Genomic DNA, 125,929 nt, shown 5'->3' on the forward strand with positions numbered 1-125,929 from the left:
TATCAACTTTAATAACTATAAACTCACTCGCCAAATCTTCATGTCTTGTCGATATTTTTTTTTATGTTTTATGTAGAAGAAAAAAATTATCATGTTTGGTTTTGATACCAATGAAAACAAAATGTGAAAAAAAAATTATTTATAGTTAAAGTGATATCCAAATGTGCATGAGAAGTCATCACGTCGGATGTTGGCACTTGTAGGTGGCTTTAGCAAACCGTATGAATAATGTGTATAAAAATATTCTTGTCTGCCGATTGTTAATACAATGAAACGGACACCTTTCAATAACAAGTTGTTTTCTTGGGAACTAACTACAAACTTTTTACAATCTTAACTATCTGAATAGCGGATACCTCCAATTAAAAGACAACATTTCAGCCACCGAGTTTTCGGTATTCAAAGGTATTATGATTATTTAAAAATATTATATTATATTATGTGTGTTTAATACTGATTCTGTTTTGATATTTTATTTTTAGTTTACAATAAATAATATTCAATACTGTCTACTAAATAATACATATTATAGGATTCCAGTATCCAACACAATCGTCAGTACATTGTGCTTGTAACATCGAGTTGTTGTTGTAAATATTTTGTTTTGCGCGAGTTATAAGTATTTTAAGATGTATAAAAAATTTACAATTTTAAAATACTCATAACTCGCGTTAAAATTAAAATATAATAAAAAACCTATGAGGTTGCCTAGATAATATCTTACCTTTAGATTTTATAAGAGGTCAATTCGCACTAATTTTTGAACTAACGGAGCTACACGTGTTGTGCTGAGAGTAAAATTTGCTATGTTACGCACTTGTAAGACAGAGACAACACACGCAGGTATCACGTCCTCTTAACCACAAAATATCGGCAACGCATTTTAAGAAATGTACCAATTTTAGTATAAAATGTTTAGTCATATCTCACTACAACTATAGATGTTGATGAATACGACATTATCAAACAAAAACTATTAGGAGACAAACACAAGTCCAAAGCACCCCATTTAAAACCAGGAGCCAAATAACAATATTGAAAAGACAAAAATTAAAAACATCAATACAAAAATATTTTTAGTTTTCCATTGTCAACCTGGTCATTTTTGTGAATTAAATGATGTCAGTCTATGATAAAGATCAATAGTTAACGATAATACTAATAATAATTGTTATGAGGTATTCTTGTTATACTGGTGCTGCACAGAGACATCACAAGTACATATGGATTATAACTCTTAAAATACTTTTTTTTCACCAATTGTTTTCATATTCATTTTTCATACCATTAAGTATCAGAAACAAGCATAAAATCATTTTTTTCTGGTTATGTATATCTTTTAAGTATTTCCAATTAACTTAAGATATGAACATCATAAAATACGTATACTATCCACCCAACAACCTCTACTGAATACTGGACATGCATGTGGCATTTTAATTTATAAATAGATACCTTAGACTCTATGGTTTGTTTCTATCATAATTACCTTAACCTCAATTTGATTAATATCTTTTTTCCCATATTTTTGTAATCGGTCTTGAGCAAATACTTTTGATTTATTTTCGTTGTTCAGTAATTTATTTTCCTGAAATAATTAAAAATATTAATTTAAAGTTGATATAAATGCAATTTATACAATACTAGAGACTAAAATTGTTGTAAGTTTATACAACTCGAAAATTTGGTCTAAAAAAGATTGAGTTAGGTAGTGGTTATATTTTTTATTTATTACACAGCTGTTAATTTTGTTACTGCTTATAAATTAATTTTGGGATGTAGGTAATTAAAATTAAAAGGAAATAGTAAAAACTGGATACATAAAAAGAGTGTGACAGAAAGATATAACAAATGAAATAACTTTTGTTCTAATCAATATTTTTTTTTTTTTTTTTTTCATTGAATTAATAGACCCGTGTACTACCCATATTAATTATTATCAACCATTGACTATATAAGAATAAAAAAATTTTTTAATATTGCTAAGAACACAAGTAATTTAATTTGTCATATCTTTCTGTTACACTCTGTATAAAAAAAAATGGATCACCGAGTCTGAACCCTAAGACAATACTTTTGTATTGCTACTACAAAAGATCAGTAAGTAGTGCAGTATTATCCAAATTGTTGCCCGGGGCAATATAAAATTTGCCACCTCTACATATTTTTAAAAAATATCATATGATTTTCACCTCTCTTTTTATGCTATCACAAAAACAGCAGAAATATATTAAATATTAATGGAGAAACATATTACAATTTTTAATACGTTTCTCCATTAGTTTTAAAATATTAAAGTGTATAATATTGTATTATTTTAAAAATTTAATACAAAATTTGTAACGGAGAATGTACAATATTATAGTATGAAATATTTTCTAAAAATATGACGCCCCTCGATCACCTTAAAATGTCCACCCCGGGGCAATTGCCTGCCCTTGTCTCCCGTTAAATGCGGCTCTGTCAGTAGGTACAAACAAAATAGATGAAATTACTATTAACCCAGTTATAGCAGTTGAAACATAAATGGTTTTACAGTTTAATCTTACTTAATTTCGATGATTATATACATAATAATCAATGATATATTTAATATTCATAAAGAGTAATTTCATTTAAAAAATTAAAGTAGTTGCAAAAATTGTATTAATATTGGCTGGAGTTAAAATTTGTTATTAATAGTGGTAGTTTAATAAACCCTTACTAAAGTAACACTACTTACTTATTTTTGTTTCTTTGAAATTAAAATAATTAAATGTATTAATATGAGGTAAATGTACAATATACTATAAGTTATAAGTACTAGAATATACTTTAACTAGTTGTCATTATGAAAATTTTTATAAATACATTTAATAAGTAACATAAAAAGAACATTCTCATTTTTTTTCTGTGACTGCAAAAAAGAATGCAATCGGGAGTTGCTACGATTCGTGTTTTGCTAGATCCAGTTAAAACAAATTAAAAAACAAATTACATTATGTAGATACCATACATTTACCATACTATACAGTTAAACCGGTCCCGCCAAAATGTATATCATGACATGGCCCTTAATTTCAATGGGAAAAACAGGGGGAGCTCTGCCTGATAGGGTTTGGGGGCCAAGTGTGATTACTAATACCACCACAGTAAAAAATGAATACCTCTCCATAAAAAACCTATCACATAATATATTAAATACAATAATAAAATTAATTAATTAATAATCAAAAAGTAGTAAATTTATGGAACATATATGTGTTTATAATTTAAACAGCCTTGAAATAGTAAAAAAATGTAAGATATTAGTTGTTCAAAAATGTTATCGATGTCATGGGCTTTACTACGCATACAAAATGTAGTATCTTAAATTGTGGTTGTTATAGTATTGATAGTATTAATCCCTTTTTTCTAATGGTTAGTCATTTTTGCCTAATGATAAATTTTACATTGTACATAGTAAATAGTTAAAAATTTTAATCAATGAATACATACATATTTCATTTTTGGAGGTCTAACATTTTCTTTGATGGTAGGATTTCCATCAGCGGTACGATTTTCAAAATAATTGACCGATTGTCTTTTTCTTCTCAACCGATATTGCTATAAATAATCATAAGCACATGTAAAATAACTAAAAATAAAGGTAATAACAGTTTGAAGACTATAAATCAAATTGCATATTTCTCTAAATTATATAAATAAGAAATTAGGTAATGAAAAGTATAGAAAATATAATTTTAACTAAAAATTAATTAGATAAAAGTTATTTAATAATACCTAAAATGAGTAGTAAATAAAAATGTTTAAGTAGGTTATTTATCAAAATATGTATTTGTTCTATAAAGACATAAATATTCATATTGACACGGCCCCAGCGCCTCATCACTCTCTCTCAACCGTACACACTGCCACTCTGGCCTAAAGGGGGAATATCGAGATTTAATTAATAATTCGCGGTGGCCCAGTGTTACACGTCCGGTAGTCCGGCGCGTGGGTCGCGGGTTCAAATCCCGTACCGTGCAATTTTTTCATTAATTTCTCGATATCTCTCCCAAGACCGGCTACATCACCTGTGGTCGAGTCAATATAAATGTCTTTGAATTGTGATTTATACTCGGTTTTTGAATATAATAGAATATAAGTTACATAGGTATGACAAACAGAAAAATAATATTTTACAGTCTAAATACTTTTTAAAAAAAAACTAGATGATAAAATACTATAAAACTTACCATAGCATTGTTGGAACCATTAAGAGTATTATTCAAATTCTTATATGGTACTGCAGATAACTTGGATTTTGAACGTTTAGACTAAAATAAATAAACATCAATAAAAATTACTTACAAAATTATTGGCTTAAGTATATATTAATTATTTCAACTGTTGAAATTTAACATAATGGTATAAAATGGTCTACCATTCTGTTTGAAATGTATAAATAATTCATTGACTATAATTGGGAATAGAAATGAAAAGAAACACAAATATCAATAAAATCATATTTGATGAAACTATATTATTCCTAAAAGAGTTTTAAATATTAGTTTAAACAAAATACATAATATATTTATTTCATACTACCTTGGTTTTTTGTTTGCTTATCATTTTTTCTAAGTGTTGAGTCTTTCCATCACTGACAACATTCACAAATTTGTGGAATCCTTTATTTTTTATTTTGAATACCTTGAGAGGCTCAAGAAATTCTTCTAAAGAGTTGTATCCTAGTTTTCGATACGGTATAGGTTCACCAATTAAATTATAATAATCAGCTGAAATCACAAATCCTAATTAAAATTTAAAAAATGTTGTTTGATAAAATTTAAAAATTGAAATCTAGGTGGGTGAAGATGAATTGTTATAGCTTATTAGTTATTACCTATTCAATTGAAAAAATTAAAAATTGCAGTCTTTGAGAGAAATTTTATAAGTATGGAAATTAAGTATAGGGGATTTAAATGTATAATGATAAAATAAAACATTTGTAAAAGGAAATAAGAAATCTATTCAACATACATGCATTTAATCATCCCATTACAAATTCAATATTACACAGTTTTAAGCCAAGTACCAATGTAAGTAATTAAAAATTAGTCAGTGGAAACACTCACAGGTGTTGTTACAAGATTAGCACTGATGAGTGGGTGGTCCTAACCACTATAGAATTGAATGATTTAGGGGAGGTAGATACCCCCAAATATTGTCAACTGGCAATTCCTGTTGGCATATTACAGAAAATCTCTAGTATAATACTTTTCATTATTTTTTTTTTTTTAAGTTTTAAGGTAAATTAACAATTGTCACTATGTCCAATTGTGCAATTCGTAAGTTAACACTACAGTAAAGTTAATCTTAATTATTATTTACTTTATTGTTATTATGATTATAAATAGGTTAATTACACACTCAACTCAGGTCAAAAAAAAACATTTGATATATTTGAGAATGGTACCTATCATAACAGCAATTATAATTAAACAATTAGTAATCTCAGTTATGATGAAGATACAAATGTGTTTACAGTATGATTATTGAAATGGAAGTGTTTAAACCTCAAATAAGTCGGTAGGAAAAAATTTTGATTTTTTTAACTTTTTTTTTCTATTATTCATACACTAGCAGTGAATGACAACCTTGTAACCTGCCGATTGCAAATTATAATTTAGTTTCTGTTGATTATTTTAGTATCTAAAAATCTATTCAATATGCTCAAAAGTGGATGAGGTTTTAAATAATTAGGTATTATTTAATTTATCAACACAAATATTGTATATAACATCACTTTTACATCATCTACTTAGATACCAACTATATGTACATTTGATATTTTTTTAAGTAGACGATTGTCACTGCTTCCAGATTTTCTGACTATCAATAAATTATAAACATTTCCAAAATGTCAAAGCATTCATATCCTAGTAGTGCTTCAAAGAGCAGAAAGTTATGATGAAAGAAATTAACAAAAACCATAAATTTCTTACCTAACAAGCTAACACATCTTTTTTCTGTTTTTCCCAAAGAAGAAAAGAAACCAACTTAATTCTACTAATAGTCCAAAAATCGATTATTATTAACCAACAATCACATTTATTTCAATATTCTTCTTTAATCCCTAAAAAATAGTTTGTTGATGCTTCAGAAACGTTTGACAGCAATTCATTAATATAAAATGATGCTGGAAACTGGAAAACATTGACTGAGGTAAAACAAAATATATAGGTATATAAGAAAAGATTCCATATTTTTACAAAATAAAGATAGCAACTTTTTGAATTCCACACAAAATTATACATCATCAAAAAATTGAAAAATTAAAATGAAACACTTAACCAGGTTTATATCTACACGCCAACTAAAAATTGTGAAAATATTGATAAGTCGTAGCTTTTATATTATTCTCCCTCAAAAAAAGCTTTAATTTGTTTTCCATATTGTTTCTTTTCTTCTAAAAGAACTAGAATTAGTTGTGAACATGGATTAAATGGCTGGAAACATGCTCATAAGGTTGTTTTGGAACATGAAAATAGCTCAATGCACAGAGAATCTGCTATGACTTTTTTCTGTAAGGACAATTGGTAGCATAGATCAGAAATGGCTAATCAAATAAACTTGAATGCAAATTATTGATAGGAAGAATTGAAGATAATTATTGCTGCAATAAAATTATTATTGTCAAGAGAGTTTTGCAGAGAAAATCAAATCATTGAATCCTAACATAACATGAACTATTTGGGCAGTTTAGAGTTTATAAGCCAAATAAGCCAATTTCATCTACTTCTTTTGGAACTTTTAAAGGAATATGGAAATCAAAGCAGAAGAAATCCTGCATTTCTCGAGTTAAATAGTTTAGAGCTTAACCTGCTTTCCTCCGATCCAATGTAATGAGATTATTAAAATAATGGGGAGACAAGTGCTAAATACAACTATTTCAGAATTTACATGGCTAAATATTATTCAATTAATGTTGATTCCACTCCTGGCCTTTTTATATAGGTCAAATGACATTCATTATTCACAAAGGTGGACATTAAGTTGTTAAAAAGTGTGCTTTATTAAGAAAATTGAAAAACTAGAAAATATTATTCATTCTAAACTATGGAGTAAAATGTTATTAAGAATTAATGAAAGAAACAAAAATGAACTAAGAAAACCTCACCATTGATGTAGAATGTCAATTCAAAATTATTTGATTCTCTTGCTGGTTTTCTAAGTGAATTTTGAGACAAATTTGATAATTATGAAATCATCCTTACAGAACAATTTCCAGATTCCAACTATAAAGATTTACATCAATGAACTAAGAAAAGGACATTCCCCAATAAATAGACTAACAAAAGTTTGTAGTTTCTTGGAAAAGAAAAATTCAAAATAAAAACTTATACATTAATAATGCATTTACAAAATTGTAATAAATAATACAAATCAATCAATATACTGATTTTTTGACAAAAGAAATACATCATAAGACATTTGCAATTTTATTATGTGGATATTAATTATAATGAATTCATTTTAGAATGTTTACATTTAAAAGACACTTAAAATACACTTAAAATTTATGAATTCAGTATTTCTAGTATATACAAATATTTAGAACACAGTTTAGAATCAGATAGATAAGAAAAAACATTTCCAAACATAATAATATCCTTTTGAATATTTTGATCAATGGTGATTGCCAACTGCAGTGAAAATCGTTCATTTTTCAAGTTAAATTTAATTAAAGAAGAGCTTCAAAGTACCATGAGCCAAAAACAGTTAAACAAATCTATCTTCAAAGAGTATCAAACTATCATCAAGTTTAGGATATGAAAATAACACTAATAATACTGTTATAGAAGACTTTGAGAATAAAAAGTCTAGGAAAAAACCATGTTAAAACAGTATTAAAAGATTAAAACTGAAAAATGTATGTCAATACCTACATATTTTTTTATACATTTATTTTTGTCTTGCTTTATGAATTGCATTTATTTTATAGATAATGCATATGTTTTAATTGATAGGGAAGTACTTTTTTAATCATACATTTTTAAATTATAATAAACAATAAAGAAACAAAGATTCAAATAAAAAATTTACTTTTTACTGGTTAAGTTAAAAACTGAATAGCTAATAATAATGTGTTAAAAAATGTATATATCATAATTCATAGTAAATAAACTATTCAAGTGTTTAAAGACCCAAAAAATATAATGGGCACTTAATACCTTAAAAGAGCAATGAATGCATTGGCTTCACATGTGTATTATTTTTTGTGTCTGATGTCACCTAAGTGTTAAGGAGCAGTAAAAATGGTCACATTTTTAACATTGAGGGTGATTTTTGGTAAAAAATTGGAACCAAGTACTTCAGAGATTAAAAGTACAATGTTCAAGATCTTAATCAATCTAGAATAATCTCTATAATATTTTTGAACTTCCATTAAATACACTTATGCAGAACCTTGCATTAGATTTTATAGCTTTGTTACTGAGTAAAAGTTTTTTTTAAATTACGAAAATTTCTGAAGGCTATAAATAACTCAAAAGAATCAAAATATTTTGAAAATATTACCATACATGGAAAATTCTAATATAAATACCTGGTGAAGATGTTATGTATCTACAGAAAATAGTTTTTGAATCACGCCAAAAAATAAAATTGATTTTTTCAAAAATTAGTTTTGCATAAATATTACTAGTTTTTTCAAAAAGCCTTAAAAAACTACTAGGAAATTTCAATTTTGACCTCTCAAAAGTACCAACTAGATTCATTTTATCAGAAAAGATACTGATGTCAAAAGTCAGAGCATTTTTAGTTTCCTAAATGTTGATGGTAAGTAGACAGAAAAAAAACACTCATCATTGTAATAGATTTATTATATGTTATATATTATATATATTTGCGCAGAATCTAAAATTATGAACTAATTAATCAAAAATTTTTTATTTTTGAAAGTAGTACGAAAATAAGCAATAAAACAGAGGCCAAAATGTTCTGTGACAAAACCGACAATTCTCACAATGATTTTTCAAATTCCCAAATAAGAAAAATAAAAAAAATATTTAAATATTTAAATTCTTATCATGAACTATCTTAGTTCACAATTCTAATCAAAATATTAACAACTATGATTATGATTACTCTGCAGGGATGCTCCCTATACACGCCTATGATCATATTCATATTAATATGTACATAATATATTATGGACTGAGCATTACCCACAAACATTCATAGGTTTGTGGTTTATCAGTGTTTTTTTTTATATTTCCAATATAATATGATGGATATAGCCAATATACCTACATATTACGAAAGGACTCAAGTCCCATATAATCTTTTTCTAACAATGTTATACTTAAACTTCACTCCCTATTTTCAGCTCATATCTGTATGCATTTACGGTATTTCTTTAATTATATAAATATTTGTTAGTAATTACCTTTATAATGAAATTACATTATTACCTACATATCTGTTAAAATAAAAAACTATATTCATTTTTATAGATGAATACCTAGAATGTAGAGCACAGTCCTTAATGTTTGAAATATAATATGCTAAAAATATTATCCTCCTTCCCTGAAATTCTAATGGATTTCTGTCTGTTCAATAGGTATTTAGTAAAAAAAAATGCATCCTACTAATAGTTTTTATTTAAAATCATTTGGTTAGCTGATGGCTCATTTATAATTTGTTAAATATTGTATTAATCATTATTATGTGTTAGGCTGGGATTAATGAAAACTAATTGATTTTTAATAGTTTTAAAATAATATACCTACAGCAAAATTAACTTTTTTAAATATTTTTTCTATTTTAATTTATTTAAACACAAAACTCTTTTACAATGCACACTCTTATATAGACTTGAAATATATCTAGGCAGTATAATACTAATTATATCTATTGATAGGTAGTTAGTAGGTACTTACATTCAATGCAATTTAATTGCACACCGCCTTTGTTTGATGTGATGGTTGCTCTTAAATTAGATATTATCTCATCAATTTCAATGGAACTCGACATCATAGAAGATGGTACAAGAACGACACATATAAACGTCAATTGAATTAAGTCTTGGGTATTTTATTTACGCGTACGCATATGACAAAAAATGCACTAAAATCAATTGGCAGAACACTAATTAACGGTTAGAACGTAATACGTTATTAAATAAATAAAAAATATATACAATATGTAGGTAACTATAGTACCTTTGACAAATATTATATTCCTAATGAAATACTTACAATTTATAATGATATTTAGGATTTGGAAAACAACAATAACCACAAGTACCGTAATTACTATAATTAAGAAAACTCAAAAGCAATAAGCATGTGCTCTGTATCAGCGTCGTTAGTAAGTTAATAGGCAATAGAACAGGACAACGCTAATAGCCGTGTTACGTTACAACGAAAACAATACTGAATAATCATTAATAATATTATTAGGTTATGTAAGTTACTGCGGTTTGTAGAAAAAATGCATGATATCAAGAGAACACGTTACATGGTTGTCGACATCCAGGTTTGGTTCATGTCGCGGCTGTAGATATTATTATCTTGAATAGCTCAATCGTGGTCCAAGTGTACAGCAGAGCTTACGGACAACTACAGCACTCTGGCACTCTGCGCAGTGCGCACACGGCAACGCGCCTACCCGAGGATCGGACCGTCAGAAAGTTACGATCCACGTATTACCGTGTTGCTCTAAATATTATATCATGACGTGACTCCGCGTACATTGTGTGTACTGTACTTTGTGCGATGTATGGTAGCACAGACCACGCCAGGCAATATTACTATGAATAAAGGTGGATTCACGTCACATCGCCATGTCGAGTAGTGTTCGGCAGGGATGTAGTGGAGGGTATGCGCAGGTATGCGCCGCATACCCACTTTCCAAATTTTAAAAAGAGAGCATACTCAAGAAAAAAACTAGAGACCGCAAGTATGCTCTGAAAAACGTGCGTATACCCAGCATTAGCCACTTGGTCACATCACAAAAATTGTCTTATGTCAGTAGGCAGTAATCATTTAATTCTATAACATAATATTATTATGTCTAACTGTCGAGAAATGCGGGTTACGGAATGCCCATTGCTCATAGATAATATGATATAATATTTTAAATGGATTTTTGTATACAACAGTCTATTTTTAGATTAGCCGCTATCGACGCTATCGATAACATGATAAAATTATATTATGACGTATTTTGTTTGTACAGTGTATTTAAGATTTGTCAACAATCAATAATAATTATATCGTAGTAGGTATATTATTATGTTATTTACTTATTTGTCATTCGACAGTCTAACTAGTAACTACGAGTCACTAGTCACTGTGGTACTGTGTTCAGTGAATATAGTTCAATATGGATAAATTTGTAATACGATCTACAAAGGTAAGTCAATACTCAATAAATAACTTTTATTTTAAATAATTATTAGAAAATAATAATAGAAAATAATAAAATATACACTTCAAAATGTTTATGATAATATTACTATTTCACTGTATATTTTATCTGCCTTGTTTCTTCGACGATGATTAAAACATCATTGTAATTTGTAATATAATATTAATATATAAATATACACAAATTTGGTCACAATAATTTAATAATTATTACTATAAAATTTGTTTGTTACATTCGATACCAGTGGTGCTATAAGAATAACAGTTTTATAAATAATTAAAAATATAATAGAATAATGAGTACATTATTTAAAACTAGATTTATCTCTTATAAATTGTGAATTAAATATTAATTGATAATTGAAGTAATAAATGATTAAGTAGATGGTTATTTATAATTTAAAAATTAAATTATGAACAATATACCTAAAATTGATATTGTTATATTATAAACATAATTTAAAATGAATTATACATTTTTTAAACTCTTAATGAATATAAAAGATATGTTCGTATGAGTATAAATAGTATGCATACAAATAATTGTATGTCTAAAATTATGAATGGACAAAAATATGCGTAGGTAATCGATTAATGATTATATTTTGAAGCTGAAATATATCACAATATATAAAGTACACAGTATTATTAATATACCTAAGTATATATACAACTTTTTACTGTGACATTATATTATAGGATAAACAATTATTCAAAGAAAAAAAAAATTCAGATCCGGATGATCCAGTTACTTCAGAGGAAACATGTATATCATCGTCTAAGACACCATCTAAAATTTCAAAATTGGTAATATTGTTTAGTACTTTTAATATAATTTTTTTAGAAAATATTATCAATATTTGAATGATCATTTTTATTATAATATTTTAGGATCAGAAACAACTCAAAGATGCTTCAGAGAAAAATTCCAACACAAATCCATTTAATGAAGTACATCTTTGGCCTTCTGAATGGACTTACAATCAATGGATTCAGAAAAAAGATAGATATCCTTGGCTCATTTGTGATGATGGTAAAATTGGATGTTTGTATTGTAAAAATGTTGGTGAATTAAAAACATGTAAAAGTCAAGGTGTTGAAATCTCAACTGAATGGAGTCAAATAAACGTTGATGGTGGTACCAATTCAAAATTAGTTACTCGTTTAAGTATTTTAAGACATAAAATATCAAGACACAATAGATCTAAAGCACACAACTTTGCTTTAAATATTTCAAGAGAAAAAACACATAGTAAATTAAGTACATCATTTGAAACTTCAACTTCTAAACATTATCAATCTACAATAAAAATATTTCGCACTGTTTATTTTATTGCAAAAAATAACCGACCATTTGATGACCATTCAGATCTTGTTGAATTACAACAAATGAATGGGGTTTTATTAGGCCAAACATTACATTCGAGATATTCAAGTACTTCTATTATTGATCATATAGCTACTAAAATGAGAAATAAAATTATTCAAAATATTATAGAAACCAATTCAAAGATTTCTATATTAATTGATGAATCAACAACAAATAGTTCATCATCTGGTATGATTATTTATCTCAAAGCCTCCATATCATATGATTCACCTGTTTTTATATTTTTGGATTTAATTGAATTGAAAAGTCAAACATCTATAAACATCATAGACCAACTACTTGAATGTTTACATCAACGTGGATTTACTGATATTTATTTAAAAGAACATTGGATATCATTTGTCACAGATGGAGCCAGTGTTCTTTTAGGAAAAACTAATGGAGTTGCTGCACGCTTAAAAGAAAAATTTCCAATAATATTTAGTTGGCATTGCATTAACCATAGGTTAGAATTGGCAGTTAATGATGTGTTAAAAGATATTACAGCAACGTATCATTTCAAATATTTTCTGGACACATTATATTCTTTGTATAGTCGATCACCTAAGAACCAAAACGAATTAAAATTGCATTGTGAAAGTTTAAATGAAATATTTTTAAAAATTGGTCGAGTACTCGATGTTCGTTGGGTTGCTAGCAGCTATAGAACTGTAAAAGTAGTTTGGAAGATGTATCCAGCTTTATACAAACACTTTAAAGAAGCTTCTGAGGATAAGTATCGTGATCAAAAAACTAGATCCAAGTATAAAGGTCTTTGTAAACGGTTGGAAAGCTTACAATTTCTTTCAGACTTGGCACTTATGTGTGATGTGTTGTCTGAATTATCTCAACTGTCATTAGATTTGCAAAGTCGGGATGCAACTTTGATACAAGCTGATAAAAAAATTAAAAGAACTATTAGAGTAATTGATTCTTTAAAAACTATCAATGGTGATTATTATGCTGAAGCAGTCGAGGCTATCGAACAAATGATGTTTAAAAATATCCCTTTGTGTAATAATATTAAATTAGTATGTATCAATAAAAACCAATTTATTACAAGTATTATTAACAATTTAAACATGAGACTATTAGATAATAATGAAGAAGATAAAATAATCATACAAGATATTCAAATTTTAGATAAAAAAACATGGCCAGCTGATGTAAATATTCGTTTTGGTGAACAGGAAGTAAAACGACTTTGTAACAGATTTCTTTTAAATCAAGAAAAAACATTAAGAGGATTAAGAATATTAATCGACGAAGAAACCAATGAAATTGAAGAACTAAATGAAATAAATAATTTGATAAAAACGATCCCATGTTCTACAGCAGAATGTGAACGTGGATTTAGCTTAATGAATATTATTTGCACTGACATACGCTCAAGATTGACAATTCACAATATTTCAAATTTGATGATGATTAACATTAATGGTCCACCATTGAGTATATGGGACCCTGAAGACTATGTCAAAAGTTGGATTTTACACCATAGAACGGCTGATGACAATAGATCCAGAAAAATAAATAGAAAAGAAAAAGAAAGTTTAAAACAAAATTTATGGAATATTCTATAACCTTAATTTATAAGTTTTTAATATTATGTTTATGTTATTATGTATTTGGTAAATAAATAAATTTTATAATAATATTAATTATTACACTGTTGAAGTTAATAAAATGTATTATTATTAATTTATATAGGTAATAGAACGGTGATTGAGGAGGGGGGGGGTAGGGGTTGATGACAAAAGCCCCCCTAAAGCTGCCTCATATTAAGCATACTCACAAATAATTTTAGGACTACATCCCTGGTGTTCGGTATATTTAATACATGGGCGACAAAATGCTGGTCACACGTTACCTACAAGTTAAATACTATACATTCAACTCTACACGACACGGAGAGCTATGAACCGCCCTTCAGTATTATATTAATTATATTGATTATTTATAGTTAATGATAATTTGAATTTGCATAATATAGTCCGTCGTATTTTAGTAGCTGTATTATTGTAGTTCAGTGGCGGCGGGATATGGGACTATTAATAGAAGTAATTGCTTCGTGTCTAATATAGGTGGGTGGTGTTATTGTAACACCTCAACACAATAATTGTCATAACAAATATTATCGTTAATATATTATCATTTCAAGTGTAATAAAGGGAATGATTGGTGGTAGATATATTAAAAATGGACAATTTGCTCCAAAAACTCAAAAAGTTTGCTCCGTCGCTGTTGTAATTGTCTACTTGTAGTCGTATTGTGTACTTATATTAACTGTATTAACAATGTAAATATTGTCAACTGACAAGTGACAGTTAATAACTTATAACTATGTATATGCATTTCGTGGATATACATTTAGATACAGGATATAAATATACCATATACCTAGAGAGCCTTAATATAGTTCTCTCGTGATATATCTATTCCTTGACATATTCGATAGACTATTGAGTAATACTAGTAATACTACTGATACTATATGATTTTTTTCAAAATTACCTACGTGGCTACGTTGAATTAATAAACAACCATAATCAACTTGTCTTGTTGACTACCACTAGTCCACAACTTAACTTGTCCAAAAAGTGAAGATAAAAGTATACAATATAGACGAGTAGTGAGTACCTGCGACAGGCTGGAGGAAAGTAACGCATGGAAAATAATGCTCGTGACAGACTATTGAAATTATTGGAAGATTGGATCCCACGGGATTCCAGAGTATTAACATGTTAATATTTACCCGTTCGAATTCACAGTCAATTTATTAACAGTAGATATACATCATTTATTAAATTATGATTTACTCTAACATCGATAAATGATTATGTATTAATGTATATAGGTTACGTCCGAGTCCTACTTGTATATGAAATATGAATACCTGAGTTTTCGAGACAGCGAGACGTATAGCTCGTTGGCATATCGATTGTCGATTGATAATTATGTGTCTACTCAACTTACCAACAGGCTACAATCTATATTCTATAATGTGGATTTTATATGGGTATTTGCGTGGCGATAGACATAATTTATTTTTCTTTCCAATACAGTTCCTTGCGAACATCAATAAATTACTAATTAGGTAATAGCCAATGGGTATAGACTATAGACAATAGACAGTTTAGTATAGGCAAAAATGAAACTAAAGCTATTAATAAATTATAATAAATATTTTTTAAGTTCAATAATTCAGCATTATACTAACACTAAATGTCTAAATGCACAATTAAGTAATGAGTCTCATCCAGTTAAATGAGCATAGAGTAATTGTGTGGTATATAGCTTCATGGCACACACCTACAATCAAAGCAACATTAAAGCAATATAAAAATGTTTTTGTATTAGGTAGCGGGCCTGTCAAATTTAAGTGCCATAAGAAAAAATATATTTATAGGGCACCAAATATATTTTTATACATTCCCTTCAAAAGAAAAAATGGAAGTCTACCCTTGATTGTTTTACTTACAAACGACCACCTGAAGAATGAAGATGTTAAATATAGATAATGATTTATTCTTCGATTTTTAACAAAATACCAATCGAAATAATGTTCCACGATAAAAAGTCTAAAAAATTGTACATTTACTTTTAAAATTGTATCTTATTTATACTTTGTAGTTTGTATAAAAACATAAGCCATCACAGTTTCTTCGAAAGTTCAAAAACCATTAATACACTTAATACGTTGACAACGTATACTATACGTCTATACCTAATGCTTAAAAAAATGCATTATTACATTTAGAACAATATAATGGTAAACAGAAAACTGGTACGGTCTTTATATAAATTTGGAATACTGGTGTGGGTCTCAATAGTCAAAGTTTCTCAAATTCTTATGAAAAAAGGATTAAATTATGAACGATTATTTTTAATTTAGTTTTACCAAAAATTGGTAAGATTAATACCTCCCAATATGAAATATTTCATTTATGCCAATCTACATGTCGAAAAGCTCAACAATTAGGTATAATATGTTCATTCCCTGTGCAAAGAGAAGATGTTGAAGTCTATGGGATGTCCGTTTTAAGTCTCAAATGTGACGACACACTGTAATATCTATGTTCGGACTCATAGATGTATTGTAAAAAAAAATTAAATAGGCCTATTTAGGGATATCTATAAAACATCGTGGCTCAGTGGTGTATGAGAAATCACTCTGTAATAACGCATAGAAGTTACAAAAGTGACATGTAATACATGCTATATATGATTATTGGTTTTTTAATATCTATAAATAGATAGCGACGTCCCATAGTTATCACATATGCATCTACTGAAAAATATATTTATAGTTATATAATTATAATAAAATAATATAAAATAATATAAATATTTTTTTAATACTATCAGAATTATTTTTATAGTTTATTGTACTATTCGTCTAGTCGTCTAGACAGCCGCACTACTGACGCGCACCAGATGTTTTTGATACGTTTAAATGTTTTTTTTAATGTGTAACTAATATTACCTACTGGTTTTTTAAAGTTATTTAAATTGATCTACTAATTGACCAACATAATTCAATTTACCTGTTTGGCTATTCGAGTTTAATATATCTGTTTGATTGATCGTCGTTTCGCCTTATTTGAAGTTTCCGTTATATTGTAAGATGTTTTCAAAACAGGTAATTATTTTATGATTAAAACAATTAATTATGTTTAATGCTAAATTGGCAAAATAGTGCCAATATAATAAGCATTTTTGATGCAGATTATTAGATAAGTACCTACCTATAATATATTATGAAGATATTAATGTGTTTATACAATTTTATCCAACTAAAAATTATTTAAATACCTATACCTAATATTAACATTTATGATAGTTTTTAGGGTTATTAATAATAAATTAGATTCATATAGTTTATTGTACCTAAATTACTGTTTTAAAGGTAAGAACAATTGGCATAATATGTCTAGTTATTAGCGCCCACGTGAATTTTTCGATTTTTTTTCAGAAACCTATGTATTTCAACGAGTTTAACACGACGGTGTGAAAATAATTTTGCGAAAATGTATATTTTGGAAGTTATAGCCTTCCAAAGTTTGCGATTTTACGTTTATACACATGCGGGCCACACTACTCCCGCGTGGGCCGTGGGGCGTGATTTTTTCATACCATTATGGCTATTACCATATTTTTATTACTAATATGCACTTTATGATAATAGAATAAGCTATATTAAGTTATTTTGCAATTATCAAAAGCACTTGATCTCTGCGCTCTCTTGAACAATTAAAAACGTAAATATCCCTCGATTTGTTATGTATCACCTTCCCAAGTTTTTACACCATCGTCTTAAACTCGTTGAAATACAAAGGTTTCCGAAAAAAAAATTGAAAAATTCGAGTGGGCGTTAAACTAGACTTGTTCCAAATACTATAATTGTTATTTAGTGGGTTGTTGGTTATTTTAATGATGAAAACCAATACTCCGTCATCCCATACAACTGGCTCATTGAATGTGGTACTATGTAGATTTCAAGATGGCCAAAAACTGACAATGTTAAAAGCATGATAATGGAATATGCTAACACAGAACCCAATTGGCCAACATATCCTGTGAAAATAGTGTCACAGTTTTACAGTAAGAAAAATTAATTTACATAAATAATGTTTAATAATTTTGAGATTTCAGATAGTTAGAAATAAGTCCGGAGATTTAAAAACATCAGCTTTTACATTTTAAATCCTACCTAATTATTTTCTACCGTATAATAGTGTAACTTTGATACACTTGTGATTTTATTCACCAGAGTATTTTTTTCTTTTCATAAAACGATGTTATTTTAATACCACACAGAGAAATGTAGGTATCAAAGTTGTCCACAACGTTGCATAATTTTTATAATATTTTAAATAGCTCAAAAGATAATATCAGCAGTTTAAAAATTAAAACGTTACACAATTGAGCATAATTAGTTGTAATTTAGATTTAATTTTGATATTTTGAAATATCTTTAATACTGCAGAAGTTATCCAAAAAGTTAAATTTTGTAATAGATACAGGATTATACATGGCTTGTACAGAAATATCATGGATTTTAGAAAAAGTTACGATATGATTAACGCTTTAGCATTTTTACCCCTTAGTGAAGTGATAGATGGAATGGCTTATTTATATACAACGACACCTGTACAATCCCGGCGGAGTGGTTATCGGGAGTGTTACTAGTGTTAGGTACTTGAGTATACAATTCACAGAGGCCCCCGGTTTTGCGGGGCCCCGAGAACTCATATATATTCCTACTATCATCTGTAATATACACATATTATATTATTTGTTTTAATGTAATAACAATAAATAATAATCTCTGTACTCTTTTGAGTTTAAAGAATTCGAATTACTAGTACTTATGTGAGAAACCTGTGTACCATATAACTGTATACTGTTAGGTACCGGAATGCGGGTATAAAGATACGATAATAAATAAAATTGAAACTATAAAACATATAAAAGATCTTGCCATATTTATTTCAGAAAATGATTTCAGCACTACATACAGTGATGTATTAAGTGCATGTCTAATTTATTTAACTTTAACCGTAAGGCCGTAACAGTTGCTTCGGCAGAGAGATCTTTCTCAAAATTAAAGTTCATAAAGAATTACCTGCAAAACTCAATTAGACAAGATATTGGATATACCTAAACAAAGTAATTAATGACATTGATGCCGTAAAAACAAGAAGAGTTAATTTTTACTTTAGTTTTAAAAATATTTGGCTACCTAAAATTGTCTTTTATACCACTGTAGTTCGGTTTTCGTTTAATCGGTGAGACAGTGATATGGAAAGGCTCGTTATTATCCTTGGTTAAGAGAGTAGGTCGTGTTTAAAAGAATAATGCGCAAAAAGGTTATTTAAATGGTTAAAAGATACGTTTATTTACTACGTAAACCACAAATTACTATAACTTATTAGCCAAAAAGGTTCTACCTGATCGGGTCTTTCTTAGAGACTGCCATGGCAAATAGGCCTTTCTTTTCAAACGGAAAGGGTGGGAATTTTATTGCTGTATATACATATATATGTATTTATAAGAAATTAAGATTAAACAATTTTTATAAATAATATTGATTTTTTGATTTTTAGCTTAGGTAGGTAATTCTATTGAAATACGACTATAGTAAGTTCATATAAGGTTTTCAGTTGTTCATATATTTCTCATTAGTAGGTACACGGCAAAATTATTAACATGTTTTATTAGAGTGGTACTCACTAGGCGATTCGACGTTTTTAAAAATGTCACAATCTAAGACTATTATAAAATAATTGCATTAATTTTGAAATGGTCAATGTGTGTATAAAATATAACAATATATACTCTAAAAGTTTTCAGTACTAACAATTTTTTTAAATTACAACAAAACAACTTAAATCTTTATTCTAGGTTTTAGTATGTAATTTCGTCCAAATTTGAACTTAAAATGTCTGTAAAAAATAACAGTGTTTATATATTTGTTGGTTACAGTATATTTCGTAAAACTCATCAAGATGAAAATTTTTAAATTATTTCGAGTTAGTTGTTGGTAATTGTTGAATGTAAACAACACACCCTGTATTATATAGATTATAAGCAAATTATTCACACTGTAGTACAGCAGACGCTGAATAGGCATTTTATATTTCTATAGCGTATTCGTTATATGTACTAGCCTGTAGGACGATTAGTCGTTGTTTTATATTACGCATCGGAGCACTATAGTTATTCATATCAATTATACATATTATTATATTATTACATATCATATCCGATCTTACATTTATTTACCTTTAGCTTCTGTATATCTGTGTACTTCAGCAGGTTATGGGCCCAGTAGTAAGGTATTTATAATAAAGTCGTGTATGTTTAATACATTAATTATTGATTTACGAATCGCGTGTTTGTGTAAAGACAGTGAACAGCAATAATAATTCGCGAAGTAATATAGTGCAGTATAGTCGAAGTGCGTTTGCGTAGTAAGTGTACTGATCGTGTAAAGTGCAGAAAACGTATTTAGTTGTGTTAAATTTAAATTTATAGTGTACAGGCAGTGTACAGATAATTTGTTATTATGGAAAACGAATCTATAAAAATTAACAAACTAACAAGCAACGAAAACTGGCAACAATGGAAGTTTCAAATGAGAGTCATTATGAATGCAGCCGATATATTTGACGTTGTGACCGGAAAATCGAAAAAACCCGTTCTTACAAAATCAAGTTCAGAAACTGAAGATGATGCAAGAAAAAGGTATGGTGTTGATTATTCAGTCTGGAAAAGAGCTGACAATAAAGCTCAAAAATATATTGTAACATCTGTAGACGAACAGCCATTATTATATATTATGAACTGTGAAACAGCAAAGGAAATGTGGGACAAATTGCTCAGCATATATGAACAGAAGTCTGCAACAAGCATTTCTTTGTTACAAGAAAAATTCTATAGTTATGTTATGGACCCCGTAGACAGTATGGCTGGTCACATATCAAAACTAGAAAATTTAAGTAAGCAATTGGCACAATCAGGAGAACCAATATCTGATTCAATGCTGATGACAAAGATTCTAATGACGTTACCAGACACTTATAAACATTTTTATAGTGCTTGGGATTCAATGTCAAGTGAGAATAAAACTTTAACAAACTTGACATCTAGACTCATGGTGGAAGAATCAAGGCAAACTCAAGGACATGATGTTCAGAGAGATATTGCAGGTAGTGCATTTTCAGCAAAGAAATCATATGGAACAAATAAAGAAAAACATACAAAAATTGGTATTTCTGAAAACCAACGGAACAATGATAAAAAACCAGGCAAGTGTAATCATTGCAAAAAACCAGGGCATTGGAAACGTGAATGCCGGATTTTCTTAAAAGAACAAAAAGAAAAAAATAAGAGCGAATCAAACTCAGGAAATGCGTTGGTTGGAGTACAATCAAAGGACATCGAAATCAGTGAGTCAGAAAAATGGTATGTGGATTCAGGTGCAAGTGATCACATGACCAGTCGAAAAGAATGGTTCACTAACTATGAATTATTTGAAACTCAATTACCAGTACGTATTGGTGATGGTAAATATATTATGGCTATTGGTAAAGGTAATATAAATGTTCAAGCAAAAATCGGTGATAAATGGGTTGACAGTCATTTGTCGAATGTTTTACACGTACCTGAACTTAAGGTAAATTTGTTTTCGTGTGGAGCATGCCTTGACAAAGGCATAAAAATGGTGACAGACAGTGACGGCTGTATATTTAAGAAAAACAATCGTATAGTTGCTATAGGAGTTCGTGAGAATAAAATGTTTTCAATGGTTCTGAGAATAGGACCATTACAACAGGCTGATCAAGCAAATATTGCAGTTAAAAATCTCACATTACTACAGTGGCATGAAATTCTAAGTCATCAGAATGTTCAACATGTTCGAAACTACTTGAAACATATGCGGATTCAATTTACAGAAACAAAAAACAAGTTTTTCTGCGAAGCGTGCGTTTATGGCAAACAACACAGAGAGCCGTTCACACTGAGTAATACTAAAACTACAAAACCAGGTCAGTTAATTCACAGTGATGTATGTGGACCCATGGAGGTAAACTCACTTGGAGGTAAACGGTATTTTGTTATATTCAAGGATGATTATTCCAATTATACGTATGTGTATTTTATGAGCCAAAAATCAGAAGTTAAAAATAAATTTGAACTATTTTTAAATACAGTCAAAAATCAGCTAAATATCTCAGTAATTACTTTGAGAAGTGATTGTGGTCGGGAATATAAAAATACTGAAGTAAAAGCCTTATTGGATAAATTTGGAATAAAACATGAGACGAGTGTACCATACACACCTCAGCAAAATGGGAAGGCGGAAAGATCAATGCGAACAATTGTAGAAGCGGCCAGAACTATGGTATACAGCAAAAATTTGTCTAAGACACTTTGGGCAGAAGCAGTGAATACAGCTGTATATACAATAAATCGTACAGGAAACACAGGTCAAGAAGGAAAAACACCTTATGAATTATGGTTCAATAAAAACCCAGACATATATAATCTAAAAATATTTGGTAGTGAAGTCTATGCACACATACCAAAAGAAAAACGAAGAAAATGGGATCAGAAGGGAAGAAAAGGTATTTTCGTTGGATACTCAGAGGAGACGAAAGGATATCGTATATGCTTTGATGGAAAAGAAGTTTCATTAAGCAGAGATGTCATATTCAAAGAAGAGTCAGTAAACCCATCAACAGCTACAGAAGTAAAAATCAGAAATGAAGAAGAAGAGGAAGAAGTAAATTCGGAAGGTGAAGCTGAAGATGAGGAAGTCAACAGCGACGACGAAGAAAAACTGGACGATGATAAACAGATGCCAGTAGAAGCAGAGGATCAACAACAGATGATACTCAGAGACAGAGGAAAACTCAATAAACCTATTAGGTATAGAGATGCATTTTTCTCAGCATGTAATGACCCAGTTACATATGAAGACGCTATGACAGGCGACAATTCAGATGATTGGAAGACAGCAATGAATGATGAAATGTCGTCATTGAATAAAAATTTAACATGGAAACTTGTGGACTTGCCTCAAAATAAAAAACCTATCAATAATGGTTGGATATACAAGACTAAATACAAAGCAAATGGAGATGTTGATCGGTACAAAGCAAGGTTAGTAATAAAGGGATGTGCGCAAGTTCATGGAATAGATTTTCAAGAAACGTTCAGTCCAGTAGTGAAATACGATTCAATTCGAGTAATACTTGCGATAGCAGCAGCCAGGAAATTAATGCTCAGACAATTTGACATTAAAACAGCGTTCTTATATGGAGATCTTGAAGAAGACATTTATATGAAACAGCCAAAAGGTTACGAAGATGGAACACAATTAGTATGCAAACTTCAACGGAGCCTATATGGGTTGAAACAGGCACCCAGGTGCTGGAACAAAAAGTTCAAAAATATGCTGGTGAACTTTGACCTAAAGGAAACAAAAGCAGACCCTTGTGTATTCGTAAGCAATAAAAATAATCAATTACTAATTGTCGCTATTTTTGTAGACGATGGGCTAATCGCAGCAACAAACAACGAGCTGGTGGACACAATGGTGAACTACCTAAAGGACAACTTCGAGACGAAGGAAGGTGAACTTGATCATTTCTTGGGTATTGAAATTGATCAGAGACCTGATGGTTCAATTTTCATACACCAATCTTCATATTGCAAGCGCATTCTAGAGAGGTTCAATATGGAAGAAGCAAACGTCCTGCATATTCCCACAGATCCACAACACTCATTAGATCCAAATTTGTCAGGGTCATTGGAAGCAGGGGAAGTTCCATACAGAGAATCAGTTGGAAGTTTGTTGTATCTAAGCCAAATAACAAGGCCTGATATAACTTTTGCAGTAAATCTTGTCAGTCGTTATTTAGAAAAGCCTCTGACAATTCATTGGAATGCGGTGAAACGTATATTTAAATATTTAAAGGGAACGTTTAATTATGGTTTAATTTATGATTCTAGTGTAACACCAAAGTTGCGTGGATATAGTGACGCAGACTATGCCGGTGACACAACAACGAGACGATCAACATCAGGATTCATTTTCATGATGGGAGATGGAATCGTAGCATGGTGTTCACAAAGGCAAAAATCGGTAGCACTTTCGACTACTGAGGCAGAATACATAGCGCTGAGCCAATCGATACAGGAACTTACTTGGTTGACGCTACTTATCAGTGATCTTCTGGAGACACAGGGAGATACACCAGTTCTGTATGCAGACAACCAAAGTGCCATCAAACTAGTGAAAAATCCAGAATACCATAAGCGAACAAAACACATCGATGTTCGATATCACTACATTCGTGAGAAGTTCAGTGAAGGGATGTTTTCTCTGGAGTATGTGCCAAGCAAGGAGCAGTTAGCTGACATATTGACTAAGCCAACTCCACGACCAAGATTCCAAGAACTCAGGGGGATGTTGGGAATTAGATATATTAATTCTAAGTTAGGGTATATTGTTTAAGGGGAAGTGTTGAATGTAAACAACACACCCTGTATTATATAGATTATAAGCAAATTATTCACACTGTAGTACAGCAGACGCTGAATAGGCATTTTATATTTCTATAGCGTATTCGTTATATGTACTAGCCTGTAGGACGATTAGTCGTTGTTTTATATTACGCATCGGAGCACTATAGTTATTCATATCAATTATACATATTATTATATTATTACATATCATATCCGATCTTACATTTATTTACCTTTAGCTTCTGTATATCTGTGTACTTCAACAGTAATTCATACAAAATGTTCTATCTACATTTAAGATTTGAAATTGTAATACAAGATTCCCCTTAAGTTTTCCTACATTTAACAAAAAAAAAGTTTTTTGTGGTAATAGGTACCAATGGTAATAGTGTAATACATAGCCACATAGGTAGGCATATAAGTACCTACAAGGTAGGTACACCGCAAATCGTGATAATATAATAGGTATTACATTTGATACAATTATTATTTTACCATTTTAACGATAGGTGTTAAATATAAAGATATATTATATTTACATGAGTCACGATAGACTTAGAACAAATACTCTATATGACAATACAAGACAGTCAATATGATAACAAACCCAACATAGCCCCCCCCCCCCCCCCGAAATCGTAGTGGCTGGCTATCCGGATATTGTGTAAATAAGTTGCTTATATAAATTCTTATTTCTACTCAAATATCCCTTCTTTATTCGAAGTATTGTTTTTTTTTTTAATAATAAATAACCTAAATAATTAATTGAATATTTATTTCATACACAAAATCTGAGCTAAAAATATGCCCGTTTTTTTGTGTTTTTTCTTTTAATTGTGGTGGGGAGGATGGTATTATGAAAATCTTTCGATATTTTGATATTAATATCTCTTTATGATTATTTTTCTCAGAATATTTTATATTTGAAGTGTCTTGTTTTGTATACCAATTACCAACCAATAACCATTATAAAATGACTTCACACAAGAGTTGTTCTTTTTGGAATTGTAAAAAAAACAGCAGGAAAAATCCGAAATTAACATTTCATAAATTTCCTACAAATGATAAATTGTAAGTTATATTTTAGGTTGTTAAGTTTTGAAGCCATTAAAATATAATTGTGACTTGTCTTCAATGATGTTACCAATGTCACAAAGACGTAGAGTAACTTACTTTGTATAGAGTTTTTCATGTGATAATATAAGATGCTCTATTAAAATAATATTAATTAATAAATTCAGTAGTAAATTATGGATTGATCAGAGTAGAAATAAAAGAATTACAAACAACTATTAAATAACTAATTATGGCTTCCAAAAAATAAAATATTGTACAATAATATAATGTAATATACTATAATATCTACTTACCTGTTTAATAATAACTATATAGACTAAAAACCTTCATTGTTGAAGTCTTAATAAATTTAAAAAATAATAATAATAATAATACCAACCCATCGGTTATCACCCATAACATAAATAATAAGTATTTATTTTGTCATGTCTACTGCCTAGTACCTATAGTACATACTTATAACAACTGTAAAAGTGGTAAGCGCCTGGCAGAATATGTATAGGCAACCACTACGATATACTGGGCATATTTATGTCACGTTTCTTATCATAAACTGTCTCGTTTTGTCATATTATAGAGTATTTGCTTAGAATCTATCTAAATATATGGTTGGGCGACGGATCACAGATTATATATATTATATTTAATATTATATACTATAAGAATAGGTTACCCTAAGTTCCCCCCAAATAACACATTAACACCCATAGGCAATATTATGTGTATATGTTACGGTCAATGACGAAAACTGAACATTTACGTTATTAACCGGTCATTAACGTTAGAAGCCAAGTTGCTAGGTTATTTTCGTAAACTACCGGGCAATAACGTCAGTTTCCAAGATAATAGACTATTGTTGTAAATTACAAAACAAAATAAAACAATTTTACCTCAATGACCGAATATTAAAGTTATTAACCATTGACTGTTGGTAAATTACGTAAATTACTGAAAATACACATTAATTTAATTAATTACAGACTACAGTTATTAATATTTATCTTATAATTTAAAACATATCCTCTACATCTCTATTTGCTCGTTCCACAGAACCTTGGCTCTGACTGTGCCTTGGTTTACCATGAACAATTTTGACGTCTTCCCACATATTGTGTAGTTCAGTTATAGTCGAATTTACGAACTCACGGCCATTATCTGACTGCAAAATAGCTGGTGCACCAAAGGTCGTGTAAATGTCAAGTAAATTATATGCTATCTCCTCTGCACGTTTACTTTTTAAAGGCCTTAAAATTACGAATTTCGTTAAATGGTCTTGATAACAAAAAATAAACCGAAAATCGTTAAAATTTTGGGACTGCATATCTATTAAATCTACTTGTGCTCTTGAGTTAAAAGCATTGTGTAATATTGGTTTGGAAACCAATCCTCTTTTTCTATTAGTAGATTTCTTTTGGCAGTGTGAACAAAGTTGTAAATATAGCATAATTGATTCCTTAGTTATATTGCAATACTTATTTTTTATTTCCGCAACCATTCGATTTCTCCCACCATGTCCAATAGACGAATGAGTAGTATGAAGAATATCAAAAAGTTCTTCATTTGTTACATAATAAAGCATAGAATTATTATTTTCTGATACTGGTTTTATCAAGCGTTCTTTTCCATTGACCATTAATATTTCATACTTACGAACCATCCTGTAATCTTTTACCGATTTTTTCAATCCCTTAGTAATTAATATTTTTTTCGACTCTTTAACTTTGGAAATTTGCTCACTATACTCCGATAAACTAAAATAAGAATTATTGTCAGTCCGTTTTTGACTAATCAACTTATTAAATAAATCGTTGAATTTACTACGCATAGTATCTACATCCATACTTAATATTTTACGTGAATAAAAAATTAATATTTAAAAATGCAATGACACGTGAACTGACTAACTGCGAAATGTCGAACTGGTGAACTACTAATAAAGCGATGTCAAACGAATACGATGTCTGCAACAATACTGAAATAGCTAAAATACGTTATAGGAAAAAAAATCCAATAAAACAAATTACCTACCTTTGATAATTTGTTAGATAACCACCAGCTGCAGTGTATTAATATTTAATATTATTATGGTTTGCTCGACTGCTCGAGTAACTATCGCTGATTATCATTTAACGAGTGTAGATAGCTAACTAAAAGTGACCTGTATGTTATAAATGTATAAATAATGAATAATTTACAACAACGTCCAGCAGGAGTTAGGAATTTACGTGAATAATAAAATAACACCCGTGTTTACAACAATAACCATTATGTGTCGCCACTTACGTAAATTACCGGTCATTTACGTAAATTTGTATTATACAAGGTAATTTTCGACATTGGCCGGGCTATAACGTAAATATCCTCATTTTCGTCATTGACCGTAACATATACAATATATAACTGTAGAACTGTAGAAGTACCTACACATGCAAGTTGTTTAAACAAACTATAATACTAATATACTATTGATGCTAAAATGCTAATACATGTATACTTACAACTTATAGTAAGATTGTAAAAATGGTTGATTTTATCTATAAGTAGATACCTCCTATGTACCTATCATGGGTAGCAGCCAACCGATACACAACTTTAACCATAAGAAACGACTAACGTAGGTAGGGTAGGTAAGAAGCGCCAACCGAAGTCGTACACAACTGTTGAAAAATACACGTTATTATATCTGTAAATCTGTTAATGTATATTACATAACAGGTATATACATAACAACAATAGTTGGTCGTAAAACTTCGTACATAATACATGCGAGGTGTATATATTATTAATTATTATGTGCAATCTACTTCCACGACGGTCTGGTCGCGTTGAACGATAACGTCGGCCGCAAATGGTTCTCAGTTTCAGCACCAGCCCTCTGCGCGTGTTCGGACTGCTTGCCGTTACTTACGGCAATTGGTGGCCAGTGCTTGTGGACTGACAGTTTGTTCAGGTTAAACATTCGTCTCAACAGTTGCGTTTTGGTGGGCTTGACGCACAGGGTCCAGCTCGAACGGCCGTCTTTTGCCGATGCGATTACAGCCAACGATCGGCGTCTCGAAGTCTGCCGTAGTCCGCTGGAACGTGTTCGGCCTCGTGCTGCCACTACCACCTCTGTCGCCACGACGTCGCCGTCCGTCGAATTACTGCCATGGACGTCTAACACCACCAGATAGGGACGAGTATTGTTGCCGGCTGGCACCGGGTTGGCCTTCCGGTAATTCCGATTGATCGCGTGCCCGCTGTTGTTCAGCAGGCAACGGAACTGATCCATCTGAGTGAAGTTTTTTTTTTTTATTAATCATAAATATGTTTAAACGCCGGATATGGGAAGTACAAAATAGGTACATAATGGTAATAATAATAATATTTTTTTTTTATTTATAACTATTTACACGTTCTTAACTGGTTTATAGGACCATGGTATTATTTGCAGATTATAGGTATCGGCACGGCGAATGTCTGTGGCGCACTCTAATAAATGAAGGGTATATGACTGTCAGTCACTCCTATCAAAATGGGTTATGGATGAGAATGACTGGAAGATTATGCAATTATGAAATTAACTAATAACTATTAAGATGTTATTAATATAACAAAATTGGTAAAATATTTTTTTTTTTTTGGAAATTTTATAAATTATGGGGGTGGTCGTAAAAAGTTTTGACACCCCTCACACAAAATTAGTGTGAGCCACTGTAATTGGGTGATATAGTATATGAAATCTGATTGTTGCACTATTTGAAAAGTCATCTCGTTATTTTTATACATACAGAAAATGAAAGAATTTACATTATTGAAACAATCAGCTTTACTAAAATACCTACCTACCTACTTACTAAAACTGTAAAATTAGGAATGTATTACTATCATAGACCTTATACTCAAAAAGGTCTATGATTACTATCGAAGAAAGGCCCCGTTGATATGATCTACTTATATGACAAATGTACTAATAATATGTATTATCTATTTATCTCTACTATGCTTGTAAAATGTACATTGAACTGGGGTATATATGTGTATTGTATATTATTTAAACAAATCTGGTAGGTATATCTAGTATATAGTCATATGAGTGATTTGACGTACCTGTTCACTATTGACATCGCACGTTTTAGTAAACACTATCCACTGAGTAACGCCACTCTTGCATCCACGTTTATCGATTTTACCAAAGTACGTAAAATACTCTCCTGCTTGGTTATGAACCAAATGGCTTAACGGAAAAACAGGTATTCTAGCTGTTTTTCCAGATGTTCGTACATTACTCAAATAAGTAGTGATATGATCAATACCGAAATGTTGATTTTCTGTGACCTATGAAATATTAAATACATATTTATTGTAATTTGTAAATCATACATAATATTACAGGTATATTATATGTGTAAATGTGTAATATTATATAGGTATTGATAATACTATATATTAATTATTGATGTTGGTATAATGACTACCACTACTTAACAATTAATAATTAATGTATGATGCATTTTAAGTAAAAAATGCAAAAACGCATGATGCATCAATAAGTATTTTTTTGTTAAATAACCATTTAAAATTAATTTTCCATGATTTTGCGTTGAAATAAACCCATAGAACACGATTTCCATTAGAAAGATGACTTATGACTTATACCTTTGTGATTTTCAGTGATAGATTGTAGTTTTTGATTGCTGCTTTAGTGTTTAACATAGTTTAGTCGAACTGTTTAGTAAGTCATACTGTTATATTTGCAATACTTATTATATATTGGTAAACGTCTTAACTTTCGGTCATTATACGTTTAATGTAATATACTTACTATTTTAGAAGTATAGACGATATACTATAAATATAGCCACATAATATGCAACATATTTTGTAAATTTATAAAATTATTTTATACTTTGGTACTCGTCCAATATGCTATCTACCACACGTTTGATGGTTTAGTGTATGATATCTACCGTAAATATTTTATCTACCATCGACTTATAGTTGATTTTCATCTTTTCGTAATCACTTCGGCTTGTGTTACCTTTATTTGAGATACCCAATACCAAACAAGTTCTACGATATCACAGAAATTTAAACCATTTTATTTATATTATAATATAAATATATATATATATTATATTATATTATACTATATTTTATTTATTATTATTTATACATTTTATTATTATTTTTTTTTTCACTATTAATTGTTACTATTCTATAATATATTAATTTTGCATCTTCTGATTCGGCACCACTCGTAACTTAGACAAATTCAGTTTGCAATTGAATAATGATCCAACTATATAGACTACCAAATCAGGCTAACAATCGATGCAATTTTTACGCGATATATCGACAATGTTCAGTCACAAATGTACGTTTCCTATTTTAGTTATCATATACCAATCATAACTGCTGTACCGATTGAGCAAAATGATAATCAATCATTATAATACAACAATAAAAATAAAAAAATATATAAAAAATATAATTTACATTGTTTCTTTTCTTTCTTTATTATCCTCATTACTCCAGTCTATCTATGCCTTTCTTTCTTTTTGACTCACTCACGCGTACCGTTCAAAAGAAGTTTAACTTCCCGCGCGCGTACTGGTAACACACATACTGGTTTTTTAATTTTTTTTTTCACTATAAATTGTTACACTTCCCATTTTTATCCATGTACGTAAAAACGTTATTGTTTTTGCGTTTGGAGTAAAATGTTTGGCACCCTTTTGATATTGATAATAAATTGTTTTCAAAATATTACCTTCCGAATCACGTTTTAGACTATTTTTTAGAACTTTTTTCAACACCACAAATTGTTGGATTTTTAATTTTTATACATGTTTGGTCGATTGGTAATAACCGAGTATGCTTTAAAAATGTTCTCACATCTCTTCATTTTGAATTATGTGTCGATATAAATGACACATAGTTGACAAACTCATAATACATAATATGTAATACAACACGACTTATAAACACACTCTAAACAGGTATAATATAAAGGTATACCTACTAACCTACCTAACCTACTAAATTACGGTAAATAGCATATTGGACGGGTACCTATATTATAATATACTGCTGAGTACTTGGGAAATTGGAAAGTTTATTATAAACATCTTGTCACCTAGACACCTACACGCAGTTATGCATTTATTTGTTTATGCGTATGTAGGTTGCAAGTACATAATATTTGCCTCCTTCGTGAATCATGGAACATTAATATAACAAATTATAATGGAATCGTTTAACAAAAATTTAACAAATATAAGACTTTTTTATAAGCTATGTAAGCTATGTAGTTTGATCCTTATAAACATTAAAACTAAATGTTTTATTAAAGTTTTGAAGGAAATCACAAATGGTTACTAAAAAATGCAATGTAGGTACATTGTACATAAATGAAACTTACCACTTAAGTAAGGGCAGTAAAACTTTTTACACCTGTGAGTCAAATAAAAACGGGTTGATTTTAGGTAGATACTAGGTAACAAATAATAGCAGTGTAGTCGTGTAGATACAAAATTTAAAAATACAGTAGTTCTAGAAACAATACTTACATTTGCTAAAGAAAATTATATGAAACACCACCTAATTTATTTTTATATCAATATAGGAAGGTAGTCGGTAGGATGGTAGGATGTACTGACATTTTCAGTATACTTACGTTAAATAAATATGCCAACGTTACAGAACCATTTTTTATTGATTCAGCCTCAAAAATTGTTTGACACGACCTTTTGAAAAATATTAAATGCATTTCCAACTTGTATCTAGAGAAAGAGAAAGTATATTAAAGGTATTTTTTAAAACCCGTTATAAGCGAAAAACTAGCTTTATACGTATACTTAATACTTAGCGTAACAGCTTAACTTATCATTTGACATTTATCAAGAAATGTTTTGTTTAATGCGTTTCAAATAAGGAAAACTGTCAATTGTAGCATTATGTATAGAACTATAAAGTAAATCCGGTTCTTCATAAGCTCTATATGTACCTATTTATCAGTTAAAGATATTCATTTTTATGTAGGTACACGTTTAATATATAGGTACGATTAAATATGGACATATGAATCATTTGCGTAGTATTCTCGGGGTGCTCCGTGTTCAAGCTTGGTTGCTTGAATACTGTCACATTAGTAACTTAAAAGTTACAATATCGGGCACACGAATTGCGTACCAAGTCAGCCCAGGTAAGCTGTAATTCGTAAAAGTACCTTTTGAATGAATTGCGTCGTGATGATGGTGAATTGTGTTACCTTTTACTTTTTCACCCTACAGTTAATATGCATAAGTGGTTCATAAATTAATCATAATAAGAACTGCCTTAAGAACATGATTAAAAAATATAAATTTACATTTGAAAAATAATTTACAATTTAATGAAAAAATATTTTAGATTCAGAGCGGAACAATGAATACATTGATTGTAAAATCAATACAATGAAGTGGATTTTTTCTGTCTCTAAACATTCACTAGTAGAAATAAAGCTTCAATTTTCAACTTCAGCATCTTCTCTGCTAGGAAATAGAATCTAGTTGGTACCTTTGAGAGGTTAAGGTCAAATTCTCGTTAGTTTCCAAAAACGTCAGGAAAAACAGTAAAAACATTTTTAAAAAAAGGGAATTTTTAAACAAAACCAGTTTTTGACAAAATCCATTTAGTTTTTTTGATTTAACTAAAATACTAATAACAGTAAATACTTAAATTTTCACCTGATCTTTTTTTATTAACATTTTCTATACAACATTGAATATTAAAAATATTTTGATTCTTTTCGAACTATTTATAGGCGCAGGAATTTTCGTTTGGTAAAAAATATATAAAACAAAGTTCCTCATAATTTGTTGATGGTGAAAATTAAAAAAAAAATTGAGCGTAAATCTACAATAACTTTGTATGAACTCCTAAATTTGAGACTTTGACAACAATTTACAAATTATTTTGAGTGAGAAATTCTTATTATACCTACTTATCTAATATTTGAAAATGTAATAAGAGATTTCTCATAAGTTTTCTTACAAATACTGAAAAGTTTACAAGAAAGTTACATTAATTTTTGATGAGAGTTTGAAATTTTTACGACATATTTGCCCGATTTTTCGTAGAACGATTTTCTTATTTTGTTGCAATTTAGAAGCTGCAGATAACCGCAGGAAATTTTGCAGTTTTACTGAATGTTACATATGTATATAAATATTAAAAATATTTTGACTCATCTCGGCTTATTTACAAATACTTGAAATTTTAAGTTTTTGGTATTTTTTTATAATTTTCAATGCAGTTTTTTTCGTTGGTTAAAAAAGCTTAAAAATGTTATATTCAAGGTTTTAATATTACATTAATAACTATAATAACTTATAATAGCTATTGAAAAATATTAAACGTACATAATATAATGAATCATTATTTTTTATAAGCACTAAAAGTTCAAATTTTTACAAAATTCGTCAAAATCTCAAAAATTTGTAAATTATTTTGTAGTTTTAAGGCGATATTTCTTATAAGTAAATTATACTGTAACATAAAATCAAAAAAACATACAAACACTGTTTTTGTTTATAGATGTATCAAGTTCATATGTGGACGAAATTAGATATTTAAAACAAACATTAACGATTTTAGCTATTTTATTGTACCTATAACTAACAAAGATTATTCATGGGTACTTGAAAGTTGAAACTATTGTAAAGTTTCTATATTATCATAATTTATACAATTACATTATGCAATTTTTTGGCCAAAATTATAATTTCGCCTATCAGTTTACTAATGTCTCATAGTGAGAAAAAAATTTTCTTGTACAGTGATAATGTATTATTATTATTATTGCCGGCTGCAGCCGATTTCATAAAAATCGAACTGTGGTAATTATGTAATATGCATGTGTTTCAACTTTCAAGGGAAGTAGGAAAATGTGTAATCCCTCCTCCCCCAACGAACAATTAATATCCTGCGTGCGCGCCTAATACTTGCCCTCGACCGTTGACAATGTGTTCGTTGATGACATCACCATCATCGACATCCGTCCAGTGGAAATGCAAATGAGAAAAATTATATTCGTCGTCCAGGTTGGCACCCGCGATACACGGTTGTCGATCGGCGGCCCACAAACCGTTCAACGTTACTATAAATTATAATTATGCACGTTTCACACTTGGCAGGTACGGAAATAATAAATCGTGTAGGTAGTAAGTACGACACGAATAATTGTGCCAGTTGGACAACATTACAACAGCCAACAGGCTACAGGCACATCTAGCTAACTATTCACTATTCCTCACGGTTTCCGTTAATGATTAATAAATATATCTATGATCTATATTGTATAGCGCACTAAAATTTAAAAAAATGTAATTTTTAATTGGAGATTCTGAGCGGAGCTGAGCTAAAATATATTGATTTAGTATTTTACAATGATGAGTATTTTTTTGAGTCTGCCACCACTTTTTTCAGCAGTAATAATTATTCATTCCTCTAATTAGATGCTTCTTCCTGATATCATAGTGAATCAAAAGTTCAAAATTCCCATAACTTAACTTAATAATTGTAAAAAAATAATTTGGGAAACATTTAAAAACGTTCACTAAATGTTTATTTTAGCGCATTTTTAACCATGAAATAGTTTTCAAAATATTCAATTGAAACTTTCAAGTAGATATATTTTGCTATGCAAGCAATGGCATTTTCAAAATATTTAGATTAATTTATTGTAAGGTGCTATATGTTTATCTATGTATCGTTCAATGGCAGGTATTGGTATTGACTCGAAAAATAATACCAAATAATAATAATACCTATGTGATATAAATATTATTTACTAATTTATGATTTCTATTTTAATAATTAATAGTATAATAAATGCAATGTTTTCGCAAACATGAATTTTATGTAGGTATTGGCCGTATTGCTTAACAATTACCTTAAAATGATTTCATTTTTTGTACACATATTTGAAAATTTAAGTCAGGCGTTGAAATAATGATAATAAAAAATAAAAACAAATTACTATCTATAATCTATATAATACGAGTATTATATTATATGTAGGCTGACGGATGGTCTCCGCTCAGTATCGTTCTTCATATTATATGCACGTATGCAAAGGTTAGATGATTATCATTAAATAAAAATGTAACATACCCATTACAGTGACTATCTAGTGACGACATGCAAGTACCTATACTGTAGAGAGAGTACTTATTTTCCCTCTCTTTTTTTTTTCATTGAAAATGTCTAAAACTATCGAAATACAAATAATACGATTGTATTAGAAAAGCATAGTCAATATATATTTTAAATAACAAGTCACTAATATAAAAGTCTTTAAGAATTTAGAGCATATAGATTATAGGTACATAATACATAATTATAATATAATATATTATATATATGCACACCAGCACACCATGGCATCCAACAAATGACGCCAAGGTGTTCTGTCTTCACCAAAAAGTAGGTAATTTAGAAAAATTGTAAATCGATCGTAAAAAAAAATATAAGAAATACATTTAAAAAAAATATATTCTTGCAAATATAACAAGATACTTATAATAGGTAGTGACTAGTAGCCTTTAGTAACTATATTATAGTAGATAGGTTAAGTATACTGAAGGAGTTGGACTAAATTTAACAAATAGGTTATGAATGTCAATATTTATTGGAAAGGGGTAATACAATTCATAGGTAATATTTCATAATTTCGTGATTGTAACATTAGTACCTTACCAGTTAGACCGTTGTTTTGAAGCTTAATTTTTTCAGGCAGTGCATCAAAGTTGCGAAATTCCAACGGCGGCATCGTCACAACAATCATGTCGTCGGTGTTGACGGCTAGCGGCGACACGAGCATATCCTCGACGTCTCTTTTGCACATGTCCCGCATCATTTGTAACGATTCGTCAGTGCCATGGGCAATATCTATAGGAAGTACGGGCGTATGGCGTAGTATCAATGTCGGTTAAGCGTGTTGCATAAAAAGAAATATTGCTTTTGGCAAGTGCCTTTAGCAGAAATAGCTTAACTCTAGGTAGGCTAATTTTTTATAATATTGGAAGATTTGAATTCCCAACATTACATTTTTATTAACTAAATACCTATAGAAAAAATGAAATGGCTGTGCCATTCCAGTTGGTATTACAAATCATAGATAAACGATACCAATACTATGAATCAAGATTTCAATTTTATAATAATAAATACCTAATAAGTATATTACTTGACTCACATATAGAGCTTAATATTAATAATATTGAAACTTATTTTTATAATTATTAATAAAAATGTTTAAAAAATGCAGTTATTAACTGTTAAGTGTTTTGTATTTTAAATAATTATAATAGGTGGGTATACATGTGATAAGTACTAAGTAGGATTTAATTTTAAACTTTGTGATGGTAAGTAATAAGCACTAGATATGTTAAATACTAAATTTATACATTTTTTTTTTACAAAATTCTTTATTGGGTAATCTTTTACAGAGCTACCCATAATCTTAATTGATAAAATAAATTATAATAAATACTAAGATGAAAATAAAAGAGGGGAGAGGCCTCCAATTTGTACATTGTCAAAGGCCTACTAAATTTATTTTATGCATACTTAGCACTCACTATATTCGGTAAACAGTTATAAAGTAGGTAGTTGAACTTATTGAACTAGTGAATTTTTAAAAATAACAATTCATAAATAAATAAATAAATAAATGAAATAGCAAATAATAATATAATTTCACACAATATTTAGTCTTTTTCCTTTTCTTTTATTATTATTAGAATTATGGTGTTCAGATGTTACCATTATTATTATGAGATTGATAAGTGAGTATAGTAAAATGCATTAAATTTATTTTTAATCTTGAACTTATTAATAGATTTTTTTAAGGTGAGAAAAATATTGTCAAATTAAAATGTGTAATAAAAAATAGGTAAATAATTTATATTATTAATTTATCACTACATCATACAATTTTTGAATTATTTTAGATTTATTTTTACCTTTATTGGAAATGTCTTGCATATCACTCTTGGCTCAATAGTCAATCCTACACCTAATTAACTATTAAACGATTATGTTGCGAACCATGGCATGAAAATTATACTATAGAAATTAAGTCAATACTTTAAATATCATAATGTATAACTACGGTAGGTACTCAATGTTTAAACTTAATAAACAAATTAACAATAATAACATGTGTTTGAAGTGGCCAATAACATTTGTATTCGTGCATTCTTTAAATATTGTTCTTAGATTTTAATAAAATCAGTCGTATGGTACCTTAAGGTTTACACTAACTACTGGTCCAGGACACGATTGGCAAAAAATCTCACAACGCATATCTACCGTCCACTGTGTCTCTAAACAGTAAACGCTGTGGTCTGCTATGAGGAAGAAGGTACCTTTAGTTATGATGCATTACTCATAATTTTTATATTATTAATTGTACACTTTCTTATAAAACTGTTAACATTACTTGCTTAATTTTTAGTTTTTAAATTTAATGAACAAACGTATGACTGTATGTCTGTACTGTTGTACTAGATACAAGGATAATAAAAGTAATAAGGTATTATAAGTATGTTCAAAAATTAATTTGTAATTTATATTTGCTATTATAATTTTTGTTCACAAATTTATAAATCAAAGGTGATGACTCTGTAAAAATAGAACTTTATGAAATGATACATCATCAGTTATCACTTAAAAGAATAAAATAGGTACCTATGTAAAATGCATATTGCACGCCCTTAGAAAGTAGATCTAATTAATTCCATGTATGTTGGTCTTAATTATTTAAGTACTGAAAATTATTTAAAACTGTTTCAACAAATGCCTGAAACGACTGAAACTGATGAACTTTGAGAGATTTGGATCCTCAAACCAATAAACAAAAAACCAATTAAATTTTTCTGATGTTAATAATTGCTTATGAGAATTAATTATATTAATTTCTAATCCATAGCTGTATAAATCATACAATAAAAAACAATCTTACAAGATAATATCTCGTAATCTTATATTGATGTAAGACACCTCAAGACGCCGTATTACTTGAAGTACGAAACTATGTTTTACAGTAAAGGACACTACGCCTGAATGTGCTGTCTCCGTACGCGTCTTACAAATGTACAAAAATAGGTAGCAAAGACCGTTTTGGGTGGGAGAGAGCCACTCAGGATGGAAGGATGTATTGTTGTCCAAATGTGGACTCCAGATTGATGTAGGTAGTAGGTATAATGTAGTTGAGAACATTATCTGTGAATATTGTTTTTATTTTTTTGTTATCAATTATATGAATAAAATTCTTATTGTTTCAAAAGTCATTAATTTTTGTGTTTTTCAAATTTGAATAACATATTTTGTAGTTCTAACATTGTCATATCGAAAAAATAAAAAAGGATAGTTGACTGCCAATTCTCATTTTTATGTAGTAAAAATTTAGTTAGGTATTATAATTTACGGTAGGTATCTGAAAAATATTTATCAGCCACATTTTTTTTTTATATGTATAATGTTATAAAAAAAAATACGCAGTACCTACTATAATGTTCTGTCGACTGTCATTGTCATATGCCTTAATACGATATGGTAATTGGTAGCTGCAGAGCCGTTATGTATTATAAAATTTTACCTAACCTATTCTGATAAAAACAACTTATTTGCTTATAAAAATCAATAAGTCCATATATTATATTTTGGTTTTGAGATTGCATTTTTTTAAGTTTTTAATATTAATAAAATAAAAACATCCATTAATTTTAAATGGGTACCTTTTAAAATAATGGATAGAACCGTTCGGTACAAAAGACACTTAAACTGTTCCTATAGGCTATGTAGTGCAATTTTCCATTATGCCGTATATACTTCACTATCTATTGTAAAAAATGTAACTAATAAAACTGCATATTTGAACAGATTTAATGAGGTTTATTGATTATTTTTGCATATTTTCTTATTTTTCAGATATTTATTAGCATCATATTTTACAGTTTTAGGTGTTTTGAGAGTATATAAATCCGGACTTTAGGACTCATGGACACAGGTATTCGCTACCTATCTCCTTCTAAAAAATAACAATGTACTTTGCACTTGGACTTGGCACTATGGGCATTGGGTAATCAGCAAATACCATGGTGAACTGTAATCACCACGATTTAAGTTATAAATTAAATTATTTTCTTCAAATAATAGGTGATAAATCTTAAATCGCAGTGATCACGTTATGCTATAAATTAAAAAATAAATATATATTTAGAGTAAAATGTACATATTATTATATTATATTTATGTCCAAAAATTACGATATAATAATAATAATTATTATAATATTTAAATAAATAAATGTATTTGTGTTATCATTTTTATCACCAGCTGATAACTCGAAAACGCCGAAACTGATAATATTATTTTGATTCCTATGATATGATATCTTTTTGGCATCACTATTCGCTAAACTACTGAAATAGTTGTTTAGTTGTTTTACGTTACTAAAATTTCGATTTTTTTGCTTATTAACTAACCATAACGTCCATTTTAAAAGTAATTAATAGATTCCCAGTATTGGATAAGACCGCACAATTTTGGTAAGAAAACATCATTATATTGAAGATTTGTTTTTACATTTCATATAATATTTCAATTTTTCTACACTATGTGCAATAAAGGTTATCAGTAATCAGCTCATTATTTACATAGGTAATCGATCATCCTGCTATATTGTATGCTAAGATAATTAATATAAATTTATTGCTCAGTATTTAGTATCAATTATTATTGAATTCAGCTAATTATTTGTTCATAGAATAGTGTAAGTAATTATGATATAATTGTTTAAATACTGAATAATTTAAATAATATTCCAGAATAATTATGTTGGTTTCTGTTGTTTATTTATTTTTATATTTTGGAAATCATCTACTTTTCTATTACTTCCAATTCATTGTCTCAATTTTAAATTTTAAATACTGATAATATTAATCAGGTAATATTACAAATATGAAGTAGAATATTATTGTGATTATTTTTAATTAAAAAAAAGTGTTGTACTCTTAAAATTAATTTGCCTATTGCCTAGGTTAGAGCAGTTAGAAGATGAAGTTATTCGTCCTTAAGGTGCAGTGGATGTGAACTACAACTAACAATGTATTCTGATGACACGGTGTATGTTGGCTTATTGGTCTTATCATTTTTATTTAGCTTTTTATTCAGAAAAGTTAAACACAAAAATGTGAAACAATGGATGTCAACTATTTATGGAGCAATTATTGTACTTACAGTTTCTGGCTTACATATAGTCCATCCGATAATTTGTACACTAGTCAATTCCATTTTGATACAAATTGATAAAAGGTACGGCTATTAATTACATTAATATTTATTTCAAAGTTAAGTCAATCCTTAAGGTAACATAATGACATGATAAATACACAACTAGTACACTTTTGATTTTTAATATCACCCACCTCCTCTTATATTAGGTCTTGTCCACGCCAGACATAAACTTGTTATTTGGAGCTACTGAACTCGGCCACTCATCAAATATTATGCATGGTCATCTTAGTCCTTATCTTTTCTTAGAAAAATGGCATGTTGATATGCACTAGCACAGTTCTAAGGAGGGAGAGGGAGAGTTTTAGGTTGCACTAATGAGAATTTTTAAACCATAATATACATAATTATGAAAAAAAAAAATGAAATAATACCAAATACCATATTATTCCTCATATAATTTCATTTTTGTTGTAATAAACAAAGACTTGAAATTTTCACTAAATAATTATATAAGCATTCTATTAAACTCTCAATAAAACTTAATTAAACCCCCTTTGTCATAACTCTGGTATTATGTTTTTTTATTGATTTTTCATCAATCTCAGTTTTTACTCATTTCCTAATTTTATTGTATAAAATACTATTTTCAATTGCTTTACTTGTGTAAACACCACTATAGATAGATTTAAGATTTAAGATAAATCTGGTTTTGAAAAAATTTTGATTGGCTGAATCAACATTAGGAATATATTTTTTAAAAAGATGATAATTAATTTATATTAGAATAATAGCACTTATTTTATATGTTTAGTAAGTTTTCTTATAATTTGATTTTTATAAAAGAAGAATATTACTTAGGAATTGTACTAAAGTTGAATTTGACAGTAATTATAAATGCTCGAAACTGATAATGTGTTCAATATAATATTATGTATAGAAATGATTTCTAGTTAAATGAGTATGTTTGTATTTTATATATTTATTCTATAGTCACAATTATTTTAACTTGTTTTTCAGGCATTGTCATATATTAAGTTTCTTATTTACGTTTGGATATTTAATATTCTTTCGGATGACAACATATTTTGGAATACCATACCCACCAGCTCATACTAACTTAATTCAAATGATGCTAACTCTAAAGGTATGTAAGAAAAATAGTATGTACCTAATCATTTTAAAAATTAAAGGGTTTAAACAATAAGTTATTTTTTGATTTAAGTTTAATTTAATGTGATTATTTTACCATTGTTTCTCAATTTCCACTTGAATGCTTTATTTTTTTTTTCATATACATTTATTTCAAAACTTGTAATTAATTATATTTTAATAGCTTGTTGGCCTTTCGTTTGAAGTCCACGACAGTTATCTAATTAAATTGAAACAAAAGGATGCAAAATTTGAGGCTGAAAATAATTTTAAAATGATTTGTCAACCTAGTGTTCTAGAAGTATTTCATTATGCATTTTGTTATATAGGCATTTTAACAGGTAAATATTAAACAGGTATTTAAAAACTGATTATAAGAGTTAAATTTATCTAACTGTTTTAAAATTTTTTATATTATAGGACCCTATTTTAAGTATCGTACTTATTGGGATTTATTTAATCGTAATTACTGGAGAAAAGCTACTTATATTAATTTATTAATTAAAAAAATACGTATAATTCCAACTTTAATAATTTGTTATTTGGCAACTTCGTGGATATTTCCATTAAGTGTAAGTAAATAGATATTTTAATAACATTCTTTTAGTATATAATAAAAATGAATAATAAAAAAACAATTGATTTTCATAAGTGTTATGTAATTAGTGAATTTAACAAACTTATTTTGGCATAATTTTTATGTTAATTAAATTTAAATAAATATGAACATTATTTTGTCTTTTAATTAAAATTAATTCTAAAAAAATATTTCACCATCAATTTTAATATTATTTAGAGTGTAGTTTGAAAATATTTGTTAGGTGTGTAAAACTGTTTTTGAGGATAGTGTATCAGAATGTGGCATGCTTATTATTTGGTTGTAATTTTTGTAGACTATTTCATTTTTAGAACTAAAATTCTTTTATATTATTACTTTACATACTATGCTTAAATACATACAGCCTATATTAAATTTACAATTGGTAAATGTTTTTTTTTTTTTTTAATTTTTTTATTAGCTTTTAGTAATAAACTATAATAGCTCGACAATTAATACAAATTAGTAAATGTTAAATGAAACAAATGGAGAGTTTATTCATCAATAAAATACTATGTTCATATTCTAATAGTATACGCTATTTTATATTATACTCATTATCAGTAGTCTTTTTAAGACCACTTCAAATTTATTCAGAATACATCTTTAAATACTTAGTGTCATTTGTATTTGAATACTGTCTTTCAAAAGTATTTGATTTTAAATATAAATACTTTAAAAAAATATTCAAAATACTTAGCAAGTACTTTTTTTGTAGTATATCATAATGTTTGTGCAATTATCACAAATTTATACTTACAGTTATAATTAATAAACTCATTCTTTAACTGTTTCAATAATTTCAGATGTTACATACCTATTACATTGTCAAGTTAAACCAAGAAAGATATGAATTTTAGGTAGTGTGTCATCTGTGTATTTAATGAAATCATAAAAATTCTTAGAAACATTAGAAAATATTATTTTGAGGCCAATTTTTTAAATTGCAATATATGAAACGAAAATATTGTTTGTTAAAATACTAATGGTAAAAATAAAAAAGTATTTAGTATTGTGGAATAAAATATAAAGAAAAGTATTTAAACTGATTATCAGTCTTGTTACATATTCAAATACAGTGTACTCTCAATTATCTGCGGAATAGGGTGGCAGGGACATCCACTGATAATCCTTAAAACATTCGAGAATCTAGTATGAAAGGAACATAACATAATATGCAAAATGTACATAGGTACATATGTATTAATATTAAACAAGCTTATTATATTTTATGTAGTTTTCGAGTATTGGGCAATCACAAATTATCACTTCATTAAACCCATAATGATTTATAATGTACATATATTTATATGTATGTATGTATGTATATTTTTTTGTATACATATAGGTATGTAGATGATTCCGCGGACGACGGCGGATAATCGAGAATCCACTGTACTTCTTATAAGTATTCTTATAAAAGATGTTCATCATACAGACATATTTATATTTATTACACTTGGTAATTTTAAATTGCAAATAATAAAGTATTATAAAAAAATATAAGCCACCAAATGAAAAAAATTCATTCCTAGAGTTTACTATCATAAATTAGTGGACAGTACAACTTTATAAGACATATTATTTACCTTTTTTCTTACAACTAATTTTATTTTACTCGAATACTCTAAATAGTATTACCATTAATGATAGCTTCACTATATAATACATGTCTTTAATACCTATTCGATTAATGTTAAATTGAAATTTCTCGGAATTAGTCATCTACTCTTAGTGGTACAATATATACATATTAAGAATTAAGAATAGCAATTTATTTATAGTAAACGGTTAACTTACTATAGTAAACTAATTACAATACTAATTAAATATTTCAATTCACCTTTCAGTTAAGTACAAATTAATTGTAATTATGTTTAAATTTAAAATATTTTAGGAATTCAACAATGACTCTTTTTATACATCTACATCGTTATCATACAGATTGTGGTATATGTACTCTTCATTTTTTATTTTTCGCACAAGATTATATTTGGGCTTTATTTTTTCTGAGCTTATTTGTATAGCTTCTGGAATGGGTGCTTACCCTGAAGTGACAGATCCACAGTCTGGAAGTGGTCCAACTCGAAATTTCGAATCATTGGAAACTAAGTATGTTTTTCTTTTTATCAGATAATAAATATGTATTGATTTGTGTACTTCCTTGAAATTTCTTAAACATTTTGACATCTGATTATTCATAGATATTCGGTGAAAGAAGTGGTTTACAATTTTGATTGTATTGAAAGTATTGATATAATGAAAGTAGAAACTATTTCAACAGTCCGCGGAGCTACGAGAATTTGGAATATGACTGTACAGTATTGGATTGCTGAATATGTATATAGAAGAATTCCTGTTAAAAAACTTAGGTAATTATATAATATATATTATACGTATATTAATATTACATATATATATATATTATTTATTATTATATTATTATATTTATATTATATGTATATTGTATGCCATAGATGTTTCATTAATTACAACATTTATTTTTTATTTTTTATTGAAGAACATTGGTAGCATTTGGTATTTCTGCATTGTGGCATGGCATATACACGGGGTATTATGTTAGTTTGTGTTCAGTGCCTTTTTACTTAGCAGTGGAAGATATTTATGATAGACAGTACCGTAACTATGCTGACTCCGCTGGCGTAAGTTTAATTTGTGTATGAATTATGAAAGCATGATTATTGATTCTTAAACAACCAAACATTTGCCTTTAAATGTTTCTTATGCCTTTGAAATTTAAATAAAATATCCAAAAAATTGCTTACTTGTTACCTGTTTCTTATAATGAGGAAGATGTAATGGAATTATCAATTACTATTACTTCCATAAACTGATGAAATTAAATAAGAGCCATTTTACTTTAAATAAAACAATTTAAAGTTGTTTCTTTATTTTAAAGAATAATAGTTTAGTGAACAAAATTGTTTTTTATTGAAATATTTATTATTTTTAACATAATACACAAACATTTATTTGTTTGATAAGTAATTTATTTTACTTATAAACTCTATTAAAAATAATATAATACATAGTTGTGCTTATGACTTGCATCAGTATATTTTATTTGTATTGATATTGCATTTGTTTTGTTTAGAAACGTATACTGTGGACATTCTTCTTATACACTATGAAAATGTATCAGTTTTCATTTTGGGGATGTACATTTCAACTTCTACATATCGACCTCATATTTAAATACTGCCAATCTATATATTTTCTCCCATATATTGTTTTAATAACAATGTATGCCATTTCTCGATTTAACAACTTACGGACTAGTTGACCAAATAAAACTATTTGGCCTGTTGCAGTCAACATCAGTGAATTCCTCTAAAGGACTTTGAGTCTGTTATGTTATGTTTTGTTTTGTTTTGGTAAAGTATACCATAATTTTAAAATTAATGTATAAGTTGTATATTTTTCTTATATCTAATTGGCCATTTACACCAATGGGTCTATACAAAAAGAAAATACTGCCCCAAAATACTCCACCTTGATATGAAAGACATTTGTAAAAATATTTTATACAATCTATAAGAACATTTTTAATTGATATTTGTATTATGTTTAATTTTGTAGTGTATATACACAAGATGTGCCCTTGGTTAAAAATTATAAATACTTTTAACTATTAATTAAGTGACAATATTGACTATTGTTATGTGAAGTAAAATAATGTTTATAATAAATTATTATATTAGCTTAATGTATTAAACTAATATTTGTGAATAAATAATATTAGTAAATATGTTATGTATGTCATGAACGATGCACGTGTTGATATTGGATTCAAATTCATCTAATTACGCTTCTAAACACTAATGTATTCTCTTATGGCTTCTACAAAGTGTATATACATTACAACTTAATATTATTTGGCAAATAATTTAAAATATGAATGGTCTCATTATACCTATTAAACCATTTTATTTATTTTTACAAAATGTCTGTACACAGTGTTCATTTATTTCATTAATATGTGTAATATTTGACATGTAAATGTATAAAATGTCAATATATAAAGTAACATTTAATTTATTTATTAAATGTATTAAATTTATACGCCCACTTTTTTATGTTGAGATATCAAGTATTGTATGACATTTTGTAAGTACATGATCTAAAGAATAGAAGTTTTCATATAATTTGTTGTTATCATAAAACAAACAATTTTACCAATTTAAATTTGTATTAAATATATTTTATAGTCATAAGTAATAATTTAATATTTTGTGCCATATTGTTCTTTATCATATTAATAAATATTTGTACTTCCAACTAACATCCTTAAATATATTTGTTCTTTATTATTGTTAGAAAAAATATACCTTTATGGCTATCTAAAAGTTAAGACATATAATACACGCATAATTATTATATATATGTAGTTAAAATTGGACATGCTCGTCTAAGTTATAGGCATTTATAATTTAAAAATAATGTATATTTTGTATGCTTTAGTATAACATATGTGTACTATATGTATATAATTTATTATATTTAAGTTAGCTATAAAAATAAATTTAACTTTTTTGTTTTATTTTTTTAAATGTTTTGGACTACATATAATTGAATATTTAATTAATTGTTTCAACTAAATTATATTTTTTTGTTTTATAAAATATCTCTCTGAAGAACTTAATAATTGAATAAATGTTTGATTGTTAATTATAATTTCTTATTTAGCATTAAAGTATATATTTTAATTATTGGTTGAAATAAATCACTATAAACAATTTTGACATTTTTATAATGTTAAAGTATTGATTAAACGTTGCAACAAAAATTTTTTCTTTTATTTTAATATCAAATTATGTATTATATATTATTTTAACCTGACGTGATGATGGGGTATAATATTAATTATTATACATTGTGAATTTAAGTTGGAGCTGTACCTATGAAAGTTGAATGATTTATAAATAATAAATTAATAAACTAAAAAATGTACTATAATGAAATCAATAAGTGAACAACACTTAGTATAATGCACATAAAACTTTAAAATGGTTCCAATTTATATCTTATTTATAAAATGTATAATATATAGTGTTCCCTAAAAAATGTTTGGGTTTCAAAATTATATCTTTGATTAATTATTATACTTACAAAATTGAAGCAGGTTTCAACCAAATTTTGGTGAAAAAGTTTTGAAAAAAAATTGTTTTCGCAAATTTTCAATATGTAGGTCTTATAAATCCCCCCCCCCCCCAACGAACACACACAAAATAGTTATGAGGTTGCTTTAATAACCCAACCCTCAATTACATGTAAGGTGCAACTCAATCGATGCCGCTTTCCATAGTTTCCCTCAGTTCTATAAGAGTTTTTTGCAAAAGTGGAAAAATGTAGGGACTTACCTGGTTCAATTAACAACTAATAAATCAACTACCATCAAAACCTAGGGAGGCCTAACTAAGTAAATGATACAAGTAAAGTTAAAATTAAAATTCTCTTAACTACAACAAAAAGTTACCAAATTATGATGTTCTACACATTTTGTTTTTAAAATTGTGGGGCATATTATAAGATTTTTTATTTACGAGCAACCCTTGCATTACATTTTCAAGCTTAAGTGGAATTTTTTGTTGACATTTATAGAAAAAAAAATTGAGTGAGCTTATCACACAGTTTTAAAAAAGATCAATTTAATATTAGCATTGTAGTGTATAATCAATTGGGTATCAATATCAGTAATATTTTTATAACTTTTATAGTTACAAAAACTATATTAGTACAAAATTTCAACTTCTATTGTAATTTTATGTCATTGGTTTTTATAGGATACCATAAATATTTGTGTTTATATTTTTAGGTTGCACATATTATTCATAGACATTTTTATGTTTTAATTGTATTCATACATTGTTTAGGTATTCTTTAATTTTAACAAGTTTAGTTAAAAATTGGTGTATATTTAATTTTAAAACTCATCCACAAGCTTTGTTTTTTAAAGACATCATCATTTTAAATTCATATTGAAGACCGGTTCAATGTGTGACCCACGACTGATGATTGACCTGTCCTTACCTTTGCCAGGCGAATGTGCGACCTACAGCTAATGTGTATATTCATTATTCAAAGGAAAACACAAATACAACCATGGTCGTCTTTGATGTAGTAATATTAGACCAAATGAAGTAACTGAAAATGATAGTGATGATACGGAAGAAGATAATAATACAGTGGGTCAAAAAATTACAGAACACGTGTATCTGGTCTGTGGGTTTTTGAACTTTGTTGCAAAAAAATTTATATTTTGGAACAACGTTTATTCATCGTAGAAAGACGTGACAAAGCAACATTACATTCTATAACTGAAAACGAAGTAGAAGTAGGAAGTATAATCCATAGTGGGTGGGGTATGTGTACCCCATGAAGAGTACATACATAATACTGTGAATCATCAAAAATGGTTTATTGATCTAATACAAATGCCAATACCCAAACCATAGAATGTTTGTGAAAACTACTGAAAAAGCGATATGAAATAACTAATAAGAGTAAACGGGGCCTCTCCATTATTACCTAGACAACTTGTAGAGGAGTGGTGGAGATCTCTTCACCCAAACAAGCAAACTATATTTGACAAATTTTTATCAGACATGAAAGATGCTTTTATGACATAAATTATACATAAATTACGATGAATTCTTTTCAGACAAGGAAGATAAATTTTAAGGATAAATCATAAATGAATTAATAACTTTAATAACTATTAAAAATGTAGTATAGGTATAAATATAGATGTAATATAGGTATAATATCTTTATGTAGGTCGCACATTGGACCGGTGCCTCATATTGTTGTATTTATTTATGTATATTTGTGAAATTAAATTAGATACATTTTTATTATAGGTACATAAAAATTACAAGTAGGTACTCGCAAATAATGATACCTATAATGTATATTTTAAAAAAATGTGTGAGTAGGGACATTTATTAATTTTTGTGTTTCGGTATAAATTTCTTATGAAGAACCTGGTATTAAATGTTCTAGCCTTAGGACCTCAGCTTTAGAAATTGAACATGTTTAATGTTTATAACTACAAAATAATTTTTGTGATTTTGTTGAATTTTGAACTTCAAACACATAATAAATTGTGTTTTGTTCAACTTTGTATTTTAATTCAAGTAATACCAACTTATGAGAAACCTTGTATTAAATGTTAAGCTTATTTTCTGAGCTATATATTTCTTTTTGATATTTATAGAAAAAAAAAACAATAAAAATAGAAAATTTCAATTATTTGCAGTAAGAAGTAATGTTTTTTTAAAAAAAAATTTTTTTGGGGGAGGGGGTTAAGTATAAATTAAGCTGTATTTTTAGAGTTTTTGTATATAAAAAGAATACATGTTAAGGAGGATGGGGGTTAAACACAAGCCACCCTCGGCCCTCACTACACATATAGTACACATATAGTGCATCAGTCATACTTAAACTACTATACTAGTATAATGGTGTGGAACATACTAAACTATATTATATACTATAAATCTATCACTACGGATACACAATTACACACCATACCTGCACCAACAGCAGTAGAAAACAATTTAATTGTTACCACATAACACTAGCAAGTATCAGTGACATGCTGACATGTTATGTTCAAAGATACAATTTTGGTTGTGATCGTTTCCTCTATAACAACTCCAAATATCTATAGGTATAGTTATAATGTAGGACTTATGTGCTAGATGTCTATTTAAAATTGAAAGTATAGGAAAAATATTATTTTTGGGGGCTAACATTTTTAGCATCAATGTGAGCGGGGGCTTTGATCACATACAACTAAAAAGGTGTCTGGTTTAGGAGGGCACAATCACTTAGTTGTTTTGTTGATAGAATATATTATGGTAAATAGTAATAAGTAATAACTAATAAGTAGGGCCCGGATTTCAATGCAAAGTGCATATTTTTTTGGTTGATCATATACAATGCTTTCTAAGTACATAATTCGTTCCATGTAACGAGGGTTTGAAAGCTACAAATTTTATTTTGAATTTTTTTGCATATTTCGAAGTTTTTTCTTTTTTAGAGCATTTTTAGCATTATTGGGTCATTTTGTTGGGTTTTAATGCATATTTGTTCAAAATAGATATAAAACTAAAAAAAAAACTACAAAAATATTCTTTTGGTCAATAGAAGGTCATTGGTGTTTAAAAATATTAAACATTATATTATTGTTCAATGCATTGCTCAAAATTAAAAAGTACAAAAGACTTACTTAGAATGTTAATTTTACATAAATTTTAATATATATTTTGGTATGTTTAGAATGAATAATATTTCCCCTAAAACGGCTAAAACATGCGTGTCAACATCATATCAGTCAATATTTCAAATTTTCAGTTTTTTTTTTAAATTAAATAATTATGTAAACATAATTATTATGTCTCATTTATAAATTACAATTTGTACAAAAAAAAATATATGACATTTTTGTGGTAAATTGTTTTTTTAAGGTCATTTTTGTGGTAAAATGTATTTTTTAAGGGCATTTTTGGCTATTTTTTAGAGCATATCTGTATGGTTTTGAGTGCATTTAAATCCGGGCCCTACTATTAAGTAATAAATATACTTACCTAGTATTTAATAGGTAGGTACCTACTTGAAAAATTATTTGATAGCTAATACTCAAATACTTTACAACACTGATTAGTGATTAATGTTATAAGTACAAGTACTTGTTTTAATATTCTACCATTTAGGATTAGAACTCAAGTGACTTGAACATAGGCAGGCTCGGATTGGGCTGGCGAGCTACCGAGAAGCCTCGGTGAACAGCTCAAAATATGGGCTGGTTTCTCTGGTTATGAGTGTTAAGTTATAATTTTATTAAATTTGGAATTTATTATTAAATCCATTAATTTAAAATACAAAACCAATGTCAAAACGTAGGTACAGTAGCTGTAGTCGTAATCAAATTAGAAATTCGGAATTCTAAACTCGGTGAACCGATAACGCCATGCCTATCCAGCACTGGCCGTAGGTGACAGTTATTACTTAAAATATACTATATCGCATCAAATATCGATAATAACATTTATAACATATTTGCATATTATTAACAGTTCAAAATAATATAGGTAGGTACTAGGTACCTATTTAACTTCATTGGATATACTAAGCCATTATTATTACTAAGAACATTATTACACTTAGATCAGTACCTAGTTCTTGCCAACGACCATACCACGTTGAATACACCAGTTCTCGTCCGATCACTGAAGTTAAGCAACATCGGGCGTAGTTAGAACTTGGATGGGTGACCGCTTGGGAACACTGCGTGCCGTTGGCTTGTTCTATTTTCTTTCCCTATTTACCAATAGTAATCAACGAATTTACAAATATGTTTTTTTATAAACATTTGAATTTAATTTTTAATTTTTTTATTCAAAATCTTATTAAAGATTAAGTTTATTTATTGTACAACATTATCGAATCGATAATATTAAAATAATAGGAAGTTATTAATACAATAAGTTTAATAAATACAATGATAATGTCGAAAAATTAAAACTAAACTATTAAAAAATTTTTTTTTATCAGCCTTCAGTCATCAATTATTATGGCTCAACAATTACAATATAAATATGGCATATAAATTAATGATGTTATAGTTAGCCTAAACAAAATGTAACAAGCATTTTTTCGGGTAGGAATAAAAATGTGAATAAAACACAGTTTATCAAAATTTAGAATAATTTAGTTAAAACCTAACATAGGAGCAGGCCCTTATCCATTCAATTGGATAAATTAAAATTTACTTGACGAATACCTGAATATCTACATGTAGAGTTATTGAAAATACTGTATGGATTGTAAAGAAATTTACTTTTAAATGTCATTAAGGTGCTGTAAAAAGTATAATTTTATAATTTTAAAGACGCTATAGAGAAACAACCATACAGGAGTATACATTTACTTTTTAAACGATTTGGGAACTGTGGTCTGCAGTAAATACCTACTAATTGATCAAACTAAAGGCCATAGGCTTTATAGATAATTTTGGTGTACTTACCTAGTACCCAAAAAGGATAAATTATAATAAATTATAAATTAATTAATCAGTGGCTGCACATCAATTATATGCAACAAAAACAACACATGTTATACTTTATATGTGCAGTGATCAATAATATATTCTATATTTAAAATACCTACACTTTAAAAACTTAATTAGTTTTAGTAGTATTAGTAGATATTCTATTACACTGGACAGTAAAATATTTGGTCTTCTTTTACTATATAGAACCAACATTAACGGTTCGTCACTAAAACTAGTATTAACTTAACATTTGTTTTAAGAAGAAGAAAAATATAATTAGTGGAACTAAACTCGGTTTAAACATTTGTGTTGTATAGGTTAGGTTACTTAAGGTGTTTGTAATTAACACGAAAACTTACTATTAAATCCTTATAAAGGATTCTACTCTTCTTCAACTAGATTCACTTTTCCATTGGTAAAGATAGGTACTGAAGTCTTAAAAATCAAAGAATTATTTCGACAAACACAAATAAATTTTTTTTTTTAAATACACACTATTATAAAATCAATAAGTACATTTATCCCTTGGTTCAAAATCTAAAAAAATAATAATATTCGAATAAAAACGAAATTCCGTGAAAAAAAAATACTAAGAAAATATGACATCAATAATTGTTTTAAAATATATTGTAATATGGGGTTAGGTTTTTTGATTTCAGGATAATGTAATAACTTCTGAAATAGTAGGTAACAAGGATTGATTAAAAGCAGAAATGGTTGTAGGAAAACATTTTTTAAAAGCAGTGCAGATAACATTAAAAAATTATAAATAAAGAAGAATTTCCTAACTTATATAATAAAATAAAATTAATATAATAAATTATAAATTAATGCAGGTTGCGTTAACTACTAGGTATCCCTGTCAGTTCTGCGATATACAAACAATAATAACAATACAAAATAAATAATAATTTCTCAGTGTACTTTACTGTCTTTTATAAATAATTTGTTTGAAAAAAAAATGTATCCAGGCCTTGTTCTAATGTATATAATGACAAATTTATTTTAGTTAAAAAAATGGAGTATGGTACATATACAATACAGTTTTACAGCTTCCTCAAATATCTGACTGCAGGGATTTTAATACATTTTTGGCGATCGTGATTTAATTTCTTTTTACAGTTTTCTACAATTGTATTTTTTTTTCCCCACTATAGTTAGCAATTTGAACTACATGATTTGTTAACTCCAACAATGAAGACCCTATTCCCCGGCAAATACTGTATTTTCATACTACATTTTCAAACTTTTGTTTTTGCCAACGTTTTTTGGGTATGAATAACCATCAAAAACTATTTTGGTGCCTTTTCGTTTACTTTTGAGATTTCTGCCATTTTTTGTTCAACATTTTTATTTTTATTTATTTGTATTAGTTTTTACTGTTTTCAGTTTAAGACTTATAGCTCGACAATTACATGTCTATATGCGACAAAAGAAATTTCGATTTGTAAAGATAATCAACAAGATAGATTAATAATATAAACAGATTTGTTCAACATTAAACAAACTACAAGCACTAATCAACTATAGGTAGGTAACAACATTTTGAACTATACAGTATACACTATACAGAGTATTGAGTATTGACAACAATGACAATTTTATTATTCAGTTACCTACTACTACCTAGTACCTATAGATTGCACATATCATATGGATATTAGATAGGTACAAGATAATTAAGATAAAAGCAATAGTATTTGATTATTTCATGCTCTCAAAAGTTAAGCAGTGTTCAAAATTCAACAAAAATAGTTATACTTATACTCAGTTATAAAGTTATGACTAATAAGTTGTGATATTGCCGATATTGATACCTACAAGACTATATTGTTTTATCAGGTAAAATCTAGTAAATGCATGTACATAATTTAAATGCTATTATTAATATTTAGTACTAGCCACTCGGTAATTGGAACATTGGTTGTACATGGTGCATGGTGCACCACGTCATATTTTTCTTTTTACCTAATTATAATATGTGCCGGACTTTTCGCCATGGACTTTTTATCCACAGACATTTTCACCCACAGATTTCTATATAGTATAGAAATCTGAGATTTTGGTGGATAGGTACTTGTTTTTACCGGGATATATTTATTAGGCCACATAAACCTAGCGCCTAGATATTGTATATAAAAAAATTTAACTTCTTTTGAGTTTTATCGTTGGCACATTTGCTTAACAAATCTGGATCCATTCTTTTTCTTTTTGAAGCCCCACTTTTGAAATTTCGTTTAGACATAATTAATAATTATCATATAATATATTATTTAATAAATTAAAACACAATTAGCAAAAAGCTACTGTTACAATAGCCAATAAGAAAAGTAAAATAAAAATAATAACACTTGATAAAATGTTAAATAGGAAAATAGGACATAGAGTGAGAAATAATAACAGGTAAATGATATTATTGTACTTACTGTTTATTTGTTGATGTAAGAGAAAATGATATTTCAGACATTCATATTAATACGCATTGCTTAAAAATAGAACAAATCGAATTTATTACGATACAGAGATATGTATATAAACGTAGATAGTAGATACGTCATACTTAGCTCTCACTATTCGAAAAATTAATTATTATTATGGTTGTTTATTTTCATTACTCGAACATCGATTATATTTGTTTATATTTACATTTTATACATTAATTAGTTTTAGCACGATAGTACATAGGTACAACAAAATACATAGGTATGTATTTATACGGGTATCAAAGAGTTTATATTAAGGCCCCTAGGGCCTAAGCCCTAATGGAGTACCTTTACAAATATTACAAATACGCAGTAATACTCTAGGGCCAGCCAGTATTATAAAATTTACTTTCATGTTATTATTGTTTCTTTTGTATTTTTTGGGATTGGGGCCTCTGAGTATAATATTGATGGGGGTCTACCGGGAAAATTCCAATCTCCCGATGGGCCTATCCGCCCATGGAAATCTCAAGTCTGTGGTCTTAGTTTCTTACCTCGGACTTTTTGGTAAACTGCCTATTATAATGATAACAATAATAATAGAGTTTTGACGTGTGATAACACGCAAGACTGATAATATTATTATTAAACAGTAAATATAATATCAATAATTTATCTACGCATATTGTGGTAGACTTATACCAGCTAATATTAGTAGTTTCAAGTTTGTAGCTACATCTGCCTATATAGACAATATAAGAGTATTAGACAATTACAATAGTCAATAGTCAGCAGTTACAAAAGTAAGTTGCTGTTATAGACTATAGTAGTTTGTTTTCGCTGCGGCTGTTGACTGTTGTGCACTGTGCAGTCGTCACTCGTCAGTTGTAGTGTCGTTTAAGATAATATGTGCATGACGCATGTGTGATGTGTCATTACTTATATATATGTGGAGCGGAGCGACGTGTGTGTCTCCTTTGAAAAAAAATTAGTCCGTACCTATTATTCATTTTTTTTTTTTTGCTTCCCCTCCCTGCGACCTTGTACGCGCGTATTATGTTGATTGTGTACTGTCGATGGTTATTCATTTCGTCGTAAATTATTCCTGACAAAGACGTTTGTTTGACCGTCGTAAAAAGAATACATATAAATAATAAAATCAAAATTTTTATCAGTCGTATTTTTGCCGATTCGGGAAATATAATAATTATTACTAAGTACTAACTCTTCTTTGTTCCTTGAATGTATTGACTGTTGAGTCTTGAGTGTTCAGTCACGCGCGTGCTCTATTGCTATCAAATGTATTAAATTTACTGCATCATTGTCTGGAAAATATTGTCATGGATTTCAAATACCTGTTGGTGTGTGCGGTGTTATTGATTCCGACTAGCAGTGGTGTGTCGTTTGATGAAGTTGATGATGTCTTCGAGTTGACTACCAAAGTGTTTGATTTCGTCAGCAAGTCATGGGAGGTTGCTGATAAGGTGGAAGAACGTTTGGGCAGTGAAAATACTCCACTCGTTTGGTTCACAAAAAAAAAAGAACGTAAGATTTTATCTTACTTTGGACATATCACTCACCTCGTGCAAATGACCCAAAAGGAAACAAACGACATCAGGACTATGATGTTGGTTAGTCTTAAAAGGTTGCAATCTATGTCTGATGCTGTTTTGAACGGAATGCAAATTAATGAACTTTTGGAGTCTGTTAGATCAATCGAAAATGATTTTAGTACTATGGAAGGTGTGTATTACTTATTTACCTATATTATTGCATGAGATAAGAGTTCTGATCATAATATTTCTGGATACAAATTTAATTGTTCTTACATAATATAAAAGCACAACAGTAATGGGAGATGTAGGTTATTTTTTTTTTATAACCCCTTTAAGTTAAAAAGTATTTTATTGGTTTTAGTTCCTTTCCGGCTTAATTAATATGGTCTTGACAGTTTATGTTCAGTAATAATATTGATCATTATTTTTAAATCAAAATTATGTACAAGGTAAGTTTTTACACATACTCACCTCATTTTTATGTTTAAATTATTAAAAATTCTAATATTTTCAAATACTTAGATTTTTCATAAGGATTATTATGATTATTTTGTGGCAATATTCATTTTGATTTTTCAAAAGAGAACCTACATCTTTTAGTGTAAATTTTGAATCAGTCATCATACAATGTTTCTGGAAACTTTAACGTCTTATTATAGACATTTTAATGAAAAGTTTCTGAGTTATATTACCCAAATACTAAGGATAATTTAGTCTATAGGAATTCCATACTTTATAATTATTGAGCTTGTATCCATTTACAATTTTTTTTAATGGACTATTATCCTAATTATTTAAAGAAAAATAACTCAAAAACTTAATTTCAATTACGATATATCAATATTTTCAGAAAAATCATCTGATTTATGATTTGCATGTACCCAGGTTCTCATTAGAAAAATCAACATTGATATTGCCACAAGATCCTCTATATGTTGTGAAAAATCTGAAAGTTTGAAAATATCTTTAATTACATAAAAAAATTCTAAAAATCACAGTTTAAATATATTATTCATAATTTAAACACAAAACCGGAGAGAGCATGTTTAAAACATTAGCTTGTATATAGGTATATAATATTTTTCTATTGATAAATTCATATGAAACCTAGGTATACAAAATACAATTTGTGATACTGCTTTATAGGTATAACCGTATAACTGTAATATTGCCTTGAAATTGTAAACTTTAAAATAATACAAACAATTATTATCAGGTAGGTAAATGGTAATTCAAATTGTTTAAATATTACTTCAGATCTAATTTATTGGATTTCAATAATTTTGTAAAGATTTGTATGTTTTGTATTGATGCATATAAAATATATGCAAATCATAATACTATCCTCTATTGGGTAGTTTATTGTACTATACTATTGTACTAAGCTTTATAAATATTTATTGTTTTCCCATGTTTTATAATTGCTATGGCAACCACAAAATAAATAAATAATAATTAAAAAAACAAAATAAAAGAGAAGAATATTGAAAAGTACTCTTAGTATTAAGTATCAACTATAATACAATCCACAAAACGTTTATGGGTTCTGATAAATTATTATTTCTAAATAACTTACTACAATAACAAGGTACCTATTGCTTGTATGAGACTTAAATAAGTGTTGTTTTATCCTGTTTATCTATAACTTGATATGTAGATACACTTCTCATTAATTTTTTTAATACTAAATTTAAAAACAATTTATTAGGTACATTTAAAAATGAAATTCAGGTTAAGCCCTCTACAGTTTACTGTGTTTTTATATTATGTTTATTTAGAGTATAAATATGAAGAAAAAGATAAGAACAAAAAAAATGTAAATCCTGCATATACATCTTATACATTAGAGAAATTTGCTGATGCAATGTTGACATATTCTGCTGGATCTCCTCATAAGCAGTTGGCAAAAATTCACTCTTTCATTGTTCCGGAATGGGAAGGATTCAAATTTCATACACATGGCGGTATTTTCAATATTTTAAGACACACTATGGTAAGTAATGATTCATTTTGTTAATTAATTTTTAACAACATTAGTTTTAATTGTACCTACCTGTAGAGGCACTCAAGTCCATGTTAACTTTATTATGAGCACATGTATTATGATTATGAGTACCTAAATATGTATTAGGCAGTTAGCTACCCTTATAAAATATAGAGGCCACAAAGTTCTGAAATTGTCCAACCACATTTTCAAAACTTTGGTGCTACAGCCTACTTATACATAATTTATCTATAATTCTTATTTATTACCATTGTGTGATTTATAGACATTTATAGTATACCTACTTTATTTTTATAGAATTATTTTGAAAAAAAAAATATTTATAACCTTTGTAAATGGATTAGAAAACAACATTAAACTTGATACAATATTGAATACATATTTTTTTAATATAAAATTGGTAATTTGGGTTAGGAAATTATTGTTAATAAATACAGTAGGTTTGTAGACTGTAGTACCTTATTTATGTGGGTTTTAAAAATGTACATTGCTAAAGGAAGTATGAAAATTATTTTCTAGTGGAATAGTTATAAGGTAATCCAACTGAATAGTTGGTTAATAATATTGTTATTTCTATAGTCAATATTTAAATTGGCTATGAAATATGAATTATGATTACCCAGATATTATTTTGTAATACCTAAATAAGTTGTAAGTTTATCAGTGAAATAATTAATTTTTATTGAAATTCATTATTTTATAATATAAAAATGTACAATGCTGTTTACACCAGTGTACTGTATTAGTATATAATTATGATTTGTAGATTATAACAAAATCTAATAACAGCATAATTACTAATTAGTCATTAGTCATTACCATCGCCCTTCACTGATATCCTTATTTATGATATTCGTTTATAATTTTAGCAATTACAAAAACAAAATTACAATCACATCCTATTGACCAGAAGTTTTTTAAATTAAAATCTTAAATTTACTTTTATTATCATAATGATATGTTTGTTAACTTAAATTACATTACAAATTTACTCGCTACTTGTCAGCGAACCAAGTCGTGAGCGTGTATACTGAATAGCGACTAGTCCGATTACACTTGATGTATTATTATTATTATTATGACTACCTATTGTATAAAACTTGATTGCTGGGTCAGTTGCGATGACTGCTACTGACTAGTTACTAGACACCACAAAATATGACATGTAGTAGTTGGTGCTAATCGCTGGGCTTTAGTTGTTAGCTGATAAAGCGATTTTTCTGGTCATGTCAATAACACAACGCGATATCTCTCTCTAGAGAGTAAATAAGAGCCAGCAAGTAACGGAAAAAGTAGAATTGTCTTGAACTTCATTCGCAGGCGAGCAGCGAGAGTTCAGCGTTCCATACTCGGCGACTTGGCCGATTGCATTGTGTTACTGAGATTTATCAGCAGCGATGCACTGTGAACCTAACCTAACCGTGAGACATGAGTACGAGTATATTTGCCCAATGTGATTCACACTTAATACAGCTTAAGGGGCTTAAGGCTTTAAATATTAGTTATGATAAATTTAATAAATATAAGTAAAAACAATATCTAATAAATATAATTATTTTGTAGTTAAAACATTATTTCCCCTAGTATATTATACATCATAATATATAATATAGTAGGTACCTATTAAACATTACAGACCATCATAATAGGTTCATATTATGACGACTGAAATATCAAAAGATCCTAATTATACGTGACATTTTGCATAACATATCAATATAATTTTTAGTTATAACATAAGATACTTATGGTATGTTAATGTATGTTACTGTAATTACTAATTAATATTTCTCGATAAAAACAGAACTCTTTCAATGCTGTCTGACTGTCGGAATTGATAATCATTAATCTACGTTGGCGTAATTGAATAATGTGTACAGTTTTTATTTTAAATCGATCTGTTTATTTTAGTCTGTAGATATAAATGGTATGGTTGTATTGAATTTACGTACCGATTTCAGTTTATTTAGATGACGACTGTTTTTATGGCTACACAAATTATAATATTATAGTCAGCCAGTCAGGGTTTTATAATAAAGCGCATTTGAGCATATTTTGTATGGCAATTGAAAAACTAGATGCGCACTTAAAAAATATGATTTGCGTGGTCGATATTTTTTACTATTTTACAAACAATGGACAAAAATCTAGTATTCTTATGAATTGCCATTATTTTGTATTACGTGTGTAGATTAAAATGTTCTTTCACAGCCAAACAACTAATACGGAAATGCCTATATAATCATATTTTATACTTTTATAGTAATATTATATTATTATTTAGTGTTGACGTGGTGTCGTGTTGACGTGTTAATAGGATATATCGCCCGGATGTGTTGTCTCCGTCTTACAAACGTATAACAACAACTCAAAATCATTGTCATATGTCATATACTCAAACATGACAACGAATATCAAATACATAAAACCATAATTTTATAACATTGCATTTTATTTTCTAACCTACTCGGCTACTTTCGCCAATTTCTTAATATTTTTCATTTAAATATTAAATACCCCTAGTTAATGAATTAAATTAACGTAATAATATACCCACCTATATTACAATGTTATAACATAAAGCTGGGGACTTCATGCCCTAAAAAACTTTAAAATATGCATGCATGTATGCTCTAAAAAAAATCATCATCCATTAAATAAAACCTTTTTATTTTTATATCTAGATAATATTTGCACGATTATAAATTGTAATTTATAATAAAAATGTGTGTATTAATAAATAATTATTTTTCTTTTCCGATTTGTTTTGTTCTTACATCGAGTTTTAGTCGAAAATAAAAAATTCCAGACCATACAATGTTATTCTGGTATCATTATCGGGAATAACACGTGCTGTGTACAGATAAGTCACTGCGAGCGATAGGCAAGGAACTGTACACTAATTTCGAAATATTTATCTTGTATAAATAAAACCATCATACAGTATAATAATAAATATAACTCAGGTCCAGGAAATCTATTTAAAATTAATTTTTTTTATTTAAATAATAAAACATGTACCCTTATATAATATAGAATGGTCAAATATGCAAAATATATAACTGTACATTTTAAAATAAACTCGTATTACTATGAAATAAATTTCCATATTATTTATACTGGTATTAAAATACATGCAAACTCCTAGAAGTCTCTAGCCCTACAACGTAGTTACTAGGTTTGCCTATATATTTTAAACTTAATTTTATTGTTTTAAAATTATTTTATGAGGCCACGACTGCTCGAGTTTGTACCAATATTATCTTATTCGTGATAATTTATCCAAAATTGTTTTCCAATACCAATTACCATTTACCAACAATTATTATTTTGATAACCATTTAATTTCTGATATTGTTATAAAACAAACAAACCTTACAAAAAGTTTTACCAGAATCTAAAAAAAAAACGCTACATAATGATTTTATACTTCAAATCACTAAGTAGAGAAGATCTTCTCTACATCGTGTTATAAATATGTTGTCATGATTTATATTTTAAGAATAACATTATAAGAATATTATAGTTCTTGTAACTAGATTAGTTAATTATTAAGTATACATATAGTGATAAAAAAAAAAATGAATATTTCATATTACTTTTTTTTAAGTCCTATACGTTATAATTTAAAAGTAATAACCAAGTTTATGGGCGTCTAGTAATTGTACATTTTTCTGATCAATTTTTCATGATCCAAATATATCAAAGGAGCACACTGCACAAAAAAATAATTTTAGATTCTGAGCGGAGCGATGAATGTATTGATTTTACAATGATGTGTGTTTATTTATTTATTTTTTATTTGTGTCTGTGTACACGATAAATAGTCGAAATAATGCTTCGATTTTCAACTTCAGTATCTTTTTGGCGGAAAAGTGAATCTATTTGATGTATTTGGTAGGTCAAAATTTTGAACTCCCAGTAGTTTTCAAAAGCTCTAGAAAAAAACAAACAAAAAATTAAGAAAAAAACGGGAATTTTTACTCAAAATCAGATGATTTAACAAATGACCGTAGGTACATGACACTTTCACAGAATATATATATAATATATATTAGCATTTTCTACGCACCATACAATTTCAGAAACATTTTGGATCATGTTGAGGTCCTTATTGGCATATTAAATTTTGCATTGTTATTTTTTTTTAATTAAGCTGTTAACAGACATTTTCAATTTTTTTAGTTTTTTTTTTTCTATAAATGTTAATAAAATTGTATTTGTCGGGTCAAAAACGTGTACATTTAATTTAATGTTCCCGATGTATTGTTTGAATACAAGTTGTAAAATATTAAAAATACATGGCCATGATTTTTTATAAAGTCCAAATGTTCAAATTGATAATTTACAAATTATTTTGTATTGAATATTTATAAAATGTTCAATAGCTAAGGATCAAAATTGTAAAACAAAGTTGTACATGGACACTGTTCTCAAATAAAACATTTTCCAATAGTCAAAAGTCAATGCTAAGATATTATTTTGTTTACTCTATTTTAGAAATATACGCACTGACATCATTTTAAGAGAATGATTATTTTTAGAAATGTAAATACTTTTTAGCACTCTTTTTAAAAATTGATCTTTGTGGCTCCATTATATGCATATTTAGGTACATTTTATTTATGACGGATATTTAATTTTATTACCATGGAATTCAGAAATTAAATACATTATACTCTATACCTAATGAGTATTTTATTCTTGGAAATTTTAAACAATGAACATTTTTATATACCTTACTCATTAGTCATTACACAATACCATTATATTTTCAACATGCATTTTGCTTATATAAAACTATATAAGATTACAGTGCAATTGCGTACGAGCAATGTGTTTCACACGATATGAACTGTTTACATATATAGTTATCGTAACAATATTTGATTGAAATATGGGGGGGGGATTGATTTAACAAAAAGTAATGCATAGGATGTTATTGATGTATTTACAATCTAAGCAAAACACAATTATTAAAAAATATCTAGTTACTTGTTTTGTATACAATTTATAAAAACTATTTGCATCCATGTAAAAAGTTTGTACAATTATAGTACACGTGTGTCTTATTTATTTATGTACCTACAATATTGCAATATTTTGAATGTGTACACTCCCCTTGGCTTACAATTTATGCCTTAATTATCAATATTAAATTTATTTTGTTGTGGATGATTGAATGTGATAGTGAATCTATAGCAGTTACTAAACAGTAAACATATTTTAAGTTTTAATTTGTAACATATTATTCTAATAATTAATTATTTGGCTTGTACTTTGCACTTTGCTATAGTGCTACTCGTTGATTGTTGTTCTACTTGTTCTCACACAATTAGTTTGAAATGTTATTTGTTACAAAATATAATAGTTAAATATATGTATAATTAACATTAAGAATTATAACAGTGAATAATATAATTAGTGCGAAATGTGCACAGTAAGTAATACACACAATTAAATATTTAGTACCATTTGTGCCCTATTATATCTCTTATAATATGAAGTTCACCGGTAAAGCACGATTGAGCATAGAATATATCTTAGCGGACGTTGCCACATTCACATTGCCGATATTTTTTAATTAATGATTTTCTCTGATTATTACACCAATTATAATACCAAATTTAAAGAGCCGCGAATCGTGAGCCGGGCCCAGCCATATTGACAATGTGATCGATTAATAAATTAGTTCCGGAGCAATAAATATTAGTTTTATCCGACTGTCATAGATGCGACGTTTTAAACATTTAAACATTTATCTTTGGGGGGAAATATAAGATGATAAAATTAAGATAAGTAACAATTCCAAAATTATTTGAGAAATAATTAATTTTAATAGTTTATGTAGTGTTTGATCAACTTAAATCGTATCATAAAGTGCGTTAAAAAAGTTTCAGTCTATTTTTTTAATATGAATAAACCCGGATTAAGATAATTTTAGGAGCACATAAACACAATGCATTTACTGGCGATCAACAAATAATTATATTTCAGAGATAAAAAAAAATTTTGGTATTATAACATAGTATACCTTCAATAATTCTATTTGTAAAACAAAGCACTGACATAAAAACGTAATTGTTCCCCACTACTATAAGTTATAAGCAGGGCTGTGAATTTAATGCACTTAAAAACTATTAAATATGCATGCATATATGCACTAAAATCTGACAAAATATGCCCTAAAAATTCTTAAAATATACAAAAAAATAAACAACAAAAATTAAACTTTAATTTTAATTTTTTTCATTAGTATATAGTTTTTTTTATTAATTTTAGTTTAAATATTAGTATTTTTACTTCTTGGTATAAGTATATGAGTTATTGATCTTAACTAGTCTTGGTCTTCGTCGTATACAAGATCTATAAAAGAAATATAAATTATATAAGTAATATAATTAAATATAATTAAAATTATACATTTTACCTTTAAAGTACCTAGTTATTGCATTGAACAACCAATGATTTCTTAAGGTTTTCGAACTTGAAAGACCTCCTGTTTGGTGCCAACAAAGTTTTATATAAAGAAAATTAGCGTTCTACGTCTGACGAAGTTATTGGGGCAAACTTGAAATACGTCATATCGCTACTGGTTAAATCTTCTGGTATATCTAAATCTACGTAATTTTTTTCGCCAGTTGATATTTTTGAAATATTACACATAATTTGAAACCCTTTGTTTTTGTTGAGTACTGTTGGTAAAAATAGAATAATTTCGATAAAACTATAACAATTATTGTTTATACTTTATACTATAAGATTGACCGAAAAAATGTAAATATTGCGAAAAAAAAGCATTTAAACAAAAAAATTATTAAAACATGCATTTATATGCCCTAACCCATGAAATATGCAAAAATATGCAAAATAAAATCTGGTATTTGAACTACAAATAAGTCAAAACAATTTTTGCCCGAATCCATTTTTTTATAAAGTGTAGCAAAGAAACATGCAAATGCATTAAAATCACAGCCCTGGTTATAAGATTATTATCTCGACGCACAGACGGCTGACAGTGCAAACTGTCAAGTTATATGATTATATGATTTCAACAGACGACTGTACAACCTTTCGTACAAAAACAATGTAAATAAAATTTGTTTGGCTCCAGGGGCCCACTATTGTTTGATATCCGTTGTGAATCCAATCCGGGCTATGTCCTTAAGCCCCCCTTAATCCAGGCTTGAATATGGATATAAATAATATAACAATAATTTTACTATATTTATTAAATATTATTTTTAACTATATTTTTAGTTATAGTTTTTCCACTTTTTCCCTCCAGAAAAATGGCTGACTGTCGATAGGTCGACGACGTACGATTATTAAATTGTGTTATTGACTGTAATTGTAAATACTTGACAAACAATTCAAACAAACATTATGGGGAACATTCATTTCGTTTAAAAATGTGAGTACTTGAAAGTACTTTAAATTTGTATTTGTATTTAAATACTTTTTAGTAAATACTTTTTAGTAAATACTTTTTACTGAAGTATTTAAATACCTATTTGAAATACTTTTAAAAGTATTTTTAATAAGTATGTGGCTCATTGTAATGTATAACAATAATATTATAAAATTTAAAATAAATTAAATTATGAAGAATTATGAAGTTGATTTAGAATGATAGTGAATAACAGTATCAATGAATTAATACCTCTGAATTAGTCGAGAAAATTATACATTGGTCATTGATAATCGTTACTATTGTATACAGGTATACAGTCAGTTGTGTTTTGACAACATAACCGTATAACCGTTATAATATGATATATGACTATACAGAGTGCTCGGACTTAGGGGCGTTGTGTTATATCTATATTTTTCTAGCATTAAACTAGGTAGTTTTCAGTTACTAATTTCTTTGTAGAATTAGTGATTAATTTATTAGATTTTTTTTGTATATCTTAAAATACACATAACTCGCTTTAAAATTAAAATATAATAAATAGCCCATGAGATGCCCTAGACAATAATCTTACCTTTAGTTTTCATAAGAGGTCAATTCAATCTAATTTTTAAATTAACGATCTAAACGTAACAACCACATAACCAATTAAAGCTCTAGTATATTTTTCAAGAAATCATGTTTCACGTCTTTAGGGCGATCTATACAAGCCCTTTTATATATTTTTTCAAAATCTTCTGTAAGACTTTTTGTCCAACAAATAAAACAAAGAATGAACTTTTTGATCGATACATTAAATCTATATAATGCACGTGGAATGTTGTATGACGCCATGATATAATTATTTTGTTCTGATGAGCTCTTACACAAACTAGTGACATTAACAATAAATGTATTCCTATTAATAATAGCTTTTTAAACTCTCAAATTAAATCATTTGCATGGCACTTATCATAATATATATTCAATTATTCATATCCAATGCTCTTTGCCTTTGCACATTAAAGTCACTGTTAATCACCAATAGACTATAGATATCTCATAGAATCACTGATATGAGGATTTAAACCTTGGTATTTATAATTATTATAATGTGAGTTAAATGCTGTTTGAGACGCTTGCCCGGCACTCACATAATTTCTGAGGGTGTAAAGTGATACCGCTGTAAAAATTACTGCAGTTTGACTTAAATTATCTATCAACTTTATTTTATACTTGTTTAGACTATTTAAAATACTAATAATTGTGACTAGCTTATGACTAGATTGTTGTGTAGTAATAACATCTGTGTAATGACTAATATTATACGGCTGAGATAGACCAGTAGACAGTAATTAATAATTATTATTTATTTATTCTATTGAAATTTAGTATAAACTTACCTATATTTTATAATACACAACATTTACGGTGGAAATCGGTTTTAACGACTCTCAAGGTACAGGAAAATTTGTCGTTGTATGCCATAAGACGTAATATAAGTAAGTTGTTTTAAAAACAAACTAAGATTTTGGTTATATTAATATCTTAAAATGTATTTTAATCAAGGGTTATTTGCTTAATAACCAGAATTTAATTAATTAATTAATATATGCATCAGGTACATAGCGCCTAATAATATTAACGAGAAATTTAATTGTAAATGCTTTCCATGTATTTTGACGTTCACAAAATATGTAACCTATAAACTTCATTAAAAGTCTATATATGATACATCGACTGTATTATCGTATTATGTATTACCCGCTTGATAAAATTATAATTTATGATTATAATATAATATATTATATATAATGATAATTCAGTTGTTTTATAAGTTTCATCATTATGACTAGGTAGGTATAACCTTATTGTAATATAGTTTATACTTTAATATCAAAATTGTAAAAAAATACTCGAGACGGACTTATTTTAGTCGCTTAACCAGTATGGCAGTGCCGAACTACCGATGTAATAGTCGATGTCGTTGTAATCGATTTCCACTGTGTATAAATTTATATATAATATTTTATTATTCATAAGAGTATAAGAATAAAGGAAATAGTATTGATTAATTATGTTACAAGATAAAAATTACTTATTGTTATATTACGACGCATACATTATACAATATTGAACAAACACAATTGTTTATGTATTGTTTCATACCATGGCTAAATACACTGGTTTATGTCCTCAAATTGGTTCTGCGCATCTGTGCTATATACGTCATTATAAGCATTGTATGCTTGTTAGTATAATATTGTCTACTGCAAATTATGGACAGACTTACGTCATAATTAAACATACCTAGTAATTATAAAAACATGCCTGCCCTGACTATACGATATTTCGTTTAAGTTGAGATCATACCAGTGTATTTAGCCATGTGTAATCAAAATAATTACAATAATAATAATTCTATTCTATTTAAATATTATAGTGCAAAGACTTTCAATGATAGAGCATATTTAACTAATTTTGTTAGTTGAAACGTACCGACGATACCAGTAACTATTGATAATTAGGGCTCGGATTTCAATGCATTTGCATCTTTTTTCTGGAAAGCTTGACACTATGCTTTCCAAGATACAAATGCGTTTCAAGTATACGCTATGCTAACAAACTTTTTTCATTTAAATTTGTGTGGTTTTTTACTTTTAAGTACATTTTTAAACATTTTTAAGCCATTCATTTTTTAGATTATTGACCTATTTTTAGTTTTATTATGAAAAAAAATATACATATTGTACTAAAGCAACATGTAAAGCAACATTTAAATAAAACGATTTACAAATTTATCTTGATTTCCGAAAAAATCCAGGCCATTTTTTTCAGAGTTTTTAGGTCACAAATGCATTTTTTTAAAAAGCATTTAAATCTGAGTTATATTCCCATAGTAAAATATGAGTAAAATATTAATATAACATATATATATTAAATTCTGAGCTTAACAATAAATGTATTGTATTTACAATGATGTGTGTTTTTTTAAAAATGTTTATCAATATTAATATTGTGGTAATAAAAATTCTCAGATTTTTGACATGAGCATCTTTTTTGAGAGAAAAGTCCAATAAGTTTTCACAAGTTTTGGGAAAAACAAAAAAAAATAGGTTATTTTTAAAAAAATCGATTTTATTTTTTTGGTACAACTCAAAGTTCTGAAAAAAAATGATGCTACAATATTGCACACACACGTCAAAGCAAATATCTAACAAATGACTTAAGATGGTATTATGATAAACGCATTGGACAAGAACTGTGTTGTCAGCACTTGTCTGATTTGACATATTAATATATTGTATCAGGTTCTCATTTTTACGTGCTTAATAGTGTAAACAAAATATTTTTAAAATTAATATTGCTTTAGGATATTATTATTACAAATAGAAAATATAGTGTATGTTAGTTTACTACTTTATTTAAGCCTCACATTTTGGGAAGATAAGACTTATTAATTGTTCTCTATTAAATGTGAATTATAGTCAACGTACATTTTCATTGAAGTTTGGAAAACCTTATACTAGTTGTTATATAATTTTGTACTTTTATATTTTAGGAAAATAGTGATACACTTTGTGATCAAAAGCAATCACTACAACAGCTGATTTTTAATTTGTACACAACATTGCATCTTACTCAGTTAAAAGGATATTCTGTTATGCAATATTCATGGATGTTATTGCAAACGTATGGAAAAGGTATTATAATAAATTTTGCATAATGCTTTATAATGAAAGATAGAAGTTACTTCATGCCTGCACTCATTTTGCATATTCTACATATCACATTAAAAACAAACATTCATAGTCTAAAAAATGTCATTTAAATTAATTCTAAATGAATAACATACTGTATAATGTATACTGTATAGTATGTACACATTAAAGAAACTAACATTATAAAGTATAAATTGATAATTGTTTAACAATTCAATAATTGTGACACAAGAATTATTAAACAATCTACAGAATTTAAGTGTTAAAGATCTAATAGAATATAAAAATATCTTGGTGGACAGATATTAAAAATCTTTTTTACATTAATTTTTTAAGATATTTTCATCCAAGAAACAGTTGGCCATATTTCTTAGAATTGCAGACTTAAATTTTTTTATGAGATGAATAAAGATAAAAATACTGGCATAAAGCTCTTTAAAAAACCTTACCATTAATATTAAATTTTTCAGCTGTTTTGCTTCTTCCCTTAGTTAAAAAATACAAAAATATGGTGTTACTCTAATGCATTATTGTGCAGGAAATTTTACATTCGAAAGAACAAAACAAACAGAACATTTTGAGAAAAAAATCATTGAACAACTCGACGCTTTAAAATCTTCAATTATTTCTGCTAGTAATGTATACTGGAGATGTGATCCGGCAAAACATATAAAGGATACAACTTATTTAGAAGTCACACAATTGTTACAGGTATAATAGAAACAATTTATTGTAAAAGCTTATTAATTACTATTATTGCGAATTAACATATTTGTTATAATATGTAAATCATACACATTTGGAGATAAGTGATGTATTTGTTTTATTCAATAGGGTTACATAGAAAATGAAGCTGATATGAACAGAGAACAGAGCTGCTTGAAAGATTGTTCATACTATGAAGTTGCAGAACATAAATCATGTTTTAGAGATCAATTTTGTGCCAAACAGCGTGTTTGTAATGGACGTATATTAAATTGTCAGTATTTTGATTCAGACATGAGAATTTGTCAATCTGTAAGTATAGTTAAATAACTATTTGAGGTATTTAAAGTTTCTTTTTTAATGTACACTTAAGTTAGTAAATATTTTAAAAACATTTTATAGAAATTTGGAAGCAGTAGGCGATATGATTACATTTCATATGAAAGAGGTAAAGTCTTAGGTGATTCATCAGTTGAATGTAAAGGTACAACAAGTGCGGTAGACAGCTGGTGGACATTTTTGGTTTGGCATTGTTCTTACTGTTTTTGCATTTGCGATTCAAATGATTCTGCTTCTGATAGATACTTCAGTTTAAGACCTTCAGTGTCTAATGTTAATGAAAATATGTAAGCTTCAACTATTAATTACATTTCTGTTCTTACATTTTTAATTTGGTATGTTCCTTATTTAGGGTTATAACCGGTGTAAGGTTTACTAAAGTTAAACAAATGTTCCATTTACAAGCACAAGAAGGTGAACTTGGCCCTCGAGGAGCAATAATTGAATCTTCCAGACGATGGATTGAAGTACCTGGTTCTGAGTTTTCATATAGGAATAAAACATTAAAAGATGGTGTCGACTATCATACATTAACATATGAAGCACGCATTATGGATATTGATAATGTAATTGCTCCTGAAAATACGGTTGTGACAGGTGAAATGTTTTAATTTTCTTCTATGGTCAAAATAATTAATTAATATACATAATTATGTATTAATATACATTTTATAAATTATTATAGGATTAAAATTTAGAAAGATTGGATCTCACCTTAATATTGAAGTCCGCATTACTCCGTTCGATTTTATGACTGGTGAACTTATTGAACCCGAGTTAAAAAGTTATTGGATCGGAAATGAAAACACTGAATTGTCCATAAATCCAAGGTTTGTAAATTGTTTTTACTGCGGTGTTTATTGTGTTAATGTTAAACCTATTTTTTATGTTTATATAAATATATGTATATGTGTGTGTGTGTGTGTGGTATCTCATATTTAATAATCATTATTTTATACTCATAGGACTGAAATTGACATAAATAATTCAGATTTGCAAACCAAATCAAGTACTGCATCTGAACCAGATATGTCTTCAAATAAATTCCTCAAGTTTACACATTCATCTATTGACCGTGATGTTGCACAAACAACATTACCTTTTATTGACATGCAGACAGTAGCACCATTTCCAGGAGTGCCATTTTCTGGAATAGGAATTTACTATAAAGGAACAAAAGGTTTTGGTGGATTCATTGGTGCTAATATTTTTACTTACAATTTAAGTAATAACATAAGTCCCAGTTTATACCAAATACATGCAGTTTAAAAGTTGTATTTATTTCAATCTGTATTCTGTAATATTAAGAACCTATATAAACTAATAACATTAATGAATCTCAATTTGTATAATAATAAAGTACTATGCCTGTAAAACATGTGCCAAAATAAAAATAGCATATAATTTTTATTTTATCTGAATTGCATATATTTTAATTAAAGTCAAGATTTACAAATATTATTTCTAGTATTGGTAATTTAAACCTATTTTATATTTCATTTTAATATTTTTTAATATTTATTTTTATTTGTTTTTTATTTTTATTCATTTTATTTGTAAAGTTTGAAAAACAACTTAAATAAAAGTTCTAAAATTGTAAACATTAAGCACAATGTTATTTATAAATATGCATGTGCACTTTTCTTAATTTTGATTTTTTATCATTTTTTTATATCATATATATTTTATTTTATATAATTAACTTATGATCAAATATTATATATTATGTGTTGTACATTTTTTTTAAAACAGCTATGCAATCCACTGTTTTTTAAATATTGGGATTTATGCATATCTGACATGTATAGCATCGATTTTGATTTAATAATAAAAAAAGTATAAAACAATTTAAAAAAATTGAATTTGAATTTTATTTTATTTTTCCTTGAATTAAAATTTTTCTAGGTATTTAATTATTTAAATAATCAGAGATAGAGAAAATCAGGCACTATAATATCTCTCTGTGTTATAATATTATAATTCATATGCATAGTTATTACTAGGGCTCGGATTTTAAAGCAAATGCTTCTATTTATATATTTAAGATAGAAATCTAATTTTTATACATAAATTCGTTTCACGTTAATCTGATTCGAAATAAACGAATTTATTTTTGCTTTTTTTTGCTTTTTTTAGTATAAATGCTTTTTTTGCTTTTTTATTGCTTTTTTCAGTTATTCAAGCTGTGGAATTTTTATTTGTTGTTATGCTATGAAAATAAAATAAAAGTGTAAAGTAAAAGTTAAATGAAGCTCATGGAGATATTGCAACTGCTATTTCTGGTAAACAAAATCGTGTTCTTTTGAAAAACAAAGGCTGGAAACAATTACTGGACATCAATACTATACTGTGTGGCGTTTCATCAGATGAAATTAATTATCATGCTTTTTTTTTGCTTTTTTTAAAAATAAATATGCTTCATTTTTGCTTTTTTTAAACAATTTTATGCTTTTTTTGTTATTTATTATGCTTTAAAATCCGAGCCCTAGTTATTACTTATAAATTATAATATAATTGGAGTATTTGATGATGCTCATTCATATGCAATAACTTTACCATTCTCAAGATACAAAAAACACAGTAAGTGGTATTTGATGGTAGGTGTGGAATAAAACAAGTTAGCTTATATATGTTTGACCATTGAACCGTCATTGAAGAAAGAAAAATATAACGATGCAACTTTATTCATACTTTGTTAAGGGATTTTCCATAATTGCATTTCATCATACATTTATAGGTTTATGTAAATGTGTGGTTCTGACTGTGAAAGGAATGTATTGGTTATCATTGATGTTTTTGCTAGCTTTTTCAAGGAAACTTTCAGGTATCATGTTCATTTTTTATACTTTCAGTATAATGTACACTTGGTAATTTTGTAAGATGAGTTGAGGGTGATTCTGACTCAAAGAGTCGTCGTCCTATACGGGTTGTATTGGACTGCTTATCAGTAGTTTATATATAATATCAAACCAATATGGTTTCTTCGCTATAAATAAATCCATTCACAATAACAAACAACAATATTATAACTTAATATTTCAGAGTATTGTAGATTTTAGTTATAATATTCAATGAACAAAACAAATATTTAACACTAATGTAGGTATGAGTTCTTTACTTAAATTATTTAACCACGAAAGACTTGTACGAGTTAATAAAACAAATATAAAAATTGGTAATAAAAAATAAAAACTGTACAAATATAATATTCACATTGAATATTATTTAAAGAATGATTGCGTTTTAATATTCATGAAACTGTCTGACTCGTATTCTCGAGTACCTCAACTATAGTGAGCCTCGATATAAAAATATACATTTTTTAGGAAAGCTTTCTGCTACGAATGCATTATTATTATTATATGCATATGCCTGTCTATTATTCGAATGTAAATCGAGTTGTGTAACTTTTACATTTTTTACATTATCCTTCGAGTGTACCTCTACGTCGAAAGTAATAGAATAGTACTGTTCCGCTGGATGATAAATTGCTAGTGTATCTTAAGAATTCGTCGAATCCTATGAAGGTATGCAATATTTAGATTAAGTGTACATAGAGATGAGAGCTCGCTCAATTTACCCCGTAAGATAAATTTACGTACATTTTACAAATTTTTTTAGGTACAACTTTTTTAATGTTCATAAGATATATATATATACCACTCACTTCAATCGTTTACACATTACACGTGCATATTAACATATTTTTTTTTTTGGCGGGGGGGGTCCCAGAATTTTTGATACATTGTTATGGACTTATGGTATTGTGCTGGCTTTTACGGTATTAGAAGCAGTTATAATATATATATAATATATATAACCTAACCTAACCTTAACATTTATTTAGAAAATATACAATCTGTAAGGTTAGTTTACAATAGGCATATATGCGGTGTTTATGTGTTTTTACGTGAGTTTACATATGAGTTTAAGGAACTACCCAACAGTAGTACTTATGGCGTGAGGGATTTTGTGTGGGTAATGAGAGTTATAATTTTTTTTTATGTTATTGCTAGGTCTCATATATATAAATATATATTTAAAATATTTATAGATAATTAATTACGTGCCAATTATTGGTATTAGAACCTATTTCGTAGGTACTTATCTACTTTAATACTTTATAACTTTAACTGATATCCACTGGTTAATGGTTATTACGTGATTATTATAATGAATGATAAAAATACTACTGAGTTCGTACTAAATTTATTAAGCTGCAAATAATCTAATAAGTAATGAGTAATAACTAGGCATCCCAATACGTGCATCTATAAAATAACATTTTTTACCTTTTTTTAAAAAAAATGTTTGGTTAAAATGTACAGATATTTTTTTCGGTAAAACTCCCATCACTAGATAATATACGAAACAGATATCAATGCGACGGTTGATGACGTTCACTGTCACCTTGTTGATTGGAGTTTTGTTGCCGGCTTTCGGCCGTTTGGCACCGTATGTCCCAGACTGGCCACACCGGTTGACCACGGCCACATTGACGGCGTACGTGAACAAAACGTTTGGGCCGTTGCAACGGTGCTTGAAAGTGGCGGCCGACGACACTGACGAGGCAGCCGCTATAGTGGCCATGCTCTACCCGCAGCTGGCCAACGACAGTGCGGGCGGACATCAGTCCAACGTGGACGCGCCAACCAGGACAATCGTGTTAGACGCGTATGGTGACGTTCCATTGTTCTGTACTGCCTACATGGTCATCGGACGTCGGCTGGAGACAATCGAAAAGTATTTCGAATATTTTAGGAGTGATGCGGCCGAGAGGATGTTGGTGGTCGTCGTACAGAGTAGGAAATACATTAAGCCGTTCATCAAGGTAAGTTCTACATCTGTGCCATCCATTTCACCAAAGTCATCCTCAGAAATAAAAACACCTATCTGCGTCTTACAAACGTAGAACATGCTACATTGTATGTTCACAATATATGTCAGTCATAACTCATTTTACTGTGATATTTTTAAAATTATAGTGAATTGCCCTACTATGAAAATTAAAGTTATAAGATTGCATACGAAGTCGGGTTAGGTCCTAGGGCGTCCGGAGGCATTTATATATATATTTTAATAACTATACTAATCAAGTATTATGAATTAATGAGCACTTTCAATCTGTAAATGTTGCTCTTGTTAGTTAGACATAAGCGCATGACACACTACGTAGGAACTATACATAGTACCTAGAATTTAGTAGTAATACATGCGTTAGTGCATGTACAATAAATACATTATTTTCAAATTTTGTTCTGATATGTTAGTTATTACTACCTACAATTTATTTTGATATACTTTCACAGGATAGAATATTTGTAAACATCCTTCAAAAATAAGTAAATATAATAGAATAAGATCAGTGCTCGAATTTGAAAAACCAAAAGTAATGGGACGCCAAAACTTGGAAAAAATTAGCGTTCCTTACAATAATTAAACTCAACCTAGCTCATGTCGGGCTTAGCCCCCTTCCCATATCCCCCAACCACCTATCTTCAAAAATACTTAAATATGCTAATATTTCTACTATTTATAGGTAATCAAATATAAACTGTAATAATGATTAATAGATAAAATTATATAAAATACGTTTACCCATGGTTAGAATCATATTAGATATAACAATGAGTTAACACATTTATACATTATTCAAATGGATATTTATTATTTAAAGCAATAGGTAGTGTCTGGTAAATCTTCTATTATAGGTTACAATTGTACATGATGACGTGTTGTATATATTGTTTACAATTTAACAATCAAGTTTCTTATTTAACAGTAATAAACTAATAACCGTTGGGTCGGAAACGCAACAAATAGGTTATATGTATCAACTGTGTTATTCTTTTTTAAACAAAATTTACAACAGCTTAAGTGTTATTAAAATTGAGTTCAAGAAATTTTGTTTTGAAAAAATCATGTAATTTTATCATTTGAACGGTGGACGGTTGACAAATTTATTTCTAACATTTTTTACTACCGACCCTTTGTTTAATGTCGATATTGAGGTTGTCAATATTTGTTTTGATGGAGAAATATCTTTTGTATTGTCCTTTGAAAATATATTATGTGTATTTTGATTTCGATTTCCATGGCGGATATTTTCAAGTTCTGGGATAATAGTTTTTTTTATATTGGTCTTTGGACATAATATTTTGTGCGAATTCGACTTTCTTTTCTCCAATTTTGGTTGATCAATTTTCTGATTTATTTCTGCAGATAATCTATCAAATGTTTCAGCATTTACAGAATGTGTCTTCAAGTTTTGTATACGGTCTCCGCCAGGACCTTGTTTTTTAATTATCGAAGACTGCCTGTATATTGTTGTGTTCGACTAAATTGTATAAGTTTAAGACATAAATTAAATAAATATCATTAATATAATATTATTTTAAATTAGTAATATGTTCAATAGTTTACATAACAACTAGGTACCTATTTAAGGTTAATCAATATTTATAAAATGAGACGGGATGGTAATCATCCTTATACGTACAGGATGTAAGTTGTATATTATTATGTAATCAAAGATTATAACAAATTTCTATGGAAAATGTAATAAGGTATATCGTATTTATTTTAAATTAGTCATTATACTTGTGTAGTATAATGTCAAATCTATATAATAATACATTTACACGATAATTGTACGTTCAACCGATATTTAAAAACACGATTCAAGAAATAACAAAATATAAAATGTATTAAGTACCACAAAATAAAAATTCAAGTAGGCAAGTTCCTACCTATAGTAAATATGAAGAAAGTTTAATTTTAAAATACAATTTAAATAAAGTAGGTTACCTTCTAATTTAAAAATAGGTATACGAATACTTTTACACATCTACATATTATATTAAACACTGTCTGTAACTTACTTCTTGATCTATCTTGGATAAGTTATTTATTGCTTTATTTCTGAGCAATTTTTCAAACTCATTCATTTTATTTTCATAGTCAGTATTCTTAATGTCATAAAAGTACGACTTTCGTAATAATCGATCAGCTGAATACCTCTTGGATGGATCATAAACTATCATATCTTTGATTAATTCATATGCCGGGCGGTATGGTTGGTACACTGAATGCAAGCCAATTCCAGAGGTTCTTTCATTTTGTTTATTAATTTCGTATCGAGCAACGAACACATCAGATTTATGTTTTTTAAATTTATTAGTTAATCTTTGGTCTGGAGAGCCTAATACCCGGTCAACCTTTTCCATCTGGTCATTTTCGTCTCGACCATCGAACAACGGATGACCGGTAGCTATTTCATAAAGTACACATCCCGTTGCCCAAATATCCATCTTTGAATTGTACCAACCTCGTGTCAACAAGCATTCAGGTGAGCGGTACCATCTAGTTGCCACGTATTCTGTATACGGATGGCCATCAGTGGCATGACAAGTGGTTCCAAAATCACCAATCTTTAATAATCTGTCCCGAGATCTCAGCAAAATATTTTCTGGCTTGATATCCCTATGAATAAAGCCATTCTCGTGCAAATACCTTAAGCCTTTACAAAAAGTTCTAATTAATAGTTATTATTATAATTTGCTACAACAATTATACCTTCCAACATTTGATACATATAAGTTTTAATTCTATATTCTGATAGTGGACATTCTCCGTTTTCTATAATATCATATAATGATTTTTTCATCAATTCTGACACTAAAATAATTTTTCCCGTTTCTCTTTCATGGTATGCACTTTCTAGCATAAGTAAGAACGGATGTTTTCCCACCGAGTTTGCTACATTAACTTCGGATATGGCGTTCCATGTGTCAGCGTTCAGTACTGAATGTCCATAATTTTTTTTCAATATTTTTGCCGCATATTCTCGTCCACTGTTTCGTTGCACACATAACCATACTTCGGAAAAAGTGCCCTTTCCAATTGTTTTCTTAAGATCAAATTCAGAATAAAAATTATTAGAATTGTCTTTATTAGATAGTTGTACAGGTGACATTAGGTCGAAAAATACTAAAAATGTAAGTAAGTATTGGTATTTGTATTAAATATGTACAATATTTCTACTTTATGAACATATTAATAAAAAGTTTTGGTTTCCATACAAACACTGAAAATCGATTTTTGTTAATGTATAGCTTAAAAGTATAGGCCAGAAATGTTAAATATTTATTGATTTTCATTTTAAAACGTGTGTGTTATAAATTATAATGCACACATTATAACTATTTCGATGTAGGTTTTTTAATTTTCTACTGAAATTGAAAATGTATTAACGATTATAAAACTAGAAATGATAATAGAATTCAGATAACAAATAGTGTTTATTGATACAAAATATGGTTTATAGCCAATCGCCAGACAGCCTTATAGGTTGATTGCAGAAAGGCGGTGTTATAATAATGAGACTGTTGTAGAAACATTTTCTCCATCTTACATATGTCGAACGTACTTACATATTTATACATTAAACATATTTCATGCATAGGTAGTAAAATACATAGTATACTATGTAGGTATAGGTATCTATAAATTATAATCAATGATATTACGTAAAACAGAACAAAAACCTCTCTCCGAATTATTCCACTAATAATTGTGCTAACATAATTCAATTTAAAGTAACGTCAGGTACTTATTAAAACAATTTAACAAATAATATTATCTGTTTTCCAGAACAGTTTTTTCTTAACTTTTTGTTTGTTTTTTCTGACACTTTTCTTAAAAGTATTGGTAATTTTTTACTTTTCACCCCCCAAAGTACCAACTAGATTCACTTTCCTACTATCAAAAACACCGAAATTGAAAAACCAAGCATTATTTCTACAAATTAACGTGCAACAGGCATAACAAAATCAAATCATTGTAAAATCAATTACAGTTCCAAATACAATTTTTTCGCCAAAAATGAATTTAACCTACTGTATAATGCTAATGTTTAATAGTAAAATAAATTACTTTTAGAGGACGTAACACTGGCATTTGTTGTTTACAAATTTACTCTCAGTAGATCACTTGGTATAGCTTCGTAAGTTCAAAAAGCTAAAAAATGAAACTTTATGGTAAGACCTTTTTAGCCTTAGTCGAGTCACTGATACATATGATTAAACATTAATAAATTATCAATCGGTTTAAAATTAAAATAATTTATCAATATATAATATAGATAATGAACCCATTTCATAGATAAAACGATTATAACAATTAAATACATATTAGCAAATATTTTTTTGAAAATCTTATTTTCTTTTGAGAAACATTCAATATTTAAACATAAATTATATACGTACTAGAGGTTGAAGGTAATAGCCAATAGGTACCTACAGTATTCATAAAAGTATAATTGTATAATGTTGTAATACAACTAATTATAGCCATGTAGTCATGTAGAATGAGTAGACATTAAAGGTCTGCACGGGCCGATACTTTATAGCCCGGTTCGGCCGGGTAAACAATTTAGAAAGCCCGGCCCGGCCTACGAATAGTTTTAGGCGAGTAAGCCCGGCCCGACCCCGCCCGTGAATAGTTTTTGTCGTAAGTAAGCCTGGCACGGGTAGACCCATTTTTTTTTATTTGTGTGGTCCAGGCGTCCTGCCCAATACCTATCTAAAAATTGAATGGATTAAGCACGGCATGGTTAAGTCAATATATTTTCGTCCATCATGACCATGGTAAAATAATTTTTGAGATAGCTCAGTCCGAAGTTTTTGTAGTTTTTAAGTAGAGACCTCTCATTCTTTTAAAAGAATTTTTTTTTTAAATGATAAAATAGTGTAGGTACTAGGTATCAGGTAGTAGGTAGTAGATAACTGTTTTAATTTACATAACCTCCAAAGGTCGTATGTATTCAAGAGAATCAGAAGAAAATTAGAATTTACCTATCTTACTTCCTTAACAATAACATAAAAAGTAAGTAAGATAGGTAAATTCTGATTGCACCAACATGTTGAGCATACAAATACTAACAAATATCACACAATATACTCAGTCTTTCGAATAACAAATTAAGTACCTAGTGAGTAAAAAATAGTGCGGCCCTACCCGGCTTGTCTAACTTTTGTCCTAATATATATCCGGCCCGGCCCAAAGCCCGTCCGGGCCGGTCTGGGTAAGCCCGCGGCCCGTGCAGGTCTTTAGTAGACATGGAAAACACATTAAACGAATATAATGCTAACTCGTCACCCGTCGGTTTCTATTCATAATAATTAATAATTATTATTTATTTTATTTTATTTATTCTAACTTCTTACTTGAATTCAGTACAATACGTCTAAACAACAACATACGCATTGATTAGACTAATGCATAGTTGTACCAAATAAATAAATTTTTACTATACATTATGATGAGTAAATGTATTACCATTCATGTTTGTCCTATATGAATCGCTTATTATTGGGGGAAATTGGAATTCGATGAAATTTATAATATAGATATGCAGTAGGTACTAAGGAACCTATGCTTACTTTTGAGTTTTTCTATAAAACGTAAATATTTTACTAGTTATAATATTCAAAGATAAATAAAATTAGGTAGGAACATTGATAATATTTTTGGGTGGAGCCATGAAGCTACAATGCTTAGGTTACAATCAATATTAGCGGTACCTATATATTAATCTTTAGTTAATAATTATGATCATAAATATTTCTGTTTATCTATTTAAAATCAAGTAATAATATTATGCAATTTTAATGTTTGTTTACAAAAAAGTTTGGCTTTAGTCAAATTGGTGTTTTGCTATTTATATTATTTATCAAATAGATTTAAGGGATTTGTACGGTTTATTAAATTTCAGTACTCACCTTCATACTTCAATTACAAAGATGTTATACTTATAAATGTATATCCGCAAAAAGAAGCAGTGTATCAAATGAGCATATACTTCAAGAAATTCGTCCCTATTTCCAAGCATCAGAACCAATGGTTTACACATGTAAGTACCTATGTTAAATAAGTTAATGTTTTGTAGGTTATACTTTAACCGTAATAATAAAAGTGTCCAATAGTAATTGCATTAAGTAATACTACGAATATTATAATAGTAAGCAGGTTTTTACTTTTTCAAGATTTTGTTATTAATCATCTATATAAAAACTCACTGTTTTTCCTGTCGTATTTAAAAACTTCTATGAATTATTTACTTCCGACCCACAGTACAACGCAGTATGACACAGTACAAACTATCCTTAGTACTTACTATATTATACATTAATACTTACTTCCGTGCAGAAAAGATGATGAAATAGAAAATTGAAAATTTATTAGTTTTTAATGGCCCAAGACACAAAAAAACACACAACATTATGAAATCAATATATTCATATAAGTAACCAGAATAAATATTTCATGTCTGCGATATAATTTTATCACTGATAATAAAAATAACGACAAATATTCGATCCAGTCGAACCTTTTTCAATCAATTATTTTTTTTAAATTTGTTTTTTGTGTGACAAATTTTTTTGTTGAATACGAAAGCCTTTAACAAGATTCGAGAATACCGATGACGAGCTGAAAAAACGAAGCCGGCGGTACCAGGGTCTCACGGTCTAGCCGCTTCGAAATTAACGTCGTTGGCACGCGGCGAGCAGTTGTGGCGGCGGCACTAGTATAATAGACTACAACTCATTTTTAATTCAACGAACGTCACGATCGCAGTATAAGTTCCTGTTACATATATTTCAATGTTTCGCGTTATAAACGTTAAAAAACTTTTAATACGCGTTTCAATGTTTTCACAATGTCTTTTCGCTACTGACTTTTAAAACTCAGGGCCAGTTGTATCATCTCCGATTAAAGTTAACCGAAGTTTAATCGGCCGAATTTAGCCTGTTATAAATCTGTTATCAGCAGATTAAGCGTTAACCGAACATTGTTAGAACCAGCCTCAGTTACAGGGCTCAAGTGTCGGTTAACGCTAACCTGCTGTTAACAAATTTTATGAAAATTAACTTAAACAAACGATTATCTCTAGGAGATTCAACCGGAGATGATAAGAACAGCCCTTAAACTGATCCAATATTTAAATATCATGCTTATTATTAATTAATATTTCATTATAATATATTTCTATATTAGTTATAAGTTATAACTTATAACATCTATTTAGACTTTCTACTTCTGTTCAATCCTTAGCTATAAAAATTGAAAATTATAGTATACATTTTTAACTACAAAATCATTTTCAATTTTATAAATACTGTCAAAATTTGAACTTTAAATGCTTATAAAAAAAAATCATGCCCATGTATTTTGAATATTTTTTAACCGCTATTAAAACTGGTTATCAAGTCTTTTATTAAATTTTCATACTTTTTTACTCAACCAATAAAATTGTATTGACATTTATAGAAAAAAAAATGAAAATTGAAAACGTCCGTCAACAACTTAATACAAGTCAAAATATTTTGAAAATTTTATCAAAGTTTATGAATATTTGGTGTAAATTTCAAGTGCCTGCAGTAATTCGTTTTTGAATTACAATAAAATAAGAAAATCCCTACCCGATAAATCCATTGCTGTAAAAATTTTAACTTCAAACGCTCATAACAATTTAATTTGACCTTTTTTCCCGTAGAAATTTTGGTTTTAATAAAGGTAGGCAAACTTATAAGGAATCTTGTATTATATTTTCAAGTTTTTTGACAGAGTGAAGATTTTTTATCGACTTGAGTTTAAAAAAACAAATAATAATCGAAAATTTCATATGCATATAAATAGTTCAACACAAATCAAAATATTTTGAAAATTATGTGGTGTATAGAAACATGCTTACATAAATATTGAGTGATAATTTCATGTATCTTCGATTATTTTTGATAGAGTGACACTAAAACCAATAATCGATTTTTTCGAAAAATGGTTTTGCGTAAAAATTCCCGTTTTACCTTAATTTTGTGTTTGTTATTCCTGTTACCTTTGAAAACTATTGGGAATTTTAAATTTTGATCACCCAGACACACCAACTAGATTCACTTTCCTACTAGAAAAGTTGCTGTTAAAGAAAATTGAAGCACTTTTATTGCATGAAACCGTGATGACAAATATAAAAAAAAATTAAATAAATAAATAAATATAAAAACACACATTGTAAAATCAATACGTTCATCGCTCCGCTCAGAATCTAAAATGTGTTATTTTGTCTACTCGATAAATTAATATTCTTTTAACCTCTATTAGGTTATGCATGCAGACATATAGTGTTGAATTTAATTTCAATTCAATATGTCTATATATAATAAATATCAATTCTTATCAAAATATGTTAAAATATTCTTAAGTCAGAAAATATGCAGAAAATTGCATAATAATATTAATATATTTTACAATTATATGAAATTATTTTAAGGACTTGGAAGGAAAACAAAAAGTGAAAAACTTTTATAAGACCCGTATAAAATTATTGGCTTACAACAATTCATTTTTTAGTACTGTGATAAAAGACAATGGAACGGGAAAATTAAGTGAGTATGTTATTAAACAAAACAAACATAGCCTAGTTATACTTGAAATATATCTAGTTCAGTAGGTACATATCGTCATATCTCATATGGCATAAGTCACTATTAAAGCTATTTCCACCATAAAAATCATATTATAGTGTAATTTGAATTTTTCTTATGAACAATTTTAGATGACAATACTATTATACTAAAATCTACAACATACCTCCTATTTATTTAAAATAAGAAAAGAAAAAATATAAAAACTTCCAATTGTCTAACAGTCTTCTATGCCTATATGTATAGTAGTTATTATATTTAGCTGTCCGAAGTTGCACTGAATTTGTGATCAATTCGGACACACATTTATTATAAGTATAATTGTTATTGGTAGGACAAATTAAAAAAGTAAAAGGTAGGTTCAGGTAGGAGTATAGAATGTTTTTAAGAAAATGGTTCCAGTAAAAAATGTTCTAATATCAAAATATCATAAAAATTCTAGCTCTAAGATAAAATTAAGCATATTTTTGATAAATACATTGTCCTCTTTGGCATAAAAATAGATCATTTTTTTTTTAATTTGGGCAAATTTATAATAGAAATAAATATTTATTATTTTCTTTCAATCAAAAATGTATAACTATACAATTAATTAATTAAAAGAACATAATTCGTACACAAAATAAAGAATGTTCTAATATAAAAATTAATAACTCCTGTAATAAAAGGTTAATTTTTAACAATAAATATACAAATACCTACTGTGCAGTGTGAGTTATGAGAAGAAAAGTGTCATATGATTGCGCAAGTGCTCATAGCAGAGTATAGCTAACTGTACAACACATTTTATAACGAACATTTTTTTTTGAGTTTCAAATATTGAAAACATATTAAAATTTGAAGCTGCACCACTGTCCGAATTTATACCAAATGAGTATATATGGCTGTACTTTAAATCCATTTATAAAATGTGGAATAATATACAGACTCCAGTTAAAATGATGTTTTAATACTACAGGCTTATCGTATGGCGTCGAATGTAGTATATTCAAAGAAATTGCTACAAGATTGAATATCACATGGGACACATATACATCTGACGACAAAGACAAATGGGGAACAGTATGGTCGAACAATACAATAACCGGTGGTGCACTCAAATGGTTGTATACTAAAAAGGTTGATGTATCATTTTGCTCACTTTGGATTGATCATATAAAAACCAAGTTCGTGGACATGTCTAAATTTTGGACATTAACTTGTTTAAAATTTTTGGTTCCCAAGCCCCTGCCTTTGCGAGAAAAATGGGACTTGCTGTTCAAACCGTTTCCGTTAAGTTTGTGGCTATTAGTTTTATTTTCTGCGACGTTAACGACGATTACAGTATGGATATTGGCAGGCATTCAGAAAAAGATTGGCTATGCAAATATTAACGGTTGGTACTTACGTCACATATAGCTTTATCCTTATAATATTACTTATAGGTTTAAAACAATTTTTGTATGAAACACATCTGAAGTTAAAATTTGCAATTTGTAATTACCGATAAAAAAAGGTAATTTGTAGGTACCTAGGTATTGAAAATACAACTTTTTAACTAAAATAAAAAATACTTTATCACATAATTTTTATTAGAAACCTCAAAAATTCGAAAATATTTTGTCAATACTTAATGAACTTTTACAGTTTTAAGTATAATTTTTAACCTGAGGTCAATAAAAGACCAATTTTGAGTCGGTATCGCTTGTTGTTTTTAGTTTAAAAGCTGCAGTTTATCATGATAATAATACATTTTTATAATTAGACTCGTGAACGTTAATACATATCCTACTATTCCTACTCAATGCTTGACACAGATTAAAGTGTCAGATTTTCTATGAACAGTGTTCAACTTAGTTCAATATGCACCAGAATAGTATAAGATGTGTAAATGGGCACGGTAATACGGTACACGACACTACGGACGACGTACATCGATACGGAAAGAAAACTTTAACTAATTTGATTTTTGCTCCATGTTCTGTTTAAAGTATGTAGGTAAAACAGAAAGTGCATATCCAACTTAATACAATACATACATTGTATTAACTACTCTTCTACCTGTATCTGTTTTTTTTTATCTATTCCATAATGAATAAGGATCTTCAATTTGAGATTAAATATTTAAATACCTACATTATATTCTTCTTATGAAAAAATTTTATTTATGAACGGATCTTATGAATGTCTAATTTATGTACCTATTACTTTTAGTTATTATTTAATTTATGTTCCAAATGTAAATTTTATATAAAACGTATGTACTTGTTTTATAGCATTTACTTCGTTATCAGCTACCATTTTTTGGATTATCGGAATGATGTTGTTGACTAACAATCCACGAACTTACAAAATGGGACCTATTAGACATTTGATCAGTTGGTGGTGCATGTTTATATTCATCATATCTACTTCGTTTTCCAGCATTCTCTATTCATTCATTACATCACCCGAGTACACAGATATTGTTTTGGAGGTTGAAGACATGGTGAAAGCCAATTACCATTGGGGCCTCACATATCCACCCCCTTATGAATACATACTAAAAATGGAGGTAAGACGGTCATGTTGTTTGTACTCTTATGATTTTGTGTGGGGATAAAATTATATATATATTAATTTTAAACTTTTTAAATAATATTTTGTACTCGAATGATCATATAAAATGAATTACAAGGGCAAAAGGGGGCAAGTGTACTATAGTACCCCATAGGGACTTTCCACCTTTGTTTTCTTCTATTTGCTCGGACCATCAGTCCTGCAGACTACAGTATAGTAGTAGCTATAATATAGCACTGTATAATACGCGGAATGCCTACTACATACACGATACACCTAAACATTTGTGTATACAGCTAGGCAGAGGCGCACTCAGGATATTTCAACGAAGAGGATGCTTGAAAATTAATAATTACAATTTTATTTTTATTTTGTCCAGTCTAAAAATTTCAGACGTTTATGTGAGGTATTTGAAAGAGTTTGTACAACTTCAACTTCTCTACTTTTTTAGTAGAAAAAATTCTCTGATTATCAACTTTGATGGAGGTTTTTATTTGAGGGTCGTTATTTTTAATTTGACATCATAAAACCTTGTGCTTCAATTCAAAGCTATCGACTTGTTTCAATTAGGTACCTATAGCATCTATCTATATGTCCATGCTTATAATTCCCTTACTTATTCAATGAAATCTTAAACCGAACACTTTCGGTCGCTGAAATTGTATTCAGAAGGTTCAGTTTATAACTTATGGAAAGCTTGTAGTTTATTCAAAAAAAAAAACTTCTGCTATTTAGAAAGGTTTCACTGTTTTAGTATATTATATATGATAAGTATTAAGTACGTACGTCGTACACTCGTGCGTATAAACCTACACGAAATAAAAACAAATAATATTATTATAGGTGATTTATCATTTACAATCCAAAGTATGTAAGTTCCAATATGTATAAGTAGATGTTTTTACATTAATCTTGTATCCCTAGTTATATTATTATTACATTTTATTAGTGCGGTATATAACTATTAAAATATTTTTAATGAAATGTGCTAAAAATAACCTATTTCGTATTATAACAAAATAGTGTTATCCACTCAATTGTCCAGACATCCAGTGAAATAAATCCAAAGAAAAACAAAAATTATTTATTTTTATTAATTATAATTTAGTAACCCTATGTATCGTATTACTTAAACAATCTCTGATTGTATATTATATTTTATATTTAGTTAGTTAATTTAATAATGTTCTAGAAGGAAAATTCTCTGAATATCCCTTGAAATATAGGTACCTAATACCAGTAATGCCTATACTTAATGATTATATTATGTTCAAATACGAAAATAAGTAATGCTTGATGTATTTAAAATAGACTGACGTTTGACAATCAACATGTCAGTTAACCCACGCCGATCATTCGATCAAAATAGCTTTATCAGCAGTTCGTTACCGTGGGAAAGTAGAAGTATAATATCATTAATATCCAATACAAATATTATGCTGGCTCCACATATAACATTGTAAAATAATAAACTAAAACTCAATTTTCTCATCACATGCGAGATTACATAAATTGTTTTTAAAAACATAAATTCTGTTTTGTGTTAATTGTACTGTCTCTCTGTAGTCTCGACTTTACATAATGTCATAATCATCGAGATAGATAAACAATATTGTAAAAAAATAATAATATAGATACAATAATATAATAATAATATTTATAACAGTATTGTTTAGCCATCTCGATGGTCATAATAATAAAATAAAACTATACACATTATATGAATATTATCAATTATATTAGGTAAATATTTTAACTTTATTTATTTTAATGTTTGCCGAAAAAACCAAATATTTTGAAAGGAAATAATTGATTACATAATGCATAGACATAATATTATAGTATAATTATAATAACATAATTTATTCATAGTAGTACAATTAATTGGCTGTATTAATAAAAAATAAAAAACTATGTTTAAAATTAAATTTTTTTAATCTTTATGTTCACTAGTCATAAACTTATAACTAGGAAACTTTCAAATACAAATATATAGAAAAATAGGTGGAAGAACACATTACGATCTTAACTTAAAATTGTATACTTATCAGCGCTGGTCAATTATTAATAACACTCGTGAAATCATAGACACATTATGTCTGAGCTTTTGGCTTACCCGTATACTTGGCTGAGATCATTTTTAGATCATAATATTTACGTAACTTTATCTAGTTTCAAAATTAAAATATCAAAAAAACCTATGTATAACATTGTAGTCCGTAAATAATAATTGTTATTTATTCTGAGAAGCTGACATAATTAATCATTGAGTTATTCGAAACAAACAAGCAAAAACTGTAGTATCTTAGCCAAGACTTTAAATCACAAAATTACAATATCGTCATAATATGCATATGGGTTGACAGAAAACGGTGAAAAGTATGCGGTATAGCTAACCTAGCCAGTTTCAAATAATATTATAATTAGTATATTGGCAGATACCTCTATTATTATTAATAATAAAAATAACATTTTTGCACACAACCCTTGTAGAATCCCGTCCACGTGAAGTTCAGCAAGCGGTTCGTACCGGAACGCGGAGTGGACGATCGGATCAGCCGATTGAAGCACGGCCGGTACGCAATTCTGACGAAGTGCCTGTACGAGAAACACTTCATGGAGTCGGATAAAGTGCCAGTGGCTATGTTGAACAACCTGCGGACGGCTCGGACGTGCTTGAGCCAGTTTTATATCGGTTTCGGATTCGCTAAGCGGTCGCCATACGCGAAACCGGCAAACCTGGTTATCCAGCGGATCTTTGAAAGTGGGCTGATCGACTATTGGCTAAGCCGGGTGACCGAAGTCCACATATCGCCCGCCACGTTCAAGCAAGTGTACGAGATAAAGCCACGCAAAGGCGGCCACCCTTCGCCGCTTAGCTACCGACAGTTCAAAGTCGTCATGGTGGTGTGGATGGTCGGATGCGCGCTTTCAGCTGCCGTGTTCGCCGTCGAATGTTGGCATGGCCATGGTGGCAGTCCCCGATTGCACTAATCTCTGCAGCACAAATAATATTACAATATTATTATTAATATTTTTTCGGATTGACAGCACGCCCACACCCGCATCGTGTGTTGTCTCTAACTTTACAAAAGTAAAATTCGAGTTCAGCAGTTCCAATTGTGTGTATAGGTATAAGATAGCTTTAAAATTAGAGTGAATCTACCTATATAGTCAAACATATTTAATATTATTAACAGGAATCTCTCGATGGTTTTCTACGACATTTTGATTTTAGGCAATTAGGTATATTATGTGAGAAAGTATGATTTAAAAATTATCATAACCCCTTTAAAAATTAAAACCGTAAAAAACCATCGAGAGATCTGCAGAGATATATAATATTGTTCTTATATTTAAGATATAATTTTAGCTTAGGTATATACTATATACTATATAAGTATAGCATATTATTATATTACCTAATACCTAGGTACCTATATTATTGCTATTATTTACATTCACTTGTGATGTGTGAGTGTGCGACTCAAGTGTCTCAAACACGTATAATATTTTGATAAAAGTTTGTAGTTTATATATATAGTTAGTATCATCTAAAATGAGGGCCAAGGGACCATAAAAAAATTGTCGTTATAACTAGATGTCGTTACATAAATTTTCATATATAAATAAACGGAATTTTTCTGGGACCTAGCAATTATACAATAACGTCGTACACTGCTTTATATCTCATATATCTCATAGATCGTTATGACCGGTGATGTTATTGGTGGTAATTATACCAACTGTACTTTATTTGTAGATCACCACGTCAGTATTCAGTGGCGTACTTAGACCTGTATTTTTTTATTTTTTGGAGAAGAGGTTAAATTTATAAATTGGACGATCAGAACAAAACAAATTATAGGTATTGTTAACTTCAATGGATTAACCGTTTTTACCCAATTAATTTTTTTCTAGTTAGCTGACGTAGTCCGTCACTGAGTTTGATGGGCAAATAATACATTTATTATAATATAGAGTAGGTATTTGTACTATAGATACTATAGTGACGCACGGAGTGCCGCGTTAGTACGTGGAAACGACGAAAACAATAACAGGTTTATAGGCAATAGCAGATAATTATATTTACACTAAGTATTTTTAAGTACAGTAAAATTAGTTTAAATACAATGCTTTTTTGTTTTTGTTATTTTATCAACCAAAAGATATTTTAAAAAAAATGTATTCTTCCTAAAATGTCAATGTGATTTTTAAGCTTGATTAACTCTATTTTAGATTCTGAGAGGAGAGATAAATTAATTGATTTTATATTTTATTATGTGTTTTTTATTTTTATTTTGTGTGAGAAAATAATAAATATACACAAAAATTAGACAAAATAATGCTTTGATTGATGATTTTCAACTTCAGTATCTTTTATGGTGAAAAAGTAAATATATAATTGGTGCGTTTGGGAGATCGAAATCTCCAAAAATTTTCAAAAGTGACGGGAAAAACAAAAAAAAAAATTATGGAAACACGGGAATTTTCACCCAAAAACTGATTTTGACAAAATCGATGTTGGTTTTTTTATGTAACTCTCCATAAAAGACCGTAGATGCATGAAGTAGTGAATGTTTATAGTAGCATTTTCTATACAACATAATATTTTCAAAATTTTGACTGTGTTGAGCTATTTATAAACATATGAAATTCCGATTTTTATTAGATTTTTTTAGTTAATGTGGATAAAAAAATGTTTGCTCGATCAAAAAAATAGTTTTAAAATTAGTTTGTTTTCTATAAATTTCAATAAAATTGTATTCGTTGGTCAAAAAGTTAGAAAATTTAATACATGGTCACACATTGTCACAATAGCAGTTTAAAAATATTAAGAATTCAAAGATCCAATTTTAGAATAGAACCTATTATTAAAAGAACAATGTAACTGTAGCCATTGCGCCGTAATCATCAAAATGAGATCAATAAAAAATGTTGCTTTACTATGTAAGTAGTAGGTACCTATAGTATACTTACCCGATGGTCTAATATGTGTATGGTAAGCATTTTTTATTAAATGGTAACAGTTTATTATGTATTATATATTTATTGTTAATGTTATTTGTGTGGTATTGTGGCCCCTTAAATAAGTTGTAGCCTGCAGACTGTAGTAGGTACATATGGTACAAATTGGTGTTTTCGGTTTTGGTGAGAGAGACTGAGAGAGATTTGTTTTGAATTTCATAATATAATTTCAGCACTATGCTACAATAAAATTATGTGTATGAAATATATAATTCTAATTTTCACCCATTGAATATTGGCAATTGGCTATTTAGCTTAATGTTTATAAGCATTACTGCATATGTACTTTTGCCTAGTGTTTTTAAAGTAGCGTAGAGTGAAATTTGGTGGCTCAACTACACAAACAGAACAGTAATAATAATACTTAATTATAATAATGTGATAACTAATAAAAGTTACTAATTATAGTAATGACTATTTACTTATGAGTCGGAGTATTCCGCTATACCTACATTATGCAATTGCATTTAGAGGATGCCAGTGCAATGTTTGTTTTTTCTCTTTGTCCTACGCACAACATAGACAAAACGTATTTACGCAGAATCATTTTTTTTATGTTTTTGAGTTATCTTACAGTAAGATCACCCATTACAAATATGATGGAAAATATATTTTGGAGGGTACGACATATCGGTTTCTATGCCTTTGAACATCATTTAAATTTACAATTTTTTGTTTTTATTTTGAAATTCGAATATAAATTAAATTAATAATAAAATATAAAACCGATATGTCAAACTCTCAAAAATATTCTACCTCTATAATTTTTGTAATATACTCAAAGATTCATAAAAAACGATTTTAGGTAAAAGTGTTGCATCAATGTTGCGTGTGCGTCTGAGAGAGAAAACAAGAATTGACATGCTCTTAAACAGTCATTTCATAATTACAAGATGTGTTTTATCGCTCGTACTGACAATAGATATCCACATAAGTACATGACTGGTCAACAATGGAAAATCCCCAAGTTATCTATTGTAATTGTAAAAATCATTAGATTTTATAGATCTTATACCTTAGATCATATACAATCATTAAATGATGTATTATTGTATAATATGATTTAAGCCGTAAACTATAATGTTAAGTATAAAGTCTATACGACTATACTCTATACCACAGATATCTTTATAAATAAGGTATAATATTATTGATATCTGTGTCTATACAGATTTCAATGGAGAGATAATAAGCTCTCTAGATTTCACTAGTGATAAGATTTTGATAACTAGGGTCTGTCTATACNTAATTTTTGAATAACAACTAAATATCAAAAATGTAGGTGGGTAGACTTAAACATTTGCTCCTTGTGTTAAAACAGCTAGCCACATCACTGCAGGTTTCACTCATGTCCTGTATGTTTTCAGCTACTTATCTGTAAAATAATTTGTATAGATCATTGAAACATTTTATCAATGTATTATAATATTATATTATATTATTGTTGCATTAGTCTAAAATTTCAAAAATTCAAATTTTAAACAATAAACAAATTGTGTAGGTACCTGTTATTGAGGTAAAAAAAAACCCAATAGGTTATTGAACAATAATTATTAATATTACCTATTACAATTTCTTAGTATAATATAAGTCTTTAATTATTTTTATTTACTAAACTATGTATTATTGTATTATTATTATTATTGTATATATATATTTTATGAATAATTAGACATAACTCTTACGTTTTATTTTTTGGTTTTGAGGTCATATACAACTTCAACAGACAATTTGGCATTACTAATCATCGACAAATTGTATTAATTGGAGATGTCTTGTCTTGTCTTCATTTAAAAACAATTAATAATCAGATAGTCAAATATAAATTCAAACTTCTTATATTTGTAATATAATACCTATGTAAACCGTTGTAATTTAAAATTTTTCAATTGTTTGAGCGCCTATTCTAGCTGTTATGTAACTCGTATGAATAGATATTATTATAATGGTATGTGATTAAAGGATATTTTTGATTTCATCAAAAAAAAATGCTATTTTACATAGGTATTTGTATATAAATTATTATTAGGTATTAATTTTAGTTTAAGTATAATGAATGGATATTGGATAATATAGTATAATGTAGTAAAATATAAATAAATTATAATATATAATGTAATTCATTTTAATTATGCTATTTATATAATTAACTGTTCCTATATTGGTCAATTAGATCACTAATTTTGAGATCAACTAGATCTTTAGGGGAAAATATAAATTTGGTGATCTTAAAGACCGTTATATAGATCTAGATGGCCAAAGGGGATTTAGTTGACCGGGGAACTAATTGACTCACGAAGATCTAGTTGACCACAGGTGATCTAGTTGACCACAGGGGAGCTAGATGACCATGGGGATCTAATATGACGGGGATCTAGGTGATACGTCACCAATATAGGTATACTTTATTTGGCCTCAATTGTTCCCCTCGAAGACCGCTGATAAGACCAATATGTCCTATCCATATCTTTATTATCTATGCTGCGTATAGACAGACCCTGATAACTATATTAAAAACCATAGATTTAATAAATAACAACAAAACAGTAACAGTATATTATAGACCGTAAGTAGTAGGTACTAGGTAGAGGTATATTATTAATGTATTACAGACATATTTTATTTTACCTATAGGTACAATGGTATGTACACAAAATCGTTTTTTTGTTTGTTCCAAGTTTCAAGCAAAGTATATAATTATTAAACACAACATTGTTTTACAAATATGCAATATTCAAAATGCGATAGGTAAGTACAGTGTTAAAAGTTCTACTATTTAAGACATACATTTTTGTCATTTAGACATTATTATCTTAAAAATTTAACCATACCTACTAATACTAACACTCACTAATAACTAAACCTAAACTAATATTTAGTGATGCGGCGCAGCCTGCAATAGTAGCAAGTATGGTACAATGGTACAATCACTATTTCAGCATTCTACCTCATCTGGTGGCTTATCAACACGCATCAGTCATCACCAACCATCACAAACGAGCACGGGAAGCAAGCAGCAGGACTGAGGCGGGACTTGCCCGCATAAGGCCAAAGCATAGTCACCAATATTAATATTAATATTTCGTCAAATGGCATGAAAATATATTATAGTTTCTTAGCATTAGTTAGCGTTGTATGGTCATGTTTATTAGTGTCACATTGGACGTGGAAAGTGGAAACTCGTACTCATAATCTTTAATATTTGTATAACCGTCATAACTCTAACTCATAATGACAAGCTGTGTCTGATCGTTTTTCTAGTAAGTAAACACATTTTGTGTTACTCTAAATTTTTATCACCTATGTTCTGCAACTTAACTTGCTACTTGTCGGCAAACAAATTTGTGGGTGAGTGAGCGTGTAGTGAGTATTTTAATTACACATGATAATTGAAGTATTAAACTTGCTAGTCACTTGGTGGCACTTGTCGCTTTAGCGATTTTTCTATCCAGCAAAGTGATAAAAGTAGGCTGGTTGTTGAGTTTATTCCTGCGAGCAGCGTAAGCTACTTGGTCTATTGCATTGAATGAGGTGGGCAATAAAATAGCAGCAATTCAATTTTACTACAAGTAAAAGAAAACAATTCTGTGACTTACATTAAATATCTCTTTAATTTTTTTGTTTGCACAAAATATTATACTAAATGATTTCATAAAAAAAAAAAAATTGAAAAATATATCATACAAAAACATTGATAAATCAACTGAATAGGTATAATCTTAATTATGATGATATTGATTATTAATTTATGTACTTATCAATGGTAAGTATTTTATTACTACCTTCGTGGAGATCACTACTAGATTGTTAATTCCTATTTTTTTAATGTTGTCCCTTTCACTATTAGTTGACTATCTTTTAATAGCTTCAACACGTTAGACCATTTTATCCCAAAACGTGATTTGTTAGGACACTATTTTTTTTCTGATTTAACATGTTTGGGTACTATTGTCTACACTCTATACTAATTAAATATTATGTTTATTATGTATTTTTTTTATGTATGTAAACTGCAAAATATATTGTACCTTTTTTTGTGAGTTATATATAAGGTTATAGTCTTATGAGTTAGAAATTGTATGCTATGGACAATATTATAGAGTATTCAGTATAAGAATAGCCAAGCACATAGCTTTAGGATGGCCTGGGGGCATATTTACTGACTATCCCATTATATTGTTGAAATACCTAAGGCTCAAATAATTGAGTTAAAGTATAAAAAAATTTAACCATATTTTAAATTTTTTACTTTAATAATTGTTATTATTACATAATTATCTTAACACCATGTTCTATGGAAACACAACAAATATGAACAAAACATCTTGTAACTTATCGCACCAGATGAAATTTAATGTTTGGTGCATAGTCAGAATAGAAATTATTTTTGTAGGTATTTTTTGTGTATGCATCAAACTACTGTTTCATAAATCTGGGTTCTTATTTTCACATTTCCGAATTACATTCACTCCTTGGTATATATGGCACAAATTATAATATTTACTTTTGTCGTAACTACTGGTACTAGGTACCTTTTTATAATATTTAAATATTAATACAATAATATACTAAAATTATATAATATTTGTTTTCTTATTATTCAGTTATTTTTAGGGGAGGGAACAATGCTGAGCAAGCTTTGTAAACATTATTGCTTATTATTATATGCTTATTGAATTAAGACCAAAAAATATTTTAAATATAATTTATTGTTTCAGTTAGCCGAAAGGTTCCATCACACACTACGGAAAATGGCAAAGCTTAAATAAAAAACTGACGTGGAAGTAATTGATGATATCCCGATTAAAACAAATCTTCTAATCAAAATATTAATGCTAAATCTTTGACGGCAACTTTCCTACCAACTCAACACAATGTGAAAATATCAGTTTTAAATACGGTCAAAATATTTATAATGTTAACCTTACACATTAGATATTTGCAATAAATCATTTTCTCAAGCATCAACAAAATCAACACAATAATATTTGTTAAAAATACAACATGTGTATGGTTTTTCTCTTTAATGAATTCTTATGTAAGCTTTGATAGATTATCAAGACTCCCGTTAGAATTCATACGATTCATACAAGAGAAGAATCATACACATGATGTATTTATAATAAATCAACTTCTCAAGCACCAACTTTTAACCAACACAATAGTATTTGTTTCAAATATAACAAATTTATGGGTTTTCTCTTGAATGAATTCTTATGTGAGATTTGATAGGTTATCAAAACTCTTATTAGGATTCATACAGGAGAAGAACCATACACATGATATATTTATAATAAATAATTTTCTCAAACATACATTTTAAGTTGACATATTTTTAATATTATTTTATATTTTTTATATGTTATTAATTATTATTAAAATAAAAAATGCAATAAATAAAATAATTAGGGAACTTGATGATAATGTGTGTAAAATTATAAAAAGTTAATATGTCTAAACAAAATATCTTATCCATTTGTAAAACCATTGTAAATTTTTTTTTTCTTTCTTTTATAATATCTATTTAATATGATAAATTAATTATTAAGTCGTATTTTTATATTTTGTATAAGTAGTTTACTATAAAAAAAATTACTATATCCATGAACTCCGATACCAGATACGAGCTTATAGCTCAGTTGGTATACGTATCAGCTATGATTAATGTAATTTATTGTAGTTATTTAATTGTAATTGGTTTGGCTGTTTTAAATAAATAGTATTTATATAGTACATAAATGTACTATTTAACTTTTAGATGTTTAGTTATTTTAATAAGTTATATCATTATGTAATATTTATTATCTTATAAATTATAGAATTTAAAAGAGTAAGAGAAAACTATTAGAATAAACACAAAACTAAAATCTTAATATATCTTACAAATTAATAAAATTGCACTTAAAATCTAAGTCTTAAAATAAAAATCAACCATCAATATATTGATAATTATTAAATAATTCATCTTCTCTAGCTAACAATTTAAATAGACACAACATTATTTGTATATATATTTTTTGTAAATTATATATTATATTTTATACCTATTGTACTATATTATATTATATCGAATATCAAAATATTATAACTATAATACATCTATAGTTCTATACTCTACCATGAAATAATTTTAGTAAATTTAACTTAGTATATAAGCTTGACTTCTGTTACACATTTCATCATAAAAATAATTAACTGTTTTAGATTTGTTCATAAATTATAATTAAGATATGTTATAACTTACAATATTACTTCATAGGTTATGGTTATTATTAACTACATGAGTAAATTTATCAGAGATTTATTAATAAATTAAATTGCTGCAATTATGCAAGTAGAACTGCTGGAAGTCCGACTATGGTTAATTTAATTACAATTTATAAGTAATATAATATAAAAATTTACATGATAAACTTGAGTTTAACATGAGAATAATATATTATATCTATTAAGTTGTTTATGCCTGTCAACCACAGTCTTATTGTTCTGAGCTATGAAGAGATGGACAATGATGAATTGTTAGCAGAGAGGTTCAGTGGTTTAATGGACAACACTGTCAAAAAAAGAGCATAGGTTCAACTTGATCCACATAATATACCATCTATAGTCTATACGACTATACCCATTAATGGAGCGAGAGAGAGAAAAGAGTCTTTCAAAGACGAGGATTTCAAGAGAGAGATTTTTAGAAAAGGAATTCATTGATTGCTTTCTAAGTTCTAACATATTATTTAACTAGCTGACCCGGCAATGCTTTGCTATTACTAGATTTCAGTACATTTATATATGTTTAGCCGTTTAGGAATATGTGAAAAGTTTGATATGAATTATCATAATTTAATTAATTTTTTTAGGATAATTTTATATATAACTATATAAGTGTGGAATATATTTGTTTCGTTATGGTGTATGATTTTTATTTTTTTTGTCAATTATATCAATTTGTCTTGAGCATTAAATATTTCTGGATACACTACTTTAAGTGTCTTGCTTCTGAGGCCAGCACAAATAGATTTTGTTTGCATGTGACACGTGACAGAGCTACGTACAATTGACCATTTTAAAAACACTGGACGGTTAAGTCTAAACTTGCAACGTTAAATGTTTGACCTTGTGCCTTATTAATAGTCATTGCAAAGCTTAATTTCACGAGAAATTGTAGCTGTTTGAACTGGAATCGTTAATTGTTTGGTAGGTATCATTGGTATTCTAGGAACCAATCGAACCATGACCATTTCCCAGCTCCACAGCTTGTAAGGATTATACACTCAAGCAGACAGTTTTTAAAGATTTTATTTGTAATCTTGTACCGTTGCATAGTTTTGGCGGACTTAAGTTACGAAGTAAAATTACAAAAAAGTGGGTTCTATATTATAATATAGTACCTAGTGTGATATAAATTTATTACGCAGATAAATAGTTCTAAGGTCTCCCACTATAGCTAGATAAAAAGCTCATTATCATAATTGTTATAACATCTTATTTATTCATATTAAATAAATATATTATGCGGTATGTATAAATAAGCTACGGGCGTACAAAACAACAAGACGTCACGAATTTAATATATATTTGATAATACAATCATAGACTTTTAGTCCATATTCCATAGCCGGAGTATGGAGGTAGTTCCCACGGTGCCGTAATACTACGGTAGTGTTGAATGTTGAAAACTACATAAAATAATAGAAGATAATAAAACAAAAGAATAAAATATAATAATACACAGATAATATCTTTAGGAATATTAAAATATACGCCGGTGGAAACTCTGCCTTGCAAATTATATAAATGTTAAATAAAATACGTAATAAATATTATACGTCTCAATAATATTATTATGGTACGGTCTAAAAACGAAAAAATAATTTTCCCTTCAACAATTTTGGTACAATCGGCAGCTGCTACCTGTGTTGGCTGTGATCGTTGCAAAATTGTATGGCGGGATGCCTTTATTCTGCACAGTGCACAGCATAGAGTAATAATTAAAAAAATTACTAAAAAAAAAAATTATTAAAATAATTACTCTATGGTGCACAGTCGCTGTTATTTTATCTACGTAAAATTTCGAAAATCCAACTGTAACACTGTCCTCCATACTCCCCACTCCTCAGAATGATGGCACTGTGGCAGATGCAGGTATGCACTATGCATATAGTGATATAAACAATAATTGTTTATGGTCGTACTCCGTTGTCGGCGTCTTTATGGTGTATTATCAAAATGTAGAATGTTTCGTTGGAATATCAAGTAGACTTTTTATACTTAGATTAAATACTTTAAATCAAAAAATTATTCAATTGAATTAACTGCGTGCTACGACTAGTATTTTCATTTTCCTGTGATTTTCCTATTAGGTATATAACAATAGGTACAGTAAGTACTTTAATGTATAAATTATGATGCGATTGTCGTGTTTATATTGTATTATTGGTAGTAGTATTTACCATCAATGGTCTAATCAAGATACAACTCCTTTATATTTTGTTGCTCGAGTAATAAAAATATAACACTAATATGCTTTAATGCACTGCATGCCATTTTAATCTGTAATTGGTAGTCTACATACATTGTTGGTGGGTCGTAACTCAATTTTATCACGCCTCACTGGTGTGTTCAGAATTATTTCCGATGTGTAGTCGGTGTCGCCCGATACACGGTTGTACTCCGATTTCACCACAACGGTTTCTGCTGTGAGATTCAGCGATACCCATAGATATATTTTTGTTATTATCGCTTTGTAGCGATACCCAGTCAGTTATTTATCTGTCGTTGTGGGTAAAGTTTCGGACGCTGGCATCTAGTGTCTACAGTTATAGGCTAACATGGCAGTCGTCTAACACAGCGTTTTACATCTGGTTTTCACCACATCAGCTGTACAAGGCGTATCTGTGTGCTTAAATAAAATAAAGTTTTTAGGGTTATAAACATAGGGTTTTCCTCTTATGGCTTCACCTGTACAGCCCATTCAAATTCAAAAACATAAAATTAGGATTTAATGTTGTATTACCTATTTCGGCATTTATCCTCCATCAAACGCAGAATCAACGGGATTCTCCGATGTAGATCACATCCATAAAATGTGTGTGTTTTTGTTATGTATTTTTAAAGATTCTAAGTAGGTACCTATGAATATTTTTATTTTGTATTATTTTGTATGATCAAATATAAATATTTTATTATCTATGGATCACGGTTTTAAATTTAAAATTGACTCCATTGAGGATTGACCAAAGACCAGTACAATGTAGTTATAATGACTAATATTCATTTTATATAATATATAATATAAGTATGTTATAAAAATAACATTATTAATCAAATACATAGGTAATTATCATGATATTGGTGTTTTTTAAATTTAAAACAATTATTATTATTATATTATATACTATAATATCTTCGTTAGTTCATATTGATATTTTTCATTAAAAGCTTATATAAACAATATGTTTGTCTATTGCCTTTAAAATAAACAACAAAATTGTATTTATACTAAAATATAATCAACTATATAATTTTTTGTAATAATATTTTAAATATATTACCTACTAATGTTTGACCACCATCATAAATAATATAATATTTCATCTCCAAAGTTTCATTAGGGTTACCCACAAATTACACATTACGTATTTTTGAAATCACTTAACAGTCACCTAATTAGTGGGCTTACTTGAACCAGACTGTATAATCATAATTCATAAACATCTCATATCTGATAACTATCATCATTCCTTATTATACAATTATTAATGTAATTTACTATAAATTTAGTAAGTTTAAATTTGTAGGCAAGTAGACTGCCACTCTCCAGTAATTCAGACTGATATTAATAAATAATTGTGTTACAAAGGATACTTGTATGTTATTATAAATACTGGAAAATGTTTATCTATTTTTTCTTGGCTTTTTCCCCCTTTTTAATTTTTATAATTTATAATAGTTACTTGGATTATCTACAGAAAAGGAAAATTAAAATTGCACACTATAACACATCTACCTTATGGAAATATTTTTAAATATATTTTATATTATATTTATAGTATATTTTAACCTGGTTTTGATTTAAATAAATTTGGATCCTTGCATTGATTTTATTGGATATTTAGTTAGTAAGATTAATTTTGTTTCATATTACATTTTACTATAGTATATTATAAGTATACATGCATGTTATTAAATACATATAAAAGCAATGATTTAAAAAAATTAACTATACTTTACTCATCAAACTTTTTAAAATAATAATAATTTAAATGAACTTTCTTGAACAAGTTGTTTTAAAAAAAATTAATATGAACTACTGTTTGTTGACACACAGACACTCAATGATTATGAAAGAATTGTATTTCCTGAACACTGCACTTGAGTATTTTACCAGTATTTAAGAGGAAGCCACACCCAAGTGTAGTCTTCATTCATTAGTGTATATGTTACCGGCAATATGTGAAATTCAGTCATTACATATAATGCCTAGGTAGTTTATAAAATACCGGTTGATTTTAGGCAAATTATTTAAAAAAATAATTTTAGTATGAAGTGCCCAGGCATTATACATATTTCCTAGACATTTTCTAGAGTACCTTAACAAATTTAGGCAAAGTATTAAAATAGTTGTGATTAATTTTATGATAGTATACTATATTAACATTATAACATTTTAAATTACATAATATGTACTATTTGTTACAACATGTTAAGCTGGAATGATAAGGGGGTGTTACACAATATTTTGTTTTTAACACACAAACATTTTTTATTGTCTTGTACAATTAATACGCCATATCTAAATTAGAATTATTATTTATTAATTATTATAATAATTTTTAGGTTCTTGGAATGAATAGCATTTGAATATTATTCGATCTAAATTTTAACGCAAAAAAAATTATGCCAATATATTTTTAATATTTTTGAATCTCAGTAATAAAAAGCGGGTAAGTGGTTACCGGTCTGCTGTATATTAGGTGTCATTTGGATCACAATTATATATATTGGGAATGTTAAATTTGAATGCAATGATATGAGGTATCATTTATTTTTGAATTAGAACCAAGATGTATCTTAGTCCGTGACTATAATATTGTACACATGTAATAGACATAATAAAATTTTTTTTTTATTATTATTTCAATCTGTGATAAATGATTTATCAATGAAAATGCCAATATTAATAACTGGTGAAATTTTCAAGTATCTACGACTTATACTTTTTTAATATTAATAAATATTTAAAATTGTTTGAGGATAAATCGTAAAAAACTAACAATGTTTGTATTAAATTTCTAATTTAAAATTAATTAACATTTACTGACCTTTTTTGCAACCAAAAATCCCGAGGATTTTTTTTCGTTTTCAGACATCTCAGCATTAGGACTTGCTCTACCAACTCGTCATATCGTTCATCTGATAATAAGGTGTTATTTTTACCTAGATTTGCTTTTATTACATTTAATTCTGAATAAAACCATTCCATTATGAACTAATATTATAGTTAACAAGTGAAGTGAACACTTTACACGTATACGTAGTTAACCGTACTGAAAATAATTTGGACACAACTACACAAGATTAAATATTGAATAACGCAATCAAGAAATGAAACGTATTACAGGCTATAGAAATATTACAGTAATAATTGGAAAAATATAAAATTGGTTATCTTCGTCAATATCTGTGGGTATCCCTAATTTAAGCAATAACATAATATTATTACCTAATTTTGATTAGGCATTATACATAGCGACTAGGGGATATATTGTGTTTTATATAATTCGCCTGGTCATTTCAGTCATTTTATTAAATTTTATAAACTACCTAGGCATTATATGTAATGACTGAATTTCACATATTGCCGGTAACATATACATAATACATAGGATAGTCAGGGTAGGTAGGCACTTAACTAATCTGCAAATATTCCATCCTCCTTAATATTCAATATTATCATGATAATAAATAATCACATTATGTTCATATAAATGAGACAAATTAGTTTTTATATCTTAGGGATGAATAAGAATATATACATGTGTGTGTGTCTATGTTGGTGTGTTGTGTTATGTATGACTACTCTACCAGTAATGTATGTTTATATGTACATCATACTTATTATTGCATTTATAAAACGTTATATTATTATAGGAAAATTAAAAATACTAAGACTCGCATGAGCCTTTATTACTGTACAATTTTTTCTGAGAGTATATTAATATTTTTCCATTTTTTCAACAACTATCAGTTGATTCTGTTTGTGATTGATGTTTTAAGTCACTCTAATATTTGTTCTGAAAATTAATAAAATGGAACAAATGGTTTTTATACAAATAAAAATTACAATATAATGCATTTGAAGTATCTCTTAAAATAGATAAAATTCTCAAATCTTTTTAAACCAAAGTGTTTGGTATTACTTGAATTAAAATTTGTACCACTTCAAAAAATTAATAAAATAACTGAGATAGTGAGATCACAACAAATGGTTTGGGTTAAGGTGGATTAATTAAGTTGGATAATCCCACCTTGATAATAAACTATTTTTTCATATAGGTACAATCACGGCTATAGATATTAATATTAACTTTAAACGTGGGTACAATTAAATAATATTGAATATCGTAGATAATACGGCTACAGAATATAGATAGGTAATATGGTTACTGAACAAACAGTAAAAATATGATGGTATTGATTATTTGTTATTGACAATTCCTGTATTCTGGTAATTTTGGACTTGGAATATTATGAATAATCACACATAATTTCAAAGTCTTTTATGTTAAGCTTTTAATTGCGTTATAAGAATATATCTTTCAATCTTTTACTTATAACACTTTAAAAAAAAAATCCTAGAAGTTTTCAAAAGCTTTCAAATATAGATAAATAAAAAATTTAGTATTTTATTTTATAATTATGCCAGTAAGTGTTTAATTAAATATTAAACCGATCTATTTGATACTTTTGAGAACTACTAGGAATTTTAAATCTTTAAAAATTAAGCAATTACATAATAGAAATTTATTTTAGTCTATAATTTACAATTAATATATATAATACTTTTACAGGATACAAATGAAATTCCATGACTAGATGTAGTTTAAAAATATATCATGTCTAATAAAAAGTACTCTAACCAAAGATCCAGAACAAATTCATCAGTAAATGTAGAAAACTTCCATATTGATTTTAAGTCGCTCCAACATCAAAATGGGCAGTCATGTTCAAGTGGTTCTAATACAGAGGAAGAACAAAAAAAAAAAAAAAATTCAGATAGCAAAGTTAAAAGTGCATCAAAATTTAATTCAGAAAATCAACAAAAACAATATAAACATAAACAGACCTCAGGAAATAGGCATGAAAGATGGGGCCGAAATAAATTTGAGCAAAAACAAGACTTGGACAGTGACACTAATGAAAAAAAAACCAAAAAATATTTTTTTGGATTCAAGCTCCTTGAAGAATTATGTGATAAGGAACCTTCTGAAATTGTATTTGTGATATCTAATAAAACTAATGGATTCTTAGATCTGTTTAAACAGAATAAAGAACCAGATTGGATTTACTTGCTTATGAAAGTTTCAGCTAAAGTCTGTTCTTCAGAATTAATACAAAATAAAATTGTTTTACTTACAGAATTAACATGTAATCAATTTTTTAATCATATAAAAACCTATATACTGAGTACACCTACTGAAAAAAACCGAAATCGATGCAACAATATGAATACATTTTATGAAGATTGTTTAGTAGTTTTTCAAAATATAACTACCTTATTTCCGAAAACGGCTGCTGAAAAATTGAAGGAGATAGTAGTAAGTTGTAATATCGCTTTATCTGGTATTAAAAATTATTGTAATCATATTAAAATAAATGAAACTACTATTTTTGAAATGGATGAACTCCTACAAAAATTGAATGAAACCAAAGTAACAGAAGAATTAAAATTAAAAGAAAAATGTATGATTCAAAACATTGCTCAAATTATGCCTCCTCCTGAAAATTTTAGGGAACTTACAGTATATCCAACCTCAATTGATCTCGAATATGGAGAACGATTTTTACGACCTAATATCACAAAAGGAGCTTATCAGAATGTAGAACACTATTTGGACGTTCAATTTCGTCTTCTACGTGAAGACTTTATTGCTCCACTACGAGAAGGAATACAATTTTATAAAGAATCAATAAATTATCAACATCAACGTCGAAAAAAAATTAATAATATTCGTATTTATCGTGATGTTGAATTTCAAAAAAAAGGTGAATTTGTTCGCGATAAATATGGTTATCTGATAAACTTTGACAGGACAAACAAATTAAAAATCAACTGGGACATGGCTAAACGATTTATGTATGGTTCTTTATTGCTATTTTCTGCTAATAAATTTGAGACTTTTTTTTTGGGTATTGTTTTGGAGCGAAAAGTTGAACTTTTAAAAAAAGGTATCTTGATTGTGGAATTATTAGAAGATGCAAAACCTTTATTTGGTACTTCACTTACAATGGTTGAGAGTGAAGTATTTTTTGAGCCCTACAAATGCTCAATGGAAGTCCTTAAAAATATATATAGTCATAATTTCCCGATGGAAAAATATATAATATCGGCTTGTAATGTAATAGATTATCCATTTTACATTGATACATTACCTGAACCACAATATTTCATTGACAATTTACAAAAATTTAATATACTAAATGAATGTGAATGGCCTACCGAAGAACAGTTAAAACTTGATGTAATGCAATATAGAGCATTTAGAGCAGCACTAACTCAAGAATTTACGGTTATTCAAGGCCCGCCTGGTACTGGTAAAACTTTCATAGGGTTAAAAATTATGGAAACCATTATAAGAAATTTATATAACAATCCTTGTCTCTCTAAACCAATTTTAGTAGTATGTTATACTAATCATGCTTTGGACCAGTTCATGGAAGGTATATTAGGTTTCACAAGCAAAGTTATTAGAATCGGTGGACAGTCGAAGTCCAAAATATTAGAGGAATACAGTCTTCGGAATGTAACTCATATGTACAATAGGTCTACTACTACTAATAGAGGTCTAAGAAATGTTCAAGAACAAGTCAAAACAACTATGAATAGTATAAAATATTTGAAACGATGTAGTGAAGTTGTGTCATATAATGCTGGCATATTAGAGTTATCATTACTGAAAAATGGTATGCCTATTAAGTATCATGATTTTTTTAAAACTTCTTTAGATCTTCTCACTTGGTTATTTCAAGATCCTGAATATTTTAGTGTAGACCCAATTGGGTTTATATCTGAAATTAGCCATGGTTTGATTAATAAAGTTTTTCATTCCGAAAAATTATTGGAAATTAAAAAAGAAGTAAACGAGGATCAAGATCAAGATGATGATGATGATGATGATGATGATAGGCAATATAAACCAGATTTTCAAGATATAGATTATATTGATGAAGATGTTGTTATTTATAGTTTAGTTTTAGATAATGTAAAACATGCTTGTCAGGAACTACTTCACGAGGCTCTACGATTAAATAATCTATCAACCTCGGATATAAATTTCTACAATGCATATGAAGAAGCTAAATTCAACTTCGGTATAATGGAAAAGATACACGACTATTTTGAAAATATGCTGGGTTTGATTGATATGGATATTGAACTACCAAAATCAACTCAAGATTTATATGGATTAAATATGGGTCAAAGATGGTCTTTATATTTTCATTGGGTAAGAGAAACAAAAGAGATGTTTGATCCAAAAATAATTAAATATGAAGAAAAGTACACTCAAGTTTTTAAGCAATATTGTGAATTAAGAGAGTTGGAAAATATAGAGCTTTTAAATAAGATGCATGTAATAGCATTAACTACTACTGGTGCTGCTAAGCATAGAATAATGTTGGAAGGCCTAGAGTCGCCAATTGGTATGTATTCAGATTTTCAATTTCTTTATATAAATTTAATAATCCATTTTCATTTTTAGTTGTTGTTGAAGAAGCTGCTGAAGTTTTGGAGGCTCACATTGTTTCATCACTAACAAGACATTGTCAACAACTAATATTGATAGGTATTTATTATTCGCCTTATGAGAAAAATTATGGCAACAGCTAATTATTTTTCCTTTTATAGGTGACCATAAACAACTTCGTCCTAGTAATGCTGTTTACAAATTGGCCAAAGATTTTAATTTCGATATTTCATTGTTTGAACGTATGGTCAACAATGAAGTACCTTGTTACACATTGGGCGAACAGCATAGAATGCGCCCCGAAATAGCATCCATTATAACTCCATCAATCTACAATGAATTGAAAAATCATACTTCTGTTTACAATAGAGAACATATTCGTGGTGTTAACAAAGATATGTTTTTCCTAAACCATAATGTGTATGAAAATGAAGTATGTTATATGATTGTATTTCATCACAATATAATTTAACTAATACAATATTTTTGTCAATTTAGGTTGAGGAAATTTCAAGCAAAAGTAATGATCATGAAGCTAGATTTTTAATTATGTTTGCTCGGCATTTAATTTTACAAGGATATACAACTAATCAAGTGACAATATTAACAACTTACAGTGGTCAATTGTTTCTATTTCGTTCAGTAAGTTTTCATACTTTTTTAAATTTGTATAATAATTCTTTTTGGTTTGTTTAATATACAATACAAATGATATTACCATTTGCATTGGTACTTGTATTTTTATTATTTTGATGTTGATGTGCCACAATGTTTGTAAATGATGTAATGCAAATAAGAGAAAACCTACTACATGTAAATGAGTAGAAGAGTGAAGAGCATATTTTTAAAGTAAAAGTTTTAAAATTACTTGGGTTGGCAGTACTAAAGAATTGCGGTTTTGAGGAAAACATCATAAATAGCATTAAGTAAGAAGGAAGAATCTTAGTGCCACAACCAATTTTGAGGCTTAATTGAAAGCAATACATGTTTATAACAGAATAAAAGTTGTTAACACCAACCAACACATTCATAAAATAGAGGACTTTTAATGTTTGAATTTTAAAGCAAGTTATTTTAAAATATTAAATAGTTTGTGTATTTTAAAATACTCATAACTTGCTTTAAAATTAAATTTAAAAAAAAACCTTTGAGGTTCACTAGATAATATTCTTACCTTCAAATTTTATGAGAAGTTAATTCACCCTAACTTAAACTAACAAAGCTCAACCTGATCTGTCGAGTGTAAAATTTGTTAGACACGTTTGTAGGACGGAGACAGTGAGTAGAGGTGTAAAGTCTTTTTATTGAAGACTTCTTGATATGATAAGACTGAAGAAGTGGAACCCAAGACCTATAAAATGTTATTACTTTTTATTTTTCAATATGAAAAGATGATTCAGATGTGGTAAGCTTTATTGTACCGTAGAGGGAAAAAGAGGAAGAGAAATACCGAATAAGAGTTAAAATGGAGAGTGATAAGAATGTAGCCGATACGTGTGCCAGAGGAAGAAGATCTAGCCTCGTAGATGTGATGATCACTTATAGTTGGAAGTTTAAGATGAGGTATGAGAAGAAGATTATTATTAAATTTAAATTTATTTAAAATAATTAAATATTTAAGTATAATTAATTAATATACTAATATATTTTAAGTTACGGAAAAAACACTCCATATTGGATGGCTTAAAAATAAAGGTTGTCGATAACTATCAGGGCGAAGAAAGTGATATTATACTACTATCGCTAGTTAGAAGCAATGAAAAGGGAAATGTAGGATTTTTGAAAACTGAAAACAGAATATGTGTTGCATTGTCAAGAGCTAAATATGGACTTTACATAATGGGTAATATGGACAATTTGTACAATTCTGGTAATTTGTGGAAACAAATAAAAGAAACATTAGTAAATCAGTGTTCGTATGGTAAATATATTTTTATTTAGTTATCGGTAGATTACATTTTTATTGTTCTATATAATGTTTCAAGGTGATGAATTGACTTTAGAATGTGCCATACATTCTGGTATTACGACAAAGGTTTCAAAGAGTGAAGATTTCAATATAATTATGGAAGGTGGTTGTACTATGTTATGTAAATCATTGTTGTCATGCGGTCATTATTGTTCAAGTGTATGTCATTCCTATGACCTCGAACATTTGGAATTTAAATGCAGAAATCCTTGTAACAAGTAAAATATTTGAAAGTTTTATTTATCATGTTAAAAAATTTAATTTTTACAATATATTTGTGTACTATAGATTCTGTGATTATAATCACCCATGTATGAAACAATGTTATATGGATTGTGGAAAGTGCACCGTAATTACGACGAAAGAATTACCATGTGGTCACCAATCATCATTACCATGCTATGTTGATATTCATATTTTTCAGTGTGAAGAAATGGTTGGAGTTTCATAATATTGCACTTCTAACATTCCTATGACGGGTTGCATGAAAAACTTATTGATTTAACGTTCCAATAAAATTTAAAGGGCCAATCATGGGCCTCTCAATCATGTTTAAAGGACCATTAGCTCACTATTGATTTGTTAAATGTTTAGTGATTGTTCATGCAACCCGGAACTAAGGTATTATTTTTATTATAGATAGTTCTTCAAATTCAAATTTAGGTGGAATCAATCCTAGAAGAATGTGGTCATAAAGTTATGAGAAAATGTTATGACAAAAATCCAAAATGTTCAATTAAATGTTACACTCGGTTAGATTGTGGTCATGCTTGTGAGCGCAATTGTCACAAAAATGATGATCCAGATCATGAGAAGGTAGTGTTAGTTTTGTAAATATATTTCATATTGTAAATTGTAATATCTAGTAATCATTAAATTATTTTAAAAATTTCATCCGCAGTATAAATGTTTAAAACCTTGTGAAAATATTAATAAAAAATGCACTTTGAATCACAAATGTCAAAAGATCTGTTATGAAGATTGTTCATCATGTACTGTGAAAATTAAAAGAACTCTGCCTTGTGGACATATAAAAAATGATGTTCCTTGCGGATTAAATTCTAATGAAATTAGATGTAATCTTCCTTGTATTCGTCCTTCAATATGTGGTCACAAGTGTCTAGCTAAATGTTATGAACCATGTAAACCTTGTGAAAGTCTAGTAAGTTAACTATTGTCTTTGGCAAATCTGTTTTGTTTTTTCTATATTCTTTTCAGGTAAAAAAAGTGATACCAGACTGTGGACACTCAATTACAATTAAATGTAAAACAATACCACAACGTAAACATTGCACTAATAAATGTAATCGAATTTTAATTTGTGGACATTTATGTAAGAATGAATGTGCAAAAGAATGTATCCCTGAAGAATGTGAGGAAATAGTGATGCAAAAATCTAGTAAACTTGCTTGTGGTCATAATAAAGTTTTTGTCTTCTGTTGTGACAAAGATAAAGGTAATATATTTTTTTATTTATACTATTGAAACATTTTATTATTAATTAAAAATGTTACATAATAGTGCTATTTATTATGTGTATTTTTTTAATTAAAAAATATGGCTGTTTGACTTTTGTAGATTACAATATTATTATGTTCAAACTTACCCTTAAAATATACTATTTTAAAATAAAAGAATCAAAACAATTCAAATATGTGTGTTAAATATATTAATATTATACTATGATTTTAAGGCACATACTTAACTTAATAAAATTTAGGTTATTTCAACCTTTAAAATTATACTGTTAATAGACATGCACTTTATTTAGTCATCAATTTTGAATATTTAAAATTATCATCAGTTATCTTCAAGTATGTATGTAACTGCACAATTCACAGTAGTAATTTATCATTTTTTTAAAAAAAATGTTATGAACAACTCTATGTATAGTAATGAATCAGGGGTATCCTTAATATTTTTGTAGATTGACTTTATTTATTTATCCCTAGATAGAAAACAGGAAATTAAAAATAATGATATTAAATATACATTTTAACTTTTAAAATTTAACTAATTTTTATTTTTTGAGTAACTTTTTGAGTAAAGCTTATAATATATATGATATACTGTTTATACATATTTGTATAGATAAACTTATTTTGATTACTTATTGTGGTATTTATTAGAATATCTTTGAAGTTTAAAACAAAAACTATGATCTTATTGATTTAATGGATAATGTTTGATTGTTACATTTGAACATTTTATTTGGAATACTTTTGTTTTTCAAATAGAAAATTGAATTAATAAACAAAAATAATATATTCTAGAGTTTAGAATGGACAGCCAATATCTCCTTGATAAATGCCGTGAACCGTGTCTACAAAAACTAAATTGCGACGATATTTGTTCAGGCACATGTGGAGAATGTAAACAAGGTCGCTTACACGTACCTTGTAGTGAGGTTTGCAATAAAATAAACCCGTGTAATCATACGTATGTGTTTATTTTTGTCAAAAATCTGGATTATTTAATAATCTTATATTTAATTATTTTTGCAGATGTAAATTCCCCTGTAAGGAACGGTGTCCACCTTGCAATAAGAAATGCATTTATTCTTGTATTCATTCTAAATGTCCTCGTAAATGTGGTGATGAATGTGCACCGTGCATGGTAATAATCAACAATCAATAAAAAGACCTAAATTACACATTTATTTTTAATATAATACAGTGAGTTCCCCTTCATGTGATCACTGGTTTATAAAATCAACCGTTTATTAGAATCAAAAATGAAAATTCCAAACCAAATTGTATGTTACTAATGTTAAATTGACCTTTTATTAGAATCACCAAGTACCGGATAATTGAATCACTTTTATGAACAATCTTAACGTTTTTATGATATTTCAAACTGATTAATTTATAAAACCCATTTTTTTGAACTTATTAGTATGACAGTATATCGTTGTACATTATTATGTTATTCAATTATCTTTGTGCGTCTTGTACTTGTGTCATTTATTATGTATGTTACATTAAATAGGTAATTATAATTAAATATGTAATTGTACAAAAAGATTGAATCATGAAAAAAATGTTGTAAATGTTTTATAGAATCAAAATGACCTGCACCAAAGTGATCACATTAAGCGGAACCAACTGTATTATTATATTTGTTGATTTTTTTAACAGGAAAAATGTGAGTGGGAGTGTCCTCATTTGAAATGCACTAAAAAATGTAATGAAATATGTGATCGAAAACCTTGTTATGAGCCTTGTACATTAAAGTTGAAATGTGGGCATGAATGTATAGGTTTTTGTGGTGAACCATGTCCTCCTTTATGTCGCATTTGTCAAGAAGATGAAGTTACTACAATAGTGTTTGGTGATGAAGATGAACCAAATGCAAGGTAAATTAAATTTGATAGAAATACTTAAAAAACGTATTTTGTAATTTTCTTTTTTTTCATACTTATCTATAGAAAATTTATTTTAATATTGTCAGTAAATATGATAGTTGTATTGAACTATTCATTTGTATATTTTTATAGGAACTTTAGATATTACTTTGTCATAACAGACCAAGGTTAGGTATATCATTTGACATTTTCTTTTTTTTCTGCACAAGATTTGCTTTTGAAAAGGAAACCAAATATTAACTTTTTATCTGCTTTATACATTTCTGTAATTTTAATTTGGTATCAATAAATATTATTATTATTATTACATTAAAAATATATTACTTACATTAGCTGTGATTTGTATGTAAATTATTTAATGTTCATGTGATTTTTTTTGTTTAAGGTTTGTTTACTTAGAAGATTGTAAGCACACCATTGAATCAAATGCTTTATCTAATTGGATGAACGTAAATAATGAAGAAATATGTTTGAAAGAGTGTCCATTATGTAAGACACCAATTTTAAGAACCCAACGTTTTATGAACCAAGTAAAAGTTATAATAGAGGATATTTCAATAATAAAATCTAAAAAGTATGGAGAACTTAATGCTATTAAAAGTGGCAAGAAAAAAATAATTCAGTCATTGAACAACTTGAATACTAATTTTGTTTCAAATTATATTGGCAATCAAAATTGTGAATATGATAGTAACAAACATCTATGGGATACATTTTGCAAGCCTATAATAGCTTCATTGAAGTATGTTGGAAAGAAACGATCAAATTTCTATTTACCTTCAAACGATATAGAATCTTTAAATTTTGTCGTTGAGTTGTTTAAAACTACTTCAAAGCTTAAAAAAAGAATTGAAAGCATCAATGATGTTGAAAAGAAACAAACTATCACTGACCACTTCAATTATTTACTTAAAGTTGCTTTTACCTATCCTAGACACTTATCTAACCAGCAAAAATATGATATAAATATGGAGGTTGCAAGAGGTGTTAGGATAATAAGATTATTTGAGATTATGTGCTCTGCAAAGTTTAAGATGTCATACGGTGGTGAAATTAAAAATTCTTATGCGACTGATTTAAATGATTTTGTAAAACATATGGAAGGTCTGTTGATGTCTTGTAAAATATATACTGTTGATAGAGACAAAGATGTAGAAATTATATTACAGTTAATCGAAGAAAAATTTGATGGTCTGGCAATCATCACCGACGAAGAAAGAAAGATGTTACACAATGCTATGTCCACCAGTTTCAGAGATGGTTATAGAGGTCAGGGTCATTGGTGTAAATGTCCAAATGGTCATATTTATATTGTTACGGAATGTGGAGGACCAACGGAGCAAGCTACTTGTCCTGAATGTAAAGTACCGATAGGCGGATTTAACCACCGACATGCTGCGGGCGTAACAGTAGCTTCAGAAATGGATGGTGCTAGTCAACTCTTGTGGAGTTAATACTCCCGATCTATATGCTCGCCCAACTCATGTTTCAAAGTAGATAATTATTTTATTCAAAAACATGATTTTAACAGTTCATATTTTGCAAACTTAAAAATATTGTATAATTACATTTTGTGTACTATGTTATTTCGTTCTTATGCAAATTTAATTTCGGCATTAGAAATCTAATAATGTAATGCATATTACTGACTGCTTCACTTTTAATATAATTTATTTAGATATCTAATAATCGTTCTTATTTTCACACCGTAAACATTAGAAGATCACTATGATAATTACCTAGTGCGATCTTATCTGTTAATTTATATTGAATGGATTTGAATTTTATTTTTCTTAAGTTATAATAATAATATTAATAGGAAAATAATTAACTACATACACACATTAATTAACATATAATTTACAAAATAGTCAACTATTTTTAATAAAATATATTATAGTTCTAACAAAGTTGTGGATTTATTACATTTTCTATAACAATTTTCTATACTAAGTAACTAGTAGAAGATATTGTACGTTATTTGTATTTTTTCGGAGAAATATTTGTCTTTAAGTTAGACAGTCGTCTCATTTATAACATTTCACATGGACTTCAAACTATGTTATCTGATACCTAGTGTTAAGCTTTACATTTAAAAAATGTTTCAAGTGAATAGCATAAGTATAAAAAATTCAAATTCAATCAACATTTTTATGATTTTAATTTATTAAATAAACACTTTTTTATGCATGTAATATACTAATGTATAATATGCTGTACCTAATATTAATATAAATTTAAAAATTAAATTACAAACCATTTTAAATGAATTTTATACTATAATTTTTGGCATTTTTTTTTTTTTTATAATGCATTTTTTAAGGTTCTTTGGTGCATTAAATATCTAAAAGACTTTGATTATTGTACTTATGACATGATTTAAGCAATCATAAGAAATAATTGAAGTACTGTTCTACTAATGTAGGTGCTCCAAGTAATGTAAATTAATAGTTATGACTTTACGAGTAAAGACCGGATATTGCAACTTTTTTGCAGTTAAGATAAACCAAATCTGATCATATGTATAGTCAATATACCTACTAAATGTATTATACATATTTAATTTTAAAATGGAATTTTCCACGTTTTTGCAATTTGTTACAATTGTGTGTTTTTAATATTTAACTCAGCGAAATTGATTGTATCTATGAAAACGCTTTTATGACATACCTAGTTTTCGTTATCAATAGATAATTTGTGGTTGTACCATAAAGCCATTATTAAGAGCTATTATCAATATATATTCATCATTTTGTTTTCGTCGGTATTACCTATCAGATGTGGATAATCTTAGTTCACTATAGAATGTTCTCTATAAAAGCCGGTCGGCATAGCCACCGCCCACCAGTGCGTCTGTCGCTGTATTATCTATTTGTATTATTGCACGGTGTACGTGTTCACCGTTGGTTTTTGAAAAGCATGCCTAAAATGAAATCAACTTTAAAAAAGTAAAATTTCATATTGGATTGTTCCTCATAATGACAACAGGGAAGTTTTTTCATCAGATGGGAAGGTTATATATTGCCTTGTTTGTGACAAATCTGCTTAAATATGCACCAATAACTGGTGTATACGAATTTAGTTTTTCTTTGTACAAACCATGAAGAATAAAATATTATTTAGTTTAATATTTTATTAACTATCTGTTATGCCTGGACCTGATATTCCATTGTTTAAACGATTTAAAAATAACTGGGTGAATTTAGCTTTACGTAATTTTCATACACGGACATCGCAACCAGAAATATTTGAAGAATTAAAATATGTAGTAGAAGATGTTTTATTATTTTGTACAACAACAATCGAAGATAAATATCCAAGAGATGACTATAAAGAATTTATAGAAATTGTTATGATATTTTTGGGAAAAACACCTCCAGGAATTATACATTTTTGACCATCTGGTGCTTACCGTTTAGTTCGATGAATGGCAAAAGGGATAATATTGTTTTAAAATGTTGTTATTTTATCAGCAGTTTAAACTCTTGATAATTGAAAAAAGATATTTACAAGACATATTTTGTTGTTTCATTGTAAAATGTTATTTAGAGGCATGGATATGTGCTCGGCGTGCTCCCGATCCAATAACAGCTCCACTCAATGATTTAATTTTTTTTTTAATTAGTTGATTATACAAAAAATAATCAAAAAATAGGAGAAGTAGCAATAAAAAAATGTATCAACCATTTGTGGTACTTAAATGATGAATGTGCAGTATTTTCTTTATTTGATGATCGCATTGATTATACTCTTAATACTAAATCTAAAATGGCATCACGGATATTGGAAACAAATGACGTTTTGTAATAAAACGTCCATGAACATTTAATCAAAAGAACATTTTAAAGTTAAACTTTATGGGCATATTGCTATCATAAGATATTAAAATAAATATTTTATTATAATATTTTTCATAAATTTCACCGAATATTTATATAAGCATTTCCTATACACCATACAATTTTTAAAATATTCCGACTCATATTGAACTATTTATAGGCTTATGAAATTTTCGATTAATAATAAATTTTTTTTAATTAATGTCGATAAAAATGTATTTGTTGGTTAAAAAATCTTGAAAATTTAATACGAAGTTCTTAACATATTGTTATAATAGCAGTTGAAAAATATAAGAAATACATAGTCACAATTTTTTTAATAAGCATTCAAAGTTCGAACTTTGACAAAATACGTAAAAATCACGAAAATTTGCAAATTATTGTAAGCTCAAAATTCATAAAAAAATTTCTTTTCAAATCTAAGAATTGAAAATTTAATACTCATTAGTCTTTAGTTATTATATAGGTAATAAGTTATTACCAAATACCAATATCATCTAAACTAAATCATCTCTTAATTTGTTTAAAATTAATATTTACATTTAATTCACATTTAAAATTAAACAATAAAAACATGTGTATTACATGCAAGGACTACATTGTTTTTCAAATTGTCAAAAATAAATGATCAGCAATTACATTAAATATTTATAATAGCTGAAGCTTCTTTTGAAGTTACATAATATTATTGGGGTATACCCTAAGTCCTTATCTTAGTTATTACTTATTAGTAAAGATAGGACTAGAGAATGCTATAATATACATTTATTAGATTTAATTTAAGTTTTAGTTTTTGATATTGAAGTATCTACTTATTGTTTTTGAATAATTTAAAAGCAAAAATGGTCAGGAGATATTGATTTTGATTCATAACAATATTTTTAAAGTTCAAAGAACGGTTTAGTTGTGATGTTCTCTGTGTTAAACGTTCGAAGAACGTATTAGTTTATTACGTTCTTCGTGTAACTTTTTAATGAACTTAATAGTTTATAATGTTCTTTGCGTAATTGTTCAAAGAACTTAATAGGTTATAACGTTCTACGTGTAATTGTTCAAAGAACATTTTATGTTATAACGTTTTTTCTTGAAAAAATTCAACAAACTTGATAACTTATAATGTTTTTGCATATAGAAGACCCATAAGGTTAATGAAATAACTGGTTTCGTTCCGTTGTATTTTTGTTTATGAACAACAATAACGTTCTTTAACGGTTTTTTGCGTTCCGTTCGGGAACCCTGAACAGAAACAATACTTGTTGCAGGTAATTTTTAGTATTTTTTGTTCATGGAATAATTAGGAATTTATTAAAATGCATTATTTATGATTTTAGATTGTTCAATATTATAGAAAGCAATACCCGTGATTCAGTCGTTAAGTTTTAAAACAAACTTATAATAAAATAGGATAATTAAAATACAATTTTATAATTACTTCTATATAATTTGCCTAAATAAATCTAGCTATTAAAAATTACATTTTTTTCAGGAAATTAAATTTTATTCGTTTTTTAAAGAAGTGTATTTGTATTTTGAATATTTTATCAAATACACTTGAATAAATGTAAAAAATCTATTTTGCAAAATAAATCAAATATTTCGTACTTTATTATTTTTCTTGAAAAATAACAGACTTACGACAAATTTTGTAAATGTATTTTTTATGAGGAATACTAAAATATATAATTAACTTTCTATACATTTTTTCGCTAAGTACTATAGTTTTTGAGTTAAATTAAAAAAACTACAAAACTACCCTCTATGACAAATTTTCAATTCTCTTGAGACACGGGAAGGGGGTGAGTTATCATAACCAAATTTACCTCAAATAACTTACTCATTGTAATGAACACAATGGAGGGTACCTGACTAAAGAATATTAAAAAAATAATTCCTTCTTCTATAACTAAGAACCACCCATTACGTATTAACATATTTTAAGTTATAGGAGATTTAACTTTAATGAACATAATTTGAAAATGTGTCTAAGTATAAATTTTAATTCAAAAAAAGTAACATTTATGTAATTTTTTTTGTATAACTTGCATTTTTTAATATATTTTTTTGGTGCAGTTATAGAATTTTAATATGGAACTTTTGTGTGTTTTCAATGCAATTAAATCCGATCTTTAGTTATGACTATATTAGAACCTTAGGTATGTGTTGTCGAAGTTGTGGTTTTGATGTAATACATAGTCAGATACTCAGATGTTAGAAAAGGTTCTTGAGGGTATGTTATTGTTGTGGCGAGAGTGATTTTACAATAGATACCGCCATCGAAGACCGAAGTTAATAAAATAATATGTACCTACATATATATGATTATGTTTTTTTATAAACTGCATTAACATACCCCTTGCAGTCTTGCACTAATTTTGACTTCTTTTTAAATTTCTTCATTCCCAGAAAAAAATGAAAGAAAAAGTGTTATCATAATTTTGTTCTTCGTTATGGATTTAGAGTAACATTTCGTAGATTGTTTATTAGAACAAATTATTATCGGCTGATATAATATGTTGATCAAGATAATTAAGATATAGGTATCTAGGTCATTATTTTTAGTATGAAATATTTATAGTTTATTTATAATTTTGAGTCCAAAAATACTGTTCTTCACAGATACCTACTTTGTTTTAGTGTATTTATTTTCGACTAAAATATTTTTGATCCTTCGCATATTATAATATAGCCACTGTGCCGAATATTTAGTGATTATGCTTTGTATGATATGCAAATTACTAATACTTACTTTAAAAGTCTGCACTAATTAGAGTACAGTTATAAAAAAGTGTTCGTTTCAATTTAGACTAGCGGCAGTTATTTATGACTTTCTAGAGAAAGGTGAATTTTAATAATTATTATTAGGTACCTAGTAATATACATTTATACCAAACTCGATTTAAGTAGGTATTGCCTTTTACTTAGTACCTACCTACTTAATATAGTCTCAATAGCTTATCAATTTCCATTACCTATTGTTGATAGTCATTTAAATCACTTACACTTTCACATGTAGTTGTAGAAAGTGTATTATTTTTTATAATAAAAAAATCACTGGAAGTCGTAAGTCATAATTCATAAACTCATAACCTACCTACATATATGTGAGTTGTGAGTAAACAATTGAGAAAATTAGAACTTTATACCTTTTTTGTTGAACGAATAAGTTAGGGACATATAGGTATAACAGTATTTGTCAAATGATTTTGTAATTGGGAGGGGGGTATGGCTTATTGTTTAACTTGCACTGTTTGATTATTAAAAATATAATTTTTGGTTATTAATTATCAAACATTAACTGAACAAAATGTCATTGAGATTGGGAGATCTATCCCCCCTCACCACCCTCCCCGTTTAACCACCACTGATGTATAATAAAAATGTATATAATATAAATAAAATGTGTGATAAAAATATTCAAAATCATGTCATAAATTACTAACTATTGTAATAATTTATTATAATCCTACAAAAAATATTGTTTTATGAATAATGAGTTATAGGTGGTAAATAATAAGTTGTTATAAGTTATTAGAAATGTAGCCTGGGGGGGAGCTAAGGAAATAGCTCCTCCTCGCTGACTGTGTTTCTTTTAACTTATATGATAATATTATATAAAAAAATTGATTTTATAAAAACCTTATACCCCCTTTCCCCTTACAAAATTCCTGGTTACGAGGCTCTAAATTACCTATATGTAATTTCCTAAATAGTGTTATCTAACATATTCTAAATATTTTAATAAATTCACTGAATTTTAAATCAAATATTATATTTAATTTTTATTCTTTTAGTAATTTTTTTTAACCTTGATTTACCGTTTTAACCAATTAACTCTAAAAATGCATCTTAGACTTCTTCAAAACTTATAAATTGTAAACCAAAATTGACTTTTATATAGGCCATACAACTTTTTATAAACACATCGAAGTCGATTCGGTACCAATAATTATTGTGCCCAATCGTTCGATAAAAATTATTGAATATTATTTACCAACGTTGGACAAAATGTATGAATTCAGAGTATTTTACCGATATGAGTGTATTATGACCTACCTATTCAATTGGCCGCCATTATTGGATATTTTGTTTGATTAAAATATATTATAATATGTATACCTACAGCATACGTTAATGTTTAAGCATTTCACATGACACCAGGATATAGAACCTGTTCTGTAAATGGCTGTAATTCATCACAAATCATAATTTTTGCACTTGATGATAAATTTTTTTTAACAGAGTTGTTAACATAATATATTATATATAAAGACGGAGTAGAAGTAGATTGCCATAGTCCCCAGAGGCAGGCGTATCCCGCAAAATGTTGGTAAAATACGTACTCTGCTCATCATCTAATCTTAAATAACTTATAACTACAGAATATATTGTATACGTAGTACGTACTCGTTCAAAATAATTTGATTTAATTGTAATTTATTGTGATAGACGTAAAATTATTTTAATAGGTATACTATAAAAAGTACTTGTTAGGTATTTTGATTACTTTTGATAAATGTATCTGTATTTATATTTAAATGCTTTTGAAAGGCAGTATTCGAATAAAATCGATGTTGGTTTTTGATGTGACTCAAAAAAAAAAAATACCGTATATACATGAACATTTCATAGCTAAAGATTGAAAATTTAAAACAAGCATAAGTTCCACTTCGGCATTTTTTTTCGTAACTAAAAAATCTAAGAAATTAAAAATACAGTTATTTTTTTACAGACATTTTAAGTTCAAATTCCATATTAACACAAAGAATAACGTTTATCATTTTGTTGTAATTCGGTTCGAAAACAGCCCAATTATAGCAAAAATATTAAAAATACAAGTGCACGATTTTGTTTTTATAAGCATACTTTAAAGTTCAAATTTTGACAAATTTATGTAATTCAAAATTTATAAATAATTACATCGTTAAACATTTTTAAAATATTCAACTTTTATAGCTAAGAAAATTTGAAAATTTAAAATAAAGTTCCACATAAAAATGTCATTCTGTAACCAAAAAGTCTAAAAATATGTAAGAACAATTTTTTTTATACTTGTTTTGTGTTCAAACGTGGATGAAATTACATATTACAAGTAACCAAGAATGATGATTAAAGTTATTTCGTTGGAATTTAAAAATATTATTCTTGGGTGAAAACTTTTAGAGTATATTTTATACAGATAAAGACTTTTCAAATTAATTTTTTTTTACAAAAATTTAGTTAATCTCCTTTAGTACTAATGCTCATCAGTAAAATAAATTCATTTAATCAAATATACTAAATTACTAGGTCAGTATAATATTATAGGCTTAAAAACCGTCTTCGCACAAAATTGTTTTTCATATTCAATGGTTTTATATTATTGAATTCAAATTGAACACCATCCATTACAGTAACCTACTTGTAACCTATTGTACAGCAGTGGCATCCACGTACCCGCTTTTTATAGATTCTTAGTGGCCCGATGAATGTACTGATTTTACAATGATGTGTGTTTTTTCAATAATTTTTGTATCCGTCATCACGGTGTGGGGTAGTAAAAGTGCTTCGAGAAACTGTTCAAATTTTTTAGTTAGAAAGTGAATCTAGTTGGTGCATTTTGGGAGGTAAAATTTTAAAATTCCCTATAGTTCTCAAAAGCGACAGGAAATTAAACAAAAAATTAAGAAAAAACGGGAATTTCTACGCAAAACTAGTTTTTGAAAGAATCGATTTTGGTCTTTAGGATAACTTTCAAAAAAATGACCATAGATACATGACATTTTCACCGAATATTTGTGTTAGCATTTTCTATTCACCATAGAATTTTCAAAATATTTTTACTCATATTGAAAAATTTATAGACGTATGCAATTTTAGATTATTACCTACTAGTTTTTTTCCGATTAATGTCTATAAAAAATGCATAAGCTCTGTAAAAAAACAAAAAAATATAGTACAAGATTCCTCATAACCATGTTTCCTTGTTATTGGAAGTTAAAAAAAAAAGTTGAGCGCAACAAGTCCACAAAATTTTTTATGAGCATCTGAATTCTAAATTTCGACAAAATACGTAAAAATCACGACAATTTTCAAATTATTTTAAGTTAGAAATTCATAACATTTTTTATTTTCACATCTAAGATTTTAAAATTCAATATAAGATTCCTTGTAAGTTTTTCTACTTTAAAAGAAAATCAATAACATAATTTTAAGTATCTTGGATTATATTATGCAAATGTTATTATTTATATTATTTTATAACGTTATATAACTTTGTATAATGTTATCCAATTATATTTTTTATTGTTATGTTATGTAATCCTTTTTATATTACACAGTATATATGAATATTTTATCTGTCCAGATACTAATCACACGGAAAAAACAAAACAGTTATTTGTACTATAAAAATAGTAGGAATACCTGTATTTTATAGTTGCTATAGGGATAGCTATAAGATTAGTCAGATTTACTAAAATATTATAGTCAAGTTATTATAGTTATTCGAACTGAAATATGCAGTAATTTTTACTATATTTTTGTAGTACTAAATACTTTTTAATTTAGTTTGCTTGATCAATATTTGTAGTTATGTTAACTAAAACTCGTAGTTATGTTAACTAAAACTCGTAGTTATGCTAACTAAAACTCGTAGTTATGCTAACTAAAACTCGTAGTTATGTTAACTAATACATATAGTTATGTCCACTATAAGCTTAGTGACTATAATTAAAAATAAATAAGTGTTTACTATTAAAAACAGTTAACTGAACTACAATTTGAAATAACTACAACTATAAATTGTAGTACTCATTCCTAATTGATATTTTTTTTAGTAATATCTATTTACTATTATTTATAGTAACCAGTAGGTAATTCCCATTCAAATGAGTTTATTTTTTTTTTCCTTTGAACAATAATAATTAGACATTAAGTACACCGTTTAAATCAATTGCAAACCAATCAGAGGATTGATAAGAAGAGTGAGATACAAAAAAAAATAATATCAAAAAGCCGCTTTAATACCTACACTTTTAATTTTTTTATTGATTATTTAAATACATTTTATACATGATAATTGTGTGGATAAGTACATATATTAAAATAACACAGTTTCACAAAACATAAAGTATTTATTTAACATTTAAAATAAAAAAAATATATGCATTGCAAATGTATAATACAGGATATGTGATGATAATATATTAATAGGACACAACATTCATATATATAGATATACAATTACAATTATAATAGTATAATATCATCATAAATCATAATACCATTTTTATAAATATATTTCCATTTGATATACTTTTATGGTGAACCGGAAAAATATTTTCTAGTTCTTTAATTTTTACATGGCCTAATTTAGAAGAAAACTTTACATAAAATGCACCAAAGTGTTCATCATAGTTCAAAGTATTAAACAAATTATATACAACAAATGGCTCATTTTTTATGATAAAAATCCATTTAATCAATCCAAATAAAGGTAATAAATCATTATTTTCATCACACGCATTAATAATTACAGACATATTTTTGGTGTTATATGAAACTCCATTGATGGTTACCCACGAAACAAAATATACATCACTGTTATTCAAAATATCGTAATTTACTGAGTATGTATTATACAATTGTATGTCCACTGGACATAATTTTGATAATGGTCCTATTTCAATTGGAATGGTATAATAATTTTTTTTAGTTGACAATAATCTGTATGACAATCTTAACTGTTGTTTAATGGATAATGTTTTTTGTATATTTTTTCTGGAAGTTATTGAATTAGCTGTATTTTTAAGTTCTCTATGCTTAGCTTCAAATCTCATAGACCAAAATAATGAAAGTGGACCAGATTTATCAAGTATTAGTGGGTAATGATTCATATGATGATGCTTAGGTTTTAAATTGGTACGAAATATTTTAAGATATATAGTGTGATGTTCTGTGATTAAATCCTTTAGAAGAAATGAATCTTCAGTTTTAGTCCACTTGGATAGTATAATATTTAAAATTTTATCGAGTATAATGTAAATTAACCAAATTTCGGATTTACGGGGAACTAAATCGCCAATAATTAACCCCAAGTTTTTTACAAAACATAGCATTTCACTGGCAGACATTTTAATTTTACCTTTATTCTTTAATGTTTCACCAGATATCAAAGTTGGTCTACTTCGGATATCGATTGATCCATAATCAAATAATTCTATTTTATTATTTAAAATATCGATTGAAAAGTATTTCAAATCGAAAATCATTGTTTTTAACATCAAACCAATATCGTAATTACACACTCCCTCTAACATGTCATGCATAATATCAACACAGTAATTCTCCGTTACATGAAATGAATTTAATTGATTCCACACACATGGTTCTTTAATTCCTGTTATTGATACGTCATTCTTTAGAATATCATCGGCATAATTTGTGCGGTTTCGAAGATTTGTATCAACTTGATTTGTTTGCACATGGCATTCATATTTTATTGTCTAACAAAATCGGCATGGATATTTTGCCACAAAACTTTCCGTAAATCCTAATATTGAGTGTAACCCCAAGTTATCGCCAATAATTAAACCCAAAGAGAAGAAAATATTGTAAACTTTATTATTAACTGTAACGAAAATACCGGTTGATT

At 27.9% G+C, this 125,929-nt stretch overlaps 10 protein-coding genes and 2 long non-coding RNA genes across 21 annotated transcripts in view; 6 read left to right on the forward strand and 6 right to left on the reverse strand.

The window, feature by feature from the left end:
• The window catches only part of LOC111038222, a 17,570-nt gene extending 6,426 nt beyond the window's left edge, over positions 1 to 11,144 (reverse strand). The window contains exons 1-6 of the mRNA XM_022321235.1: positions 10,224 to 11,144; positions 9,906 to 10,092; positions 4,570 to 4,757; positions 4,218 to 4,298; positions 3,478 to 3,585; positions 1,490 to 1,588 (exon numbers count right to left, since the gene is read on the reverse strand). Of these exons, the coding sequence (XP_022176927.1) occupies positions 1,490 to 1,588; positions 3,478 to 3,585; positions 4,218 to 4,298; positions 4,570 to 4,757; positions 9,906 to 10,002 (573 nt within the window). The 5' untranslated portion in view covers positions 10,003 to 10,092; positions 10,224 to 11,144. The remainder of the gene's footprint in view (positions 1 to 1,489; positions 1,589 to 3,477; positions 3,586 to 4,217; positions 4,299 to 4,569; positions 4,758 to 9,905; positions 10,093 to 10,223) is intronic.
• A 60-nt stretch (positions 11,145 to 11,204) lies between these two features.
• Positions 11,205 to 16,836, forward strand: LOC111038211 (E3 SUMO-protein ligase KIAA1586-like). Its single transcript, XM_022321220.1, has 6 exons — positions 11,205 to 11,382; positions 12,096 to 12,203; positions 12,288 to 13,276; positions 13,424 to 13,716; positions 13,909 to 14,247; positions 16,661 to 16,836. Exons 1-6 carry the CDS (start codon positions 11,353 to 11,355, stop codon positions 16,834 to 16,836), a joined length of 1,935 nt encoding a protein of 644 aa, XP_022176912.1. The 5' UTR covers positions 11,205 to 11,352.
• Positions 16,837 to 26,890: 10,054 nt separating this feature from the next.
• Positions 26,891 to 27,721, reverse strand: LOC111038212 (KRAB-A domain-containing protein 2-like). The gene has a single exon (XM_022321221.1). It carries the CDS (start codon positions 27,719 to 27,721, stop codon positions 26,891 to 26,893), a length of 831 nt encoding a protein of 276 aa, XP_022176913.1.
• A 931-nt stretch (positions 27,722 to 28,652) lies between these two features.
• Positions 28,653 to 33,456, reverse strand: LOC111038219. The gene is made up of 3 exons (XM_022321234.1): positions 32,540 to 33,456; positions 29,971 to 30,198; positions 28,653 to 29,152 (listed from the first exon to the last, which is right to left on the reverse strand). The coding sequence occupies exons 1-3, from the start codon at positions 32,630 to 32,632 to the stop codon at positions 28,682 to 28,684; spliced, it is 792 nt and encodes a 263-aa protein (XP_022176926.1). The 5' UTR covers positions 32,633 to 33,456; the 3' UTR covers positions 28,653 to 28,681.
• Positions 33,457 to 34,820: 1,364 nt separating this feature from the next.
• On the reverse strand, positions 34,821 to 36,760 carry LOC111038213. The gene is made up of 2 exons (XM_022321222.1): positions 36,604 to 36,760; positions 34,821 to 35,002 (listed from the first exon to the last, which is right to left on the reverse strand). Exons 1-2 carry the CDS (start codon positions 36,758 to 36,760, stop codon positions 34,821 to 34,823), a joined length of 339 nt encoding a protein of 112 aa, XP_022176914.1.
• A 3,515-nt stretch (positions 36,761 to 40,275) lies between these two features.
• LOC111038218 (lysophospholipid acyltransferase 7) lies at positions 40,276 to 46,768 on the forward strand. Of its 6 annotated transcripts, none has more exons than XM_022321227.1 (9): positions 40,276 to 40,460; positions 40,952 to 41,226; positions 42,166 to 42,292; positions 42,482 to 42,638; positions 42,718 to 42,869; positions 44,793 to 45,007; positions 45,100 to 45,267; positions 45,417 to 45,558; positions 46,011 to 46,768. In XM_022321227.1, the coding sequence occupies exons 2-9, from the start codon at positions 41,018 to 41,020 to the stop codon at positions 46,197 to 46,199; spliced, it is 1,359 nt and encodes a 452-aa protein (XP_022176919.1). In that variant the 5' UTR covers positions 40,276 to 40,460; positions 40,952 to 41,017; the 3' UTR covers positions 46,200 to 46,768. The 6 variants fall into 6 exon arrangements, with proteins under 6 accessions (XP_022176919.1, XP_022176920.1, XP_022176925.1 ...); XM_022321228.1 differs by having other exon boundaries at positions 40,957 to 41,226; XM_022321233.1 differs by having other exon boundaries at positions 40,962 to 41,226.
• A 9,314-nt stretch (positions 46,769 to 56,082) lies between these two features.
• LOC111038214 lies at positions 56,083 to 72,482 on the forward strand. Of its 2 annotated transcripts, none has more exons than XM_022321224.1 (9): positions 56,083 to 57,139; positions 58,800 to 58,945; positions 69,913 to 70,054; positions 70,611 to 70,783; positions 70,907 to 71,089; positions 71,180 to 71,403; positions 71,469 to 71,713; positions 71,802 to 71,946; positions 72,082 to 72,482. In XM_022321224.1, exons 1-9 carry the CDS (start codon positions 56,737 to 56,739, stop codon positions 72,383 to 72,385), a joined length of 1,965 nt encoding a protein of 654 aa, XP_022176916.1. In that variant the 5' UTR covers positions 56,083 to 56,736; the 3' UTR covers positions 72,386 to 72,482. The 2 variants fall into 2 exon arrangements, with proteins under 2 accessions (XP_022176916.1, XP_022176915.1); XM_022321223.1 differs by having other exon boundaries at positions 56,084 to 57,139; positions 58,731 to 58,945.
• Positions 72,483 to 75,289: 2,807 nt separating this feature from the next.
• LOC111038216 (probable glutamate receptor) lies at positions 75,290 to 90,461 on the forward strand. The gene is made up of 6 exons (XM_022321225.1): positions 75,290 to 75,947; positions 81,891 to 82,028; positions 84,444 to 84,558; positions 85,556 to 85,972; positions 86,853 to 87,130; positions 89,629 to 90,461. Exons 1-6 carry the CDS (start codon positions 75,498 to 75,500, stop codon positions 90,127 to 90,129), a joined length of 1,899 nt encoding a protein of 632 aa, XP_022176917.1. The 5' UTR covers positions 75,290 to 75,497; the 3' UTR covers positions 90,130 to 90,461.
• Positions 77,049 to 79,091, reverse strand: LOC111038217 (MAPK/MAK/MRK overlapping kinase-like). The gene is made up of 3 exons (XM_022321226.1): positions 78,692 to 79,091; positions 77,998 to 78,635; positions 77,049 to 77,453 (listed from the first exon to the last, which is right to left on the reverse strand). Exons 1-3 carry the CDS (start codon positions 79,089 to 79,091, stop codon positions 77,049 to 77,051), a joined length of 1,443 nt encoding a protein of 480 aa, XP_022176918.1.
• Positions 90,462 to 93,409: 2,948 nt separating the features above from the next.
• On the reverse strand, positions 93,410 to 94,165 carry LOC111038221. Its single transcript, XR_002604957.1, has 2 exons — positions 93,849 to 94,165; positions 93,410 to 93,538 (listed from the first exon to the last, which is right to left on the reverse strand). It is a non-coding gene; the product is annotated as an uncharacterized LOC111038221 (long non-coding RNA).
• Positions 94,166 to 94,623: 458 nt separating this feature from the next.
• On the forward strand, positions 94,624 to 96,944 carry LOC111038220. Its single transcript, XR_002604956.1, has 3 exons — positions 94,624 to 94,729; positions 94,798 to 94,911; positions 95,043 to 96,944. It is a non-coding gene; the product is annotated as an uncharacterized LOC111038220 (long non-coding RNA).
• A 3,352-nt stretch (positions 96,945 to 100,296) lies between these two features.
• Positions 100,297 to 115,144, forward strand: LOC111038207 (NFX1-type zinc finger-containing protein 1-like). 4 transcript variants are annotated; one of them, XM_022321214.1, is made up of 15 exons: positions 100,297 to 100,539; positions 105,231 to 108,081; positions 108,141 to 108,224; positions 108,287 to 108,558; positions 108,624 to 108,767; positions 109,779 to 110,046; positions 110,111 to 110,312; positions 110,383 to 110,530; positions 110,758 to 110,910; positions 110,996 to 111,256; positions 111,313 to 111,550; positions 112,368 to 112,533; positions 112,599 to 112,710; positions 113,232 to 113,449; positions 113,844 to 115,144. In XM_022321214.1, the coding sequence occupies exons 2-15, from the start codon at positions 105,276 to 105,278 to the stop codon at positions 114,910 to 114,912; spliced, it is 6,141 nt and encodes a 2,046-aa protein (XP_022176906.1). In that variant the 5' UTR covers positions 100,297 to 100,539; positions 105,231 to 105,275; the 3' UTR covers positions 114,913 to 115,144. The 4 variants fall into 4 exon arrangements, with proteins under 4 accessions (XP_022176906.1, XP_022176907.1, XP_022176908.1 ...); XM_022321215.1 differs by having other exon boundaries at positions 100,297 to 100,534; XM_022321216.1 differs by having other exon boundaries at positions 100,297 to 100,520.
• Positions 115,145 to 125,929: the final 10,785 nt, after the last annotated feature.

The sequence above is a fragment of the Myzus persicae genome, unplaced genomic scaffold (assembly GCF_001856785.1).
Source record: "Myzus persicae strain clone G006 unplaced genomic scaffold, MPER_G0061.0, whole genome shotgun sequence".
In the NCBI taxonomy this organism is placed as follows: Eukaryota; Metazoa; Arthropoda; class Insecta; order Hemiptera; family Aphididae; genus Myzus; species Myzus persicae.

Excerpts from the sequence above, each read along its gene's own strand:
- LOC111038211 (XM_022321220.1), top strand. The coding sequence starts at position 11,353 with ATGGATAAATTTGTAATACGATCTACAAAG. Across the intron at positions 12,204-12,287 it reads CATCTAAAATTTCAAAATTG|GATCAGAAACAACTCAAAGA; the intron begins GTAATATTGTTT and ends ATAATATTTTAG. Across the intron at positions 13,717-13,908 it reads TTCTTTAAAAACTATCAATG|ATAAAAAAACATGGCCAGCT; the intron begins GTGATTATTATG and ends TTCAAATTTTAG.
- LOC111038212 (XM_022321221.1), bottom strand. The coding sequence starts at position 27,721 with ATGGATGTAGATACTATGCGTAGTAAATTCAACGATTTATTTAATAAG.
- LOC111038219 (XM_022321234.1), bottom strand. The coding sequence starts at position 32,632 with ATGCATTTAATATTTTTCAAAAGGTCGTGTCAAACAATTTTTGAGGCT. Across the intron at positions 30,199-32,539 it reads CGTTGGCATATTTATTTAAC|GTCACAGAAAATCAACATTT; the intron begins GTAAGTATACTG and ends AATATTTCATAG. Across the intron at positions 29,153-29,970 it reads GCGATGTCAATAGTGAACAG|ATGGATCAGTTCCGTTGCCT; the intron begins GTACGTCAAATC and ends AACTTCACTCAG.
- LOC111038213 (XM_022321222.1), bottom strand. The coding sequence starts at position 36,760 with ATGCGGGACATGTGCAAAAGAGACGTCGAGGATATGCTCGTGTCGCCG. Across the intron at positions 35,003-36,603 it reads TCAAAACAACGGTCTAACTG|TAACGTTGAACGGTTTGTGG; the intron begins GTAAGGTACTAA and ends TATAATTTATAG.
- LOC111038218 (XM_022321227.1), top strand. The coding sequence starts at position 41,018 with ATGTATTCTGATGACACGGTGTATGTTGGCTTATTGGTCTTATCATTT. Across the intron at positions 42,639-42,717 it reads TTATATAGGCATTTTAACAG|GACCCTATTTTAAGTATCGT; the intron begins GTAAATATTAAA and ends TTTATATTATAG. Across the intron at positions 42,870-44,792 it reads CGTGGATATTTCCATTAAGT|GAATTCAACAATGACTCTTT; the intron begins GTAAGTAAATAG and ends AAAATATTTTAG.
- LOC111038214 (XM_022321223.1), top strand. The coding sequence starts at position 56,737 with ATGGATTTCAAATACCTGTTGGTGTGTGCGGTGTTATTGATTCCGACT. Across the intron at positions 71,404-71,468 it reads TCTAATGTTAATGAAAATAT|GGTTATAACCGGTGTAAGGT; the intron begins GTAAGCTTCAAC and ends TTCCTTATTTAG. Across the intron at positions 71,947-72,081 it reads GAATTGTCCATAAATCCAAG|GACTGAAATTGACATAAATA; the intron begins GTTTGTAAATTG and ends TTATACTCATAG.
- LOC111038216 (XM_022321225.1), top strand. The coding sequence starts at position 75,498 with ATGCGACGGTTGATGACGTTCACTGTCACCTTGTTGATTGGAGTTTTG. Across the intron at positions 75,948-81,890 it reads ACATTAAGCCGTTCATCAAG|TACTCACCTTCATACTTCAA; the intron begins GTAAGTTCTACA and ends ATTAAATTTCAG. Across the intron at positions 82,029-84,443 it reads AGAACCAATGGTTTACACAT|GACTTGGAAGGAAAACAAAA; the intron begins GTAAGTACCTAT and ends AATTATTTTAAG.
- LOC111038217 (XM_022321226.1), bottom strand. The coding sequence starts at position 79,091 with ATGTCACCTGTACAACTATCTAATAAAGACAATTCTAATAATTTTTAT. Across the intron at positions 78,636-78,691 it reads TATGTATCAAATGTTGGAAG|GCTTAAGGTATTTGCACGAG; the intron begins GTATAATTGTTG and ends CTTTTTGTAAAG. Across the intron at positions 77,454-77,997 it reads TATCCAAGATAGATCAAGAA|TCGAACACAACAATATACAG; the intron begins GTAAGTTACAGA and ends TATACAATTTAG.
- LOC111038207 (XM_022321214.1), top strand. The coding sequence starts at position 105,276 with ATGTCTAATAAAAAGTACTCTAACCAAAGATCCAGAACAAATTCATCA. Across the intron at positions 111,257-111,312 it reads GTAAACCTTGTGAAAGTCTA|GTAAAAAAAGTGATACCAGA; the intron begins GTAAGTTAACTA and ends TATTCTTTTCAG. Across the intron at positions 111,551-112,367 it reads CTGTTGTGACAAAGATAAAG|AGTTTAGAATGGACAGCCAA; the intron begins GTAATATATTTT and ends AATATATTCTAG.